At 41.3% G+C, this 144179-nt stretch overlaps 8 protein-coding genes, 1 long non-coding RNA gene and 1 pseudogene across 15 annotated transcripts in view; 5 read left to right on the top strand and 5 right to left on the bottom strand.

Moving 5' to 3' along the window:
- Positions 1-2084, top strand: part of LOC147309980 (receptor-type tyrosine-protein phosphatase beta-like) — a 39235-nt gene extending 37151 nt beyond the window's left edge. Inside the window, exon 40 of the mRNA XM_086270411.1 lies at positions 15-2084. Within this exon, the coding sequence (XP_086126537.1) occupies positions 15-37 (23 nt within the window). The 3' untranslated portion in view covers positions 38-2084. The remainder of the gene's footprint in view (positions 1-14) is intronic.
- Positions 2085-33093: 31009 nt separating this feature from the next.
- LOC147309978 (calcium-activated potassium channel subunit beta-4-like) lies at positions 33094-72534 on the bottom strand. 2 transcript variants are annotated; one of them, XM_086270446.1, is made up of 4 exons: positions 72110-72534; positions 65108-65278; positions 37652-37779; positions 33094-34857 (listed from the first exon to the last, which is right to left on the bottom strand). In XM_086270446.1, the coding sequence occupies exons 1-4, from the start codon at positions 72338-72340 to the stop codon at positions 34533-34535; spliced, it is 855 nt and encodes a 284-aa protein (XP_086126572.1). In that variant the 5' UTR covers positions 72341-72534; the 3' UTR covers positions 33094-34532. The 2 variants fall into 2 exon arrangements, with proteins under 2 accessions (XP_086126572.1, XP_086126573.1); XM_086270447.1 differs by having other exon boundaries at positions 72176-72534.
- LOC147309979 (uncharacterized) lies at positions 65268-68463 on the top strand. Its single transcript, XR_015125907.1, has 3 exons — positions 65268-65372; positions 68219-68261; positions 68340-68463. It is a non-coding gene; the product is annotated as an uncharacterized LOC147309979 (long non-coding RNA).
- Positions 72535-81632: 9098 nt separating the features above from the next.
- Positions 81633-96918, bottom strand: LOC147309977 (CCR4-NOT transcription complex subunit 2-like). Of its 3 annotated transcripts, none has more exons than XM_086270432.1 (15): positions 96784-96918; positions 93857-93988; positions 91868-91940; positions 91603-91741; positions 91310-91516; positions 91024-91100; positions 90814-90939; positions 90306-90436; positions 90094-90214; positions 89240-89396; positions 89030-89091; positions 85854-85930; positions 85675-85775; positions 85094-85238; positions 81633-84493 (listed from the first exon to the last, which is right to left on the bottom strand). In XM_086270432.1, exons 2-15 carry the CDS (start codon positions 93974-93976, stop codon positions 84407-84409), a joined length of 1623 nt encoding a protein of 540 aa, XP_086126558.1. In that variant the 5' UTR covers positions 93977-93988; positions 96784-96918; the 3' UTR covers positions 81633-84406. The 3 variants fall into 3 exon arrangements, with proteins under 3 accessions (XP_086126558.1, XP_086126560.1, XP_086126559.1); XM_086270434.1 differs by having other exon boundaries at positions 85881-85930; XM_086270433.1 differs by lacking the exon at positions 96784-96918 and adding an exon at positions 94488-94506.
- A 1219-nt stretch (positions 96919-98137) lies between these two features.
- On the top strand, positions 98138-99174 carry LOC147309976 (histone H2A-like). The gene has a single exon (XM_086270462.1). It carries the CDS (start codon positions 98212-98214, stop codon positions 98587-98589), a length of 378 nt encoding a protein of 125 aa, XP_086126588.1. The 5' UTR covers positions 98138-98211; the 3' UTR covers positions 98590-99174.
- Positions 99175-99626: 452 nt separating this feature from the next.
- On the top strand, positions 99627-100951 carry LOC147309975 (histone H4). Its single transcript, XM_086270470.1, has one exon. It carries the CDS (start codon positions 99627-99629, stop codon positions 99936-99938), a length of 312 nt encoding a protein of 103 aa, XP_086126596.1. The 3' UTR covers positions 99939-100951.
- A 2147-nt stretch (positions 100952-103098) lies between these two features.
- LOC147309974 (histone H3) lies at positions 103099-103509 on the bottom strand. The gene has a single exon (XM_086270460.1). It carries the CDS (start codon positions 103507-103509, stop codon positions 103099-103101), a length of 411 nt encoding a protein of 136 aa, XP_086126586.1.
- A 343-nt stretch (positions 103510-103852) lies between these two features.
- LOC147309973 (histone H2A-like) lies at positions 103853-104247 on the top strand. Its single transcript, XM_086270461.1, has one exon. The coding sequence runs from the start codon at positions 103853-103855 to the stop codon at positions 104237-104239; it is 387 nt and encodes a 128-aa protein (XP_086126587.1). The 3' UTR covers positions 104240-104247.
- A 4336-nt stretch (positions 104248-108583) lies between these two features.
- Positions 108584-109161, bottom strand: LOC147309972 (histone H1 pseudogene; annotated as a pseudogene).
- A 2127-nt stretch (positions 109162-111288) lies between these two features.
- On the bottom strand, positions 111289-125908 carry tbk1 (TANK-binding kinase 1). Of its 4 annotated transcripts, none has more exons than XM_086270418.1 (21): positions 125844-125908; positions 124453-124559; positions 123382-123522; positions 122061-122190; positions 121675-121856; positions 121379-121539; positions 121187-121297; positions 120874-121053; positions 120595-120791; positions 120424-120482; positions 119808-119899; positions 119615-119716; positions 118306-118384; positions 115751-115872; positions 115592-115668; positions 114629-114668; positions 114440-114541; positions 114256-114352; positions 114011-114111; positions 113852-113923; positions 111289-112517 (listed from the first exon to the last, which is right to left on the bottom strand). In XM_086270418.1, the coding sequence occupies exons 2-21, from the start codon at positions 124537-124539 to the stop codon at positions 112478-112480; spliced, it is 2172 nt and encodes a 723-aa protein (XP_086126544.1). In that variant the 5' UTR covers positions 124540-124559; positions 125844-125908; the 3' UTR covers positions 111289-112477. The 4 variants fall into 4 exon arrangements, with proteins under 4 accessions (XP_086126544.1, XP_086126545.1, XP_086126546.1 ...); XM_086270419.1 differs by lacking the exon at positions 125844-125908 and adding an exon at positions 125712-125836; XM_086270420.1 differs by lacking the exon at positions 125844-125908 and adding an exon at positions 125270-125404.
- Between the last annotated feature and the right edge of the window lie 18271 nt (positions 125909-144179).

Below are 144179 nucleotides of genomic sequence, written 5' to 3'. Positions count from 1 at the left end.
CTTTGTTTTCTCAGATTTCATTTACACTGGACGCTAAAGAGATGACGATGTTCATGCGATCAAAACGAGGAAACATTCCAACACAAGAAACGGACAAAACAGGGAATATAAATAAATAAGTCCAAGATTGTAAAAACCTTTTTTCAGGGCTGTAGGTCTTGCACTCTGAATCACTGGTTTTACAGCAACAAATTAATTGAGAAAAAGTAGAAATTAAAGTGCAGATTTGGGATTAAATAAAAACAAAGCATAAGACAAGTCGGAGGTTCTGGGTTTGTTGGCGCTGCAGGGAAGACTTTCGTAGCTAGAGCTGGTGATCAGCTGGTGATCAGCACAATCTGAGAAAAGTTTTTAAAATTTAGCAAATAACACCTCACAGACTTTCCACTAAATCTACAGTCTGATTTTATTCAACACAAGAATCCAAAACCATTAAAACATCTGACACTTATTATTTTTAACCATACGTTTATATATTTAAAAAAAGGATTGAATGATAATTGTGCAGCATATTATTATAATTATATAGTCATTTCTGTAATTTTGAATAAATCATCTTCCGTAAAGCTGTTTAAGAACTGTGAGTACCTGTTAAATAATCTGCATCTGAGCTCAGATTGGCATGCAAATTGGATTTCTTTCTTTTTTTTTTTCTAAATCCACCTGACAGTCCAGCAAAGTCCACCAGCTAAACATACTGGAACAGCTCAATTTACAGGACTGCTTTGACTCAAACCTACAGAGAGAAGGCACAAATGATCGATCAAATTCAGCCCTATCTGAATCCTAAATGTTAAAAAAATATATAGTTTATTGTCAACAAAAACAACAAACTTTGAAAAATTAAATTGTTAAAAATGGATTTAAAATCATTGAAAAACATAGTGGAGTCCCTTTAATGTAGGCACTGGTTGATCTCAGGTTGTTGTGATCCAAATAATAACTGAGTGACAGCAGGGAAGGAAAGAGCCATCTATTTTTTATACCCTCCAGTATGTTCTCACTTACTGCTCCATATAAGCTGTTTATTTAAAAATTCTAAACACACATATTGCTGTATGTAAATATAGATGTAATACTCTTTTTTTTTTTCTTTTTTACAATATGATGAATATATATGTCTGTCAACAACTGCCTGGTTGTGTAATACTTCTGTTTCTCTTTTATACCTGTTGAGTAGCTGCAAGCAAACATAACCTGCTGTATTCAGACTTTAAAGAGGCTTTATTCTCTGTCATATATTTTATAATACAGCATTAGACATTCATGTTAAACGTGGCCAAAGTTTTAAATACTGAGGTATGCAAATGTAATCCCTGTAAAGAAAAGTACTTTTAGTACAGATCACAAGCTCCAAGTGCCGCCCCTCAACTGGCTTCTGAAAGCTGGCTAATCATAAGATAAGTTTTAAGAGAGGGGAGGGGCCTTAAAGTGACAGTAGCCTGTTTCTCAGAGGATTAAAAAAAAATAATAGTAAAAATACTCGATATCACATTAAGCTACTTTACTAGCCTGAGAAGAAAGCTCTGGAGTTGGAAATGAGCGCACTGATCTCCTCTTTAATGTAATTAATGCTTGTAAACCATTTAAACTTTAAACATAAAAGACTGAAGTATGAATACAATGCAGAAACCTCATGTTTTCTTAATAAAACCATCATTATAAATATTGTGAAAGAATTTGACTTTTGTGATTGTATACGTTTCTAGAAAAAGCAGAGATTTTTTTTGCTGGAGGATTTTCATTTTAAATTACCTCTGCCCATGCAACATATTTTATTTTATAGTATTATGATATGGCATTTTACATTTACATTACATTTAAAATACTATGGCTAAATTCATTATTATGAAAGCTGGTCTGCACTTTTTCTTTTTTTTAAAGATTTTCTCTGATACATTCGACCTGCTGGATTGTTTTATGTAAACTTTATTATGTTTGTCATATCGTGATGGATTCATGAAAGTGATTTGGATTTAAATAACCAGGCCCTAAGAAAATGTGTAATTGAGTTTTAGAATTTGCTGTCCTGTTGTTGTAAACTTGATCATAAAGTGCTGAATAAAAATATCTGCCTCACTGTTTGTGGCCTTTTTTCTTTGGGTGAAAGGTTACAGTAGCTCATAAATATTATGCACACATTTTCAAATGCTGCTTAAATCATTCTCCATGTTTAACATTTTTAAGATAATGATATTTCAAATATATAGATATTTGAAATTTAAAATAAAAAAAACTTCATTAGAATTTCGAAATTCCTCCGAAGGGTGGCTGGCGTCTCCCTTAGAGATAGGGTGAGAAGTTCGGCCATTCGGGAGGGGCTCAGAGTAGAGCAGCTGCTGCTCCACATCGAAAGGAGCCTGTTGAGGTGGTTCGGGCATCTGAGAAGGATGCCCCCTGGGCGCCTCCTGGGTGAGGTTTTCCAGGCATGTCCCACCGGGAGGAGGCCCCAGGGCAGACCCAGGACACGCTGGAGAGATTATATCTCTCGGCTGGCCTGGAAACGCCTTGGTGTCCCCCCGCATAGGCTGGAGGAGGTGGCTGGGGAGAGGGAGGTCTGGGCTTCTCTGCTTGGGCTGCTGCCTCCACGACCCGGCCCCGAATAAGTGGAAAAATATGGTTGGATGGATAGAATTTTAGTTTTGCTTAAATTCAGTGATAATTTGTTTTTAGTAAATTCTTATGTGAATTTACTAAAAGCTGCTGTGAATTTTCTCCATGATAAAGATTATTTGTATCATTTGCAAATAAAATGAACCGCAATATATCTGATGATCTAGAGGTTTAGACCCCATATAACTCCACAAGCAAGGTTTGAAAGTTTGATTAATGTTCTCCCACCTTCATAAACTGTTGCCTGTTGTTTATGTAACTTTTCATCCAGTCCAACGCCACCCATCTAATACCATACATTTCCAATTTATCAATTAATATGTGATTGGCAAGTGTGTCAACAGCTTTCTTCAAGTCAATAAAGACTCCATGTGCATACGTTCTTTGACTGATACAATTTGTGATTTCTTCATTTAGTTCAATTAATGCATTAAACATTAATCAGTTTGACATAAATCCATGTCAACTCTCTATTAATAGTTTGTGTTCATTTAAATATTTATCCAGTCTATCAATAAAGTATTTCACTAGTGTTTGGGTGAATCGTGAGTGTAGAGAAACAGGCCTATTCATTTTGTTCGGAATTGTACCGCCTTATAATGACAGATTGCAGATGAAGGTTGGAGGTTTTTAAAATCATTCAATTACATTTTTAACAGTTTTCATATCAATACCATTTCAGTTAGTTGAGATTTTGTCCTGACATCTCTCTACAACATCAATTATTGTATTTTCCTCTTGTGCTGTTAGAAACATTTAATTAGGATTTTTCTTCTATTTGTTCCTCTGCTCTTTCTCAAAGCAGTAATTTTATCAGCTAGGTCTCATCTGAAACTTACAAAGAATTTATTAAAATCATCATTCACATTTCTTTAGGTCTGCACTTTATAAATTCTCTGTACAGGATATATTTCTTTTTACTGGCGTTTTGCAATATCTTTGGGATCCATGGACTATCTATATAATCCATTTTTTTGTTTTTGTTTTTGTTTGATGATGTAGAAGAATTTGTTCAAAACAGGTACCAGAAAAAACCAATGAAAAAAAATAGCAGGAATCCAAAATTGTCTGAACACAATTACTAAGAAACATAAATGTAAGCAAACAGACAAAGGCCTGACTGGGGCCCAGGCTTAAATACACACAGCAGGGTGACTGGGGCACAATGGAGATGCGTGAGATACACAATTGAAACTAATCAGGGAAAAGAAGATAGTGGAAGTGAAACTAAACACAACACAAACGAGATAAGAAACCATCAAAATAAAACCAGAAATAACTAAATCATAAGAACAACTTGCACAGACTTAGACTTTATGAGATATGGGAGAAACAGGATAAGCGGAAATATAACTCACAAAATCAAAAGTGCCAGGATCATGATATTTCTCTAGGGCTGGAACACATACTGTGTCATTTTGCATGCCACCATTCTCACCTGTTTGTAGATTGTTTTGTTGTCCTGCTTTTCCTTCCTGTAATTACTGTAATTACCTCAAGGTGGTGTCGGACAGGCGGATGCTGTCCAAGATAAAGACAATGTTGGATAACACCTCCCACCCACTCCATGACATGCTGGTCAGTCACAGGAGCACGTTCAGTGAGAGACTGAGATTACCGAAAAGCACCACTGAACGACACAGGAAACCTTTCCTGTCTGTGGCCATCTCCCTGTACAACACATCCACTTAACACACTGGTTACCAGTGTTGGGACTAACGCGATATTAAGTAACGCATTACAGTAACTACGTTATTATTGTGGTAACGAGCACGGTAACTAGTTATTATGCCAAAACCGGGAACGCGTTACTCGTTACTGGGATTTAGATAGGCTCGTTATTCGTTACTTCGTGTGGTGGCTATCGCGGAGCTTCCACAGATTCAATAACATTAGCAAGTGGTGGAAGCCAGCAGGTGGATGAAGGAAAAGGGAGGCAAGAGGAGAGACCCGAAGCGGCCGCTGGTCTGAGAGTGTCAGGTGAACTGAACTTCAGGTAAGAAGTTATAACCTGCAGTCCATCTGGGTCAGATATGAACCAAGTTTAGGTGGAGTTTATTTTCGTTATGCTAACTTTTTCGTACTGCGTGCTAGCTAGCATGACGGAGTTTCTATACAGCTGGGTGGTGCTATGATGTTACTGATGTTGAACTTTATTTTGTTCATAAGGTTAATTATTAGAGTTGCCAAGCGTCCCGCAAAAAACGGAATTGTCTCGTATTCAGAGAAAATATTACGCGTTTCGTATTGTGGTGAAAAGGAACACAGTTTGTCCCGGACTTCAGCTACAATGAAAAAGACTTTTGTTTTTTCAATAGGAAGAGGGCCATGTGACACATCACACTTATTGGTAATGTCACAAGAAAAACAATAGTGTGCTTGGTTTCACGTGTTAACGTGTTAACCTCTTCGACATGTCAATGGCTGTGAACAAAGAGAAACTTGTAAATAACTCATGAAAGAATAAAGTTACGTTGAAACCAAGCACACCATTGTTTTTCTTGTGACATTACCAATAAGTTTGATGTGTCACATGGCCCTCTTCCTATTGAAAAAACAAAAGTCGTATCCAAGATGGCCGACTTCTAAATGGCCACCATGGTCACCACCCATCTTGAGGAGTTTGCCCCCTCACATATACTAATGTGCCACAAACAGGACTTTAATATCACCAACCGTTCACATTTATTACGGTGTATCCATATAAATGGCCCACCCTGTACTTGACTCAGAGTAGTTGAGACTGAATCATCCTCTAAGACTGAGTATCACTGTCCAAAGTTTCACATCAGTTAAAGACGTTATACAATGTTAGAATCTGGATCGTCAGAAAACCTGAAAACTTTATACAAAAACAAGAACTGAACATGAACTTGAAGCACAGTCACACATAAGAAAACTTTCTTGTGTACTGCTCCAATCTGCATCTGTGAGGCTCATTTAAAACCTCTGATTTCCATATTGATCTAGGGCATGCTGAGGCCCGAACAGAACTGGGTAACCCAGATAGAGCAGCTATGGCATGCTTAAAGGAGAGCTGAGAAGGTCCTGTCAGAGGGGCCAAGCTGAACCCCATTCCCCCAGGACCAACATCCAGCTCAGCCTCCCCTCTGTGACCTGGCAGGAAAGTTAATGTCCAAATTCAGCTAACATAAACCTCAAAACAAACATGATACTCCACACAGACACACCGATTACCTGGATTAAGACTGTTTAATGTGCTGATTAATATATGAGTGTCTTTTGGATCAATGAAAACTAAACACAATTTCTGCATGTTATTTTCTAATCTGAGAGTGCTCAGGAGGAACAACCTGGAGGAGAGGCTGCTGGTGACATTTTACAGAGCCACCATAGAGAGCATCCTAACGTACGGCATAACAACATGGTATGCAGGGTGCTCAGCTGCAGACAGGAAAGTACTGCAGAGGGTCATCAACACAGCCCAGAAGATCACTGGCTGCTCTCTGCCCAGCCTGGAGGTCACTGCAAACTCTCGGTACCTCAGCAGAGCTGGCAATATCATCAAGGACCACTCTCACCCCAGCAACCAACTGTTTGAACTATTACCGTCAGGCCGACGGTACAGGTCACATAAAACCAGGACAAACAGATTCAGGGATAGCTTCTTTCCCAGAGCTATCACCGTAGTAAATAAGCACAAAAACAATTGAACCTATTCCATACCGTCACTGTCATTATATTATGCTGCTATTCATACTGTCATTATATTAATGCTGCTATCCTGTATATATTGTACATACTATTGTTTGAGTACTTACGATTGTTTTTTTTTTGTACTTTTTATATTTTACATTTATATTTATTATTGAAACTTGCACCAAGGGAGTGGCACTCCAATTTCGTTGTACTCTGTACAATGACAATAAAGGCTATTCTATTCTATTCTATTCTATTCTATTCTAATTCATTAACTTGTCAAAACCCTGAAATGTTTCTTTTAAAACAAGAATTTGAGGCCTAGTATTACCAGACAGAAAACGTCATCATGTGTAACAAAGGGTGAGCAGCAGCACAGGATTATGGTTTACTTAAATCTTTGTGGAGAAACGTCTGCTTTCTCAGAGCATCACTGAATTTAACATTTCTGCAGAAGAGTGGAGGGAAAGTGTTTTTAAGCTTCTGATCATCAGTTTGTATTAAAAGATGTGTGTGGAGGCCTTTTTTGGTTCGGTGCCAGTAGAGCGGGGGGAAGTGATGGACTGGTCTCAATTAGGTTCTCATTCTGCTGATCAGAGTGCTCCTTACATTGACGAGCTGAAAAGAAGGCACCTCGGGAAGAGTTGTGTTTCTGCCTGAACAGCAGAGGAGTTAAATGGCCACAGAGGGCCGACCGTCTGCAGCTTTTTAATCCAGCCGAGCCCTCAGTGGCTGCACGCCCGCACTGATGAGTCTGCTAACCTCAAAGTAAGTAAGTAAGTAAAATTTTTATTTATATAGCACCTTTCTAGACAGAGAATCACAAAGTGCTGCACATAGAATAACAAGTTCTAAAACATAAAACAAACAACATAAGCAGGCAAAAATTAACCAAAAGAAATACTAAAAAGGTGAGTTTTGAGATGTTTTTTAGAAGTGACTACTGAGGTGCAGAGGGATAGACTTCTACAGTCTAGGGGCCACAGTGGCAAAAACTCTATCAACCTTAGTTCTCATCTTAGTGTGCTGTATAGCAAGCAGGCCCTAATCAGATGAGTTCACCTGCTAGGGACATAAGGCTGTAGAAGATCAGAGATGTAAGCTGGCGCCAGTCCATGCAAAGCTCTAAAATTCAAAACTAGGATTTTAAAATGGACTCTGAATTCAAAGCCAGTATAACTGAAATAGCAATGTGAATAGCATGTGAATATTTAGAGGATTTGGTCAGAAGCCTAGCTGCAGCATTTTGCACAACTTGCAGACGTTCCAGGGAGCCTTTGCTTAGACACATAAACAATGAGTTGCAGTAGTCCAAGTGTGCAGATATAAATGTTCAGAGTGAGACACAATAGGGCTTAACTTAACAACATTTCTTAAATGATAAAAGCAAGGCCGAACCAGAGATTTGACATGACCGTCCAATGTGAGAGTCCAGTCAAAAGTGACACCTAAATTCCTGATAGAGGATTTAACATAAACCGAAAGAGGACCAAGGGCTTTCATTATCTGAGGAAAAAATCCGTCAGGAGCGCATACAAGGACTTCAGTTTTCCCCTCATTAAGTTGTAGGAAGTTAACAGCTATCCAACGTTTGATTGAATCTAAGCAATCATTCACAAGCTGGAGCGCAGATAAATCTCTGGGCTTGAAATAAATGTATAACTGAATGGCATCAGCATAACAGTGATAGAAAATATCCTTGAAGGGGCTCATTATATGTTGGAGGGGAAGAAGATAAAAACATTAAAGGCACCGAAACTTAACCTTGAGGGAGGTAGAGGATGGTCTGAAATAAGAGACCTCCACAGAAAAACATTGATGATGTAAATATGAGGAGAACCACTCTAAGGCAGTTGGAGATACACCAACCCATCACTTCCCCCCGCTGTACTGGCACCGAACCAAAAAAGGCCTCCACACACATCTGCCTTTCAAGGAGAATGTGGTGGTCAACTGTTTCAAAAGGTCCAACATAAGCAGAACAGAACATTTTCCTTCATCATTACTCATCAAAAGTAATCCAAAAAGTGCTGTGACAGTGCTGTGACAGTGCTGGGACACGCTGGCGGTTTATTGGAGAAAAAGCAACAGCACACTTTCTAAGACTGAAATCAATTATATTTATTTTTGTCAACAATGAGAAAAAGTTCTCATTCATTATGTGGAGAATTAAAATGTTTAGTTTTGTTCCAAACTTGAGTTCATATTTGATAGTAATCACATCTGAGAAGCTGGAATGGGTGCAGACACACAGCTTGGCAGGTCCTGTGCTTTTGCAAAAAAAAAAAAAACACCTAAAAAACAATCTAAAAACCCCTGAATCTTGACATCAACTTGTCTTTTTGTTTTTATACATTTTTATCTTCTGTGGAGTTCGACATGTCCAAGAAAGATGGATAACTATACCATTTTCCCAGCCAAATGGAGTCAACATCTTTTGTTCACAACATTCTTGGATTTTGGTCATGCTAGACCACCCACAGGTAAACATGAACAATTAAATACACCACAATTGTCCCTGGAGATTCTGAAACTTGTTCTGATGCTACTTTTGGCTGGTGATATAGAACTAAATCCTGGACCTATTTCAAACATCAGTGATTTGGACTGGCTACAACTAATTAGCCTAGTTAGCCTATGGGCACAGCTATCTCTGCATTGCTTTCCACCTCAACTAACTGTGCTCCAACCACCGTCTCAGTTAGTAAGGCTACAACTGCAACTAATAGTGTTTACGCCCCTGTTTTCCGGGCCTCCGCTTCTGCTGTTTGGACCTCCACCTCGGCTGCCTGTGCCCCCACCTGCTGTACCTCAACTACAGTCTCCGGTAAAGGGTTTCTCATCATTAAACGCTCATAGCATTGTCAACAAAAGGACAAGAAATCCTGCTATTAAAAGTTACAGAGGAACAAAGATCTGCAAGACATTTAATCAGGCTAAAGTAATCTGGGACACTAAAAATAAACCAAAGGGGCTTCTATGTGGACACATTAACATTTGCAGTATGTGACCAAAGCATGAGCAACTGGAACATATTCTAAGCAATTCCAATATTTCTATTTTGGGTATCTCTGAATCTTGGCTCACAAGTTCTTCTCCTGAGTCTGCGGTTGTCTTTCCAGAGTACACAGTATTCAGAAGGGATAGAATTGGAACAAGAGGAGGACGAATACTTGTGTATGTAAAAAAAACACCTGGATTGCTGCTTACTTAGTTCACCAATAGATGTTGAAATAGAACATATTTCTGTTAAAATCACTCTTTCCCCAGAAATGTCATTTACGTTGATCTGATTATATCGCTCTCCTTCCGCAAAGAATATTTTTTATGAACAACTACAGATATTACTTAAATATCATACTATAAATAATAAGTCTAATGAAATAATTGTAATGGGAGATTTTAATGTCACCTGGGACTGTGAAAAGGACAGAAAAACACTCAAGGATTTAATGGAGACTTTAAACTATACTCAACACATTGAACAACCCACAAGAATAACGAAACTCTCTAGAACCCAATAAGCCCAAGCGAATTATTAAATCTTATAATTTTATCACTGGTATTTCAGACCACAATTTTATATTGTGGGCGATCGTGGCTCAAGAGTTGGGAGTTCGCCTTGTAATCGGAAGGTTGCCGGTTTGAGCCCGGACTCGGACAGTCTCGGTCGTTGTGTCCTTGGGCAAGACACTTCACTTACCTACCTGTTGGCCAGAAGGGCCGATGGTGCGATATGGCAGCCTCGCTTCTGTCAGTCTGCCCCAGGGCAGCTGTGGCTACAACCGTAGCTTGCCTCCACCAGTGTGTGAATGGGTGGATGACCAGGTGTGTAAAGTGCTTTGGGGTCCCTAGGGGGGACTAGTAAAAGCACTATACAAATACAGGCCATTTACCATATATTATTTTCTAGAAAACTTGTAAAATCACAGCTTAAGAATCATTTTTATAGTTCATCTAATAGGAGATCCTTTTATGAATTTATACCAAGAAGTCAGCGACAAAATGTAGCAGAAGCATTAGCATCAGTTAACTGGGAGCCTTTATTGTGTAGTGATGATCCACAATTCTGTAGCAGTCACTTCACTGGCATTGTCAAGGTGTTATATCAACATACTCCTTTAGAGGTCGACAAAAAATAAAGACAACATCTAATCTGCCTTGGTTGAACAAAGAGTACAAGAATCTAATGAAAACAAGAGATCAATTACTAAAACAGTTCCTGAAAACAGGACTAACTCTGGATAGACAGAGATTTACTTCAATGCGGAACAAAGTAACAAGAAGTTTGAGAAAGGCCACAACAAATTTTTTTATAAATATAATTGAAAGAGCCAAAGGTAATGATAAAATTATCTGGCAACACCTAAATAAATTACTTGGCTGTCATTCAAACAAAAACAAAAATACAATTGAACTTTATGTAAATAACTCTATTGTTAGAGAGCCTCTATCTATTGCCAGTAACTTAAACACTTTCTTTATTTCATCTGTTAACCCTTTAAAGCCGGTCAGAGCGGACACGCTCCATTTTGCGTAACTATTTTAAAATCCCGGTAGCACTGCAACCACGTAAGCTAGCGCAATAATTTTTTTGCATATGAAAAAAAAATTTATTAATTAACTCGCGAGAAGTTGTACTTCCATCTTATGCCATCAGCTTGTCCTAGGTCACAGTTTCCTTCCACATATAGCTTTGCAAAAATTGCATTAAAAGCACTTGCAGCAACAAAAACATAATATTCCAGAAACACGCTTTGCCGATCCGATCAGCTGTTCCTAACACTTCCTACGTCCATCAGCGTGAACTGTCGCATGTCCGCCATGACCTGGCCGAAACCGGAAGTGACGTCATTTTGCGGAAATGTAGTTTTTTACCGTCAAGGCCTCATGAGCCTATACTGGTGTTTTTAAAAGTTATGTTTGACTTTATGACTTTCTGTGTCGTTTCTGGGATGCTTAAGACTCATATTGCACTGCTGGAAATAGTTTATTGTGATGCATATGCTGTTATTTTGCAAATTTGCATTATAATATTTATTTTCGTTTTTCCTGCAGTATATGAAAATCGGTGTATTTCAAAAATAAAACTATGAAGACACTCAAAATAAATTTCCTGTGGTGGGAAACTAGTTTGTGCAACTTTTTTGTATTTACAGTTTTGAGGGATAAGCCTTTTAAATTTCTCTAACTAGAAATACATGTTAAAAAAACAAAAACGATTTTCAATTTTTTTGTAGTTTATTGCACTTTTTGCAATTTATGTCAGTACTATGCACTTAATGCATACATATTATTAAAATTTAGGCTGTAGTGGTTGTATTGATGTATAGCAACTTGAAATGCTCCCAAAAATGGCTCCACAGCATGTAAAAATATAATATAAGCTCTGGCGGACTTGGTTCTATGGTAGGTCTTAAAGGGTTAAGGAGATCAGTCAGAGCTTTGACTCAGTCGTATGCTCTGATAATGTGAATGATGCTGGTCAAAATTTGTTCACCATCACTCATATTTCAGACACTGAAGTTGCTAAACTAATTACAGGGTTAAAACAATCAAAAGCACTTGATGTATATGGTATTAACACAAATTTCCTAAAGGAACATGGATTTGCTTGTAGGTCCAAAAACTCATGTTTTGAATATGTCATTCGAACACTCCATTGTTCCAACAGATTGGAAAATTGCAATTTTCAAAGCAGGTGTGAAAACTGACATGGCTAATTATCGCCCCATAAGCATACTCCCAGTCATATCTAAAATAGCTGAGAAGTGGGTGGTTAAACTCCTCACTGCTCACCTAGAAAACACCCAACCCTCATTACATCCATTGCAGTTTGGCTTTCGGGCCCATCACTCCACAGATACTGCCCTGTGTATGTTAGTGGAGAACTTGAAGAGCTTGCTGGACAAGAGTCCCTGTGTTGGAGCTGTATTTTTAGATTTGAAGAAGGCTTCCGACTCTGTAAACTATCAGATATTGTTGTCCATATTGACTCAGTTTAATATCTCCAGTCAGGCTCTTCAGTGGTTTGCCTCATATCTCTCACACAGAAAACAGTGTGTGGTGTTAGATGGGGTTAAATCTCCATATTTAGACTGTGATACAGGGGTTCCTCAAGGATCTTGGACTCTTATTGTTCTCTCTTTTTATCAATAACTTACCTGAAGTCTGTCCAAATATATTTGCTCAAATGTATGCGGATGATGCAGTTATATATACGTAAGCCAAAAGTGTCAAGCAGGTGGCAAAAGATCTTACAGCTGCTTTAGCATTATTGCATAGCTGGCTGGAGGACTCATGCCTAATGTTGAACACCTCAAAAACTGTCTGCATGCATTTTTCAAAACACCCCTTAAACTTGAAGCAATCAAACATATTCCTGGATGGAGTAGAGCTTGAATTAATTATATACGTAGTAATTTAAATATGAATGTTGCAAAAACTTATTTTTACTCAATGATCATCTCTCATATAGACTATTGTTTGACGTCCTGGTCACTTGCTTGTCCAACAACACTTAAAACTATTGAAAACATTTATAAAAGAAGTTTAAAACGACTTGACAAAAAACCGACTTCCCACCACCACTGTCATGTGTTTAAAAAAAACATAAATTACTGAACTTCAATAAGTTAGTGAAACTTAAAAGAGTGTGTTTAATATATAAAGTCTTACACTCCCTTGCTCCACCACCACTAAAGGAGTTCATTAGGTGTAAAGAAAGATCAGACAAGATGTCTAAAGTCAAATGTCTAAAGCGGCACGAAAAATCAGTTTTAATCTGCTGACAAAGTTTTGCAGGACATCTTATTAAAACCACCTTTAAATATCCTGTAAAACAAACTCATGTTTACACTGCAGTTTCTCAACAAAACTGCTTACTTGGTTTTTAGCTTTGAACACCAGCAAGGATGCAGAAATTAAACAACCAGTACTGCAGACTGAATCTGACCTAACTGGAAACAGATGAAACACAGCACATTAAAACAGCCTCTGTGTCTGCTCACTGAAACACACAATACAATACAATACAATACAATACAATACTTAATACAATTTTACTCACACTGAGTGAAGATGGAGACCAGCATCGTTCCCTTCAGTGATGGCAGCTGTCAGAGCTCTGCTGACGTGGAGTTACATGAAAAGTTGTCCTCCATTAGCATTCAGCTTCTAACTGAATAGCATCCCAGTCATACAGCAGAGTCCAAATTAGAAATGTTCATACACAAAGCTGTTCAGATAATTCTTCTTAAACTTGAACTTAAACCTGAAGTGGGCTGATAATATCCCAGTTCAGCTGTGCTGGTTGCTGGCCAGTTCATGGCCCCAAAATGAGCTCCTACCCAATTTAGAAGGACTCAGGAAAAAAGGACTCTGGAGTGTTTGATAATGTTCTGGCAGATGTGAGACCCAGGGTCAGGCATGGATCTGATGTTATGAAACTACAAATTCCTGAAGATGGGCTGCAAAAAGATGATCTTAGGTACTTTACCACATGACTTCTTGGTGTGTTGTTCCATATGGAAGGTCATATAAAAGAGTATTAAGGAGTAAGAAATGCTACTGCATCACAAAGGTAAGCTTCAGTAAAACATAAAGTGACAACTTCATGTCTTTAATACCAAACTTAACTGATTTGACAATGAAATTAGGAGTTCTTATAAAAGTGCAGAACAATACTAATAATGACACACCATAAATAAGCTATAAAGCAGCAGCGCGAGTCAGTTGTCAGTGCATGTAAGTGACACAGTGTGAATCTACAGCTGTGTGTTCTGGCTGAAATATCACAGACTGACAATGGTACATTCACTGACCTCAAACAGAGTATGTAATCCTGAGCTTGACTTCAAAATAGCGCAATGACATTTGAAAATGTCTGTCATCCTCAGGAGGAACAACGCCCCCCCCCAAAACAAGCAGGCGGTTCGTACTGGAGTATATTCCAACCATAGACTGTATTTAAAACATGGCTGTAGCTGACATTAGTGATCCTTAAGTTGAGGGTTGCCCTGGTAGAAACTAGATGTGATGAATGAGGGGTGGATGTGAATTAGAGACTGCACATTCATACTGAAGTGAGGTAAACCTGACCTTAAACCTCGCTGCTTATTTTTTTATCGTATTTGAGGGGTCGCCCCCTTCTGATGCTAGAAAAACTGCAGGTTTAAAACACTTCAACTCTAACTACAGTTTTCACAGCTAGACTCTACGTCCACCAGCCTGGTGTTTAAGCATTATTTCCCTGTACCCCAGCAGCACCTCCTAGCGGTTGTAGTAATTATGATGGGAACAAAAGTGGAAGCCCATGGCTTTGTTAGAATTCTAATATAACATACTGGTTAGGTTGGGGCACTTATGTTTAGAAAAACTAAAATTTCTGGGCTGCCTTGCCCATCGATAAACACTTTCACACAGATGCGTACATTCTGCAAGTGGGAAATATACTTCCCAATGAAATACATCAGTTACAAAGTCATGGTGGCAGTCACATAAACAAAAAAAGCTGCTTTATCCTGAGTGTTTACTGGTTTGCAGGCTGTGAGCTGTTCAAGTTATAAGGCAACAATGTCAGCATAGTGAGGAGGTTGGGGTGGATGGATGGGTTTCCAACAGAGTGAACTTCAGTCTGTTATTTGTATTCATGATGGCACTCTTTAAAAAGTGTCTTCTGCACCTGCTTGCCCTTATCTTCAGTCACATATCTCCTGCTACACTATTGATGTGCATCAATAACCAATCAGAAGGCTGTAATCTGAGGAGTGAGGATGAACTGAGGGTTAGAATAAGATAAAGAAGAATTATTATTGTGCTGTGAAACGTACAAAGATACTGTAGAAGAGTCCAAAAATAAACATATGAAGCTGGAAGTGAGAAGAACAGGTCACCCTTAAACCCACCTGAGCTCATCTGGTGACTAAACATAGCTGAACCTTTACCGTAGCATTCTCACGTTTCATAAGGAGGGGTTTTATCAAACCACTCATGTGGTCATTTAGGTTGAAGGACTCGCTTTAATGATCAGATGTGTTGAGTTAACAGTGATGACAAAGCGTGACATGGTAATATGGAGAGTGTGTGTCTCATCACAGCAGAGCCTCGAGGTAAGTGGTTTGGCATTAACAGTGCTGAGCAAGGTGAGCGAGGGTCAATATGTGTTTGTAAGCGAGTCATTGAATATTCATTGATTACAAAGAGCGAGTGCACTGACTCATGCAGTACAAGTGTATGTGTGTGTGTGCGTGTGTGTGCGCTCCTCTTGTCCGATAGGAAGCCATTCGTCTCCCTTCGTTTGGCTGGGGTTTATGAATGAAAGCGCATAAATGGAGGACATCGAATGAAAGGGAGGACACACGCACTCAAGCTCATTTTAATTCAGTGCATTGTTATCTGTAAGGAGCGTCTGTGGCTGTTTCACACTGTAAGGGAAAGGCCCTGCAGTGCTACACAAATCCACTGAACTGCTCTGAGCACTAGGCAGCAGCAGTGCAGAAGAAAGGCAAAACAAAGCTTTCTGTTGCACTTTAGCATTACAGAAACATATTTTTTTCACATTTTCAGTGTGTTGTTCTAATTCAGGCTTTGTTTTATACAATTTGTGTGGTTTCCCCCAGTGAAAAGTTTGGCTTTATTCTGGAGGTGTTGCCAGGGTTTCATCACTGCGTGGGTATTTGGAATATTTCATATTACATAACAATGCTCTGTGTAAACAATAGTATAATTTTGAGTAGGGGTGGGAGACTCCCGCACACTGAATAACTTGCAGAAATATTTCTATTTACATCAAAGCGCACTGCTGGACCTTCTTCACTGCCTGATATCTAATATTAAAACTTTGCAATTAGATATATTTTCCTCAGTTGAACAGTCGGTTTGTAACCCTGGAGATGTTTTCTGCTCTTCTTATGTACATATAATATGCAATATGTGTAAACAGTGCTAGTTTAGTCCGGAGAAAGGGAGGGCAAAAGGATTACAATTTACAGCATCTAATTTTTAAGGAGGAGTATGAGGTTGTTACTCTCTGAAAGAGACTGTTTTAAATTAATTAAACTGTAAAATCTGGTTTGATAAAGACTATTGTTTGGGGCAGGTACAGATGGATAATTAACTGGACTGGGTAAAAACATCACTGTACTCTACAGGAAGGGCCAGAGTCGTCTCTATTTTCTGAGGCAGCTGAGATTTTTTAACATCTGTCGGACATTGCTCAGGATTTTCTATAGGTCTGTTGTGGCCAGTGCCATCCTCTATGCTGTTGCATGCTGGGGCAGCAGGTTGAGGGTCGCAGATGCCAACAGACTCAATAAACACATCCTAAGGCCAGCAATGTTGTGGGGATGGAGCTGGACTGCCTTAAGGTGGTGTTGTAAGGACGATGCTTAGAGTAATTTGGTTATACTTTGTAATTTATTGTATTATTTGATTTATTTGATTGCTTCTAGTTAGTTATTGTTCTTACTGTGTGGAAGCAACTGTGACCACATCATTTCCTCAGTGATTAATAAAGTGTTCTGATTCTGATGCCCGTATAAGGCTGTCAACCCACCGTGACATCATACAAATCCAAGAGAAGAAAAAAACTGTGCGAAATGGCTTGTTAACCCTTTTTGACTCACAGCAAGCAATGACTGAGTTTTCATTTGATGGGCACACAAAATAAATAAATCAGCTCCTCTTTTTGTCCAATTACAAATTAAAGACAAGTCTAAGAGCACTGATTTCACTTTGACTAACGTGTAGAATATTAAGAGCTAAAATCATTTTAGTTTATTACAACACAAAAAAACATTTTCCACTTTCCAAACCTGTGGTAGAAGCATTAAAATCTTCCATCTCTTCCAAGGGAAGACTTTTCATGCTCACAGTATGATTGTTGTTGTCACTAAATATGTCTAATATTACTAATTAGGTTTATTTGATGGAGGGTAGTTGTGAGGTGGCAGGAAGTGAGGGGAAAGAGGGTGAAAATTAAATCCAACAAACATCCTTGACTGGTAATCAAACAGGAACATTGTGATTACACGGTCAACGCTGCCCACAGCATCAATGCTCATTTACCAACTACTTTCGTTTCATCACCATTTTTTTCTCATCATCTCCACTTCCCACAAAACATACCATTATCTTTTCTATCCTACTTATTTACTCAGTCTTAAATTAGGCTCAGAAGGATTTGAAACATCATGGTCAATCCTGAAACAAAGAAAAATTTGCGAAGATAAATGTTCTTTATGCAATGTTCTTTCTTTATTTCATTTCAAACGATTAAAATGTCAACAAAACAATCAGGAAATGGAAAACATAAAAAACCAGAATAAAAACTATACATGATGGACCTAATCTCTTTATTTGTATACTCATCAAATATGTATTGCCTGTAGTTATTCCAAAAGCTGATGTGCACATGCTTTAACAAGTGCTGCGAACGCATAGCTGCTTTAAATTGCATTTTCCTCTCAGGTCGTACTTCTCTATTCTTAAAAACATTTTGAACATTACTTGGAAGCATATTATTACTTGCTTTGAATACCACACATAAATTGCATGACTCGTGAGCAGTGTTGGTCAAGTTACTTGAAAAAAGTAATCAGTAACTAATTACTGATTACTTCCCCAAAAAAGTAATCCCGTTACTTTACTGATTACTGATTTTCAAAAGTAATTAATTACTTAGTTACTTAGTTACTTTTTAAAAACACGATTTACAACCTGAATAGTTGATAAAGGATAGCTCTTTCAGCCCAATTCTACTTTTTCTACATAATCCATCATACAAAATGTAATCAAAAGGAAAGGTCCCTTTTAAAAACTTGTTTTATTAGTTTTGATCTTTTAACTTTATGCATCAAGCAAAAATTTAATTATATGCAACATTCTCTGACTGGAAGAAATTAGTTTAATATTTAAACCTATTTTCTGCACATTCCAGCACATAATTTTTTTTGTGTGTGTTTACACTCACTCTTTCAAATAGATGCAAGTAAAACACAGCAGAAAATAAATAAGATCAAAGACTAGCGCTCCTTTTGCTCTATTTTCACCTGTAAAGCAGGAGTTGGGTAGGCGGCAGGTGTGCCGCGGCGGTCAGTGGAAGAATCCGCGAGTTTCTCTGTGAGTTTCTCTGTGAGTTTCCCATTACGTCGTTGCGCACTCGGTGCTTGCTTGGAAGTTTAGGGGTTTTTTCGCTGTAAAAAGAAGTTTTCTTCCCACGCACAACGGACACTAATGTTTTTGTCACTTTTTATGGAATCAAACTCAAAGTAAGGTCAGTACTTCCACGCTTTAAACGCTGCACGCTCATACTCTCTCCGCACTCGATATATTATCCATTGTTGATCTGCACACAGCTGTTGTCACGAACGTGGCTGTCATGAGACATTCTCGCAAAAAAATCACGGTTTTAGTAACGCAGTAACGCAGCGTTTCTACGGGGAAGTAACGGGAATCTAATTACTGTTTTTGCAATAGTAATCCCTTAATTTAATCGTTACTTGAAAAAAGTAATCGGATTACAGTAACGTGTTACTGCCCATCTCTGCTCGTGAGAGTTGTGCAATTTATGTGTGGTATTTATATCTTTCCAGTTTTTGTAACAATATTTTGTGGTTAAATGTATCAAAGCCTTTATTCAAGTCAATAAATATCCCCACTGTATGTTTTCTGTTATCTATATATTCAGTTATATTTTCCATTAACTCCATATTGCCATAGATGTTAATCCAGTTGCTATAAAGCCATACAGACTCCCCATTAAAATATTACAATTCTCAATGAAGTTGTTAAGTCTTGCAACAAATAGATGTTTAATTATCTTAGAGAATTGTGAAAATAAGGAAAATGGCCCATAATTAGTAAAATTATGCTTATCACCAGCTTTATGTAATGGGATAACTTTGGCAATTTTCATTTTCTCTGGGAAAGTACCTGTTCTGAATGATAAATTACATATATATATATTGGTAGTGATAGAATTCCATCAATTACTTTCTTTACTATAGTCATATCAATGTCATCAATCAGTGTTGAAAATGTAGTTTTACATTTATTAACTATTTCTTCTAGAAAGAACTAGCGTAGTCCTCACGTACGTTGTTCTCCTTAGGCAGTGTATTTTTTATTTCCTTGGCTAGATTTGGACCACACTGACAGAGAACTCATTAAATCTGTTAATCACCTTATTCCTATTTGTAATAACCATGTTTTTTGAAATAGTCTGGGTAATTAGCTTTGGTTTGTTTATTTCTAAAAATACTTTTAATATATTCAATTTACCTTTAGTGTTATTCTTATTATCCTCTAGCGTTTTGTTATAATAATCGTTCTTACATTCTCTTCTAATTCTAGTTGCATTTTTATACATTTTTATATTTTTTATACTTCTGTCAGTTTCGTTCTGCAATTTCTACATTTTTGATACAGATTATTGTTTTTTTTACAAGCATTTTGTAAACCATTGGACATCCAGCGACTGAATACTTACTTTTAAAGCGGTATTGTTTTATGGGACAGTGTTTGCCATCCAAGGTTTTAAATGTGTGCAAGAACAAATGATATACTTTATTTACATTAGTTTGTTCATATACACTCTTCCAGTTATGGTTTAGTAAATCCATTCTAAGAGCATATATAGACTCTGTTCTCACTCTCCTATACTCCACTTCATTATGCCCTGTCTTCTCCCTGTACCTACAAATTGAAATAGTGGCAGAGTGGCACTATAAGATGGTTGGTGATGGTCTGCTTGGTTTTGTAATTGTTGGAAAAAAAACTCATTCTGTACATTAGCTCAATAAAATCATCAGTCTTTTTATGTTTGGATTCAACAAATCTATATTGAAATCCTCACGGATGAAATTGGTCTTTGGAGTTGTTTTTGTGAACAGTTCTTCCATAATGTTGTTAAACATTTTACAGTGGGGCAAAAAAGTATTTAGTCAGCCACCGATTGTGCAAGTTCCCCCACTTAAAACGATGACAGAGGTCAGTAATTTGCACCAGAGGTACACTTCAACTGTGAGAGACAGAATGTGAAAAAAAAATCCATGAATTCACATGGTAGGATTTGTAAAGAATTTATCTGGAAATTAGGGTGGAAAATAAGTATTTGGTCACCTCAAACAAGGAAAATCTCTGGCTCTCACAGACCTGTAACGTCTTCTGTAAGAAGCTTTTCTGTCCCCCACTCGTTACCTGTATGAATGGCACCTGTTTGAACTCATCATCTGTATAAAAGACACCTGTCCACTGCCTCAAACAGTCAGACTCCAAACTCCTCCATGGCCAAGACCAAAGAGCTTTCGAAGGACACCAGGAAAAGTATTGTAGACCTGCACCAGACTGGGAAGAGTGAATCTACAATAGGCAAGCAGCTTGGTGTGAAAAAATCAACTGTGGGAGCAATCATCAGAAAATGGAAGACATACAAGACCACTGATAATCTCCCTCGATCTGGGGCTCCACGCAAGATCTCATCCCGTGGGGTCAAAATGATCATGAGAACGGTGAGCAAAGATCCCAGAACCACACAGGGGGACCTGGTGAATGACCTGCAGAGAGCTGGGACCAAAGTAACAAAGGTCACCATCAGTAACACACTACAACGGCAGGGAATCAAATCCCGCAGTGCCAGACGTGTTCCGCTGCTGAAGCCAGTGCATGTCCAGGTCCGTCTGAAGTTTGCCAGAGAGCACATGGATGATGCAGCAGAGGATTGGGAGAATGTCATGTGGTCAGATGAAACCAAAGTAGAACTTTTTGGTATAAACTCAACTCGTCGTGTTTGGAGGAAGAAGAATACTGAGTTGCATCCCAAGAACACTATACCTACTGTGAAGCATGGGGGTGGAAACATCATGCTATGGGGCTGTTTTTCTGCCAAGGGGACAGGACGACTGATCCGTGTTAAGTACAGAATGAATGGGGCCATGTATCGTGAGATTTTGAGCCAAAACCTCCTTCCATCAGTGAGAACTTTGAAGATGAACATGACAATGATCCAAAACACACCGCCCGGGCAACAAAGGAGTGGCTCCGTAAGAAGCATTTGAAAGTCCTGGAGTGGCCTAGCCAGTCTCCAGACCTCAACCCCATAGAAAATCTGTGGCGGGAGTTGAAAGTCCGTGTTGCTCGGCGACAGCCCCAAAACATCACTGCTCTCGAGAAGATCTGCATGGAGGAATGGGCCAAAATACCAGCTACTGTGTGTGCAAACCTGGTAAAGACCTATAGTAAACGTTTGACCTCTGTTATTGCCAACAAAGGTTATGTTACAAAGTATTGAGTTGTATTTTTGTTATTGACCAAATACTTATTTTCCACCCTGATTTACGAATAAATTCTTTACAAATCCTACCATGTGGATTCATGGATTTTTTTTCACATTCTGTCTCTCACAGTTGAAGTGTACCTCTGGTGCAAATTACTGACCTCTGTCATCATTTTAGGTGGGGCAACTTGCACAATCGGTGGCTGACTAAATACTTTTTTGCCCCACTGTATGTTTGATCCTGGTGGGTCATGGACCCGGCTCGGGAGGTCTCTGTGAGCAGTAGGGATTATTATTATTATTATGATTATTATTATTATTATTTGGGGATGTGTGTTTTTCTGCACTATGCTTCTGTGTTCCACTTATATGTATAGTCAGGGTGTGGGTGTGTACATGTGTGGCTGGAGGACAGCCACATGCAGGCCTGATGGGTGTGGCCCTGCAGGAGGACTGGCCACGCCTGAAGTTCCTGCCACCAGTGTTGGGGAGTAACGGAATACATGTACCGCCGTTACGTATTTAAAATACAAAATATGAGTAACTGTATTCCGTTACAGTTACCGTTTAAAAAGGTGGTATTCAGAATACAGTTACTTTGTTGAAATAAATGGATTACACTGCGGTACTTTCCTGTTTCATATTTTGGCGGGTCAGGACCATTTGGGTTTTGTTTGACAGCGATGTTCTGTCGTTCCAGGCGGCATCATTACAGTTGCCATAGGTACAGGGTGACACGCTCTCTCTCTCTGCGACTGTGTGTTTCCTGGCTGAGAGAGCGCCTTTTTGATGTTGTTGTTGTGCTAAGCTATGCCGAGCAGTTTGGTTAGCGGCAGTGTGTTTCTTTTGGAAAATAAACGGCTGTGCTCCCTGGAAACTCGGGGAAGCAAGACCAAACGACACCTCTGTCTCCTCCTTGTCTGAGCTCACCACAATTGGACCCGGTTTCCACGCCTAAAGAAAACACTGGGAGCCGCAAATACTTTTTGACGTCTAAAATGAAGATAACACTGTATATATTGTTTTTTACCTTTATGCTTTGTGTGAACAACTAAGGTGTGTTGCTTATGAAATCCATGAAGTGCTACAGAGAAAATTACATTTTATTTATGTAATTAACACATTTTGGGGAATGTGCAAATCGGGGCTGTACGAAGTCACTTTCATCTTTACGCAGGACTGTAAGCTGTCATCTGTGAGGCGTGAGCGGTGTTTGTTTTTAACATAGTTCACGGTGGAGAATAGCTGCTGACATAATGTGGATCCGAAGATCCATAATTGGCCTACCTCGGGTTGAAAGTCTCGATAAATGCACGGCGTTTCAGCGTGTACACCAGCTTCCGCGAGTATGACGCTTATTTTGAGCGATGAAAAAATAATAGAATATAATTTTATTTTTATATTTTAATATCACAATAATCTTCCAATTTAGAACTACAAGTTAAAAAAGAACTAACATAAATAAAATACACTTCAGCTAAATACTTCTAATTTATTTTCCCAAACCACGCAGAGCCGCACTAAAAGGACTAAAGAGCTGCAGTTTGCCGACCCCTGGCCTAAAGAATGTAGCCTCATGGGCAGTGTAGTCCATGCTGCAGGGAGAATGGACTGCCATACACATTATGTGTCTGTGAGCGTGAGGAGGGAGAAAAAAGTGAGTGGAAAAGTACGAGTTGTAATCGAGCAAAAACGGGAGCTGGAAGCATGTAAATATAATAATAACCACTGCAGCCAAGAAGAGTGCCTGACGAGCCCAGTTATAAGTAGCTATTAAGACTCGACTGTACAGTGTGTTCGAGTTTTCCTCCAAAACAATAAGTTCTGTTGGAGCAGCCTTTCAACGCCTCTCTCTGTCTCTCGCGTCTCTTGTAAGCAAAGTTGAGCCACACAACAAAGTAAAGCTATTTTTCGGCTACGAGCCGACACGGAATTAGACCTTTACTAAGGTCCCTTTACTACGGTTCGGAGCCGCGGACCTTCAGTAACAGTAATAAATCACACAGCAGTGGTACATTCATGTAGCTGTAAAAAGCATGATAATATATTAAGTAATCCAAAGTATTCAGAATACGTTACTCTCATTGGGTAACGTAACGGAATATGTTACAGAATACATGTTGGGGCATGTATTCTGTAATCTGTAGTGGAATACATTTTAAAAGTAACCTTCCCAACACTGCCTGCCACACACCTGTTCGTGATCAGGGCTCGTCGGGGGAGCTACTTGGGAGAGTGTTGGAGCTCCCACCGGCGCGGGATCATTAAGCTAAGACTCCAAGTCAGTGTGTGTGTGTGTGTGTGTGCGTAGTATTAGGAAGTGCGGATTGTGTGTGCGCACGGGTTCAGTGTTTAACGGCTGCTTCTGTTATTGTCCTGCAGGTGGAACGAGGGACCAGAAGGGCAGCACGCACAGGGTGTGCAGAAACACAACTGCCGGAAGCACGAGCATGGACGTCGGAGGGGAAGACACACATGGGAGTCTAGGGAGCAAACGGGATTTATTGTGCATCTGTTACCTCACTGTAAATAAACGCACTGTCTACACATAGAGCTCCGTGCCTGGGTCCTCCTTTTCCCCATACCCCCACGGTCTGCCAGCCAGACCGTGACAGGTGTTCTTTATACACAACTGACAACTATATCTCTCGTTTTTTTTCCATTCATATTCCAATATATTGTCTATAGACACTGTCATGCTGTCAACAATCTTATACACGAGGCTCTTTCCAACATATGGAGCCACACCTCCTCATGCAATTTAATTCATATCCATCCAGCTCAATATCGGTTACCTTATCTGCCATAAGCCATGTTTCAGAGATTGCAATTATAATGAATGTTTTTTAAACTGTGCCAAGTATTCTTTTATGTTCTGGAAATGTGCATATAAACTTCTGATGTTGAAATGAATAAGTGATATTCCTTGCACATGCTGAATTGTGTCATTAAACTGTTGTTCATTGTAATAGCAACAGTTAGTCTCCATTTTATTTAGTAAATTGTTGTCTGGATCAATCTCATTTTCAATTTCTAACATGTATATTGTGTTAGTTGCAATATATAACTGTCAACATCATTCACAGGACATCCTCTCTATAATAGCTGTAACATTTACTTTTTTACTGACTAGTACTTCTCCACTAGTACTACTTTTAGTTGCTTTCTCAAGTGTCAGCATTTTTCTTTGTTAGGTGTTCGTTAACATAGTTTTATCAGTTTTTGTCCCTGTTTAAGGAACTGTTTCTTTTGTTTTCTGTTAATAACATGAATTATGATGAGAGGTTTCTCAACTTTTCTCAAAAGTTTTTTCTTGGAAGAAAGTGATATACGTCAGTGTCCTTGCTTTCTAAATTTATACCCTTGTTTCAAAAAAGGCAAATACCTGTTGTTCTAAGGAGAGTTGTTCTTTCTCTGAAGGTTGCCTATTTTCTCCTGCAGTAACATTTGCACATGATCTGTGCATGGTTTCCAGCCCATTCACTATCAGGCCATTCATTCTGGAGTATTGTTCCAGCTCACAAACTCGAGAGAGCAATCCTTTTAACCCTCTCCTCGTTTTGCTTTTTAAGGTCTTTTATCTCTCCCATTAAGTCCAGAATCACTTTTTGGCTGTTTTGAGATTTTTGTCATTTCTTCAGACATGAAGTTAACTGACCTCTATATATCTTCCAGTTATTCTGGAAGATATATAGAGAAAGCTCAGAGGACAGAGCCTTCTCTATCGCTGCTCCTAATCTCTGGAACAATCTGCCCCAGCACATTAGAGAGGCCCCTTCACTGTCCACTTTTAAAACATGTCTTATTAATACCCATTTTTACTCCTTGGCATATGACACAATATGACCCTGATTTTATTGTTTTAATCTAATGTGCTGATTTTATTGTTTTAAATGTAATTCTAATTATCATTTTTTACTATTTTATTTTTTGCTATTTGTGGTAATTTTATTATTTTTAAGATCATTTTAATTATCATCTTATTTTTTTACATTTTATTTTTATTTATTTTTTCACTTATTCAATGTATCATTTCTGGCATGTCAAGTGTACAGCACTTTGTGTTCAGCTGGGAGTTGCTCTGAAAGTGCTATATGATTAAATTGCTTGCTTGCTTCTTCATTGACTACACTTTTTCTTGGTGGCATAATGCAAACAGTCTTACCTCTTCTGTACAAAGGCTAAATGCCTAAGCTACAACTGAAATTTCAGTCGGTTGTATTGCCTGGAGGCTAATAAGGATGTCTGGTCCTGGGCCATTGGAGCCTGATCCTAGCCTTGGTTGACTTTCCTGGTGGCTGATGGTGGAGCCTGGTTGTAGTCTGGTGACTGGGCCTAGAAACTGAACCTTGCCTGAAGACTGCTGATGAAGATTGCATCTGGTTGCTTCTGGTATAGCCTGGGCTTGCTTTTTTTTTTTTAATGCATGAAGCCATTTTTATTGCCAGTGTGTGAACAGAACTTCCTATAGAAGAAAAAAATAAGCTCTGTCTGAGTTGTCCCCTTTGAGTCTAAAGGCCCGAGGAGTCGTTTCTGTTTCCCACAACAGGTTTTTTGAGTCAGTGCCTCTCATTGATAGTCCTAATGCGGAAAAAGACAAAAAAAAACACCAGGTAACATTAGCTTAGAAATTAAGTCTTCAAATCATCAACTCCCGCGCAACACAGGGTTTTACGCTTCTGTTGTTTAGTTCACTTAGTTTAGTCCTACAGAGATTATGGGCTCAGTCACTCTAAACTCTGTTTCAAAATGAAGGATTATCCATGGTATGTTCATTGGCTATTGATTTGTGATTAACCAATGGCCAATTGGTTTCATAGTCAGACTTGCCCCTTCTCATCATATGTTTTTTTTTAAACCAACAATGGAAACACTAATCTCAAGGCTATTGTAAAATACTATCTTGAGTAGATACGTTTAGCCAATTCATGCAAACACCAGCAACATACCACCAGGTCAAGAAAAGCAAGTGTTTATCTTGTGAAATCTAAAAATAGACGTCATTTAAAATATGTCAAAGTGAAAGTGAACTCTCATTCTGTTAGTACCATCCTTTACATTACTGTCACCTTGTAATTCTGCTTGACTGTGAGCCACTAGAGTTTGTATTCTGAGCTTGAGCTTGTTAAGCTGAAAGACCAGCAGCCATTTCTGATTAATTGCATATTGTGCATAAATCTCTGGACTAGCATGCTATATAAGCGGCTGCCAACTCTGAGATCAGTTAGGAACGGTGTGTTTTGTAACATAAACAGAGCTATCATTAGCAAGTAAACGCCTATATCTGGTATTGATAGATAACTGATATTCTCATATACACATTTAATTTGATTAGCCACAGTTGCTTCTGTGAAGCTAATATCAATAAATTAAAGTCACGAAGATCTGAAAATGAAAAAAGAATCTTCTATGGCGAGGCTTTGAAGACAAAAAGTTTGTTTTTATTTAAAGATTTCTATGAGGCACAATAGTTATCATTTTTATCGTGAAAACACGGGCGAAGCGGCTACCTGGGTCACATGATACAGTGCTGAGGTTCAAAAAAGATGGAGAGACGACAAGATACCTGCAGACAACACAGTTCTTAGTACAGAGGCATGATCCAAACACAAAAAACAGAAATGATTTGACAGTCATTAGAATAACACCGAGAATAATTATGGAGAAACAGTCAATGAAGAACTAAAACATTTAACCATCATCCACCTTTCAGTCACTGACTGTTACATTGTGGATTAAAACCGAAACATCTGTCAGAATGAAATGAAACGTTTGCTTGTGTTAAGAAGCTAAATACAGCGTTTAGTTGCTACTGCAGGTCACAGCTTAGCATATGGCTTTAGATAGAAAATCTAACATGGAGACCTCAAACAGAGACAATAAAACCTCATCAAGTCTCACGAAAATACACATAAATGCTACAAAAGCTACATTTTCTTTGGAGAGGACAAATGAAATTCATTGACGGCATGATGGCTTTTAAACAGTTGGATCCTGGATTATAAGGAAGTTTTAATGGTGTTAAAGAAGAAAAACAGGAGCTAACGGTAGAAACAGATTCAAAGTGTGCACAAATTTTCTTTCAGATAAACATCCCTTAGTTTTTGTTTTGTTTTTAGAAAGTTTTTATCCAACAGCATAATGGAAAGAGAAAATGTTGGAGAAAAGGGCAGAAAGAAAGTAGATGAGAGAATCAGAAGAATTAAAATGATAAAAGTGGCAAAAACAAGGCAAGCAAGCAAGCAAGGACAAGTATTAAAAGGAGCAGCTGTACAAATAGAAGAAAGGGTCCAAGAAGCAGAAAAGGTAAAGAATTGATGACTTTTGATTGACTCCTTCAGGCACTGATTATGTTTTAATGACGCTACATCACTCAGTCGTGTTTCTGCCTCTCTACATTCATGGAGTCAAACTGTTCATTCTCACTGTGACTGGATCTGTGGTTATTCCCCCTACATGTTTAAATGACTGACACAATATCTTTGTAAACTGGTGTTTATGTTTCCCTAAACGGTCTGGAGAACATTAGCCCAGCCAAGCTCAGACTTTTTATCTTAATTAGGGGATTAGGATGGACCACTCTCCCTGAGGAAGCACTCCAGAGAAGTGCCCGTGGGAACCAGACATCCTGTGCTAGAAAGAAAGTGTGTTAGGGTCACGGGTGTCTCACACAGGACACCAGAAGACGAAAGCTTGTTTTTCTTCACAGGTTTCTGAAGAGCATCAGACAGACAGTATGCATCAGATGGTTCAACTCAATTTTGAAATGTGGTGGCACACTAAGGTGCTATATGTATAATCTTGTTTCTAGAACCAGAAGTACCATCTTTGGATATGTTATTAGCCAATGTGAGCTGGCTTTGTTGGCAGACTACATTAAGTAGCTTCTTTAGACAGTCTGTTAGTACAGTAATCACACAGCAGCCATGTTATTGGTCGGATAACATCATTAAAAGGCTCCAAACGGCTCCAACAGTACAAACAGAGGTCCAGTTCAGGGAGACCAGTTAGCGGAAGCGAAGCCTAGCAAACAGCTAGCAGCTATAGCCACCTGTGTCACTATCCACCTGTCAGTCAAAGAGGCCTCACCCCAGCAATGCAAACTTTAAACCTTAATACAATTTAAAAAGATGAGTTACAAACTAAAGGGTGAATACAGTATAAAGGCCAATTCAGTGATTGTATCAGGCTGTAAACATGTTTATTTCTGTTGTAAAGTGTTAATATGGGAGTCTATGGGTACTGACCAACTGCTGGCGCCCCTGCTGGACGTTAAAGGAACTGCAGCTTTTGGTACTTCCATGTTGGGTTTACTTTTCAGACCCATGTGTTGTCCCTTAAGCGATGACTTCCAATGAATTTTTGTTGAGAGAAAAGGTCTTTCTACAATTAAAATACAGAGAATAAACTGAATTCTTGCTTGGTATTAATTAATTTCAGGGGTAACCTTCTGATTTCTCATGGGTCAGCAGACTGAGAAGTCCCACCAATGTTCTCAGGTTTGTGGACTTTCAGCTTTTTCCACAGCTGTTCAGTTTCCTTAAGATCAGAAATTAAAGCCTCCCGTCATCATACACACATATTTGGGTCATTGTGCTGCAAGTGAGACAGACGCTCATTTTTGGAGCCTCAAGTGGACATTAGAGGAACGCCACTTGTGAATAAATTTGAATTTTGCACAAAGATCACTGATGAAGACAAAGAACAATCAGATATGAATCTGACGTATTAAACAAACAATACATTCATGCTCTCAGGCTTTTTTAAGGAATGGTTAAAAGGTGTCCAACAGTCAACACAAATCTAAGACAGGATGGACGTTCTCATGAAAAGTGATGTGAATAAAATGTGTTACAGCAGCAAAATTCAAGTTTACAACGAAACATGATGGCAGTCTCCTAGCTGAACCCGAGGAGGAGATGACAGGACAATAACAGCTCACTCGCTCAGAGAACAGCTTGGCAAAAATATTGCTTAAAGCAGGGTCGAATTTAGACTGCTGGGCATGTTTGAAAGGCGGTGGTAGACATTTGGAAACAACAGTTGATGATTAAAAACTCCCCCTGATACAAGATGAATCACACTTCGTGATTGCAGGTCTATTGTTAACTCTGCTACTTGGCAGAAAATTAAGTAATTTTACCCAGAGCGTTTCTGGAGATGAGCTTAAATATGTTTAAAGCACTTAATTTTTTGTCTAAACTCTTCCCTCAGCAACTGTCACGAATACCAGCAACACCAGGCAAACACAGCTGTGCAAACCAAACATCACATGTCCCAGCAGCTCTGCAGACTTCCTGAAACATGTTTCACATTGATCGTTCTTGAACAGATCCAGATTGAGAAGCTACTTCAATGTCTTCGCCAACATGTGGGAGCTGTGAAGATATTCAAATTAAAACTCCCTACAGCTTCTCCACCACCTGCTGTCTGCTGCTCAGCATCGTTACAGTTTGCAGACCGTTTAATGAGAAAAGCAGAGAGGCTTCAGCACCACCAAACATGGCTGCCTTTTCCACAGGACGTGACGTGGGGTGCCAACTGCTGCCATGGAGGAACGTCATCACGAATCAAAAGAGGAATTGCTGATGCCTTCAAAACAAGTGTTTGTGATTTCTTATTTAGCAAAATTTGAAACATAATTCTACTTAAATATGATGCTGTATTAATATAGATCAGCCATTTCCAGACTTGCAAGTTCAAAGGCCAACTTTCAAGTCTCAAAATCTCCTGTGGCATATGAGGCTAAGACGTTTACTGCTCCCAAAATTTTTAAACTTCTGATTCTTTTGTTGACTCGAGAAATAAAAGATAAAAGAATAACACTTAATTAACTTACATACTTTGCTATACTCAGGTGGCCCTTCAAATTAACATAAATCATACCAAGTGCAAAATTAAAATTTTATACACACAAATAAATCCTTCCTTATGATCCAGTATTAGCATGTGTATGACACATAATAATATGATACATAATAACTTAAATATTTTTATTTAATTTAGATCCTAACTGTTATGGACTGTTAAGGAGGATTAAAACTTTCACTGAAAAAGCATCTAACTCTTGTTTCGCCAATTTGTAAAACTGTTATTTAAGATAAAACAATGTTTGAACGTTTGCCCGGTGCCTTTTTTTGTGTAATGTATCTCTGTTAGGGCACCGAGCTGCACACTAGTCTCTGACCCTGAGCTGGATAAGCGGAAGAGAATGGATAGCAGGATGAACGTTCATCGTCCAGGAAATCAAAAAAAGAAATAATTTGAGCTGGAATTTATTGTAGTGCTCCTTGGTACATTTGAATATTTCTAAATTTTCACAAGCTGATTATGACTGGGAACCAATAAGAAGATTTTGTGAGACATTTCTGTGGAAGCAGTACATACTGCCTCTGTGGGTACCTGTATAACGTACAAGCTATAAGCCTCCTGTCCCTTAGCTGTCAGCTCAGAGGTTTTTCCTGCCTGTACAATCAGGGTTGAAGCCGAGCGAAACCATCTGCAGCACAGAGAATCCCCCGAGCACCCGCACACTTTACTCACATGGTCTAGATTCTGTCCTCATTACTTCTGAAGGCAGCATGTGGAGGGAACCCCGGGCCATGGGCATGTGTCGTTTTTTTTTTTACCTTGGAGTGATACCAAGCAACAACGTGTCTGTTTAACATCCTACCACAACCTTGTTATTGTCCTCCTAATTAGACTTACTGACGCTTTGCTTTGTTTTGAAGCGTTGAAAAGTGAACAATGTGGCACAAATTAAAGTAGAATTCTACTTCTAAATACTTTAAAATGCAGTTTTAATGGGCCAGAACCCCTATACTGACAACTGCAGTCCTGTAGATAACATTGGGATCTAAAGTTATCCATTTATGGATATTTTTCATAGAGTAATATTTAGTTATGGTGTTTAGCTTTAATGTCCATAGAAGGATTGAAGACTAAAAAACATTAAGAACTAGTAGTCTAATCCATAATCACCAAAATATGACAAAATTGGTGATGTTTCAATTAAAGAGACTTATGATGTACTTGAAACACCACTTCAATGTCCATAGAAGGATTGAAAACCTTAACAACAACAACAACAACAATAATAATAATAATAATAATAATAATAATAATAATAATAATAATAATAATAATAATAGCAAAAGTGTACTTTACATTTCCACCTTTTGAGCTTTTGCCTTGTGTCTTATTATTTTAATGGTACTGACCGGTAAGTTAAAGCCACGTGCATTTTGATGAACCAACTCATGATTCATTCATGATTTGCTTTAGGTTTGGTTTCAACTGGATGGAAACCTGGCTTAGTGAAATGGGACAGCACGTTTAACATCTTTCTTTTGACATAATTAGGGCAGTTTCAGCCCAGTTAGAGGAAATAATAAATTGCCAAATTTAGACCACAGAATGTTCTACCTCCAACATTCACTTTTAATTATATAGTATCAGACAAAAGTAATCTGTCAGTTGCTTCAGGATGCTTTATATCTTAAAGTAAAAAAGTTATAACTGACTTGCAGGCGCCTGGTCTCTTTTACACTCTACTTTGAAGGGAAACTGTGGTGCAGCTGATTTTACTGAGCTGAATACATGAACTTTGTATTTCTTTGGGTGCGACTTGAAGGGTAACGTTGTCAGTAACATTAGCTGTGGTTGTTTCTGCTGAGCTCCCTGCTGTCTGCCAACACCTTCACGGTTCAAAGAGCTCTTGCATCGTCAACCCTATAGAGGATTCGAGTCCCTGAAGCAATAGGATCCACTAATGGGCACTCTGATGAGTCACCAGTGTATTTGAATACATAAATTAATAGTGCAGGTTTAATTATTTAAATTGAATTCCAAATATTGATTTAAAAATACCCGTCTATTTGCCTTTTACTGGCTCTTTATATTTTTCACCTCTTCACTTTTTACCTTAAAATCCAGTCACAGAGCTGAGCAGCCAAAATGTTAGAAAAACCCACACCAGTCGACCTTTCAAAAAGGTCTTTGGAAACTCTGACTCTGAAAGTATTTCCAGAATATTCCAAGACTGTTTTAACCAACTGGATTTAACCTTCTAATATCCACCAGGTACCTGGCAAACCTTTTAGTGTAAACTTTAGGGCAGGGGTCCCCAACTCGAGACCTCAAGGGCAAAATTTTTAGATGTGTCCGTGATCCAACACAGCTGATTCAAATGGCTAAATTACCTCCTCATGTCTTGAAGTTCTCCAGAGGCCTGGAAATGAACTAATCATTTGATTCAGGTGTATAGACCCAGGGTGAGATCTAAAACCTGCAGGACACCGGCCCTCAAGGCCTGGAGTTGGGGACCCCTACTTTAGGGTTATATGGGCTTCAAAAACTAGAGTTGTTAAATGAGAGTTAAATGTCAGTCTCACAGTCTTACAGTTCTTCAGTTATGTCCATTTGTGTATGCAAAACAGGTGAAAATTACAAGGAAAAGTTGATGTGAACCTAAACTAGTGATCTGGCAGATGTTACGAGTTTAAAAACATCTTGCACAACCCCCCCCCCCCCCCAGTAAACAACCAAGAGCACAAGAGACGACTAAACAATCCAGATATTTTCTATGACCATTGATACAAATCAAAGAGAAAACAACAGTTGTGACTGTGTGCTGGTAAAAACTTTTTTCATCAAAACAAAATCATTGCTAAGCTCCTATAGGGTTCAAATTGTACTATAAAAGTGCTGTAGTAGACAACTATTTATCTTCACATATGTAATATGTCTCATTTGTTAGAAGACTGATGAAAGAAATTCTCAGCAAAAGACTGCCTTGAGTTGCACAAGCTAGAACAGCAGAGACAATCCTGAAGGTAACATCAGGACTTTGCACCTCTGTTAAGAAACATTCATGGCTACTGGGACTTGAAGGGAAACTACATTAATAAGAGAGCTACAGAAGAGCAGTTACTTCCCAAGAGTCAGTCCTTATGCTTGTCTTGTCCTGACTGCATCATCAATCACAGCGCGAGGGTTTGGGTTGGGCTTTGATAGCATCCTATTAAATCTAAATCTCTGATAGAATCTCAGCTTTCATGCTTTGTATAACAACTTAAAAACACAAGTCAAAGATCAGCACAAGGTGTCAAAAATTTCTAAGAATCAAAAACCCTACCTGATTCAAATTTGGCTGATCTCAATCATTTTCTTGCGACAGTGTATTTGCCAGACTCACCTCAATCCAACTTTGTCCACTTTTCTAAAATTGAAATTAAGATCAGTGTTTATCGTTTTGAGATTGGAGGAGATCCAGCTCTCATCGCTGAGGCAAAAGTAGGTCATAATTGGACTTCCAGTTCAATAATCTGAACTGGAGATGGTTAAATTTAAATAACTTTTAGCCCATTCCCAGAATATCTTGAACATATATTGTTCTATATGTGATTAGTTGCTGCTGGACGAAGCCAGAAACTGATGGATGATCACTGAAAGATCTCTGATGAATACAGATTTTTCCCATTTAATAGTTGGAACAAACTTATTTATATAGCTGGTCTATAACAAATTATATAATCCAAATATTGGAGCTCACAAGTAAGCTGAAATGACTGAACAAGTATAACAGATAAAGATACTTGATAAGAGACCCTTAAAACACCAGAACTTAATAAGTCTGGGTTTCTTGATGACTAGAAACCAGACCCAAAGTAGAATCAGCTATCAGTACCCAACACCAACTACCCTCATTTAAACAGCCTTTCATTGCTAGTCAGAAAATTTCCACTGATCCACTTTAAGCTAAAATCAGGAAAAAGTCTGAAGTTTTGTATAGTCTTCCTGCTGAAATCTATAGGCAACAGTGGATGTCCCCTCATCTTCACCTCATTCAAACATTCTGATCATACCAACCAGTCCGGACAGCAATGGGTTGTTGGTGGCGTCTTTAGCCATTAAGTCGACTTCGCCCACCGGCTCATTGGCATTCTTAGTGATTTCATGCTGAAGAAACATCTTTCTGCTCGCTCTAATGTTCCCGATCTCTGCGCCGCACTGGGACCGCAAACAGCGGCAGGGTCCTTGAGGGCGATGACAGCTCGGGGTCAGAGTTTGTCGTGAGTGGGTCTCTGGCCTTGCTGCCGCAGCGGTCAGGTGGCATGGCAGACAGGTCTTGGCAGACCTCATAGGAGCACTTCCTCTTCTGGAGGGCCTCGGCTCGAACAGCCAGGGAGCGAGCACATACCGTCAGGAGCACAATGAGTGTGCCCAGAAGGAGGGAAACCATTGGCCAAAGAACACAGTGTAACAGGACACTGGTGTCATGGGAACGGCGCCACAACACGTCATCAGGCCTGAAATAAAAAGAAGAAAAAGTAAAAGCACGAATTTAACATGGTGTTAAAACACTACTCTTGGGATTGACTGTTAATTCACTGACCTCCTGCAGGTCCTTCTACTTTTACTCCTTTTTCATACCAAACCATCTCCTGTCACTAAAATTAAAGGCTTCCTACTAATATTTCATGTTACAGACAATGAAAGCAAGATAGAAGCAAGCACCCCCTTAATCACATCCCATCAGGAAAGCTTTGTTTGAAAGTGCCGAATCAGGTGAGCAGTAGAGTAATTTTTCCACAGTAATGACAATGATTTTTTTCTATAAGAGGAATTGCCCCCTGCTGGTCATTAGAAAGAATGCAGTTAAGGTCCATGGGCCTCACTCGGAGTATATTTAATGACTAGCTTGCTTAACTCAACAAGTGTTTATGTTGTCATTCATTTAGGTAGTATAGCTAATGTTACATTAGCTGGATATCGTTAACTGCAATCCAACATCGGCATACTCAAATAGACATCTTACTAAAGATAAACAAAATCTATCTCTCCTTTTGAAAAGTGGCATTGTCTCATTTCTGAATCTCAATCTTCACATGATTAAAATGAATTGTACACCTAACAATTTAACAAAGAAAGGCAAAGCTGCTTCTATGTAACAACAAAAACTAACAGCAAATTTCCCAAAAATAGAGTTAAGCTATCTGCAGTCTAACTGAGCACACATTCATCTCCACAGTTAGCTGTGGAGCATCTTTAATCATTTCAGGGTCCAAAAAAGTTAAAATGTACAGCACTGCTGTTACTTGTAAATGAAGACAGAAAATTAAATATCAGCAATGTTTGGGCGGCTGGTGAAGTCTTACTAGTTGACAGATAGTGGTGTGATAACTGGTGGCTAGCTATAGAGCTGTGGTTAGGCTAATACAAACACATTAGCGGAGGGAAAATGGAGGATGAGGGTTAAAAAGTGTTCAGTAAAGTTCATGCTGAAGTGAGCATCTAAATTCTGAGATCAGTAAGGATTTTGTGAACTGTGAATCATGCCGATGCTCTAGTGGAATCCCAAAATAAAAATTAGGGAGTTGGAAGTGACCAGAAGAAAGATCTCCTCCAGCTGTGCACAGTCTAATTTAAGCTCTCATACTCTGACTGACACCACCAAAAAGTTTTGGGATATAACCTTCATGCCACCTCTGAAATAAGCCAGACATCTAGAGACTACATGCTTTTCTAAACTTAATGAAAAAAGAAACTTTGCGTGTTCCAGTTTGTTCTCTAAAACACCAAAGAAGAGCTGATGTGTAGCATCAATGAGCTCCCACTGGGGCCTCATTTATGAACCAGCATTTCCTCATTCGGATCTTTCTGGTGCAGAGATAAAAATAAAACTAACCAAGGTCACAGGTAAGCACTGACGGTGAATTATCGGAGGATTAAGCTGACACGCTAAAGCAGATCTCTGGCTTTTCTTTGTCTCATCAGTTTTTTGGACAGAGCCTGAATAAAAAGAGAGGAAAGAAGAGCTTCTTCAAACATCTCTCCTCCTGCTCTTATTATGTTTCACTGCAGTATTTATTTTCAGGTTGTAACCTCAGCATCCTTCTGCTGTTCTGCTCAGTATCTCCTGCTCACCTCTGATAATCCACCTTCATCATACTGTTGACCTACATTTTCACCTTTATGTCATCGGTAGTGTGATAAAGGAAATTCAGAAAGTCAAAATATCTTATTTTAGATGAACAGCAAAGTCATTTTTTTCTGCTGGTCTCTATTTGACTCTGCAGTCTTATTTTCACTCTGGAAGAAAAAATCATTCTGATTAGTGTGATAATCTAGTTTGAAGCATCATCTACTCGAATTCCTGACAACGTCACTGCTGACGGTACACGACTGATTTTTTTAGGTTTAATTTTGTACTTGTTCCATGTTCTATAGACTGAAATTATTCACTGGTTACAAGATATATTTTGAGAATTCAGGCTGGAGCCTGAATTGATGTTTCACATTTTTTAATTAAAATAACAATAATGTATAAGGCATTTAAAATCTGAATGAATGAAGTGGCTCTGGGATTTTAATTAAAGGTTATTTTTTATTCATTTAAACAATTTTTGGTCCAACGATTGAAAGACCAACGGTTTGAGGATTTTTGGCATTTGACAGGATTTTGTTTGAAAATGCAGTATAATCACTTTGTTTTTCATCATGTTTTATATGTATATTTTTTATGTATTTAAATATTCAAATAAGCATGAATGAACATTTCTTAAAAATGCATCAAAGTTAAAGAGCTAAGATACCACTTCTCATCTGAACCTGCAACATAAATTCACCCTGAAAGCAAAATGTAAATAGAAATCATGTATAATGCACACAGAGCACTAATGAAACCAGAAGAAAAGATGAATATTACAATAAAACTATAGTAAGATAAACCTTTAAATGAATAATATGATGGTATTATTAGACAGTAGGTAAAACATGGCATAAAAGAAATAAAAATTTGAATTTATATAAAAATTTTAAGTATAAGCATGAAGTTTGAATCCTTCTAGGGCACTGACAAAAAAATGACTTTAATTATAAGTTGAAGTGGAAAGACTATTAAAGTGAAGTCAGAGGTCACTTCTTGAGGGTCAAAGGTCAGGAACAGCAAATTTGAAAGTGGAAAGTGTGTCTGTCAGAAAGTCCGGTCATTCGTCTTCTGTGGTAACAATGATGTGACAGGATCACACTTTCTTTGATTTCCAATTTATCTGAATCGCACCTCCAAATAGACTGAGCTGTAAACGTGTGCGTGAGCCTCACCGCCGCTGCTGGTTGAAGAAGCAGATGAACGACTGGCTGTTGACCTCTTTGGTGAAGTAATCCTCCCACCACAGAACGCTGTCTCTGTTCTTCTGGTTGTCCCTCTCACACGGAGGCACAAACGAACACTGCGACAAAAAATTCAGCACAAATATTCAATTTAATTTACATGAAGTTTTACATCATATAAACATCATCAGCACACTTAGACATGTTTACAGCCGGATACAGAAACTGTTCTCTTTTCCTAACGCCTGTATTTAATAACACACCTGTTTAAAGTTTGCATTATTAGGGGCGTGGCTTCTTTGACTGACAGGTGAATGGCGACTGTTGTGGGATTTATCTTTAATGTATTGTCCTTTAATGTATTGTCTTGATGAAATGCTTTCATGTTACTTAGTTTAGTACATCTGGTTCACACCTCATTCATGCCGGAAAACAGACGGTGAGAAACTGGTGAATGTCTTCCAGGAGACGAAAACCAGGAGACGGAACCTCACACAGGAAGACTTGACCCCAGAGGGGGGGAGATTCACACAGGTGATAGAGAGTCTTTCTGTTTAGAGCCAAGGTGTGAACTGCAACTGTAAAAGCCTTTTGTTCTGCGACTGTGTATAAAAGGAACCTGAACTGTTCATTGTGAGAGACGACTTTCAGTGCCCCCTGACTGACGTCCCTCCTTATGCATAAGATAGCTGAAATAAAGGTGTTGTTACAACTCATCGTGTCTGCAGGATTTGGTAATTAAAATTTCCACAACACGACACAGCCAGCTGTAGCTGATAGCTGCCTGCTAGGTTACACCTCAACTAACTGAAGTGGATCTCTGGACCATGTTTGTGCTGCTGAAGCCTTTTGGAGCATTTTAATGACATGATGTGACCAATATTATGGCTGCTGTGAGGTAACTGTACTAACAGCATCTAAACAAACTACTTCCTGTAGTTTGCCAACACTGCTAGCTAGGACTGGCTAATAACGTATCCAAATATAACACTTCTGGTTTTAGAAAAAAGATGGTGAAAACCACAATGGGGTTCAAAAAGCTGAGCCTGGTTCTGCTGGAGGTTTCTTCCTCTTAAAAGGGAGTTTTTCCTTCTTACTATCATGGAGCTTGCTCATGGTGGGTCTTCTGATTGTTGGGTTTCTCTGTATTATTGTAGGGTCTCTACCTTACAGTATAAAGTGACTTGAGGTGACTGTTGTTGTGATTTGGTGCTCTATATATAAAAAAAAAACTGAATTGAATTAAATTGAATATACAGTTTGTGATGCAAACAGGTGAAAACAAGATTCAAAATATACAACATATAAACTGTGCAGACAAAACTTAAAGGGTTTGACAGAGTGTTTCAGTGTTTCATCACATTGATTTTGTGGCAGCTCTTAAATGAATAAATAAATGACAGTGATTACTCGGCAGGAGGTGCTCTAATGAGGTCACAATAATCTGAAAAGTTTAAAGGGGGGTCAGCATCGCGTTGTTTTTCTTCAGTTTTATTTTCAGCGAACAAAAATAACCTCTGTGACACACACACACACACACACTCAGATTCATGTAGCAGGAGGTTGATTGGTGTCTGGCTGGTTCCTGTGAATCGACTGGTTGCCATGATGATGACTTGATTGGTGCAGAGAAGGGGCAGGGGGTCGTCTCCATCAGTCATGGAAGCTGTGGACTCTGTGGAACTGTGGTGGATGTTTTTAACCGAATCAGAAGCTCAAAGGTCAAAAGCAGAACGGAGCATCTCTCGCCAGCATGGAGCCACACCTGAGTTTGTGGACAGTAGGTGGAACTAAATTAAAGATGACAGCCAGCTAAATGATTCCTCTGGAGGGGCAACAGCAGCTGCTTGGATTGGCTTCAGTCCCTCCCTGAGTATGTGTAGTCACCGTATGAAAGCAGAAAAAAATCTCTTTGAGCTAATTAATGCACATTTATTCCCAACAAAGCTCAAGAATAATCAACCACTCTTCTCCAGATGAGGTACCAGTGTGCACAGCTGTGGCCCCAGATGTGTTACTGCCGAAATACGTTACATTTATTCTTTAGTAGAGCAAAAAAATCACCTAAAAACCAAAACTAATGCAAATCTACGAACGAGGATTAGGGTCACTGGAAGAAATTCTTTTCCAGAATTCTGAAATTAAAGTCAGAATTCTGACTTTTTTCTCAGAATTCTGGAAAAGAAGAAAAAAGAAGAAGACGTTCACACTTTTTTTTCTTCCAGTGACCCTAATCTTCTTCCGTACAAATGTCATAGAAAAAATAGTCTGAAAAAATTAAAACATACAGCTCTGCTATCACTTCCAACATAAATGAGGACAGAAAACTAAACAGCAGTGATTTTTGTAGGGTTACTGAAGTTGGGCTAGCTGGTATATAATGATGTGCTACGTGATCGCTAGCTACACAGCTATGTAAGCATAACAAACACAGGGAAGCTGGAGGATGAATGCTAACTTTTTTCCACTCCATAAAATTTAATGGGAGCATTCCAGATGGTTAGAGACAAATGCAATCACATAGCAGGATGCTGTAAACGGACCAAACTTCAGTCAGGAGAACAACTGAGATAATCCATCCACAATAGGAGGTTAGTCATTAATATACTGAAACATGGGAATAAAGCAGCTGCAAGAGAATGAATCAATGGTACAGAAGTGGAGGAAGCAAGAAGAGTGGCTTGAGTAAAGTTTGACTTATCTGACTGTTTTGTTTCGCTTAACGTGCCTTATAATCCGGTGTGCCTTATGGTGCGAGAAATACAGTAGACCTTTGAACGGTGCTAGAAATTAAGCTCTTTTTTTGCAGCTTTGATTCACCGGAGGGGCTAATGGGGGTGTCCCTTATTATCTATCGAGAGTTTTTTTAATGTGGGAGTCTGTGGGGACTGACTTACTGAGGGAGCCTCTGCTGGATTTTAGAGGAACTGCAGGTTTTGATTTCACTACAATGGATTTATTTTTCAGACCCTGGGGTCATCGCTTCACTGTGGCCATGACTCCAAGTGCATGTTTAGTGGGGTAGGTCTGTCTACAGTTAAAATCCTGAGAACTTGATGAATTTTCATCTCGTTTGGTATTAATTAATTTCTGGAGCAGTTTTCTGATTTCCCGTGGGCCTCCCACTGAGAAATCCTGCCAGTGTTCTGAGGACTTTCAGATTTTTCCACAGCTGTTCACTTTAATTAAGATCAGGAAGTAAGGCCCTTCTCAGCACACTCCATGCTTTTTACATGCATATTATCCTGTAGCAGGATTGCTGAGCTGCGACCAAGTCAGACTCTCTCTGACACCAGGTGGTTTGTTTCCCTCCAGGTTTTACTGATAATCTTCTGATTATGAGTCCAGCGCAGGTTCAACACAGCCAAGCAGCCCAATAACACACCTGAGCCTCGTCCATGTTTCTCAGCAGGGATGCTGTTGTTTTCTTTTAAGGTTTATTCTTCTGTGAGCGCTGAGCTTGTGTGACTCACTGAACTGCTCTTATTCAGGCTTTTTCAGGCTGGCCTCTGAATGTGGGTCTTCCCTCATCGAACCACTTTCATTCAGAAATATTTTTATGGTTGTTTTCACACCTTTCAAATCAAAACAGTTTGATATGGCATCAGTTTTAGGAGTGATGGGGAGGATTATTTTCTAATTTCTCTGAGTTGCTTTGAGAGTCTTGCAAGATTACTGGCTTAGTGAGGTAACCTCATGTGTTATGAAGCAGGTGTTTCACTTATGTGACATAACAACTCAACATGTACATAACCAACACCTACTAACCAATCAGCTCCCTGGAAAATTATGTCATCATTCCTGCAAAAGCCCTGATGGCAGTAGAGTTCTTTTAGATATAAAGTTTCTCATGTTTGATGTCAGGAGCAACTTTCTCTCTGCTGAATGCGAGCAATGATTTTATTGATCTACAAGCCTCGATATGTTGTTAGGATGATGATGAGAGCTGCGGTTTTTCACTGTGCATAATTTTCATAGACAGAATTGTAAGTGCAGGTAAGAGGAGAAGGGAGATGGTTCAGGTGGTGTCAGGATCACCTCTCTGCTTTTCGCAGCTGATGTGGCTCTGCTGGCTTTGTTTTATGATGACCGTTAGCTCATACTGGGTGGTTTGCAGCAGAGTGGCTGGGAATTAGCACCTCCAAGTCTGAGGCCGTGGTTGTAAGATGATAACTGAACACACCCACTCCAGGACAGGGACGAGGTGCTGCTCACAGTGGGATGAACAGAAAGCTTGTCTCAAACGAGTGAGCATGAAACCAGGTAGTTGGTGTTTAAACATTCAGCTACAACCATGGGCTCTGGGTAACTGAAAGAATGAGACTGTGGATTTAAGTGGCAGAGATGAGCTTCCTCTGGAGGATGGCTCGGCCTTAGGCACTCAGAGCTGAGCCACCATTCCTCCACTTGGCAAAGAAGCAGCTGAGGTGGTTCAGCATGTGATTATGATGGCTCCTGGACTCCTGGGTGGTGCATTCACTGTCTGCCTGCAGAGTTGGAGGTGGAGTGAGCGGTCTGGGGGCTACTCCTGCTTGTGCTGCTGTTGGTCCGCCAGAAGGAAAAGACAGATGTTCTAAGTTTTTTGTGGTTCCCTCGTTCCCTATTTTTTCCTCACTTGTCAACCAATCCACATCTAGCAAATGCTAACTTTTACGCAGATGGACACATTTGAGGGACCTTGGGACCCTTTGCTTAACCTGAATTACACTTTAATCCTGGCCTGGAAATGCTTTTATGTCCCCAGAGAAGAGCTGCAGGTGACGTCTGAGGAGAGTGAGACCTGAACATCACTGCTGCCCTGACAGCCTGGACCCACATCAACTGCTGCAAAATGAATGGGCTGCTGCAGAAGGCTATTATGGATATCCAGTCCAAATACAGGAGAAATAGTTAACTAGATTTGATCTTAGATTATCTGAATGAGTGGACTTCGTGTCTGAAAGTGCCCACTGCTCACTTTCTAACCACAGGTGGTATTTTTTGGAGACCTTTGTCTTTTATCTAAAAACTTACACTTAAAATCTGAGCTCCTCAGCTCTCATTTGCTTGGGTGTGAAGTGGTCTGCCTGTGATATGTTGGACAGTTACTGAGAGTGCAGAGACGTCAGACCGTCGGGGGTTAGTTTCTGCCTGTCGTGCAGTCAGTGAGACCATCGCTCTGTCTCTGTGTTTCAGGTAAACGCCCGCTCATCAGCCCTCTCAGCTCAGCAGCCATTCATCACCCGTCCAATCACACTCGGCTCGCCTGATGACATCATAAGTGAGGCTCCCTGCCAGATGATTGCGGTTGCCATGCCAACAGGCTGAGGTTATAATTACGTGTGTGTGTGTGTTGTAGTGTGTGATAAGCGCCCTGAATGAGAGGAGTTTGGGTTTGAAGCAGCAGCGGCCTGCTGCTGACAGGATGAACCATCACGCGGCGATCAGCGAGCAGCAGCGCTCTGAACACGCAGCAGGTTTGCTCCACGCACAAGCTCGCTTCACTCCAGCCTCTGATTGCTGTTATCTCCCCTTCCTCACAGTCCAAGCGTGGACTCGTTCAGGCATTTAACGGCACTTCTTTAGAATCAAACATCAGTCTGTGTTTGTTTCCTTTTAAATCAGGAAAAATCTAATTTATTTGACGATATACAGCAAAATTCATCTTAATTATTCACACTGACATTGGAAACAGTGAAACAGTTTTAAAATCAAAAACTAAAATCAATAAAAATGTACAAAATCTAGGGCTTGGAATATGGAATAGTGTTGTTAGAGCTAACAAGCTTGTTAAAGCTAACAACACTAAGAGAAATATGCATGTTCATCCTGATAAAAAGGAATGTGACATTGTGTAAACACTTTAAACATTTTAACATGGGCGTCTATGGGGACTGACTCACTGCTGGAGCCTCTAGTGGACTTGCAGGCATTAGCATGACCTTTTTCAGGTCTTTGCCTAACTTATGCAAGGCTCTAGAGTGCGACCAAATTGGTCACATATGCAACTTAATTTCTCAGTGGTGTGACTAAAAAAAATCCTAGGTCGCACTGGTTCGACCAGCCGTTCGAGTACAAAAAAAAATCTCTGCAACTCTGAAAGTCTCTGTGTGATCAACAACAGACACACATTATGCCCATATCATGGTCTAAACCAATCAGAGATAGTCAGGGGCGGGGCCTCTCTGATTGGCCTGGTCCAGATATTCCTGTCAGCCTACGTGTATATAAGTTTGAAAGCGCAGGTGGATAGAGGGAGGTGAGTAGCGATATCGATTCATTAAATCCTGAATTGACTTTTAAATATAAATATATTTTGCCAGAAACGCCAGAATCTCAGGTTAAAGCTCATAAAACTATTTTAACAACAACCAAACAGTAAATGAGAGCAGGTAAACAGATTCTGCACAAAGACGTAAACACAGAGCACGACGCATCAGAATAAGCGAGATGTCGGCTTTCTCAACCGACAGCACATACTTGGTTAGCTGTCAGGGCTTAAAGCCGACAGCTCACTGATTCTGATGCGTCGGGTCCGCACTTTGTGTTTACGTCTTTTTTGCACAGATTCTGAAGCTGCAGGCTTTTTCTCTCTCCAACCAAAATTGACTGAACCAGCAGCAACAAAAGCAACCAAACTACACTTCACATTTGATAAACATCGTCATAAATTCCCTCTTTTGCTGTTTTGCTTCCACCACAATTAAATTCCCACTTCCTGCACAGCTCTTTCTTTCTATCAGTGTAATTCTAGAACAGTTTCCCATCTCAAATCTCTGTTTTCTGCATTATTTGTTTGCTTATTACGCACAAGTCATGTACTGCACAGTTGGTCGCTGTTTTTCTTTTTCGTTCTCCCAAATATTACCTCCGACAAGAAAGCCTAATTTCTACTGTTTAATAGTGAAGAAATTTAAACTTTTTAAAATGATGGCAAATTGCAAAAGAGTTAGCTGTGTTTCTAATAACCCTCTGTAACTTTGCTCTCCTTCACTTCAACAGCATCAGGTAATGTTAAAATGTTGATTCATGGTTTTCTTCAGTTTTTGATCTGCTATAAAAAGCCAGGCCAGGAAAATCTGCTACATGTTTTTCTGTGTTTTATTTTCATTTACTTTGACACAAAGGCATCTGCTGTGATGCTCACACCTCAGATGAAGTCTCACAAGTGTCAGTACTGATAAATGATCAGAATTATAATTTTTCTGAATGTCTGAGTCAAAATTGAATCGAATCGAATTGGGACCTTGTGAATCGGAATCTAATGGATTATAGAAATCAGTGATGATACTCAGCCCTAGTGAGTAGCCTAGGCCCAACAGAAGTGGATGTAGCTGTGGGTAATAAGAAAAGATGAAAAGAACGATTGATAACTTTTTCGTTAAGTTAAGGCCTGATCTGTCTGAGATTCGTAGCCAGTGCTCTGACACGGAGCCATCAACCTATGAACACTGAAAAAGCGGTGAAAATGCGGTTTTAAGCGATACTTTTTCCACAGCTTCAACCACATGTTAGAAGAACTTGAGAGGTCCTGCTGCATTAGGAGCATTAAAAGAGTGAGACGGTGAATGATCTGTCACAAAGATACTCAGGTAAAAAGCTAGTTTGACGCAGTTTTGTACAAAATGTGTTGTTTTTTTTTCATTCAGTCTAAATTTCAGTACAAACTCAGCTTGAACAAACACTTGACCCAAATAACCAGGAAACGACTGGGACATGACAACACACAATTAGCTGTGAGTTGAAGAACATCAATCATGTTCTGACAGGCTGACAGCACAAACACCGTCTGTCTTGATTAGATCAGACAAGGAGAAATGTTTTTTGATTGGACGGTAATGAACATGTGACCTTTGTCCTGCAAAGATCAGCTAACTGCACTGAAGCTTCCAGGAGGGAATGAGGGAACTGTCATTTTCCTCATGTTGACATAGGACATCAACCTGGAAACTTGCTAGAAATTTAAAGAAACACAAAGACCCGCAGTTCCTCCAGCGTCCACCGGAGGCTCCAGTTAGCTATTAGCAGGTATCTGTGTCCGTGTGATACAGGCTAGCTTAGCCTTTGACACCATTCATGGCAAATGCTAAAGCACCAAGAGGCCAGTGGATGATATCATAGTTGCTATGTCCATCTCAGTCTATGACTAAGACATGAAACAAGCTCAGTTTTTTTCTGTAATGGATTAACAGCACCAACTTTACCAACAGTGTCACCTGCTGTACCTGTGGAATTACTGCTCTTTGGTTTTTCTGTAAATTTGCTCTCACTTTAGGAAGCCTGGTTCATGTTTTACTCTCAGGTGGGTTTTTTTCAGGCGTTTGTTGTTGTGTCTTGTAAGACAAAGGTTCTCAGCAGGATTCTCAGCTCTAGCTGACGCTGCGGGGAGTTATCGATCTCTTCACTGATTTTTATATTTCTTATTGATCAGCCGCGTGGGGGCTCTCAGGAGGTCACATGTTCAGAGCTTTCTGTTCACTGCTGAGCGGCTGTCATTATTTGTTGTTGGAGAGGAAAAAAAATCAAAGAACTGCAAGGAAATTTAAATCAATCCAACAACCACAAAAGCCTTGAGACTACAACAACATGTGATCACCAGCATGTGATCACAATAGCTGCAAAACCACTAGGCAGCTAGTAGACAGCTCCCTGTCAGGGAGGCCACGCCTCCAATGATGCAAACAGTTAAAAACATGGAGGGGGGAATTATCTATAGAGATAAACCAGTGTTGGTATAAGGCTGGAAACATGTTTGTTTCTGATGTAACATTTTAACATGGGAGTCTGTGGGGACTAAGCCACTGCCGGAGCCCCTGCTGGACGTTAGAGGAACTGCAGCGGTTGGATTAACAGACAGGACGGTAGCACAGCGGCGTTTCTGTCCTGAATTGGAGCAGATAATCGGAAGCTCTGAGGTTTTTGGTCTTCTGTGACCTGCTGTCGCCTCTCAGTCTGACTCGGCTAAACAGATTAACATGAGGTCATGACGACCTGTCTGTCCACCTGTGTGCCTCTATGTGGATGAACAGTATGGTGATGAATGAGTGGCTCAGCAGTCTCTTTAACCCCTTCAGTTCTGCTCCTCATAGTCACAGTTTTTATTAAAATCTATACTGATGGGAATACAAACACACCTTTAGGGAGCGCTATGGAGCCTTTAATAATTTATATATTTGACTTTCTATGCCAAGTCTCAGGCAGTGTGTAAATGATGAAGAGATGCTTGGATCAAACACTGCAGCATCCACTCAAGCTTTCAGTGAGGAGACGAACATGTGGAGATCCTTCACTTGAAAGGTGGTCAGCCTCTCTGACGGCCAGCTGATACAACGACAGCCGTAAATCCAGCTGAATTTTTATTAGTGTCTTGTTGATGTCTCACTTTTAAATATTCATCGAGTACATTTAGAGAGCGCATTATTTCTCTGCATGCCCAACAGAGCGCAGCAGCAGCTTATAGATCCACTTGATGATGACTTCATACTTCTCAGCATGGATTACTGAACAGACCAGCTACAGTCTCACAGAGCAAAATGAATAAACCACAACCCCCCCCCCTCCCCCCCCCTTTCCATATTTTTATAATTCATCTGTTTAACTTCAGTCTGTCATCTTGTCATCTGTAGTGGTTAAATAAAGTACCTGCTTTTGACCTGGAAACCAAAGAAATCCTATTTGTAGGAGCAGTGGCTGAAAATCACTTCATGTGTGATTTTAAAGAATATCACAATGTTCGGTTAAAGTTTGCACTAAATTCTGCGCTGGATCCAGATTCAATAATTAATGAAAACACTATTAAATAAAAATAAGCACCTCATTTTTTTTTTAATGTTGACTGATCATCAACATTCAACCTGATTCAGGTTCTTTGGAAACTTCGACACCTGCACAAGAACTTCAAATTAAATTACTTGAGACACGCTTAAGATTTCTCTAAAGCACCCAGAGACAAAACTGGCCATTTACCACTTGTCAAAGATCAGTTAAGGTCCAGGAATTGAGTAAAGTATAAACTAGTACAGTTTAGGTAGAGGTCGAACACACTTGTTAGCACACAAATGTCTGAACGGCCTCAGCTGAACATTTCCTCTGAGGCAGAGGAGAGGTGGAGAGAGGTAGCGTTTGTCCGCAGGGACAGTGCCTCCTGGCTGGGCAGGAAGATACTGACAACTGCCTCCCACCTCCACTGCGTCCAGGAGCTCCAGAAGCTGCCTCATCACAGTTAATTAGTTTAACTTAGCATGACACACACACACACACACACACACACACACACACAAGTCATTATTGCTGTCGTCATTCTTCAGTGATTATATTAAATGTTTTTTTTCTGTCTCCATGAACCAAATATACTTTCATAAATTAATAGTTCGGCTTATTTCTGTTGACCTCTCCAGCTGCTCTGAGATTTGCTGTATTTGTAAGCTCCAAATGTCCTCATATGAACAGAAAAATGAAAAATGTTTGCTGCCTACTTCTTTGGGATTAAAGCATAAAAAGGTCAGTATTAAAACACAACACCTGCACTCTTTTAAAGCCCCGAGCAGCATAGATATAATGCCTTCCATGAAACAGAGCAGACTGCTGAGTTATATCTGTATATCTCATGACTGATCAAAAAGCACAAGGTAAAAGAAAAGAAAAGAATCATATGTGTTTCAGTGTTATAAGTTTATGAGTAACCGCAGTACATTTATGTAGGGAGGACCAAAACTGGCCAAATAATAAATAAATTTTTATATACAGAAGATGAACCACCAAATTTTAAAAGAATAAATTAATACAAAATAAATGATAAAAACAAAAAAATTATATCATAAAAAGGTAAATCAATGCCAAACTAAATGAAACATGATAAAAGAAATGTAATATTTTGAGTATTTAATTGCATTCATTTTATAACTGGGTCATTTATTTCTTATTGTATTTATTTATATTTGAGTTTTTAAATTATATTATTTTGACATATTTGATCTGCCATATTTAAGTAGAGTCTAGTTCAAATCATTAGACTTCACACAGGCCTAGAGACCAGTTGGTGAACCCCTGGCAACCATCAATAATTAAAAATAATTTTAAAGAAATTTTTGACATTAAATAATTAGAAAAAATAAAAGTTTTAGACACCTTTTAAAAGATTCCAGTAAAATCTGTTTCCTTTGGCGTTGTGTTAAATGTCCTCATACTGATAGAAAAATGAGAAAACACAAAGTCTACAGAGCAACCTTTTTGCTGGTTATCTTTAGAAATTATTAGTTTGGGGTCAAAGTTCATTATTGATATTAAAATAATGCAAAAGGTAGGACTTTGGGTGGGGAGATTATTACAAAACATGCATGTATGTGTGTGCAGCTGCCCTCTGGTTACCTGCAGCTCTTGTCATTTACATTTATGACATAATTAAGTCACAGACGAGGAAATTACTCGGCGAGTAATTAGCTGAGTGAAACCGCCCACCTGCCTTCATCTCCTTGCTTCCTTCCTCTCTTTGCTGTCACACTGTGTTCATGTCATCGCTTTATTCAGCTGCCAAATCCTCATTTTACTGCTCAAAACACACGATTTAGAGCCGATTTGTTCGCTACATGACAGAAACCGGAGCAGAGAGGGAGTGTTAAATCAATCTGCCTAACAGGAGGGGAGAGTGAGACGTTTCTTCTGCTGCTTGTCACAGAGAAAAATCAGAGTAGATGTGCAGTAAACAGCTCAATGACTCCTTAATCACCAACACAGCACACACTTATTCTGCTAAATAAAACCCGCAGTTTCCAGTGGGTGCGTGCAGCAGCCTTCTGCGTAAACATATGTGACCAGAGCTGCAGCTCACCTTAATTCAGTCTGATTAACAGTTTAATCCAACAATACAAAAAATGGAGCGTTAGCTATTTACATCAGGATTAACATTTGTATTAAAGGAGAACGGGGTGAATTTAGTGGCATCTTGATTTGAAATGGAAACTTCAACTTCTGTGGGTGAAAAATAAAGACAACAGCCAAGAGCTGCTGTTCCTCTAATGTCCACTAGAGGCTCGATATGGGCTCAAAATGTGGTCATAAATATTTTGTACTTGTAAATCACCAAAGTTGATTCTGTCCATCTGGACGTAGCGTTTTCTGGGAGAAACGTTTCGTCACTCATCCAAGTGACTTCTTCAGTCTCAGCTGACTGCAGGTTTCCCCAATCTTATAAACAGTACATTTGCATAATGACTGAAACCAGCCCACTGAAGGAACAATGGGCTGTGAGGCCCATACTTAAGATAGGTACATAAGATACTTGTAAATCAGTTTTGTACTTGTAAATCGGGATTTGTATGTGTAAAAAGAATTTGTGTGTGCGTAAAAAAGACATGCAGCTTGTGGGGATAGGTTAATTGGATAATCCAAATTGTCACCTGGTGTGAATGTGTGAATGAATGTGAGTGCGAATGGTTGTCTGTCCCTGTGTGTTAGCCCTGTGACAGACTGGCGACCTGTCCAGGGTGTACCCCGCCTCTCGCCCTATGACAGGGCGCTGGGATAGGCTCCAGCGCCCCCCGCGACCCTGAAAAGCATAAGCAGAAGCGAATGGATGGATGGATGGATGGATGGTAAAAAAGATTTGGGTGTGGACTTAGCCAAAAAAAACCCTGCAAGTTACAAGTACGAATTTTGACCCTATTTTTCTTCCTTTCATCTGATTGGAATGTCATGTCAATCACAAATGTAACAATCCAATCAGAGAGCAGATGGGTTTGGCTGTCGGAGGGGCACTTTTTTGAACTGCAGGTCCTTGAAGGGTAATACAGTTTGAAGCTGGAGGATCTCTATATAAATATCCGATAGCAGCTAGGTCCCCTAACTTTCAGCAGCTGTTGAAAGGATAAAGTTGTGGTATATCAGTGGTTAGAAATACCATTATTACTTTAGGATTAGTTTAACACAAAGTCAGGGCTGACCCGGGACCATTGCTGTGAGTCACAGTGTGCAGCATAAAAGTCCTTTCACATCGGACACAGGATGTGCTGCTAATGCTAACTAAAAGCCAAGGATCCAGAATTTGTTGCGCTGGCTGTTGGGCTCTGTGGGTTTTTGCAGCAGCTCTACCTGTACTAGATGCACCTGCTCCTTGTCGTTTCTATCTCTGACTTTACTGCTTGTGGATTTTAATACAGATTTTACTTGCTGTCATCTTGTTTATTTGTGTTTTTTGTTTTTATTTGTTGTTTTCTGTATTTTAATGTATTAGATTCTATTTTATTTATGTCTTTTTCTCTTTGTAAGGTGACCTTTGGTTTTAGAAAGGCGCCTCAAATAAAATGTATTTTTATTATTAGAACATTACGCTACACAACATTTACAAAATATCGCCTCAGGACAGCGGGAGCCTTTAAGACTCTTTGTGAAAGCTCATAATGCCAAGTCACCAACAAAAGCGTACACTTCAACGCCAAGAAGGTGTTGGCAAGGAAGCCTCGGCGAAAGCTAATGATGTGCAGCCACCCTCACCTTCAAAGTCAAATACTACTCAAATTGCTACAACTGAACAAATAGCCAAGGACATTGCAAGTATTTACGCACACTTAAGGAAACCTCCGAGACACAAGAGAGCAAACCCAATGCAATTCAAACTGCTACGAGGGCAGTGGAGGCTAAGTTAGGGGATATTGGCTACTCGCTTAAGCAATGCCGAGTCTTGCCTGGATTTCCTTGAGGATGCCAGCAGAGCACTAAAGGAAAATTCTCCTGCAACTAGTGACGAAGTGAACGCTCTACGACAGGAATTACACCACCTCGAAAACAGAGGACGGAGAAACCACCTGCGCTTTGATTGCTTTCCAGAGGGCTGCAAGGGTATGGACGCACAAAAGAGCGGCATTTAATCCCTGTAAAAGGCTGTTACACGAAAGGAAGATCAAGTTCTCCCTACTGTTCCCAGCGTTGCTTGTGCTGAAAATGACGGAGGGCAGACGTGAGTTTATCGACCCAAAAAAAGTCCAGGACTACATTCTGTCTTTACCTTAAGGGAATTATTTACAGTCAAGGGCTTGGATTTAAAAACTGCCCTTTTTTGCCATAGCGTAATTAACATGCCATTGAATAACAGGCCTTGGCTGGTGCTCAGTTATAGTATTTAAAATTATTGATATATTTTGCACCTCCTAACTGTTTAAGTTTCAATATTATAGGGTCTCACGCTTTGATTTGATTTATTCACTTACTTTAGTTTTGAGAATACGACGCAATCTGCTTGGTAGAGAATCTCACTAAGACTATTAAAGACTGTCTTTCAAGGGACAGTTCTAACCAACCTGCACAGAGGTGTGTTCTGGGAGCTAAGTCCTGAAATGACTGCTCTGCTCACAATGCATTGACTTGGTATGCTGCTGCTGCAGGCAACGGGTCCTGTTTATTACTGTTTGACTGGTTAGAGTCACGGACCATAAAGTTTATGTTTTGCTTTTGGGGGCTCCTGGCCCACCTGAGGGTAGCTAGTGTTCTCTGTCACCCCAGACGTATTTGCTTAAATGTTTATCAGTTGTTATTTTTATTTACTTCCATATTTTATTTATAGCCTATTTTATTTATAGCCAGCCATCCATATATTGTCCACTCGGTGTTGAACTCCTGGTTTTAATAATATGTTACCCCACTGTTATATGTCCAATACAAAATGCATGATGGCGAATAAGCACCAAAGGCCCTTTACCTTATTGACCTGGAATGTAAAGGGCCTTAACCATCCAATTAAAAAAAAGAAAATCATTACATTTATCAAATCAAAAAAAGCTCACATTGCCTTTCTCCAAGAGACTCACTTGTCCCCCCAGGAGTTGGATAAACTTTGCCGTGATTAGGTGGGTCAGGTATTTTTTTCATGTCAGAGTCAGAGTAGGGGTGTAGCAATTTTGATTCATAAGCAGCTACAGTTTAAATGCACCCGGATGGTTAAGGATGCAGATGGGTGGACATTGCTACTCTTGGCTGAGATTCAAGATTTCAAGATTTTAATCAATATCTGTGCACCAAATGTTGACAACCCTACCTTTTTGGTAATTTGGAATGTATAATTAGCTATATGGGTGATTACCCAATCCTGATAGCAGGGGACTTCAATTTGGTAGTGGATGATAACTAGATCATAGCACTCCCTCACAGCGACACTCTAGATCAGCTTCAGTTGCTCTTAAAATGTGTAGGAACTTGGGTTTAGTAGATGCATGGAGAGTATTCAACCTATCCACAAGAGATTACACCTTTTATTCTGCCCCCCACAATGCTCCGTCGAGGATTGATTATTTTCTTATGTCAAATTTTATTATGCCCTGAGCAATGTCTTGTTCTATTGGAGGTATACACTTATTTGACCATGCCTCGGTGCTCCAGCATCTGACCTCATTTGGTAGCCGCTTCAAGTCTCCCAGATGGAGGCTAAACTCAAGCCTTTTGCATGATTCTAACTTTCTTCAATTCTCCACTAAAGGAGTGAAGAATGGAGAGCTTCCACCTGAAGCGGGATCTGTATCTGTTCAGAATAAAAGGATTAGGTTAAAACTTAGAGTGGGACAGACATTGGGGTCCTGACAAGCGCTGTCAGAGATCACAGAATACTGTTCTGCTGTTATGCTGAGGCAATTTTTACATGTTGTGATCTGTATTTAAAGTGGACTGTAGTGTTCTGGAAAATTCAATAAAATGTTAATCCCAAAAAGAAAAACCTTTCATACACGTATTGACTGAAACTCAGTTTACACTGACCTGGTTCATCAGTCATGCCTTTCCTTTCTCTCCGCTGAGCAACTAACTTTACCTCACATGTCCCGTGTAACATGTGATTCAGGGCTGTGCGTTATCTCATCTGTTTCTTACAGTAATGCTAATTAAGTTGACTCCTAACTGTGGGCCCCCAAAAAACTGAGACAACTGTAAAATAGGCACACTCGATAGGCACACTTTAGAGAAACCACCATCAATTTCTTGGAGCGTGTCAGGCCTCTGCAGGTTGTGAGGCCTTTTAGTGATAAATTTTAGGACAGAAGGCAGAGTATTTAGAGACTTCTGATGGCTTTCCTGGATAATGAACTCAGGATGAAATGATTCTGGTATTTTTAGTGTCCAGTGAAGCCTACAAATTGACAACACAATCTCTTTTTAAGGGCTGACTAAAGTTTTCTTGATTCTTGACTATATGGAAAAATGTCCTCAATCTGTGTCTTTTCAACCACGATGGAGTGACCTTTGGCACAAGTGATTATCAAGAACCTTGGAGATCATCAAACTACACTTTAAATTCATGGCTATGAAACTCCCCAGATCACAGTCTGATCCAGAATCTATTTAAAAAGCCCACAAACCAATCACTTGATGAGACAGGAAGACATGTCCATCAATCAGTATCCAGCACACCACAGAGAGTCACAGTGACGAAGAAGTCACGAAGAAGTGCCATTGCTGTAAACACTGACTCTGTGCATATATTTGATTTATTTCCCCCCCCCCCCCCCCCCCAAAAACAAAAAAATCTTTGAAACATTTATGATCGTTCTTCACTAAATCATACGTCATACGATGCAACATCTAACTGACCCGACACGTTTGGTTACAGATGTGGACATCAGTGGAAACATTTGCAGCAGGACCAGTCAGTGCCGAGAAGTAATCCTGCCATAACACCAACATCTGCAGAGCGCTGTGCTGAGATATTACCGAGCTGCAGCGAAGCCAAAGCTGCTTTAGTTTGTTGCTAAGACTTTAGAGTCGGATTTCTGCACTCATGAAATACTTTATGGGCTGGACACACACACACACACTCACTAATGTAACCAGCCTAGCTTGGATTGGCAAACTCCATTAAATTTGAACTGAACAGTGTGTGTGTTTGACAGAAAGCCAGAGGGACACTGTGAGTTTGGACTGATGAAGTGCACACAAAGAATAAAACAGAGCAGGACAGAGAAATTAATCAAACACATCAATCCATCACCATTATGACTTCATAACTTTCAGCTGGATAAACTTACAAAGACCAGGCAGAAACATTTTTTTATGTTATGCATTAAACACTCCCCTAAATTCAGGAGTGGCTCTGTAACTGAACAACCTTGAAGAATGTCTCTTTGTCCCTGCTGCGGCTTTAATCCAGATCCGTCTCACATTTAAACAGGTCTGAACATTACAGGCAGACGTCTGGGGTCATTTCTGTGAGAATCTGCTAATAATTGCTTGATTTCTTTCAGTAGCTCCTCCCATAACTGTGTTTATATCAGCATGTAATAGCAAAGCGTCAGCAGTTTGAGGTTTGGAGGTTTCTCATTTCTTCCCCACCTTCAACTTTTCTTTATATGCTTGCTAATGTTCTCCTGGTCCTGGATTTTTGGACCCAGAGATTTTGCTTTGTTGACTTTTGTTGAATTTTCATTCTAATGTTCTTTTTGCTTTTGAGTTTATTTATACTCATCCTCATGTCCTGCTTTGAGTTCATTCTGTTTAGCCTCTTGTTATTTCTGTCCTGTTTGTATGGTATCCCACTGGTGTTCACAACTTACAGCAAGCCCAAGAAGTGAAAATGGGACATAAGCAGAGATGTTATAAGAGACAGACATAGCACTCCTGAAATAAAAATTTAGGAAATGCAGGTCGAAGTAAAACTCCCAGGGGAAAAATGTTTTTCAAACATTTAATTTGGATCAAACCTTTTAAGTGTTTGTATTTTAAGATGAGACTTCCCTGGTGGTTCTATAGATTTAGTTTTATTTCCTGGTGACTACTCAAATAAAAATTAGCACTGGGAGGAATTTCAAGATGGCTGCCTATTTATGACATCTTGTTCTGGAAAGACTTTGACATAAACTACATGAAGAAAAGTACTGGGCTACTCTCACATTACACCCACAGGAGCTGCTCAACCATGGAAACCCACGCCATGAAGCTCCTAGTGCACAGTTTCTGTAATGATGATAATGACAGAAGAGGTTTGGAGATCTGCAGTTACTGAGTCAGTAGAACATTGGAAACCTTTACATTCTGCTAACCCACTGAGTACTTGTGGACCCCAAAGTGTATCACCATCACCAGAAAAGACAGGAAGAGTCAATATCCACACACTCTGCCCTGCAGATGACATTATATAGAGTTAGATTGCAGAAAGCTGATTGGTCATTGGATGGTTTTCATGTTATTGTGCTATAGATCTGACTGGCAGCACAAATTTCTGTAAGAAATTAAAGAAAGTTAGGCGAAAAACTTGACATGGCATTGGATATAATCCAGACAGAACCAACAGGGAACCCATCTAAACAAATTCCATCTTTAAAAGCACCTCTGGTTCAGCTCATTTTCTTCATGACCTTTCAATGACAGACTGGGAACCTTAATTGCAGTTGTGTCTAAAATGGATGTTGTGGCTGTAAAACAGCTGAAGAGAGATAGAAGAAGAAGAAGACAGACACTCTGAGTTAATTGGTGTTGTGTCTATGGGGGGGGATTACTTAATGGAGCCACCTGTGGACCAAATGACTGACATGACATTAAGATCAACAGCAGCACAGGCCAACTGAATTTGTTCATGTAAAGCAAAGGCAGGAAAACTGAGGTGCTTTAAGAATAATGCAGTAAACAGAAGTCAAATCAATATCTGCACATCTGAGGATTACAGATAGCTATCATCAGGATTTTATCAATACTGGCTCCATTGATCTGTATCAGTACTTATCAGTATTCTTAATGTAATGGGACTAAAATGCAACAGTCTTCTCCAAGCTCTCCAACAACCTTCCTGCTGCACTTTTCATGTCACCTTCAGAGATTTAAATTAGGAAACGGAGATCATATCCAGCCACATATTTGTTTTCACACCTGCTGAATCAAGTGAACACGGCGCTTGGATTTACGCAGTGATGCACGAACACACACACAGTAATGTAGGCACACACGTAAGAGATTGTCAGGTTTTAATTAAAGCTGCAGGTCTGAGTCGTTATCTGATCAGAAACACCAGCTTATCAGTTCATGGTTAAACACAAGCTGAGAGCTAGACATGCCCAACACACATATTTCACTTCTGCTTTTGTGACAATTCTCAAACCACGTCATAACCAGAAGCAACCCAAAATCACAAATGGCCAAAATGACCTTTCTTTTACCCCACGGTCCTTACGAGGTCTGAAAATGACACGAGTCCTCATGAGAATAGCTGGGCGAGTACACTTAAATACACACGCTGAGTATAAAATCTCTTGCAGCTCATTTCTCTGCTCGTGTCATCACAGTTCATTTCTCCTCCAACAAAAATGAAATGAACTCCTGACCCCAATAAACATGAAGTGGTTCAGCAGGTGTGCATCACTTTGTGTATCTGCAGCCGGTGTGTGCGTGTCGTCTACAATAACCTTCTGAGAGGTTACCAAACAGACATATCGATGCGTCTCGCCTGCTCGTCTGAGATCTGCTGTGGCCCTGAAGACACATTCTGCCGATATGTCATTTATTAAAATCATGATTGGCTAAAATCCCAGCGCTGTCTTTTTTTATACCCCTGCAGAGCTAGCAGCACACAGCCTTTTATCGTTTCATCTGCCTTTACAATGAGCTGAAGTCCAAACAGCTTCAGAGAGGAAAAATATCACGACAAAGTTTCACAATCTTTGTCATCTGAGACCACATGAAAGCTGCTTAAGACAGCTGTGGTTCAAACCATCTATTACTGCACTGCCCCAAACCATATGCTCTATATAAAAGACACACCAGCACCCTGATCACCCATCTGCTGTGGACATTTGGCCATTTGAAGCCTAAACTTTAGCATTTTGAGCACCAGAAAGAGCCAGAAGTGACCGTATTTGAACAAGAAGCTGGAGTGCTAAGTTATCAGCTGATGTCAGCTGGATCTATCCATCGACTGCATGAATTACAGACACAGAACTGAAAAACTAAATACGTGTTTTTGTGTTGGTTGATTGTTTTTTTGTTTTTCTTGTGTTTTTACAAAATTAGAAATGTGAAAATTCCAATTTTTTGAATGTTTGTAATTTTGTAATTTCTACGTTTTATACATTTTTACAGTTCTTAAAAAAAATCCTTCAAATGTTATCAAACTTCCATTCAGGGTTTTAACCATGTTAAAATGTTCATAAAGACAGCTTGATAACACCTCCTTGAAGTTCTAATAATCTAGTCATGGGAGTTCCATACGCCTCCTGTTTATGAGGGACAGCCAGTCTGAGGAAATTTACAGCTCACTTCAGACTGAGGGCCTGCACCAGTGTATGATAAAGAACGGTTATTTTGAACTGTGGATCAAGCAAAGCTGCTGTTTTAAAGTCCAAGAACAGAAATACGGAGCTGTTGTTGGTTTCTCCTTGTTGCTGAACATAGAGTAAAATTCAAATTTCAACCATAACCGTCTAACTGCAAATTTTCCACACAAACTCAGCACTCAAAGAGGTTTTTAATCACAAAACACTGTATTCTTTAAGTGCTTTCTAACTACTGCACTCAGACTCACACACTTAAACTTGTTCACTGGAGGAGCCCAGGATCAAACCACCACCCCACTGTTCCAATCACCGGCCCCATGTTAAGCCATGTGAAACATGGCGACCGTACAACCAGAACCCAGCACTGGTATTATATTCAAACACCACTCTGTGTAGCACGTCTCTGAACACTCAGTTTCATGTTTTTTTTCCCTCTTGGATCTTTCTGATGTCACACAAAGATATAACCCTAAGATGGTCATCTTGGGCACAGAAGCCCTGCCCACCTTCTGTGCTGTCTTATAGCTTATTTGAGACGAAGGAGCTGCTTGAGGCCCAGGATAAGATATGGCTTATTTTTAACTATGAATCATACAAAGCTGCTGTAAGAGAGTCTGAAAACAAACCCGTGGAGGAGGACATGAGCACCAAATGAAATCATATTTCATTCGGTGCACCTGTCTGTTTATGATCGCTGTATACCTGTGTGTGTGTGATGCACACGCGCTTATTATTCCCGTTATGAATCTGGATGTTTACATTGAGGAATCTGTGAGGAGCTGATGACACTGTGAGGCAGGCTGAGGACCCGCCAACAAGCTCATTTTTGTCTTTTTGCCAACATGTTAACGATGTTTTGGTCTTGAAGGAGACGGAGCAATAAAGGTTTTATATTTGAAGCGAGGAACCCTCCCCTCCAACCCTCGCCCACCCCTTTTTCAGTTACATGTAAAGGTCACCCAGCCGACGAGCGGTGCGACATCCGTCCTTTTCCAATTTTCAGCCTCTCTCTCTCGACATTAAAGGATTTCTGAATGAAGCGTGACTTCTCTCTCTCGCACTCTCTCCGTTTCTCCATCTCCACATCATGGGTTGCCATGGCGACTGAGCAGCATCGATGACGCCCCGTCTCTCCCCTCTATATTTACTCTGTTGCTGTAGCGACGACCCAGGCATGCACCAAAGAAGAAGAAGCAGCAGCACAGACTTCTGTGTTTATCTCTGTTACTGTTTGATTATTTTGTTGCATATTGTCCTTTTGGCCCCTCGTGGGGGGTTTTCTGCACTATTTATCCAAATTTATGTGGACCCATCCAGATTATGCAAGCGTGTCATTGCTATGAAAGATTCAGCTGTTTTGGTTTCACCAGATATTGAACCTGACTACATGGATGTGCTTTCTTTCATGACCCACACAGCTAAAGTGGAAACCCGGAGGGGTTCAAACTGTAAACAGCCAGCCCTCAGACCCGGAGTCACGCAGCTGTGCAGTGTTTACCATCAGCTGGTTGTTAATGGCGCTCTGAGTCCTTCATTCACACAGTGAGCGGATCTGTTTAGGTTCACCTCTGACTTTAGATGCTGCGATACAAAAACAATCAGACTGAAAATCTCCTGACACTCAGATGGAACTAAAACAGCAAAATATGGCAAGATCACTGCAACACTTCCATTTTTTCCTCATTTCAGCCATTTAACCTCTGACCCACTGAGGCATAGACCACCTTTTATCAGGGTACTCAAACTACTTACTTTAAATCTGTCACGGTCCTGGGTCTCCTGACCCAGCGTTTTTAGTTCTTTGTGATTTTTGTATTATTGTACTTGTGTGTGATTTATTCTATGGCTTCTAGTTTTGATCCCTTGCCCTTCATGTCTCTCTGTGTCCCCTCTGTTCTGTGTAATTGTGTGTCTTTGCATGTTTGAGTTTCTTGTTTTCTGTCACTCTGCATTGTGCATTATGTTCTCATGGTTGGTTTTTTGTTACTCTCTCTAGTCTAGTCTCTTGTGTTCCCAGCTGAGTATTTCCCTGTGTATTTTGGTTCTTAGACCTCTGCCTTATGGTTTGTCTCTGTATTTCTTAGTTGCTGTCTCCACTGTGTCAAGTTCGCGTCTCTGTGTGATACTTCCTGTTTTACTTTGATGGTCCGTGTCTCATGTGAATGCGTCCTGCTTTGCTTGTCTCGTCAGTCCTGATTTCTCCCAGCTGTGCCCTCCTTCTGTGTCTCATTCCCCTCGTTACTTCCCAGTGTATTTAAACCCTGTGTTTCTCTGAGTCAGTGTCGCGTCGTCCCTCTTGCTGTGTGGATCTCCCTGTGTGTCTCTCTGTGAGTTTTCCAAGTTCCCAGTTTAGATTAGTTTGTATGTTTTTTTCCCTGCCAGCAAATAAAGCTGAGTTTTGAGTTCACCTCCCTGAGTCTGTGAGTCCTGCACTTTGGGTCCAACTCCTGCCTGCCGCACAGCGATTCATGACAGTACGACGCGACCAGACATGGACCCAGCAGGCTCCTCCCGGGAAAGCGATTTGGCCCGCATCTTCAGCCTGTGGGAGCGAGTTTCCCATGCCTCGGACATTAAAGCAACGTCCATTGGGATAAACGCCATCGAGGCAATTCTCAAGGGGAATCCCCATCTTCGCGAGCTCTCAGGATTTTCGGGCCTACTGTCCAATCTGCAGAAAGCCAAGGAGACAGTACAAGCTCGCGAGCTCGTCATACCGCAACAGCGACCGCCACAATCGGGAAACGTTTCCACGCCGCTGCCACTGGACTCCTCTCCATCCACCCTCCACTCTGACTGTCACTCACCCGCTGCTTTTCTCGCAGCAATGTGGTCGGAGGATGAGGAGCCGGCCGTGATCTCTCCGTCGTTGCCAGTTTCCTCCATCACCGCACCTCCGGCTTCCCGAAGAAAACGGCATTCACGCCGCCGACACCCACCGCCACAGCCAGACCCCGAGACGTCTGAGTTGCCAGCTGTGGTGAGTGGAAGGGACAATCAAGAGTTTCCTGACTTTGGGACTGTTTATTCCGGGGCTGTGTTTTTTCACTTAGCTGCCCAGCCAGAAGCGCTAGCTCCATCTCCTGTGTCCCCGCTAGCACAGCCATTAACTCCACCACACGCTCCATTTTCACCTCTACCATCGCTTCAGTCATCAGTTCGGTCTGCCACTCAGTCGCCCTTAGTTCCGTCATCCACACTACCACCTGTTTCCCTTCCACCACCACCATCACTACACCCAGCCATTCAGGCTGCTACTCAGTCAGACATTCAACCCATAGCCCTGCCGTTAATATGCTCTATAGCTGAGCCACTAGCCGCCCGACCCGCAGCCACTTCAGCCACTCCTCCACCCGTCACACCTCCACTACAACCATCACTGCAATCCCCAGTGCAGTCTCCAGTGTCCCCAGTGCAGCCTCCTGCAGCCCTGCTTTCCCCAGCGCAGTCTCCAGTGTCCCCAGCGCAGTCTCCAGTGTCCCCAGCGCAGTCTCCAGTGTCCCCAGCGCAGTCTCCAGTGTCCCCAGTGCAGCATCCCTTAGCACAGTCATCCACTCAATCACCAGCTCCACTTTCCCCTCAACTATCACTACCACCTCTAGCTCAGTCTCCTGTGCACTCACCTCTGGTTCATTCTCCTGTGAAGTCATCAACTCCCCTGCCTACTCCGCTCTCACCACCTCCGTTACAACAGACATCAGTTCAGTCCCCTGTGCCAGTGCAGACGCCCTCAGTTCAGTCTCCCGTGCAGTTATCTACTTCACCACCATCAGTAGCTCAGCTCCCACTCTCACCCGTGTCGCCAGTAGCTCAGCTCCCACTCTCACCCGTGTCTCCAGTAGCTCAGCTCCCACTCTCACCCGTGTCTCCAGTAGCTCAGCTCCCACTCTCACCCGTGTCTCCAGTAGCTCAGTTAGCTGCCCAGCAGCCTCTCTCTGCTCAGTCTCCTGTGTCGCCAGTTTTGCTCATTCACTCCATGCAGAGAGGTAACTTGATTTCTACTCAGGGTACTTTTCATGGTTTAGCCGCCGTTGGCACAGTTGGCCACTCCAGGGCTTCCCCAGAGGCTAGGTCTCAGTCCCCAGCTGATTCTGGACCCCTGAAGTTTAAGCAGCCCCCTAAGAACTGCACCATGTTCGCATTGCCTGGGCAGAGTCAGTGCTCAGTGCAGCGCCAGTTGTCCTCATGTCCGCCAGAGGACTTCATGCCTGTTGGCTTTGTTTTAGCCTCCGCTGGAGGGTCCGAGGGGCCCGTCCAGCCGCCCGTCTCCGCTGGAGGGTCCGAGGGGCCCGTTCAGCCTCACGCCGCATCAGCTGGAGGGCCCGAGGAGCCTGTCCAGCCGCCACCTGCGACCGCCTCGTCGTCGCCTGGTCCGGCTGCATCTGCCTGTGCTTCTGCTACGCCTGGGCCAGCCTCTGCCTGTGCTTCTGCTACGCCTGGTCCAGCCTCAGCCTCTGCAGCTCCGCCTGGTCCAGCCTCCGAGTCTTCGTCCCCGTCTGGTCCGGCCTCCGAGTCTTCGTCCCCGTCTGGTCCGGCCTCCGAGTCTTCGTCCCCGTCTGGTCCGGCCTCCGAGTCTTCGTCCCCGTCTGGTCCGGCCCCCGCATCGCCACCGTCTGGTCCTGCCTCGTCTGGTCCTGCCTCGACTGGTCCTGTGCCCACCAGGCCATGGCCAGCACGCCTGAGACTGGGGGGCCGCCGCTGCCTTCCGCGCGGTCGGCCCCCTGAACTGCTCCGTCGTCTCCTTCGCCGCCGCCGCTGCCTTCCGCGCAGTCGGCCTCCTGAACTGCTCCGTCGTCTCCTTCGCCGCCGCCGTTGCCTTGCGCACGGCCGGCCTCCTGAACTGTTTCCACGTCGCCGCCGTTGCCTTGCGCACGGCCGGCCCCCTGAACTGCTCTGTGTTTGGGTTGTTTTCTTGGGCTCCGGTGTTTGCTGTGCTCTTCTTTTGTTTTCTGTTCCGAGCCCTCCGTCCTGGGCCCCCGCCGCCCGCCCTGGGTTGTTTTCTGTTTGGTTTTGTTTTTCTGTGTTTGGGCTGTCTGGAGCCAGCCCTTGAGGGGGGGGTACTGTCACGGTCCTGGGTCTCCTGACCCAGCGTTTTTAGTTCTTTGTGATTTTTGTATTATTGTACTTGTGTGTGATTTATTCTATGGCTTCTAGTTTTGATCCCTTGCCCTTCATGTCTCTCTGTGTCCCCTCTGTTCTGTGTAATTGTGTGTCTTTGCATGTTTGAGTTTCTTGTTTTCTGTCACTCTGCATTGTGCATTATGTTCTCATGGTTGGTTTTTTTGTTACTCTCTCTAGTCTAGTCTCTTGTGTTCCCAGCTGAGTATTTCCCTGTGTATTTTGGTTCTTAGACCTCTGCCTTATGGTTTGTCTCTGTATTTCTTAGTTGCTGTCTCCACTGTGTCAAGTTCGCGTCTCTGTGTGATACTTCCTGTTTTACTTTGATGGTCCGTGTCTCATGTGAATGCGTCCTGCTTTGCTTGTCTCGTCAGTCCTGATTTCTCCCATCTGTGCCCTCCTTCTGTGTCTCATTCCCCTCGTTACTTCCCAGTGTATTTAAACCCTGTGTTTCTCTGAGTCAGTGTCGCGTCGTCCCTCTTGCTGTGTGTCTCTCTGTGAGTTTTCCAAGTTCCCAGTTTAGATTAGTTTGTATGTTTTTTCCCTGCCAGCAAATAAAGCTGAGTTTTGAGTTCACCTCCCTGAGTCTGTGAGTCCTGCACTTTGGGTCCAACTCCTGCCTGCCGCACAGCGATTCATGACAAAATCTGCCCTAAATCTGCTGTTTCAGTGGTGACGTTCATATGAAACATGGCCAAAAATTTAAATAATGTGGCTACAGTTATACCCATTAGCTAAATGTTAAGTTTCACATCAAATTTCCAGTCTTGGGTCTGTATGATGTCACCAAGAGCAGATATCCCTAATATGGTGATTGCCTGATATGTTGTTGCTGCCATTAAAACTCAGACAGTTGTTTGTGTTCATCCGGAGGCGGCGTTCTCAGTGAACACAATCAGCTTTCCCGGATTATTGCATTTGCCTCAAGATATTACAACTTAGGGGTGTTCGTGCAGTACAAATACCACTGTAGAGTACTCAGAGTACTTCATTTCTGAGTAATTGGCAGCCTCACTGTTAATATTTTGTAGTTTGAGCTGCTGTAAATCTCCACATTTGGCAGCAGGAATTAAAGCTTTTCACTCTTCACTCATTGTGATGCTAAATGAAGGGTCAGTAATTAAGCTTGTAGTGAAATCTCTCACACCGTCGGTGAGGTGTATTGTACTAAAATAAATGATCTGTGAAAAGAGACTGGTAAATCAAATTTTAAGCACTCGTATGAGCTTGCGTGTTATTTCATGACACGATGATTATCGTCCATAATCATTCAGACATTTTGAATCCAACAGCCTTGGTTTTCAGGTCTGCCCCAATTCAGATGTGTAATAGCAACACTGATTCACAGTGCAAAGCTTATTAGTTTCATTTAAAGGCTGTAAAACTGGCCTTTAAAAGCCAGCCTTTAATACAAAGCTAGCACTGGCATCAGTCAAATATGAGACTTTGAGCCTGGAGATCTGGACAAACCAACGAATCCTGAAAAACACAAACAAACCGAAGAACAACTGTCCTGACTGCAAACTGTACAACTTTTTGACTGAAACCTGCTGTTTGGTCTCTGGGCTGTAGAAGAAGACCCAGTTCTAAACATTAGCAATAGCCCTCAACCAAGTGCACACAGTAAGTGAACAGGAAGTGATCTGAAAGTAGCAGCAATGCTTCCAAAGGTGAAGATGACGTTAAAGGTCGTGTGGGCAATCTGATCACAAACGTTCAAAAAGGCTGGCTGTTGATTTGTCTGATATAAGAGCTGGAACAGCTGATTTTTTAATAAACTATTTCATCCACAGAATGAGCTGTCATATGGGCTGAAAGGATTAATCAATGAATCAATTAGCTGACATTAAATGCTTCAAACTGGAGAATACAGCTTATCTGATGTGAGAGCTAATTTAAAAAGTAAATGAAGGAAATAAACAGGTTCAATAAAATCCTCTTTAGCGCTGAAACACGATGAGCGTCTCTGTTTTAATGACCAAACAGCGGATACAAAGTAGTTCGGACTATCAGGACAGCAGCTCAGCATCATCAGAGCCTAACTGATAAAGAAAAACATTATAAAAAACATGCCGCTCACGCCTTCACGTCACACCGTAAAACGAGGTGTCGTTACCTTTGGGTTGAGGACCAGCTGCTGCTCGTCAAAGTGCAGCAGAGCCACAGAGTTGGACTCGGAGTTGTTGACAAAGATCTGCAGGCAGGGGTAGAGCGACGTTCCCTTACAGTCTGCTCCACATGTGAACACGCACTCGAACATCTCTTCCGGACGCAACACCGACACCACCTGCAAGAGGGGGAGCACACGATTAGTGATGGATATGTTAGTGGACTGCGTCGATTCTGATAGCTGATTCGTTGAAAAATAACATCTTTTACTGGTAATTTTATTTGAAATATACATATTTGCTAATTGTCCAATTTTCTGTGAGGTAAATTTGAATGTTTTGTTTGGGTTTTTAACCGAAGGTTGGATTAAGGTAAAAATAACATGATTTGAATGTATCATGCTGATTTGAAGGCCTGGGAGGAAAAATGTGTTTAGGATGAGTTTTAAAAATGGACTGTTGAGGTGACTGTTTAACATGCAAAGACAGTTTATTCTATAACCTTTGGGCAGCGATAGAGAATCCTGTCCCCTCTGAGTTTCCACTTAGATTTCTGTATATGTAGCAGCAGTTGGTTAGATGACCTGAGAGCTCGGGGTAAATACCATTTAAGGATTTAAAAACAAATACAGGAACTCTGACTCAGTGGAGCTTATAGGACTTGATGGTGCAATCCTTTGAGTAATCAGCACTGCTTCCTGCCTGGGGTCCTTAGTGGGTGAGCAGTAACTGCTTCATTAGGGTCATCAGATGGGCATCTTCCATCCTCAGTATTTCATTGATTTTATTTCCACAATACCTCCAGAGGACTCAACATGACACCTGGCATCCTTTTTCTTGATCCACAACCAGTCACTACTTCGCTCAGTGCCCTCGCACTCCCATCCTCTTCAGGAGTTTTGGTCTTGACAATAAGCCCTCTACACTCAACCTCCACAGCAAGATTCTGCCTGAGCTGCTATTATGACAAGCTTTCCCATTCATATGACTCTTCAACTCCAGATTCCCAAAGTACCATTAGTTCCAAAATGTCTAATATCTTCTGCAAAGCTGATCGCAACATGAGGTCTGGCCTGAGATTAGTTATTGTTCCTATCAGAAAGACCAGTGTGATCAGGGTTGACCTGCATCTTCCAGGGTTATGCTTACTCTTGCCGATGACTTCACAAGAAGTTCTCCTGCTCTCATGAAGGGAATGAGGCTTGGTATTCAGACCACTGTAGGAGCGAGGGCATTGGCGTCAGTTTTCCTTCCTTATGAGATAATCACCATTTGTTGCAGGACCTGGTTGTGGAAGTTGTACATTTCTAGGTGTTGTGGCCTTGGGACAGGCTTTTTTTGCCTGAGAGTTGCTGGAGTTTGGCAGAGAGCATACATATGGTCGTCTCCACTTCACTAATGGACGTTTTGGGCTGTAGGGAGGATATTGTAGGTGACTCTGATTATAAAGCTGAGTCTGCTTCCTTCCATTTTCCAGAGATCCTTCCAGTTGAGCTTGTGATGTTTCAGTTTTTCCCAGCTGGTTCACTGGCCCAGCATCGGAGATGGACTTGTGCCACATTGCTCAACTTGTCCCAAATCCAAGTCCTGTCCTGTCCTGCTGAACGTGTCCAACTACATCTCCACGCTCGAGAGGAGACTGTGCTTTCTGCACAGCCTCTGACGGAGTCCACATCCTTGCAGTGGGAGCAGCAGCTCTCTTGAGGCTCAGTCAGCATCAGTTTTTAGTAAACACTTATATCTGTTGGAACTTTTGTTCATGCAGCTTTTAAAAATGTGTGGACACAGAGTACAGTCTAAATCTTTTATATGTCTGGATGTTAATGATGAGCGATGGCGGAAACTTGTCTACCGGCTCATTACTGGACTCAAACAACGACCTCGGGCATGAAAATAAATATCAATGTCCATGAGAAATAATCAGTCAGTCTTTGCAGATCTGATAAAAGTCAGACCGCTTCATCACTCAAGAGGTCACAAAGCTGCAATAATGTCGAACCATCGTGATTGATGTGTTATTAAGCAATGGATCAGTGAATGACAGAGCAGACGTGCTCTCTGCCACATGACTTTGGACTTCCAGTCTCCATAATGCATGAACATTATTCCAAAATGATGCAATAAGCTAAAAGCCAAATAAATCAGGCCGGTATGAATTCATCATCCACAGTAAACAGCTGGGAGTGCAGGCTGTGGCTGCCTGTAATTTATACCACGAGAAGTCCCAATGGCTTCAAAACGCTGTGCAAACACTTTTAACGATCCAGAGCGGAAAGTGATGCAGCACGAGCGAACCGAAACAGCTAAAGGTGGACGCTTTGTCCTGACCAGAGATGGGCAGTAACGCGTTACTTGTAACGCGTTACTGTAATCTGATTACTTTTTTCGAGTAACGAGTAAAGTAAGGGATTACTATTGCAAAAACGGTAATTAGATTACCGTTACTTTCCCGTAGGAACGCTGCGTTACTGCGTTACTAAGAATGTCTCACGACAGTGACGTAAGCGAGTGCGCCGTTAGTGACAACAGCTGTGTGCAGATCAACAATGGATCACATATCGATTGTGGGAGAGAGTATGAGCGTGCAGCGTGGAAGTACTGACCTTACTTTGAGTAGAAAATAGGTTTAAATGTTAAACTCATTTATTCAACTCAGAGAATGTTGCATATAATTAAATTTTTGCTTGATGCATAAAGTTAAAAGATTAAAACTGATAAAACAAGTTTAAAAAAAAGAGACTTTTCCATTTGATTACATTTTGTATGATGGATTATGTAGAAAAAGTAGAATTGGGCTGAAAGATCTATCTATATTTATCACCTGTTCAGGTTGTAAATCGTGTTTTTAAAAAGTAACTAAGTAACTAAGTAATTAATTACTTTTGAAAATAAGTAATCAGTAAAGTAACGGGATTACTTTTTGGGGGAAGTAATCAGTAATTAGTTACTGATTACTTTTTTCAAGTAACTTGACCAACACTGGTCCTGACAACAAAAATCTAAATAAATGACTAACTCAATCATTAAAGGCCTCAGGCTGCTTGAGCTGTGATTTCAAACAATATGTTTTAGTTTCTGTCAAAACTAATGGTCATGTTTTTTTCTTCTGCCATGTACAGCAAGAAGAGGAATGTTTGAACCCAACGAGAAGTTATTTAAAGGGTAATTTTGTATTCTGAGAGCAGCAGGAGCTCTAAATGGAAATATTGATTCATTCAATCTAATTTATCCATTTTAAAGACGGAGAATCCGTGACCAGGATATCTGAAGAAACACTGAGATTTACGAGTTGTTATTTGGGAAATTCAACGTACAAAACCTGCACAGCTGTCTTGATCTCATTCAGGCTTGTTGCCATTTTTCTGTCACTGGTTCTCTGGCTCCGAAGCAGGAGAATGCTGATTGGCTTTACCAACTGGGGAAACAGCTGCCAGTGAGCAGAACACCAGACCGACCTGCTGCATATGAATCGAAGAAAAAGTTTAAAAATGAAGCAACTGAGATGTCTGGAAGGAGATTCAGAGACACCGTCTGTGACCAAAAAAGATTCCCCTGAAAATAATAGATGGATTCGCAACATGAACAAAAAGCTGAAACTAGAAAAACTGATTGGCTGCTTGTGTTTTCTCAATATGTTTCTGATGGCAGTGGAGTTTGTTAAGACTGAAGGTAATAGACGGAAGTTTGTCTCCCTTTCAGTAAAAATATCTCACAAAGTAATTATACTGCCTTCTTCTCACAGCAATCATCCCTCTGATTGCACAGTGGTGGCCTCCTATTCAGCAACAAGACAATGCAAAATAGCTTTAGAAGTTACCAAGATGCAGCTGCAGGTAAATTAGTCAGTTGAAGCATCAGAAAAGCAACAAAATGATGACGAACTTGTCAAAATGTTGACTCATTCAAGCTTGTCGTTTCAAATTCCTACTGGGTGTCTTCCTCTAGATAAAGGCTTAAAAGAATATGAACTTGCCCTTCTTTCAAAAGATATTCTGTGAAGCTCAAAATACTGTAAAACAGCATAAAGCACTCCAAGTTCCACCTTGAGCCCGGCCAATTTATAAGCAGGACGATATTATTGGCTACCAGCCGAAATTTAAAAAGGGAAAATAAAACACCCTTCAAAAACATTATACGTATCGCTGTCTTTGTCCACCAGAGGGCACTTAGGAACTTCCCTGCTAATAACACGTGTTGGAACTTAAATAAATATGTACACATAACAAATATCAGAGAAGCCTGTTTATGTTTTGTGTGTCATAAAGAAAAAAACAATACCGGACAATATTTGAGAACATCGGAATTTTAAATCACTGAATATCTGTTTGATTAACCTGTAGTTCCATTCTAAAAGTTCCTCTGCATCTGAAAGTCTTACTCCCTGAGAAATGGGTTTGGTGAAGATAAACAATCTCAAGAAACGTCATATGGAACGAAGTTCCTCTCTAGAAATAAAAGTAGATTCTTAAATGATTGTTAATATAAGCTTTTGTCAATCTAGCGTTTAAGCTTGTGATTTGGCATTATATAAATAAAATTGAATTGAATTGAACTGAACTGAATAGTTAACAGCAAGAAAAAGACGATGAGCTTAGGGAAATGTTAAGGTCAGCCTTCTTTCTCTGAGTAAAAGCTTAACAAGGCTTTAATTTTGGCCGTGGTCCATCAATCTGGCAGGAAAAATAACCATCATCACTGCAAGGTCCATCCAAAAACATGGATTCCCACAATGGAAGGATTAAAGAATCTTACAGAACTTTGTTTGTAACTGGTTGGATCCACTAGAAACATCGACATCAAAACAACACAATGACAAGGTCAACATAACATTACTAGAAATGTAGGTTGCACCTTAAAATGTTCTAATTCTGCAGAGACAGTCACTGAAATTGAAGTTCAACTAAGGTTGAGTTATGCTTTTCTTTCTGTGTCTACACTGCATGAACTGCATGAGAAAACTGCAGATTTTACAAGTGGTATATTAGGGTTTTTTCTAGAACTCCTTCTACTACAAATTAGGAACTTTCCAAGCATAAAGCAGGAGTAAAACTTCAGCTGTGAAGGTTACCTTTGAAAAAAAGAAAGAAAGATCAGTTTAAGTGCAATATTTGGCTTTTCTAATGCATTAATACGTATTTTCTTTGTAAAAAACACAAATATAACAATGTCATTCTTTCTCAATATCCCATGTGTAGGACTTTCTCTGTGATCTTCTTGTAATTTATAGCTAAATACCAACTAATACCAAGTAGTTTTAGAGAGTTATGAGGATGGTTTCCAGGAAATGGAAGAGAAAATACCGAAAGTTAAAAATAATCCTCTGGGGGATAAAAAATGTCTGACTGCTGGGTATCCAGTTAGCATTTTCCAAATTTGAGGCTTAAACTAGAACTACAGCATGTTACCTGTGAGGTTAAAGTTAGCAAAACCTCAGACTAACATAGAATCTGGACTACAGATGTTAGACTCAGCTGTCAGAATGACTTTAATTTAGAAACAACAGCGAGGGCCGCGTTCACTGACAGACGACTGACAGTTTGTGTCAGATCACCTCGGTCAGACCGGCGGGATCCCCCTCACTGTCCATCAAAGTCTGATAACTGATCTGCATTAGAGTTTGCCCTCAGTTATTACTGGACACTTCTCGAGTGGCTGAAGGAGATTAGCACAGATAATCTGAGTCAAACTCACAGAAATCCTTCAATATTGATCTCAACACCAGGAATTCTTCGACATGGTGCTTCTCGTCAGTGTGTCAGTGCAACATATACTAGAGTAAATATGTCAGTGACTTTCTAGTAAACAATTTGGACTTTCCTAAAAACTGCAGCATAACAAAAGAGGCAAGTGGATCCTTTCACCTATAAGTAAAGCTGCAGCTTTGTCCAGTTAATGCATAGAATTTCAAAAAGCTGTGAATTCATTAAGTTCACATGATTAAAAACAGAAAAAATGCAAATACTGGACCCAGATCCACAGGAATCAACATTATTTTCCCTTAAATACTTTTTTTTGTCTGAATCAACATTAATACTTTATAAAATCTCCAATCATGCCGACGTGTCCCGATCCTGACTCCAAAATCTGGATATTGAGTATCGATGGAAATGTTTACTCCACCATCAGCAACGGGAGACCTAACAGAGAGTTGGCAGCCTGGAGGTGTTTCTCACTTTTATTGAACTCATGGTGACATACGTACAGTGGTGAGTTGGCTTAATGTGTCTACTCCACTCCGTGTGTGAGGAGAAACTAAGGAGACTGTAAATAAGTGCAAAAAGACTCCCACACTGAGCTGAAAGCAGACGAGTGCACATATGAAGAAAATAATGTCAGTATTATGTTAAAAACTGCATTTATTTTGGTCCTGACTTCACTTATTATTTTACTAACACTGAAGCACTCCTCTCTTTATCAACCACTAATACCACAGCTGATAATAACACACTTACACAGTCACATCACTAATTTAGGCTCCAGGTAAAGCCACCCTGCTGCCGCTGAGTGTTAGTAGCCTTATAGCAACACTACAGCAGACATATGTTTACTATTTTTCAGTACTTGTGATTGATGTACTTTTAATGTGTGTAATTAATCAGTTAAAGTCCTGGTTGTGTCAGCAGTTCCTGCGAAATGCTGAAATCCTTAACAGCTCTCAGTATCCTGCAGTAGGCTGCAAGTTATTTTTTTTTCTTTTTATAGAAGAACTATTAATAGGCTGTGTGCTAAAATAATATTTTAAAGTGAAGTACTATAGACAGTCAAAGCCTGCCCTAGAAATGTATTGTGTGATATCAAAAGTATTTAACTGCAGCGTGTACTGAGTGCAGTAGCAGTACTACAGTAAGTGTGGTAGCAGCAGTCCTCACTAAAACTACTTCCATATAAACACACCTCTGAAAACCAGCACAGCGTGAACCCCGACAACAAACGACAAGAAAAGTCGGGTTCAGTGTGTATTTTAACTAATACTACCACTAACCTGACTACTACTACTACATCTACTACACCTCCTTGTACGGCGGCGGCTCCGGCAGCAGCGGCGGTGGCAGCTCGGAGCTGGCAGCCGGGCTCACCGTGCAGTTGGCCGGCTTGCTCTGGAGGCTCTGCAGGGTCGGGCTGAGCCAGCAGAAGCCCAGGATGAAGAGGCTGAGGATCCCGCAGGCGATCAGGAACAAGCCCAGCCGGATGCTCTTGTCCTCGGCCTCGGAGTACTCGTACGACACCCGGATCTTCGCCATGGCAGCCCCGCGGAGACCTCCGCCGGCATGGAGAGGAGGAACGGAGGAGGAGGAGGAGGAGGATGGATGCACGGAGGATGAAGGAGGGGAAAGAAGAGGAGGAGGCGCTGCTCGCTGTGTGCTGAGAAACTGTTGAGTTTAAACGCGACCGCTTTCGTTCTGTAAGCGCTTCATCTGTCCTCCCTCCTCCCCCTCTGCCTCTTTTATCGCCCACCTCACCCCAGCCTGCCCTCCTTCTCACCCTTCACCTCCCACTCTCCTCACTCTTCTCATCTTCACTGCAAAAGCCCAAACAACCCTGGAGCTTTCTACGATAAAGGCTCAGCTCACCAAAATCACAACACACGCGCTCAGCGACGTGGCCAAAACTGTGTGGACACCTGTGTGGCCATCAGGTTAGACACTTCTGCACATAACTCTGTCAACAACAAGTCTGCTTTCAGCTGGTTTGGCGTCAGCAGCATGCACTGACGTCATAGCGAGTGATAACGTTATAAAGAGAAAGTAAAGACTGTATATAAACTATGGCCACTGTGTAGTTTTAATGTTAATGGAGCCAGATGTGACCACAGGGAAGAGGTCCAATCAGACCCAGACACCCACACTTCCCCCTCCAGCTCCTCAGAGAGGTCACAGGTCAGCTGAGAGTCTTTCCAGGGTGTCCTGTGTCAAACCAATCCTGGTGAAGCACCTCAGCTGTCTCGTCTTGAGGTGGAGAAGCTCTGGGTTCTACTATGAGCTCCTCACCTCATCACATCTACAGAGGAAGCTACCCATAGCTGATGAAAGATCAAAGCTCCCTGCTCTTGAAAATCTAAAAGTTCAGATTTGTTTTAAATGGTTAGAGTTTCTTTATTGGTTATGTGTTTTTAAAACTGCATAAGACAGTCTTTGTTGTACTTGCACATAGTTTGGGATTGTATCTATGTCAGGTCTTAATGGGTCAGCAGTTCTTAACGGGTCAACAGCTTCTGGACAGGTGAACCTCCTTGGCTGGATTCTGTGGAGATGTGTGTGCCAAGATTCAGCAGCATTTCCAGAGCCCATCTCTGGAGATGGTGGAGAAACGTAGACGCGAGGTGCAGCAAAAGTGACACATTTGTGTGGACAGACTGCAGAAGCTTGATCCTTCTTAGCCATGAATGTGGACAGTTTTAGCATGTGGTCGTCAGACTTTAGGGGTTTATTTGCAGAACTTAAGCTATAAGATTAGACGCATGTGTAATGGAGCCAAAGAGCGGCGCAAGGACGTCCAGCAGGAGTGTCGTGTCTGAGTTCAACCCTCCTGCTGAAAACCTTTCACTTTGGGAAACAGTTTGATGTCCTAACCTGAACTCTATCCAGCAGCGACTCAGGTGTCTACATACTTTTGGTCATGTGGTGCAGCCTGTGGCTACGTGGCATGTTTCTATGGTTTCATCTCTCTCTCTCTCTCTCTGCAGGTTGAGTGATGCTCGATCACTCCGGTGGCTTGATGATTCAATCCAGATCAGGTTTTATTTCGCCGCTGGCTCCTTGTTGTTCTCTCGCTGTTACATGCTGCATGAGATAAGCCTCTTAGCGGATCGAGAGAGCGCAACACTCTCAGAAACATCCTCTGTTTTTCTGGATGTCAGGTTTGCTTTCACACAGGAACTAATACCGGACTTATATCTATCTCAAATATCTGTCTCTCTCAGAAGTAGTGGAGCATCGCCAGTCTGGATTTAGAAATGCAGTAATTGAAAACATCCCACAGATGGTGAGACAGATGTGAGGATTTAGCTGAGATAACTGCGTATTCAGAGATGGAGTTAGTGTTTCCAGTTAGTTTCACTAGTTATGGCTTTGAGTGGCTGAGGCAAGCTTAATAAACACTCGTTTGGTCGGTTCACCATTATGACTCAGGCTGAAACAACTGGATTTCATGCTCATGGCAGACCTTCATGCCGTTGTTGCTCTGCTAACATGTAAAACGTAAAAGTATGACACGATTTACACATTTCACTTCATAGGAAAGTTTTTTTTGGTTGTGACTGAACAAAACCAAAACCTCAAAACAGAACACTGCATTTCCTGTGATGCCCACTAGGAGCTGGCTACAGTCTCGCTTGTTAAAATGTCTTTGCCATACAAATAAACATGAATTTTGGCCTTTGTGGATAGTTTTACCCTTCATAACCTTTTAAATAGGGAAAGAGGGTTGAGTTATAAGCTAATTCAAGATAATTTAGTCATTAATTACACGGTGCTCAGTAACATCCGAATAAAATCCCAGCATTTCACTCATGGACGTCTTGGACAGTCTGTTAGCACAGTAACCTCACAGCAGCCATATTATTGGTCAAATAGTGTCATTAAAACTGCTCCAACAGCACAAACACAGCTTAGAAGTCCAGCTCAGAGACTCTGTCCACGTGTTAGTCAAAGAGGCCACACCACTAATAATGCAAACTTTAAGCCTTAATACAACTCAAACAGGCAAGTTACATCATGCTATTTATCTCTGCTGTGAAGTTTTAACATTTTCTCTAGTGGTCTCTAGTGGATGCTAGAGGAACTGCAGGTTTTGCCTCTTACTTTTACGCGACAGATTAACATTTTCAGGTTGTTGTTCTCGTTCATGTTGGAGCCACATGCTTCTATCTGGACTTCTTCTCTCTGACCTGCTCAGTAAAGAGCTCTGATTAGATAAATTACTACATGCTGAAAGGTTATTATGGATTTTTTGTATCCAAGGAACCAAGCCTTTTTCCTATTTCTGTCTAAAAAACATTTAAAGATACTAACAGTAAAACCAGTTTTGCCCTCAGGGATGAAAAATAGGAAGAAGAGTCTGTGGGTAACCAGTCGTACTGTAAGTCATCACAGCGTTTATCATCATCTTGTTCCTGGCATTAAAAGATGGTGTTTGTGTGCTTTTAAACTGTCAGAACTTCATTAGTGTTGCTGTGATGACACAGTCTGCTCGTCCACACAGGCAGGAGAGATGAGTGTGGCGTAGACAGAGGTTGATTGTTGTTAAAGACCAAAACAGCCAACCACAGTAGTCTCCAAAGACCAAACGATCAATGAGCCAACTGAGATCTATTGATTTCCCTCTCTCTCAGCCAGAATGAGGAGCCCAGAGAGTGAAAAAAAAGGCACCCGTTGACACAGAGTCACCCCCTTCAAATACTCTGTTGGGTTTTTATGCAGAAGCTGTTTTGAATTTTTTCCCAGTGGGTGAAGGAGCCTCAGCTCAAAATTCGACTACAGCAAAAAAGACTTAATCAGTCTTCAGATCACACTAATGACAGCAGATAAATCACATTTACCAACAGGAAACCAAAGCTTAAACACTACCTGCTTCAAAGATGCTTTATTTTTTCTAATGAAGTACAAGTAAACACAAGGACACTGATGATGTCACTTGGGGCTGTGGGGTTAGGAATAAAGCTTTTTACATATTCTAGACAAATTCAACAGTAGATTAAATTAGAAGATTGAAATGTCGGCTAGAGCCGTAAATATCTGACTGCTGTCACTGAGACGCTCACAAAGCAGCTTTCTTTATTTTCTTGTCATATGTTTCCTGTACTAAAGGTGGATGTTCACTGTAAACACAGATCAGGTTGGTGTATGAATAGAAATCCCTGTGAGCCAAAAGCTCAGACTGCTCAGAAATACTGGGTTTTTTTTACTCTTGGATCTGTGATGTCACAGAGGGGTGATCTCCTTATATGGTCATCTCAGGTACACCCACCTGCTTGTCACACCCTGGCTGTAGTAGACTGCCAATCAGAAGAAACGTGTCTTAAAGGGGGTGGAGCTAAATCTGCTTTTTTTTCTATTAAACCCAGGGGCTAGGCCAGGGAACCACTTCCTTGACGAGTTCACGGCTCAGTCACTGATTTTGGGGTCATGCTGAATAAAAACACAGTTTTGGGGGTAATGCATTTTTCTGAGGACTTGTAATTGACAATTCTTTAGTCAGTGAGTATGCAGTTTTTTTGCTCCTCAACAAACTGACAGCTGTAAATTCTCCACTTTGTTCACCAGTTGGTTTCTAAACCTGTCAAACAATAACTGCAGTAATGTTTGAACATATGACACATGTCAGCTGTAGGCTCCCAAACCAGCTCTTCATATCGTCAGTGACCTGGCCTTTAGAGAGACCTCAGTGCACCAGCTCAATGCCGCCCAGTATCCAATGATTGATCAGTCTCATATTTATTCAATCAGCTGCAGTAATTTTGTGCTGGATAAATGTGCAAAGCCAGTGTGATCCATGCCTTAAAGAATTAAAAACCAGTTTGTCACTTTTTACAATAAAGGTTTCTTAGTTTTTCTGGCACGAAACAAAATAAATTGAACAAATGTTACCCTCAGCAATCAGCTGAATTGTTTTTCACCATAAGCATTGGTCCAGAATTTACCACTTGAGGTACAAAACCTCAGTCTTCACCAAAGACACAAAATCAATCCTGGAGAGGCACAAAGGAACCAAGACCTGATGTGAAATGACTGCAAATTCACCAAGGTGAAAAGAAATGTTTTAAAACTTACATAAAACAACCAAATGACCACCATATTAAAAGAACAACTGCAAGCAGATTGAATAAAATTAAGAAAAATGACCAAAAATATACAGAAAACAATCCTGAAAAGACATGAAATGAACATAGAAACACTTAAAATGTCTAGAATTAGATCTAAAGGGACACAAAGAAATGCAAATTCAGTCTCTAAAACCTCCTCTGCTTCATTCCCTCTTTGACTCTAACAGGCCCAAAAAACCAGCAGCAGTCAGTGTTTGCTGAGGTCAGAGGTTAGGTGAGGAGTCGCCTCCTACTGGGCACTCCTTTAGGCAGCGCCTCACTGGATTTACTGTTCAGTGAGAAAAAAAAAAGACATCCATGTTTGATATCACAAATACAGTAACTGCCACAAAAACCAGAACACCCAATGTGGATTAATCCTTCTCTTAAGATAAACCCAAAATACTTGAAAACAGTTTCTTGCGGCTTGATAACAACATGCAGATGACTAGTGCTTTTCAGAGATCAAACTTTAAATTTCTGCTGCAGATATTAAGATTGAATCCTAATCTCCAGCTGTTTAAATGTAGTGACTTTTAGCGGTCTAAGCTGAGGCCAAGAGAAGTGATCAGTCGGGTCTTTAAAATATTTTTAGCCAGTGAAAAGCTGAGTGGGTCAGAAAAGACTAAACACTGGAAGGATTTTGTTGCTGGAAGCAGTGAAAGAAGAGCAGCTTCCTGCAGCTGCAGAGTAAAAATATCACCTTTTAAATAATGATATCCTTCAATCTGCAGTGGGTGTGCGGTTTTCTCTCTCTGCTTCGGCCTGTTGCATAAAACGCCAAGAGCTGAAAGGCTCCAGAATAAAGGCTCAGCATTATGCACTGGTAATCAGAGAGAGGCATGTGGCAGGATTATTATCATCTCTGCGGATCAAAAGATTACAAATAATAACGGACATCAGTGAGGAGGAACTGGGGCCGCTTGTCTCTGCAGATCCAGCAGCAGCAGGAGAAAGCAGCCACTGGAGAGGAACTCCCGACAGCTTCAACAAGTTTGAGGTTTACACTCAGTTTGCATGCATGAGCAAAGGAAAGTGAGGCAGCATTTCACTTTTGGCAGCCGGGAGCAACAGTTGGCATCCTCTGTGGATGGGATTTAGACTTTCATGAAATAAAACAAATAAAAATGGATAAAAAAAAGAAAGAAAGAAAAGAAAACAGGGCCATCCTGTGACCGAAATCAGCATTCAGATGATGCGATTAGGCTGCAGAGCATTTGCTCCGACTGTCCTGAAATAATATAGCAGCAGCGCAGCCGCTGCAGAGGCAACATTTGGCTAAAAATCCTTCCATCAACACAGTAACATCCCTCATCACGGAGCGACAGAGGCCTCCGACAGCATCGGGAGAGAGTCCGGTCTCAGTCTGCAGGTTTCAGGCAGCGTTAACACATCACTGCACCGCAGAGCGACAGACGGCCTTCTGCTGCTAGAATCGCCACATCAGAAATATTCATCTGAAAATCTGTCACGTATTACATTTCATTTCAGTCTGATGAGTTTCTTCTCCTGGAATCTGTAGCCAGAGCTCAAATGTATGCTCTGTGTGCAAAGTGGATTTAAACAGCAATAATGCAAAGGTGACTGATTGTGATCAATATGTGGACTGCTGGTAAAGGAAAGAAGAAATGATGTAAATCGTTAAGCACAAAGTTCTAAAAACAATCAAAAATCACCTAAAATTGATAGCAGCTTGCTGAGATTGCCTGTAGTTTGCATGGAAGACGCCGACCCTGCTGAAACTCACAAACCAGAATCAGCCAATGATCACCCTCAAAGTAAAAGTCGTACCATCACAACCAGCATGTTTCAAAAGGTGCAGCTTTTACTTTGGCGGTGAGTGGTCTCTGGTTCTGCTGAAATTTGTAGGCAAGTTGACATCTTCCATGCAAACTACAGGCGACCGCAGCAACCTGCTATTAACCAATCACAGTGAGTTCTTTGGTACAGATTTCACCCTGCAACCACTCGCCAACCACTTAGGGAATGCATGTTTTCCCTTAGCAACCACTCTCTGGGCCTAAATGAATAAGATTAAATAAATAAAATGTATTTTATTATTTCCTTGCACTTCTTTGATTTTTAAGTTCATGTATATCACAATAACACCTCAGACAAAAGCATTTGTGACTTCTCGTTTATTGTAATTAAAGAACCAAATATTAATATTCTTTATTCATGACTAAAAGGCTCTATTTTGGGACCCTTTATTTGTTTCTGACTTAGTTCTATTGGTGGGAATTATGAAAGTATGCAGCAACGAATTAAATAGAATTGTTTCTGTTTAACTTAATTTTTCACTGGTTTTAATAAGCAGCTTCTTAAACTTGAATTTCTTTGCTGGATTGATGTGTTTTTACTTCGGTTTTTAATGACTCCACTGATTCACTTACGTCTGTTAAGTTTTATATTATCTGCATCGTGTTATGTCAGAGTCTCTGTGGTGGAATGAAATGTGCTGTATAAATAAAGTTTTACCTGATTTTGAGTAGAACTGTAATGGGATGGGTTATTTTGCCTCACTGCGCTAGAGAAAGTCTAATAAAGTTTATTGTGATCTGTCTGAGTGCTTTCTGTAGACAAATGATGTAAAAAGTCTATTTGGGACAAACATTTCAGATTTAAGGTGTCAATAATCTACATCTGTTCTGGTGAACAGATGTAGATTTGAATTTTGCATATCTGGGCAGCACGGTGGCACGGTGGTTAGCACTGTTGCCGCACAGCAAGAAGGTCCTGAGTTCAATTCCAACATCAGGCCGGGGTCTTTCTGTGTGGAGTTTGCATGTTCTCCCCGTGTCTGCGTGGGTTCCCTCCGGGTACTCCGGCTTCCTCCCACCGTCCAAAGACATGCAGCTTGTGGGGATAGGTTAATTGGATAAATTCACTAGGTGTGAATGTGCAAGTGAATGTGAGTGTGAATGGTTGTCTGTTCCTGTGTGTTGGCCCTGCGACAGACTGGCGACCTGTCCGGGGTGTACCCTGCCTCTCGCCCTATGACAGCTGGGATAGGCTCCAGTGCCTCCCGCGACCCTGAAAAGGAGAAGCGGAAGCGAATGGATGGATGGATAATCTACATCTGTAATTCCCAGCATGGCCTAAAACTCAAGACTTAATATTAAAAATGAGAATAAATGGCTGGTTGTTTGCAGACTTAATGAAACCAGCAAAATGGAGTGAGTTTCCCTCCATGCACGGCAGATTATTTCACAGTAACAGGACAAATAATCCAAGCTCTCGCCTTGGGAACGTGACGCTCATTAATGTCTCTACTCCTTCCAAACAGGTTAGTGTAGTTTGGATTTGTTTGAGGCAGCAAAGGTAGAGTCACGACGTCGTTCTCGGTTAATGTTGTGAGACTCTTTAAGGAAACTGTGTGATGGAATTTTTTTCCTGGCTTTAATAAAAAGAAACGAGCTAATTAACAAATAAAGTGAAGTTTTAACTTCTCACATTCACCCACTCGCTCTCACACTCTTTGTTTCACGTTAGATTAGTTTGTTGCTCGGTTACATAACTGTGTTTAGAGGGCAGTTACATAAAAATATGAAAACATATTTAACACAAGGAGAAGAAGCAGCAAAGGTTCACCTTTGTATTAGAGCACAGAGAGAAATGTTTAAAAGAAAAGTTTAAATGTTTAAACTGAGACTAAAATTCCAATTTTCCAAGCAAAACTATTGATCACAGAGATTGAAGATCTCTTCATCATCATGATCATTTCTCTAACACTCAGTGATTTGAATTAAATATCTGAGGTAATTTGTTTTCAGTGTTCAAATTATTTAACATGAACCCTTTAACTCTGTGGAAGTACTCGATGACTGACTTTAGTTATATTTATTGATAATTTATAGATTAATTGATTTAGTGAACCTCACACGGTGAAGAGCAGCCTCCTACCGTTTATCGTCCTTTGACATGTGGCTCCCTCTGCTGGACAAACCCTGAAACAGCAGACAAAACAATTTTTATATTAATTTTGCAAGTTACACCTCTAGGACAGGTGAATGAGCATTCATAGCACGCCATTTCACATTTACTTGCAGCTGTTAAAGCCGAGCAGAACATCATGGTCCAAAGGTCCTTCAGTAAAGGACGAGGAAACTTTCCTAACCTGTTTACTGATTGTGAGTCTGAGAAAATGGTTCAAACTGAGCCTGATCTTTATACGATATTTACAACCGGGTTCTCAGTGGAGGAAAACGTTGCTTGCTGTTTGGATCCATTTGAGTCCAGTGAGGCTGAAATTTGAATAAAATCACAGTTTATTTTAATTATTGACTCCATAGTGGAGTTGAATCAAATTAAACGTGGAGTTGAAATTAGTCTCATTGTTGATCTTAAGCAGATAATGAAGCTGCAATAAACTGACTGTTAAACACAAATATTGAGCAGTAAGCTTTTGAGGACAAATTAATATAAAGACGAGGGTTCAAACAGATGAGACAGACCCAGTGAGACTGACTTGAATGGTTTCCACATTTAAACAAACCTCACTTTAAACTACAGCCATGACCAGAAGTATTTGAACTGACAAATTAAAGCTCTGATGTTCAGCTTTAATCAGAGGGTTTCATAAAAATGCTGCGTTAACTGTTTACGAATTAAAGCCATCTTCACACAAACTATAAATACTTCTATATAGGAATAATTTACAGAATTATGGACCTGACTGGAGGTTTGGCTCCTCGAAGATTGACACAAACAAAAATAAACACCCAGGAGTCATGTTTCAGTTTCATTACCAGAATATTTATTTTATTCTTTTTCTATTAAAACACTAGCTGCCATATTTAATAAAACAGCCAACGGCCAAGTGCCTCAGTCCTCATCCTCCAATCAAAACTCCTCAGACAGGTCACACAGGTCTGTGGGCGTGTCCTTGGCTTTGCTGCTGCAGTGCGAACTAGCTGGCCCCTCCCCTCCCCCAGTGATTGTTGTTGCTAGTAGGTGGGCGGAGTCGGGCGTGGTCCCCTGGAAACCATCTCCATGACAGGAAGTGGAGTATTGCATCGTTAAGTGACGGCCAGCTGAAGAGGGAGGAGTTTCTTTTCCGTTTTTACCCCTTTTTGTTTTCCATAAAAATACTGCCTCACTTTTATGTATACATATTTAAAATACATATACATAACTGGACACTGGTGTCTCCTGGCAGTTAAAGATATGAAAAATTCAAAGCCTTAAAATAAAAACTTTTTGGGATGATTTTTTGATTTTTGAAACTTTCTCAAGCTACAGCTATGAGCTAATTAGCTTAGCATAAAGATTGAATGGGCTTTAACAGGTAGCTTAGGTCTGCCCACAAGAAAAGCACCTCACGATTAGGATGGTATGTTTGTTTAAGCGGCTTTAAAAAGTGTAAAAATCAGAATTTCCTTGGAGTATAGTTTTAACTGGTCCCAACACAACAACGTGTATGTAGCAGATTAAACTAAACAGACCCATGAGAGCCGGGCTGCCAGTGTCCACTTCCAGTGTTTTTGCTAATGATGCTAATTATCTCCTGGCTGTAGCTTACAAGCAAGGTGGTGGTGGTGTCATGAGGATCCAATTGGTTTGACTGTTACCGGGCAGAAAACAGTTGGGACAAAATGTAATTTTAAAAAAAGAAAAAAAAAAGAAAATAATGTTAAAGGTGAAGAAATAGGAAGTTTGAGAAGCAGAGAGCAGTGTTAACAAAAATTAACATAAAATAGGTGAAAAGCAGCAGGTGGAGCTTTCTACATGTGCTGATGGAGCACCTGGGGTTAAACCTGAAGCTACCTCACTAAACCCCAGGTTCTGCATTTCAGTACAGACCTCCGCTCAGTGGGAAACTGTGTGACTCACTGTGGGGGGCTTTCAGTGCAGCAAGTAACTGTAATCTTTAAAAGTGGATACAGGCAGCAGAGTTTGAGTTTTTGATCTCCAGGCAGAAGCCTTGCAAGAATAACAATTAAAATATCAAACAGATCGCAGGAGTAGAAATAGGTGCAGCTATCCAACAATAAATCCATCCTATTAAATATTATGGCCACTTATCCTCAGGATAAACTGACAGTGGGATAAGCTGGGAGATTAAACCCTGAACAGGCTAACAGAGAACAACAGACAACATTAGCATCACCAATCATCCCAACGTCTTTGTAGCTGTAAGGTCAGGGTAGTGATTGGTGCCTCCTGATCAGGTTTTAGCCAGAGCCAGGAGAATCTGATTTGGGGTTTTATTTACTTAAACATAGCAGACATTTTCTGATTATCTAATCAACGAGAACTTGAGAAAAGTGCGCTGATTTCTATTCAAATAAAGCAAGACAAACTGAGTCCCTTTGCTTTACCGAACAGCCATGTTTACTATGGTGAGAACCCCCAAGGGCCGATTATGAGGCAGCAAAACTCAAAATTATTTTTGATGTAACTGTTCTTATATGGCAAGTGTCAGTTATTTCACCAAACTAAAGCTGACTTCTGCATGGACTAACATATGATCCGACACAAAGGAGGAAAATCTAAAAAAAGAAAAAGAAACTATTTTCTTTTTTCTCCATCTTGAAAAAGCTGAAAACAAGATTTGTAGTAGATAAATCTGAAATGGCATTCACCAGATTTCCAATTTAACGCCATTAATCATCCAGAAAGACAAATCGGTTTTCTTAAATGCCACCTCAGATTTCTGTCTTTCAAATGACAAAAAAACCCCAAAAACCTAATGTCTTTTTCATTTTTAAACAGGCTGCCACCTCAGGAGGATAAAATAACTGCAGATGGTGAAATATGTATAAAAAACGTAATTAAAAAAAAGAGAGAGATTTCCTGCCTTTTCCTCGAGGTATAAAGGGAACGTGTCCACCTGTGAAAGACCTCCCTGCAGTATGAAATCACCTGCTGCACTCTCACCTGTCTCTTTAAATTAAACCCGCTTTATAACACAAAGGAACCAAAGGGGGGAAAAAAGGATATTTTTTCCTCTTTTATTATGAAATAGTGCTACAATGTACATTGCATGTCCTCCTGACTGTCTGATGATGTGCTCTGGTTTGTAATGCTGGGGGATAAACCTGATAAAAGAGAGTGGGTTAAAGATATCGCCAGGTTTCAGAGAGGTGCGACACAGTGGGAAATAATTATCCATCCTGAAAGGTGATCACTTCCTGTGTTAAAATCTGGTTTCTCTTAAAAGCTTCTGGAGACAAAAATAGTCGATTCTTAAGACTGAGCAGAAACATGAGTCACTCAATCAGATGGACACTTTGCAGTGCTTGTGTCTGTGTATCGAGTCTGTGGTCCACTTCACAGACCAGCCAAATCAAACTGATGGAAAAGTGTGAAATTCAAAAAAAAAAAAAAAATAACGATAATGAGGTAAAGAAGGAACAAAAATATGAAAAAAATAAAAGGATGAAGTCTGTTCAGAGAGGAGGACAGGAGCCAGGATGTCCTCCCCGTTCAGTGTGTGCCGGTGGAAAAACCTAATGGGGTCAGGAGGGCCAATGGCTGGCAGGCAGGCAGTAGGAGAGACAGCCAATCAGAAGGCCTGCTGGGCAGGATTGTAGTTGAAGGTGGAGGGAACGTGAGGTCGCTCTTCTAGTTTGTCATATTCCAGATGAAATTCCTGAAAACGAGGAGGAAAGTGGTAAATTGTCATCGACTGTACACAGCGTTCATCATATTCTGTGTTTACTTTCAAAATGAAATTTTAGCTTTGGATTTAATGGGATACAAATGCATATTTTTATTTGATATTTACTATTAAAACAGTTAGCTTTTTTTTCCAGAATATAATTGTTCTCAAATGTAGACTTGTTCAATAAAATCAAACAGAAGTTCTGAACCTCATTTCAAGCAGATCTACAGATCCAGGACAAACAACAAACATTCCTCGCAGAGATGAAGTCTCAAAAATACTTCAGTAATGATCAGTTCATCAGATCTCTGTATGTTGTTCCTCCCTTGGAGGGGAAAAAAGTAGTAGAACCTTCTTCTTCACTTAGTTTTTCACCTGAGGAGCTCTTTTAGAGGCTGAGACACGGATAGCAGCAGAAGGAGCTGCCCTTACCACCACACAGCTGTACGAATGCAGTCTTTAGTACTGAGTGTTCAAACACTCGGACCAGTTTCATGAAATCAAGATCTGAGAACTGTCAACCTGATCAAATGTAGGCAACACATCCTGGTGCTGATTTAAAGTGTGCGTGTGTGTGTGTTCGTTCACCTTGGCCACCTTCCTCCAGTTGAGGCAGTCGAAGAAGTAGTAGGTCCCTCTCTCATAGGCGTTGGTCTTCAGTGTGGGCTCCATCCCCGGAGCTCGAGTGATCCAAACCCGCTCCTCTTTATGATACCTCCAGTCCCTGTTAAACCTGGACACGCACACACACGCGGAAATGATCGCTTTAAACAGCTTGTACACCATCATAAACGCAGAGAGACATTTCTTTTGGATGCTTTAATCTTTATTTGTAATGAAGATTAAAACATTTTAAAAAGATGAGAAGCTTCTGAAAAATAGATTCAATCATTAAAAAAAACATTTGCAGACTTATCTTAAAATGGAAGGATGTATTTTAGATCAGTATGGAAAAGTGGAGAGTTTGTTGGTGATGACAAGAAGCTGGTGAGCGGATTTCTTTAAAAAACTGATTGCACTGAACGCCAGCACAACAGGAAACTATGAAATCTTACTTTTATCTCAGTTTCAAGCAATTTTATCATCCAAACATCAAAGTAATTTAGTTTCCACCCACGTGGTGACTGACTTAGTGTGATTAGGGTGCAGTAATGACCGGTCGCTCTTACAGTTCTACAGCAGCCAGCAGTTGTAGGAGGTCTCCTCCGTTCATATAGTAGAGATAAAACAGCAGATCTTCACCATACCGAGACAACTTGATAGCTGCTAACTGCACGTGAGAGAGAGAGACAGATTAATACGGACACATTTTTCAGGAGATCAGTCTCATAACAATCATGTAAAGGACCTTTGGGGTGTCTTGTGAAGGAGGTACCTTGTCCCTTATGTGGATATTGGTTAAATACTCTGAGGGGACGTGGAAGTCTGCAGGAAAAGAAAAGAAAAGATAAAATCAACAAACAGGACAAAATGAAAAGCTTCATTAGAAAAACTGCACAACTGGTCTGCATGTAATTAATGCAATGAACAGGTGTAGAGCATTTTGATGTTATTTAAGCAACTAAAATTAAATAAATTTAAACTTCAGTAAATTCAGTCTCACATTATAAAAACTGATTGGAAAAAAAATCATGATGCATTAACTTGTTCAGACCACATGGAGGCAGAAAAACTCCAGATTTAAATTTCCTGCTGATGAAGGACTCAACGAGTCCTTATAAATATATATAAACGAGTTTGGCAAACACGCATTAAAAGCAAAGACTTTTTAAAATAAAACAGAATTAAGAATTAAAATCGTTTAAAAACTGTTTGAATCAGCCATGATGATTGTCCTCTGTTGGCCACCAAAACTTTTAACATACAGCAAAAACCCTGAAGAAGAATCTGTGTTCAAGAGTTAAAATTTCCAACTTTGGTGAAAATTTGCTTCACTGCACAGCGTGAAAACCAAGAAGCAATCAGAATGGAAGAGCTCATCGATGCTGTCTGGGGGCGGCTGGAGCCAAGCGGTTCTTCACTGTCAAAGAAAAAGATCTAACTCAGTGAGGGCTAACAGTCAAACTTCAGGGAAAGCCGTGAAAATGCGTCCAGAAATCGAGAGGACTCCTCCTCGCCCTGCTGGCTGTTTGGAGTGAGCAGGTTTCGAATGAAGCTGGTTTCTTACGTACGACCACATCAATACACTGATGTCGTTCACATATCAGGTCAATTTTGCTTGTCTATTTTAATTCACTCTGCAGGCTGATCTGTCACTTTACTGCTGCACTGACACTGACAGAAATGCCTCTGAAGTCCCAAAAAGAGTCAGACGCTCAGAGTTTCTGAGCCTGTAGAGGTTCCAGCACCTCTCTGAAGTCAGAGTAAACTTAGCATCAGCCTTCACATTTTTCACAAAGTATCGTTTCTAATGGTGAGCAAATGGCTCTTCTACAGGTCTGTGAGAAAATGAACACTTTCATGCTGACTTCAAGGTCTCAGGCTACACCCACACTAGCCCGGATAGATTTGAAAATGGCGGTTGTGTCTAAAAAACGCTCTGCGTCCACACTATCGCTTTCAGTATCAGTCGTTTTCCCAGAGTTCATACACTGAACAAAAATATAAACGCAACACTTTTGTTTTTGCTCCCATTCCCCATGGGATGGACGTAGAGACCTAAAATTCATTCCAGATACACAATATAACCATCCCTCCCAAACAGTGGTCACAAATCAGTCCAAATGTGTGGTAGTGGGCACATCTGCTATATTGAGATAATCCATCCCACCTCACAGGTGTGCCACATCAGGATGCTGATCTGACATCATGAGTAGTGCACAGGTGTACCTCAGACTGCCCACAACAAAAGGCCACCCTGGAATGTGCAGTTTTGTCTCACAGCAAAATGCCACAGATGCCACAAGCAATGAGGGAGCGTGCAATTGGCATGCTGACAGCAGGAATGTCAACCAGATCTGTCGCCCGTGCATTGAATGTTCATTTCTCAACCATAAGCCGTCTCCACAGGCGTTTCAGAGAATATGGCAGCACATCCAACCGGCCTCACAACCGCAGACCTCGTGTAACCACACCAGCCCAGGACCTCCACATCCAGCAGGTTCACCTCCAAGATCGTCTGAGACCAGCCACCCAGACAGCTGCTGGAACAATTGGTTTGCACAACCAAACAATTTCTGCACAAACTGTCAGAAACCGTCTCAGGGACGCTCAACTGCATGCCCGTCGTCCTCATCGGGGTCTTGACCTGACTCCAGCTCGTCGCCGTAACAGACTTGTGTGGGCAAATGCTCACATTCGATGGCGTCTGGCACGTTGGAGAGGTGTGCGCTTCACGGATGAATCATAGTTCACATTGTTCAGGGCAGATGGCAGCTGAGAATGTCCCAGTTCTTGCATGGCCAGCATACTCACCGGACATGTCACCCATTGAGCATGTTCGGGATGTGCTTGACCGGCGTATACGACAGCGTGTACCAGTTCCCACGAATATCCAACAACCTCGCACAGCCATTGAAGTGGAGTGGACCAACATTCCACAGGCCACAATTGACAATCTGATAGACTCCATGCGACGATGTGTTGCACTGCATGAGGCAAATGGTGGTCACACCAGATACTGACCGGTTCTGGGTCCCCAGACCCCCAATAGCGCAAAAAACTGCACATTCCAGGGTGGCCTTTTGTTGTGGGCAGTCTGAGGTACACCTGTGCACTACTCATGATGTCAGATCAGCATCCTGATGTGGCACACCTGTGAGGTGGGATGGATTATCTCAATATAGCAGATGTGCCCACTACCACACATTTGGACTGATTTGTGACCACTGTTTGGGAGGGATGGTTATATTGTGTATCTGGAATGAATTTTAGGTCTCTACGTCCATCCCATGGGGAATGGGAGCAAAAACAAAAGTGTTGCGTTTATATTTTTGTTCAGTGTATATAGACAGCGTCCATATTGTAACGGCAGAAAACTCTTACGTTCCAGTACTGCGCATGCGTGAAACGCAAGAAGATTCGACCTGCCTCATTTCTGTCTGCCGCTTATTTACTTTCCGGCTCTTTGAAATGTCGCGGCAAAATGTCGAGGAAAATCACAGAGTTTTTTAAATAGACTAACAATGAGGTGGAGTTGTTGCTGCGAGTAACACAAAAGTACAAAGTTGCAAAAGCAATTGAGAATTAAAGAATTTGAAGAAAAGTTATCTGAAGCATGTACAAACTGATATTAATCTTTAATTTATTAATTTTAATCTTTAATTAATCTTTAAAATCTTTAAAATTGAGAGCAAACAAAACAACTGCTGTATAATGCCCTCCGTTTAGTTTAATTGGCCACTTGACTGCATCACACCGTTTTCAAATCTCTGCGTTTTCGAGAGCATTTTTAAAACGCTGTGTTTTCCTCGAGCGAAAAACGCGGTCTCAATGTGGACAGGAGGCCAAAACGGGGAGAAAACAAAAACGCATTTAGTGTGGACATAGCCTCAGTCACTACTTCCAGGTTGGTGTTAAACTCACCTATATCCTGCGGTCGACATGGAGCCGATGCCCACGGAGATGCAAACTTAGGATAGAGATTCCTGACAGAGAGAGGGAGAGAGAGAGGGTCTGAGTGTGAGAACAGTGACAGGTCATTCAGCTGCTGCTGCGGCCATTCAAAAAAAAAACAAACTTTAAAGACGCCGCTCGTCTCCAACTATAAATCGCGTTTGCATGTGCGACTCGTACTCAGGCGAGTTGAGGTTGAGGCCAAGTGTGGTGAGGTCTGAGCCCAGCGCCAGGTGGACCATGCCGGGGTCGGTCTCCGCCGCCCGGATGAACGTCAGCAGGCCAATCATTCCAAACTGGTCTGTTACCATGCCACCAGGGATATTGGTCACTCGCCCTGGGACACAAAGACAACAGAGGATTACGGATTAGCTTAAAATCTCTCCTGCTTGTTTTTTTACCCAAACTCACTCAAAGATAAGAAAATCTCCGTCTAATGGTTTTGAGTTAATTAAATGAGACGAACAAAAGCAAAACAAAAAAAACAGTGCAAAGGAAGAGCTCCCTTTTAAGACAAAATCCACCTGCAGCATCAGGCTGAGGGTGGGGAAGCTATCTGCTGTGACAGACTGGGGATGATGAGGACGGAGGGGAAATAAGGAGGATGAAAGTGTTCAGGGGTTCTTTTAATACACAGATTAAATTCACATTAACGATTTTCAGTTCCGGCCTTTTTTAATTTGGTTAAACACGTCACAGCTGGGTATTCAGAAACCTATTAAACCCTTTCATAGCAACATAAAACTGCATTTGTTTGGCAGACTCATCATCTGATGACAACATTTATGATTTTACATGTTCCATTATAGTTTCAGCCGCTGAAACAAAAGTATTTCCCTACAGTAAGGACAAATTAAGCTTTTCTTATTTTATCTCGAGTCTGTGATAAACTAATAAAGCTCTTATGTCCCATTCATTTCCTTTCTCTTTAAATTCTCAAAGAGATGACTCTAAACATTTTCAGGGTTAACATTCAGAAACAAAGATCAGCTGATGTCTGGCTTTTGAGCGATTATCTGATTGAACTGTCTCACCGTCAGGAAGCACCTGAATCCCTTTCTTCTGCTGGTTGTTGTTGCTCGGTGCAGAGCTCTTATCGCCGGGGAACTTTGGACCATCTGAGTTAGAGGCTGGCTTTCCCGATGAGTTCAGATTCTGATTGGATGGAGACAGACGGGACAAATGAGGATGAGTTGGGAAGTTAAAGAAGCAGAAAGCGGATGACGGAGAGAGACAGAAATGTCACCGTTTTGCTGTCTTCGTTGGTGCTGGTGGGGTCTTTTGTTTGGTAGTTTGGCCCTGGGAGAGCTGGGAAATCTTCGTTGTGGATAGAGAAGTCCTGCGACTGCTCACTGGACGGCTTGGTTACCATGCCAACTGGAGAAAGTGACCAATTGCAGGACATTAACAAAACACACAACAGAAAGACACACTGATCAGCAGCAAATGTAAGACTTTTAAAGGTTTTTATTGAATATCTATTGTGTTTGACCAACGGTTGAAAATATTCAGTTTACTATAAAACAAGGAAGAAAATCCACTAAAATAAGCGTTCCGTATTTCTCATCACTGTCCCCCAGCATGCTTCAATTGAAGTTAAAGCAAATATTCTAACAGCTCCATAAATGGTTTTATTTTCTTTACATTTTATTGGCTGCTTGACTTTTGTAAAGTCTAGACCACTGCGTAGAATTAAAGGACAACTCTATATTAGACAAACGGACACAAACAGATAAATGTCCCTTCTGTATTACCGTAGGGAGCTCGACCGGTCAGCGGGTTGTGCAGTGGGGTGGGATTCGAACCTCCATCCCTCCGACTCCTGTCAGCTAATGCCGGGAAATCTGACAGGTCCAACCCCGTCACATTCTCACTGCCGTCTGAAACGAGTTCAGAGAGGTCACATTACAGCAGGTTGGGTAACAGCTGACAGAGTTTTTAAAATTCTGATGTCACTCTGTTACCTGTGCCATTGAAGATGTTGTTGGATAGCGAGTTGTTCATGAAGCCTGGATTCCTGTTCACCCCGAACCCTGACATACTGACACACACACACACACAGGTTTTGCGTAAATTTCATACAGGTTTTTGCCATTATGAGCTCTTCCTCTCTATCATTTCAAATCATAAATAATCATAAACATTCCTGAACCCTCGTCTCCATCACACGGTCCAGATGTGCTGCTGAAAACCTTCCTTTCTAACAACACAGGTCAAAGGTCACATCTGGACCGCAGTGATGCGAGTTACCTGTTGATGGTAAACGGCTGCCGTGCTTGCTGCTGTTTGGGCATCCCGATGATGCTGGGTGACGACCGGCTGGGACTCCCCATACTGCCGCTCCTCCCTCCTCCACCTCCACGCTCTCCGCCTCCCATCCCACCTGACTGCCCCGTTGGACCCCCCACCTGCTGGTTGTGATTGAGCACACTCCGGCTGCTCATGGGCAGTATTCCCCTGCAGGAAGAAGTTTGTGGTTTGAAGAAGAAGCAGAGACACTGACAGAGAGTTCTTATAATGAGAGCACACAGTGTGAGGGGTACCTGCTGGGTGAGGGGGGCGTGTGCATCGAGCCGGCATTGGGCGTACTGGAGAGCTGACCGGCAGACTGGTTCAGCCCGCTGCGACTCAATGGAGGAGCTGCACTGCTGTTCATGCCTCGCATGGGAAACCCCAATGCACCTACAGAGAGAGCAAGCAGACAAGCGTGAAAAACGAGGTTGACTCTCCCACGTTTTCTCTGAGCTAACATCACAGTAATGAGTCGACATTATTCAGCAGAAACAGGTCAGTGCCTGTCCGTCTTACTCTGCGGGCCGTACAGGCTGGCTCCGAGCTGTGACAGCTGACCCGTAGAGGAGGCAGAGGAAGACGCCAGCATCTGAGGAGGACAAACACACAATCACACAGATCAAAACACAGAAACACACACAGCAGCTGCAGATGCAGCAGCATGCTCTGTTACTGTCAACCACTCAGGTAAGCTGTGAAGGGCTCTGTGCTGCATCCCCGGGCAGTGAGGACAAAGTGAGGATGAATAGAAGAGGGCAGAGATGACAGGGAGACGAGCTGTGTGCTGTTTTTACAACAAGAGACTCATTTTTCTTTGTTTTTGCTCGAGTTGCTTCACACAGAGCTCTCACCCCCTTGGACAGCGGTATCAAATATAAGGCCTGGGGAGCAGGATTGGCCTGGCATAACCTGGCCTGGCCACTCAATGGGTTTGGAAAATGTGAAGGAGGGCTTAAATGTTTGCACTTTTAAATGTACTTTAATGCGCTTTTCCTGCTGATAGAAGCCTCCCCAACAGCCGTTCATACTAAATTAAAGTAATTAATTAATAAATAAACAACTAAATGACTGGAAAGTTTCTGTTTTTTCAATACTAAGTATAGAAATTTCAGATTTTTTTAAATGACATTTTAAAACTGACATTTTCTGGACAGTCTAGCCAATGAGCTACAAGAAGATTTTTTTTCTGTAATTTTACACATTTTCTTCCTAATAAGAATTATGCTGACAGATTTCTTTTATTTATTGCAGCATATTTCTTTATCATTTGGAAAAATTGAGACATACTTCTTTTTCTAGTGCATGAAGTACAACACCTGGAAAAAGTGACAAAAACGGCCCCAAGATATCATCTTATATTCAATACTGTGTACTTCCACTTGGATTTAGGGCATTTTTTTTTAACATGAGGATACTGAATTTCACACATGTGAATGAAATGTAATGCCATGGGGCACTATGCCTTATGTACATGTGCAAGACCCATAAAACGCCTCTGAAGTTTCTTGACTGGCTGAGCATGTCCAAACCCTCAAATGCAGTTTTTGACAATAATTATAAACCGTAGGGCTGCTCAATTAATCAAATTTTAATCTCGATTACGATCTGGGCTTTCAACGATCATTAAAAATGACTGAGCCGATTATTAGCCCCTCCCTCGTGCTTTACTCTCGCGCTGCTCTGTGTGGCAAATCGAGCGGACCTCTCTGCATTTCGAACACGTGTCACAAGAGCAGCGGTCCCCAACCTTTTTTGCGCCACGGACCGGTTTATGCCCGACAATATTTTCATAGACCGGCCTTTAAGGTGTCGCGGATAAATACAACAAAATAAAACTAGTACCAGTACCGAAAAAAAAGAAAATTTATTCATAACACACGTGAAAAGACCAAGGAAAACCGAGTAAACGATAACAAAATAACGCTGAAAACCGATAAAAACCCTGAAAACTATACATTTCACACCTGAGCCTCAACTCTCGTGGCCCGGTACCAAATGACTCACGGACCGGTACCGGTCCAAGGCCCAGGGGTTGGGGACCACTGATTAAGAGGACCCGAGGGAAGCTCAGAAAGCTAAGCAGAAGTTATTTGGAGAGGAGAGTGACTGCCGTTGGTTGAAAAGAGAGGTAAAAAAAGCTTCAGTGGTTGGAAACATTATGGGTTCGCGGAGTCAGACGTGGATCAAGTAGACATAGTGTGTAAACTTTGCTACAGTGTCGTAGCTGCACCACAGAGCAACACTGCAAAGTTCACTAAACATAGATGTTTACATTTTTCATTTATTTTTTATATTGCAAACATTTGCACTGTTATCAGTATTTGCACACTATTTTATATATTTTTGACAATCTTTAAAGTCATTATTCAATACATTGTTATTGTTAAATAAATATCGTCAAATAATCGAGATCTCAATTTCAGTGAAAATAATCATGATTATCATTTTTGCCATAATCGAGCAGACCTAATAAACCGTAATGATTGCTGAACGTGCAGGACTCACGTCTTTGTCCGCACGGTGAGGAGGGAACATGGACTGCTGGCTGTAGTAGAGACTGGAGTCGTCCGGGTAGTCACTCTCTATCCCTCCCTCCATAAACTTCTTCCGGTTAGCACCAAACATGCCGCGTGTCACCTAGGAGACAAGACGACGGGAAACAGTCAGACCAGTCATACCTGGACAGAAGTCATTCACTGTCATGGAACATTTCATGCTCTGAAACCAGAAACCTGCTTCTGAGCGTGCTCAGAGTCTCATTCAGGAACGACTTTTGCATGACTCACAAAACACAAAAAAAATTGAAATTCAATTTTTAAAAAGAAAAACAAAATTCATATAATATTTAGTCTCACTGCTTAATCTCAGGTTTACAGGCTGAGCTGCACTGCTTACGTTTAGATTTTTATGTAATTGTTTTAAGCTTGTTTTTAAAGATACTTCTTATCATTTTCTGCCAAAAACAAACAAATAACTGAACATTTTAATGTTTTTCAGCCTGATCCCAACTCCAACATCTGGATCAGGTTTCAGTATCTTCCCTGTGTGTTGTGCTGACAGCAGTGAAAAATCAATAAGCTACACTCCTCTCTGTGAGGTTTCCTTGATATAAATGTGTCTGTGAGCTGATGTTTACTGTTTCTCCTCTGAGTCGCACTGTGGTGGACCTCCTCACTCAGTGTGGCGCAGAGAGGCAATATTAATGCTGTGAACAACATGTTGTGTTACTGTCAGAGCAAAAAAATACAAACTTAAAAACATGTTTTAGCAGCTTCTCTGAACATTTTCAGCCATGATAACAGTTTAAGTGTTAAAGTAAGACCTTTTTTAGAAAGTATGTTGGTGCAGCAGGTGTGTAATAGCTGTGCTCACCTGCTGCCTCGCAGCAAAGTAAACAGAGAATAAGGCTGAACTGAGAGAGATACCCGATCCAGGCTTCTGAGGCCGATGTGTGATCCAAACAGATCAGTTGATCCCTGATCAGCAGTTTGGAGCCATTTAGCTGCTACTACATCAGCAGCATTTCTCTTCAGGTTTTAAATATTTGCTTTAACTGAAAGCTCAAAAGACACAGATGCTTGGGAGGCTTTTACTGCATCTATGGCAGGGTAACCTGTTATCAGAAACTGGATTAATACCATTTCCTTCTCTCGTCTCACTCTGTATGAGGATGTGAACTCACTTTTAGGCTAAATGCTAAGTTCTGGTTAAGCAGCATGCACCGAAAGTGACATTACAGGTGCTAGTGCACAGTGTAATATCATCCGGTCACACCCCTCTCAAATTCATGCAGAGAGAGATCAGGTTACAAAGACGGAGATGTGACAAAAACACACCTAATCTGGGGAAACACCTGGTCAAAACACAAAGGTTTTAATGTCTGTGGCATGTAAAATGTTTTGAATAAACAAAATATCAGAGGTGTGATCTTACTTGATCAGAAACTTTCAGGGCAGCTAAAGCACTGCAGAAAAGGACTAGTACAAGTTTAAGCGTTGATGGTTCCTGATTTTATTCACAGTGAGAGCAGGGAAAGAAGAAACTGACTAAACCACTAATAAAAATTGAGTTGTTGAGTCTTGAGTGAAGCAGTTGCAGCTGTAGACTCTGATCTGAATTAAGACTGTCACCACAAACAAATCTGCAAAGCTGGACCCATTTTAACAGATGAACCTAGGTTGAAAGCATCCAAACCAAAAAGGCTCAAAACTAAAACACTGACAAAGGTGTGTATCCCACCACAGCTCCTCATACTTCCCAGAATACGTTTTAATTACAAAGACAGAGGAAAGCTTCCACTGTTTAACAACTACAGAAAATCAACCGACTACACATCTTTAAGCCTCTGAACGCTTAGTTCTTTTAACTTTCAGAGTGAAAGAAGTCTGCTGGACGTTTCTGTTTTTTACAGTAAAAGCCTCCACTACTAAATCACTGATCAACAACCAGACTGGTGTGTTTGTGAGGACAAACTGCACATTAGCCAAAAGTAATATCAAAACATCACATCTCATAACATAAAGCACCAGCTAATCTCCATAATGTGTCAAACCTTCCACTAAAACACAAAGCGATGCTAACAGAGATAAGCGACGCCTCCTAAAGCAGGTGCAATCCCAGCTAACAACGGCTAGCTGAGATCCTGCTCGGTTCTGAGGTTTTATAACGAGTTAAAAACCTCACAAACTTTCCTTTTATCCCTGCAGCCGAAGCCCAGTCGTCTGCCTGTCTTGTCTGTCTCGTTTCTAAGCGGCGCTGAAGGCGCAGCAGTGTCGCAAAAACGGCTAATGTTAGCTTAGAGCGCTAAGGCTAGCGCTGCTAGTGTGTCTGATTAGCGTTAACTCCAATATTAGAATTTCCTGACAGAACTAAATGAGCCGGCTTGTCCCGCCGTGTGCTGCTATTTGACTGCAGGTCTCCAGGAAACAGCAGTTATCAGCAAGCGTTATCTCTTTAGCGTTAAAAATGTGTCAGACGCTACAGCTATCTAGCTGAGCAACGCACACAGGCTAGCAGCTTCTGTCATAGGAATACATGGGGCTGTTAGCATAGAAGCTAAGCTAGCTGTTGCATTTATGTGAACGTAGAAAAGCATCTAATTGGAAACCCGGAGGTCGTTAAATTACGGTTTAACGACTCGGTAACACCGGGATAGACGCTGCTGTACGGACAGAAAATGGGGCTGAGAGGAGAACTGCGGGCAGGTGTGCTTTTGTCCGTGTTTGGGCCTGCTGCGCCTCCGCTGTTAGTTCCCCAAAACAACAACAAAAAGCACCGAAACCGGGCCGCGCCGTTCAGAGCCGTACTGTTCCCGACTGCGCCCTTCACCAGCTGGGTCTTTGCAGCGAGCACACAAACTCGGGTTCATTTAAAGGACCCTCAGACCCGAAACTCCCGAAAAAAGATTTTAAAGCAATAAAAAAGGAGCTCACCGCATCAATCCTTCTTCCCCGCTACAATCCAAGATGGCCGACATCTCACTGCCAATCAGGAGGATGTTGGGAAGGCTCCATCACTCTACTCTGTTCTACTCCACTCAACTCTACTGTCAGACACCAGGGCCTTCTCTTTAAGAGAAGATAAAGTTCAACTTCTGTTATGTTCACTTTAACCGGATTACTCTTATGTTCCTCTTCCTCTTCTGTTCCACTCCATGTGAAGTTGAATCAGAAATATCAACTTCACAGTGCACATGTGGCTGCTCTGCAGTGGATTATTTATGCATCAAAGGAGCTTGCAAAGAACACAGACATTATTTATGAATGTTTGCTACCCTAACTTTTCATTTTTTATTTTAATAACACAAAGTATCTATTGACTTTGTTAATATTAAAAAAGTAACAACATTTTCTTACTTTTATCATAATTGTTATTCCTACAGGGGTTTGTTCATATTAAATAAAAATATTCATCCATACATTTTCTTTTACTTATGGGTCTGGGCCACAGAGGCCATCCTACGATTGCAAGTGGACTTCAAAAAAGAAGTACAAAGTTGTCCACAAAGCTGGACCCAGGTACAGAGATCAGCCAGTCATACTGAGCTCTTGCTTCACCACAAAAAAAACCAGAATAACTCCCCCTAGACCCGAAGATGCCAAGACGCTTAAACTCCTCCACTTAGAGAAGCAATTTGTCCATGACCCAGAGTGTGTGCTCCACCCTTAAGCTTGTTGGAGAGGTGCTCCACCCTTGGAGATGCTCATCCAGCTTCTTCACCCTCAGTGGTCAACATACGCCGGGGTGAGTTGGAATTCATCATTCACTGAAGGAAACAGAACTAACAATACCACTGATCAGGAGAACCTTTGAACATAATGTCCTTCAGTTACAATTATCTTATATCGATCAACCTTAAGACATTTTTGTGTTTTCATGTGATTATTTTTCAAAGTAAAAGCAAAAAAAAAAAAGAAAAAAAATGCTGATGTACATGTGGACTGAAGCCTCCTAATGTAAATACACAGGCAGAAAAAAAACAAAAAAAATCATCCTTATTTTTATTTATTTCTAATTTTTGTGTGAATGTTTATTGTCAGTGCTGTATCAAACAGTTTTTATTTGGCTCTAGTTTATTGTAATAACCTTGGTCTTCGTATCCTTTTTACATTGTATGAGTATACAATGTAAATATAATCTTACAACCTAGTGTATTTTTCGAAGTCCTTTGTGTTTCACATTTCCCTGAGATCTTGTTTGTCACAGAGTGGACTACGTTTTTGTTTCTGATTGGACCATCCCGCTGAAGCGCAAGCTGGCCAATGAGCGATCAGGAAGAGGCCGATGGCGTCGATATAAAGTGAGACTCTGCTGCTACACAGTAGCCTGTTTCTCCTCGGCAAACGGAAAAAGATTTAAACATGTCTGGACGTGGTGGCAAAAGCGGCAAAGCGAGAGCTAAGGCAAAGTCTCGCTCCTCACGAGCCGGGCTTCAGTTCCCTGTCGGTCGTGTTCACAGGCTGTTGAGGAAGGGGAACTACGCAGAGCGCGTTGGTGCTGGAGCACCAGTGTATCTAGCGGCTGTGCTCGAGTATCTGACCGCTGAGATTCTAGAACTAGCAGGAAACGCTGCCCGCGACAACAAGAAGACCAGGATCATTCCCCGTCATCTGCAGCTGGCTGTCCGTAACGATGAAGAGCTGAATAAGCTGTTGGGTGGAGTGACTATCGCTCAGGGTGGTGTGCTACCCAACATCCAGGCCGTGCTTCTTCCTAAGAAAACTGAGAAGGCGAAGTAAACCTCCAGTGTTTCATAAAACGGCTCTTTTAAGAGCCACACCAACTTAAGAGTTATCCTCTAATCACAACCCCCGCGCTAACATTTACAATGTGAATTACAATCTATAACACACTGATTATTAATGTTGTCGTATAGAGTGTGTGCCATTTCACTGTGCAATATAAGCAAAAGAGGCATAGCTTAATGTGCAGGATGACCTGACGAGACCAGGAACTAAAGCGTTCCCATTTTAATAATTTCACTTTTTTTTATTTTTTTTTTTATTTATTTTTTTTTTTTTTGGTTGTTCCAAAATGATCACCTCAGATTCACCAAGTTGGCTGGCTGCATCGGTCGCGAACGAAATCGCTCTTAGAGCCAGATCTTTGACGTGAACGACGCGAGCCGGCTCCTCATCGCGAGCTGTGTTTTAGCACAGGGTCTATCATGTTGCCGAGCACAAAGCACTCGAATGTGATGAGCTTTCAATTGTGTTATTTAATTGATCTCGGTAGCTCTGTTTTGGAAGTTCAGTTAACGCTAGAAATGTGTTTTGGAGTGTGTACTGTTTTGTCTCTTCGGTCCACAGCATATATTTATATATCAACACATATAAATAAAACCACGTATTTTATATTAGTAATTCCTTTTGTGCATAATTGTATATTGTTGTTAATAATAAATTAGAGCAACAAAACAACCTGAAGAGGCGGTTCAGAGCCGGCTCTTTTTAGTGAGCCGAGCCGAAAGAGCCGGTTCTCTAAAAAGAGCCAGAAACCCCATCACTAGCATCTATAAACTGTTTAAGCACAGCTCCCAGTGTTACAACAGAGTAGCTATCTCCAATTTCAGTCTAAATCAATTCACAACCAGTAACTCAATGACGTAGTGCACCGAGAGCAGATGTTTGCTTTCCCAACCCGGAAATGCGACTAGCCTGTGAGAAGCTGAAGTTGGGCCAATACTTGGCTGTTCTCAATCACGTCCGCAAGTCGCCTTTAAATTACGGGGCTGGCTGCTCGTTCTCCAGTAGTGTTTCTACACGGCTTCGAGAAAATGAGTGGACGCGGCAAAGGAGGCAAAGGACTCGGAAAAGGAGGCGCTAAGCGTCACCGGAAAGTTCTTCGTGATAACATCCAAGGTATCACCAAGCCCGCTATCCGCCGTCTGGCCCGCCGTGGCGGTGTGAAGCGTATTTCCGGTCTAATCTACGAGGAGACCCGTGGTGTGCTCAAGGTGTTCCTCGAGAACGTGATCCGTGACGCTGTTACCTACACTGAGCACGCGAAGAGGAAGACTGTGACCGCCATGGACGTGGTGTACGCTCTGAAGAGGCAGGGTCGCACTCTGTATGGTTTCGGAGGTTAAATCCACAGCTCGACTCTACAACACAACGGCTCTTTTAAGAGCCACACACTTCACTTTAAGAGCTTTGTTCTACAATCTTGTTGTTTTTGTCATAATTTGGAAGGAAGTCCTGAAAATATTAGTAACTACCTGCCAGTATCCCCCACTGACTTCTGAAGCAATAGTATGTTGTAACTTCACAAACTATTACCGACTCACATTCCCAACATATTACAGTGACTTAATCTTTCTATAGGCTATAAGATTAAGGTGTTTCTAATGTGTGCTTTTCTTCACAAAATTACAATAACTGACATAACCACAAACTGAACTTCAGAGGTTACAGACCTATTCAATACCACTGTTTATTTAAACTCACCTATAGCAGGAGTGTGAACACTCATAGACCAAACGATAGATTTCACTAATTTTTTTTTTTTTTTTGGTTTATTTGTAAATGTCTTCTTGCCAGAAATTCGCTTATAGCAGAAGTGCTTATTTAATAGGGTTTTTCCTTTTCTTTTTTTTTTTTTTTCTTTTTTTAAAGATAACCAACCCACCTTTGGTCTAGTACATGGTGGACATGAGTGGATGGAGCTCTAAGAAGCTTTTGAAACTTCTTCCTGATGTCTGCCTGAAATATCATTTTCACCAATCATATCAATGTAACAATTCTGATGTGTGATCTTTCTTTCTCCACAGGCTTACTCAGCCTACAATCCTGACATAACCTTCATACAAGGAACACTATCAAAGATATGTTTTAGTACCCAGATTTTATGGACTTGAAATGCAGCATGTCTGTTTAAACTGCAAACAAAGTATCAAAGGGAACTGTAAATGATCTGTGATGAAATGACCCACATCGCAATCAAGAAGTTTTGTCAGGTTGTCTACGTTCAATTGACGTGCTTCCAGGTTAAAAAATAAATTAAAAACATTTTTAAAAAGCTCCTTTGAAGGAGCAGATCAGAATTACAGAAAATACACCACACACAAAGTGTGTTTGCATGTAGCACACAGCTGTGGCTCGCTGTCGGTCTAAATCAAGCCTATTCAAATGGAGGCCCGCGGGCCAAATGCGGCCCAGAAGCAACCTGCCTGTGGTCCTGGCAGAAACACAGAGAAAACGCAAAAAATTAATTAATTTTTAAAAAAATTAAAAATTCCTACAGCGTAGTGTAGACTGTGACTGCAACACTCTTAGTAGCCTAGCAATATTTAACCCACAATGCACCGTGATGTAAACATATTAAAAAATCATCGTAATATATGATGCGACAACAGCATGTCTTTCTCACTCCAAAAGCGCAAAATTGACAATGAAAACTGTCGGTTTAACCCTGCCCGGACTGACAAATACTTATTCGTTTTACCGAGTTTAATAATCTTACAACCGGAGTTGTACTACCATGGTGAGGGTCCTGTACAGCCCAAGAGAGAGCTGCAGCATCTTCCCTTCATGTTTGCTTCTTGGCGAAGAAGAAAAGGCCTTTCACAGATTCTGAAACAGTGAAATACTGCATGCTGGCCGTGGTGGATGCGGTGAAAAGTGAGTGTGACATCTGCTATTAAAAACGTACCCCTGTAGGACAGTTCAAATATTCGTAGAGTTGAAGTTCTGGCGTCAGACGAGTTTGAAATGCTGTTCGATGACCTGAAGAAAACTGATGTAATGTCTATAGCAGGAGATCAGACAGAACTGATAATGCACAGTTATGCGTATATGTCCGTTTTTTTGGATGGGAAATTGCTCGGTTTACTACCGTTAGAGGGACACACAGCTGGCGAAATGATGTTTGAGAAGATTTAAGCTCTTTTTGAGGAAAATGGTCTGGATATGAAGCGTGTCTGTATACTTGTGACCGATGGGGCTCCATCCATGGCAGGAAAATGGTCAGCGAAATATTTACTTTAATTTTAAAGGGAATTATCAAAATGTTTTTTGTTATTATTATTATTTCAAATGTGCAAAAAATAGTTTAGTTATAGCTCCTTTTTTTGGTGTGCATTTGTCAGAGGTCACCACCAGATTTATAGGGGAAAAGGAATAAAATAAATACTTGTTTTTCAGTACAGTTGTGTGGGTTTGAAATTGATCATGATCTGCTGCTTACTGGCTTCAAAAAAAATATCTGGCCAAGATAAATTCCTCGGTTTGAAAATCTGGCCCAACTAACTTCGTAGTTGAATAGGCATGGTCTAAATGAATCTCAGACCTAAATGAGAGTTTGTAGTGATTTATAATTATTATTATAAGTCTGAACCTCTTTAATCTACTCAGCTGTCTTGTTTTTACGTTTTAGTGCAACTACTTTAAGGAACAGACAATGTTTATGCTCTTACTACACAGATTTCTGTTTTTACAGCAAGTTTATAAAAAGAAAAGTCTAATAACTTTACAATTTAAGTCAGTCAGATTTTTATTCATGTAGTAAAACAGCTAAATGTGTTGCACACACTGAGACTACCGTAACAGGGCTGTCCCACTTCAGTTCTAGTGTGAATATGAGTTTGACACCTATGGATTAAAGATTTAGTTTAATTACTTTAAGCAAGTGTAGTTGGTTGGGGACAGTCGCGGGATTTTATTTAGCTTTCTCAGTCTTCTTGGCCTGGATGTTGGGCAGCACACCACCCTGAGCAATTGTCACTCAGCCCAGCAGCTTGTTCAGCTCTTCGTCGTTGCGGATGGCCAGCTGCAGGTAGCGGGGACGATCCTGGCGTGGGTGTAGGTTTGGCATTGGTGGGGACGGATGATTCAACCACCGAACACTGCCCTGCTTTTGTCTTTGCTTCTTGATAAAAAGAGGAGAAATATACTTGCCTACATATGCTGTTCTACATGCTTTTAAACCATTTAAAATTACAATTCATAGTTTTATATGTGAATTATATAATGTCAAATTACTATTAAACAAATGACTAAGAATTTTAGACTTTAGTTTACTTCAGCCATATTCCATCATAGTAAATCAGGTATCATACAAAAATAAAAAAAAGCTTCATTTTGTAACTGAAGTCAGTGATTTCCACGTTCATGCCGACTGTAGTTTCTGGTATAGAAAGAGCATGAAGATTAAAGTGTGACTATAATATTGATGTAATAGTAAGAAAGAAGCGAGCTCTTGGTGGGAGGGAGGTGGCTCTGAAAAGAGCCGTTTGTAGGTGAGCGAGTAGCTTAAGCTCTCTCTCCGCGGATGCGGCGAGCCAGCTGGATGTCTTTGGGCATGATGGTGACCCGCTTGGCGTGGATGGCGCACAGGTTTGTGTCCTCGAAGAGACCGACCAGGTAAGCCTCACTGGCCTCTTGCAGAGCCATAACGGCAGAGCTCTGGAAGCGTAAGTCGGTCTTGAAGTCCTGAGCGATCTCGCGGACCAGGCGCTGGAAGGGCAGCTTGCGGATGAGCAGCTCGGTGGATTTCTGGTAACGGCGGATCTCGCGCAGAGCCACGGTACCGGGCCTGTAACGGTGAGGCTTCTTGACGCCTCCGGTGGCCGGGGCGCTCTTACGGGCAGCCTTGGTGGCGAGCTGCTTCCTGGGGGCTTTGCCGCCAGTAGACTTGCGAGCGGTCTGCTTGGTTCTTGCCATTGTTTCTCACTTTTCTTCTTCTGTGATACGAGCAGATTTTGTAGCAAACAGAAGACTCGCTGCTCTTAAAGTGTGTGCCTGGCTGTGACGCGGTGCCGCTCCGGCTCGTGATTGGTGAGGGGCTCCACGTGGTGCTCAGCACCGTTCAGAGGAGCACCGCCCCGCCTCGGTGTGTGCTTCTCATTGGAGAAAAGTGCATTGAAATTGCGCGCTGCCGCAAGCCTCTCTGCGATTGGTGCGTGACGAAGCTGCGCGCGCTCTGCGGGAATATAAGCGAGGCTTTGAGCCGATCAGGCCACATTTCTTTTGAGTGTTGATACTACGAAGAGAAGAACCTGTCAAAATGAGTGGACGCGGAAAGACTGGAGGCAAAGCTAGAGCTAAGGCCAAGACTCGCTCATCCCGTGCCGGGCTTCAGTTCCCCGTGGGTCGTGTCCACAGACTGCTGCGCAAAGGCAACTATGCAGAGCGTGTGGGAGCCGGTGCGCCCGTTTACCTGGCAGCTGTGCTCGAGTACCTGACCGCTGAGATCCTGGAGCTGGCTGGCAACGCGGCCCGCGACAACAAGAAGACTCGCATCATCCCACGTCACCTGCAGCTGGCTGTGCGCAACGACGAAGAGCTTAACAAGCTCCTGGGGGGAGTCACCATCGCTCAAGGTGGTGTGCTGCCCAACATCCAGGCTGTGCTGCTGCCCAAGAAGACCGAGAAGCCCGCCAAGGCCAAGTAAACGTAAAGCGCTCCGTTTCAACAAAAAAACAAAGGCTCTTTTAAGAGCCACACACTTCTCTCTGAGCAAACTTCCTTCTTGATGCGTTATTAACAACTTGTGTACTTGGAAATTTAGCAGACATGCACCTTTATTTATTTTGAAATGTATATTAACTCATGCCATTTTTCACAGTAAGGGACTCAAGTGCACCTTAAAAACTACATTTTTAATTGAAACTGTCAGTTTGCTTTATTGTCATCAGGCAAGAATAAAAAGTTAAAGCTCAAATTTTAACATTGCATCCCAAAATAAAACTAAAAGAAATTTGCAGTGTCTCTCACTGCGTGATTAAGGCCTGTGCCTTGTTCAACCTCAGTGTGCTCCTATAGCTTAATAATTTGAGGTCAATTTGAAGCTAATCATTAGTGATATTCTAACTATGACTGTAAACATGCATCATGGTTCACTCGCTTGATAATAAAAGCAGATTTTAAGCTCATGGAAACACAAATGCAATAGTAAATCATAACGCAGAACATGATGAGGAGCGGGACAGGTGGAGTTCTTTGGTGCTGCAGGAACTATCCAGGTACAGAGGGAGGAAAATGTGGAGCTGTTTGCAACATGTTCAGCACTTCTGCTGAATTTGGGACATTTTGCAAAGTCTGTGTCTATTGTGAGTACAATAAAACAATGATTACAATACAATGTACTTAGGTTTGCTTAGATAATAGGGGGCAGCTGGAGATCAGAGGAACAGAAAATGATTCGTAAGTGTTGATTTTGTTAGAATGACTTTGTCAACCCCTGTTTTAAGGACAATAGTGGATTTGTGTGCTCGAAGCATTTCATGCGACCTTAAAGCTCTCAAGAAGGACATTGAGTTGCTGAACCCTGACCTCTAACGTGCCAAATCAGTAGGTTTATCTATAAACTTTGGCGTGTCTCTGTATGGAGGAAAGAATTTATTGACAGTGGGGGTCTGCCTTTTGTAAAATGAGAGTTACAGTTACTAGCCTGGGGAGAGGACAACCCCCACAACAATAGAATTAGTGGAAAACTACTGAGGGGAACACAGGGCAGCCGCGGACTCTTCTTCAGCTGGGATATCAAAAGGATCGGTGAGGTCAAGAAGAAGTAAACCTCAACACTATATTTTTGAAATAATGGGTTTCCTCGCATCCTTAACCCTACAGAACTCAATTTGTTCAAATGTACATGAATCAAATTGGTTATGAAATTAGTAATGAAATAAATACATGGTAAAATAAATAGCTGTCTGGGTTCAGCTTGGAGTAAAATGTGTGTCCTTAAAATCACCGAATATCAATTCAGCTGGCCTAGATTTAGTCAGGTAAGGTTGTTGAGTAAAGCATTTCAAGTGGATTATATTGGCTAGGTATCAATAAACTATACATTGTACTTCCACTAAAACAGCCAGTGTAGGCTTACAAAAAATAAAAATATAAGTGAAACATATCTCATATATAGATAATAACATGCATCTATAAATGTAATATTTTCTGTCATATTTGTTGTTTTTTAATAGAATATTTTAAAATGTAGGTGATAACTTTTAAAGGTGTATTTCTTGTATGATAGTGTCTCATAGTAAAACAAGAAGTGGTGTGATGTCTTGTACTATGAAGGTATGGTTGTAAATATTGAGTTAACATCAAAATTATAGCAACAGTGCTGATGTTGACTAGATGTTGTATTAAAAGTATATTATTCTAGATTAACTTGAATACTCACATAGTAATGGAGGTCTCAACATACTGCAGTCCCTCTGGCTGAACCAATACAAAATGGTTATTGGAAACACACAACACATAGTACTGTATGAGTTATGGTAAATAAAGTAAAGAGGTTTTAGTATGCAGGTTAACTTGAATACTCACCTTACTCAATGTTGGGGGATACGTATTTTCTTCAAGAGGTCGGTTTTTTCTGCAACTCTGTCTATGATCAAGTCATTGTCAAGGGAGATGAGGATGTCTTTCTCTGTAGTCATAAGCATGAATGCTTCCAGGTGTTCTTGTGACTGTGTGCTTCTTATTATACTTTTTATGTGTTTGACAACAGAGAAACTTCTCTTACATGCTACCTGTGTCACAGGCAGAGTAAGAAGGTACCTGTATCCCCAGCCAAGAATATGATAAGCATCTGTGAAGAGGTTGTATCGTTTCAGAATCTGATAACAACAGACTGGGCATTCCTTACAAGATTTGCACTGTTTGTTTAGTACATCTGTGTTCTCTTCTTCGTCATCATCACAGCCAACCCCTACCATCCTGACCTTGTACTCTTCAAGTGCAGACATTTTAAGCCGTGGCCACTGAGACACTTTAACTCAGACTGCAAGTTTCTTTCCTTTTTTTTACTTGCAGCTGCGTTTTGCATCGTTTCTTTCCATCGTCTTTGCCTCCTACTCCACTTCTTCTACTCCTTGCCTGGCGGCCACAGCCAATGCAGCTGGCATCCAACTTAGAGGTGCAGTGGGGAAAAAAATACCGTATTTTCGCAACTATAAGGCGCACATAAAAGCCTTAGATTTTCTTTAAAAAGTGCGGGGCGCCCTATAGTGCAGTGCGCCCTGTGTGTTGTAAGGAGGACGTAGTAGAGAACACCACGAGAACGCTAAAGGGTGAAGTGTGGGCGTTGATCGTATATACCGGACAATCGCACATATGCATTATGTGGAACATCGTTGTTTTAACACCCCTGAAAATGGCAAAGAGACACGCTTATGAAGCACAGTTTAAACTGAAGGCCATCAGCTACGCGGAGGAACATGGAAATCGAGCAGCCGCGAGAGAATTTAAGATTAATGAATCGATGGTTCGCAAGTGGAGGAAGCTGGAAAACAAGCTCCGGCAGGTCAAGAAAACGCAGCTGAGTTTCCGCGGACATAAGGCGAGGTGGCCCGAGTTGGAGGAAAGACTCGAGCGGTGGATCATCGAGCAAAGAACGAGTGGGAGAAGCGTTTCGACGGTCACCATTCGACTAAAAGCGGTTTCGCTAGCAGAAGAAATGAAAATTGAACATTTCCGAGGAGGTCCGTCTTGGTGCTTTCGTTTCATGAAACGCTGCCATTTTTCCATCCGGACCAGGACTACGGTAGCGCAGCAACTTCCAGCGGATTATACCGGTAATGAAAAGCTGGCCATCTTCCGCTCCTACTGCAGCAAACACATCGCCGACAAACACATCCAGCCCAGCCACATCACTAACATGGACGAGGTGCCGTTCACTTTCGACATCCCGGTGAGTCACACTGTGGAGAAGAAGGGGACCAGCACGGTAGCGATAAGCACAACGGGGTATGAAAAGTCTTCTTTTACTGTTGTGCTTGGCTGCCATGCTAATGGACAGAAACTGCCGCCTATGGTGATTTTTAAGAGAAAGACTTTGCCTAAAGAGAAGTTTCCAGCAGGAATCATCATTAAGGCAAATGAAAAAGGCTGGATGGATGAGGAAATGATGAAAGACTGGCTGAGGGAGGTGTATGTAAGGAGACCAGGTGGTTTTTTCCACGCATCACCATCGCTGTTGATCTGTGACTCTGGCTGTGAGATGGGCACGCATAATGTGAAAAAACAAGTGAAACAAATGAACTGTGAGCTTGCTGTCATTCCGGGAGGCCTGACAAAGGAACTCCAGCCGCTGGACATCGGTGTGAACCGCCCGTTCAAAGTAAGGCTGCGAGCGGCGTGGGAGCGATGGATGACCGATGGGGACCACAGTTTCACTAAGAGTGGAAGGCAGCGCCGGGCGATTTACGCCACAATTTGCGAATGGATTGTAGATGCTTGGGCTAACATGTCTGCTGGCACTGTTGTTCGAGCTTTCGCAAAAGCCGGCATCATTTCCGAGGAGCCGCACGGCACGGAAAGTGACTCTGACAGTGAAGAAAGTGAACCTGGCATGTTTAATGGAGATTTAGCACAGCTGTTCAATTCAGACACAGAGGATGAGGACTTCGATGGGTTTGATTGATGACAATTACCGGTAATAAAAATGTGAGTACCAAACTCAGTTTTGCTCCCGTTTTATTTTTAAACACGCATACTTGTATGAGCCCTATAATCAGGTGCGCCTCATGTGTGTGTTAAATACAGTAATGGCACACATAACTGAGACTGCGCCTTATGGTCGTGAAAATACGGTAGGTGTTGAAAGCATGCGTGGAGAGTGGTGGGCTGGCCCGCCGGCCTTCCTGGAGTACCGGCCATTCTGTGATTCTCCAGAATCCACAGATGGCCAGTCCGCCGCTGGTGGTGAGTGTGAGGAAGGGGCTCTTGTGTGTTGCTGTGGTGGCTCTGAGAAGAGCCGTTGTTGTGTGAGAGTGGTGGCAGCTCACTACTTCGTGGCTGCTGTGGCCGCTGCTGCGGGCTTCTTGGCCTTCTTGGGCAACTTCTTAGCGTCTGCGGGCTTCTTGGCTGCTACTGCCTTCTTGGGCTTTTTGGCAGCTGCTGCCGGTTTCTTGGCTTTGGCCGCGGCAGGCTTCTTGGCTTTGGGAGCGGCTTTCTTTGCGGGTTTCTTGGCTTTGCTCTCAGTAGCCTTCTTGTTCATCTTGAAGGATCTGGAGGCCCTGGTGCCCTTGGTCTGCACCAGAGTGCCCTTCGCCACCAGGCTCTCGATGGCAGTCTTGACACGGGCCTTGTTCTTGTACACATCGTAGCCTCCGGCACCCAGAGCCTTCTTGAGAGCAGCTGCGGACACACCGCTGCGCTCCTTGGAAGCGGCCACGGTTTTCACAATCAGCTCGCCCACGCTGGGGTCAACTTTCTTGGGCTTGGAATCCTCCAGCCGTTCAAGAGGATTCTGCTTTCTTCCGCCAACTGAAAAATGTAAAATGTAAACACAGATTTTTGTCTAAGATAAGTAAAATGCTGCACAATACCTCCGACCAACTCCATCATGTGCTGACCAGTCATAGGAGTTTAGTGAGAGACTGAGATTACCAAAATTCACCTCTGAACACCACAAGAAATCATTCCTACCTACTTCCTGTACAACTCATCCATCTTATGCACAGCACTTACTACAATAGTTGGATTATATAAAGGCAGATAGAAAGGGAAAGGTGGCTACAGAGCCAACAAATTAGGAATCAGATTGAAGATAACTTTGATGGAAATTCCTCTTTGGTCATAGCTAGAAAAGCTGGATGCGAAGGACACAGCAGAGCCTGACTGTGGCATAGGCAGTATAGGCAAATGCTAAAGGTGCCATCTGGAAGCGCAAGTCTGTATTGAAGTCCTGCGCGATCTCACGGACCAGGTGCTAGAAGGGCAGCTTGCGGATGAGCAGCTCGGTTGATTTCTGGTAACGGCGGATCTCCCTCAGAGCCACGGTACCGGGCCTGTAGCGGTGAGGCTTCTTCACACCGCCAGTGGCCGGCGCGCTCTTACGTGCAGCTTTGGTGGCGAGCTGCTTCCTGGGAGCCTTTCCTCTGGTGGATTTACGGGCAGTTTGCTTCGTTCTGGCCATCTTGGTTTGTGAAAAGAACGTTATACAGTGTACTGCAGAGATGCCCCTTTATCCGGTCGTAAAGTCTGACAAACTAGCCGTGTCTGGACCTAAACTCCGCTGCAGGTCCATATATCAAACATCACTACTGAGACTTGAAAAACTGTCTAAAGTCTTTCATCTTTAATAAAATGATCAGCGTTCTGCTCTACCAGGTGTAACAATTGAGTTTAACATCCAGGCATCCATGAAAACGGAATTTATGATATTTAATGGAGTTAGAAGTTAGCAGGAAGTTAGCTCGCTAGCTTCTATCTAAATACAATATAGCATGTCCTGACTGCGGGGTTTTGGAAACAAATTAAAACGTACAGCTCTGTTATCACTTCCAACATAAATGAAGACAGAAAACTAAACAGCAGTGATGTTTGTAGGGTTACTGAAGTTTGGCTAGCTGGTATATAATGATGTGCTACGTGACCGCTAGCGACACAGCTATGTTAGCATAATATAAACAAGCTAACTTTTTTCCACTCGATAAAAGTTAACGTGAGTGTTCTCGGTGGTCAGGAACAAATGTAATCGCATGGCAGGATGCTGTAAAGGACCAAACTTCAGCCAGGAGAACAACTGAGTTAAGATATTCATTGTGTGTATTCATGTTGTACAGTGTTTAACTGCATTATGGTTACTGTGGTTTAACAGAGACAGTATTTTAGTTGCCACCACAAGGAGGCACTGTTTCATTGTAAGAGCACGGATGCTGCGTCATCACGCCCCTAAGAAAAAAAAGTATACCACAACGAAAATGGCACCCATGAGAAAAGTTTTGCCGCGTGTTGATGAGGAATAAAGTTCACAAAATATTAAGGACATTTTTGCCTCCGTCGTCATTTTCCTTCGAGTTGATCGCTGTCGATGCTGCAATACTCAACAAAAACATTAGCACAAGCTTAAAATAAATAATAACTAATAATCCTTTTGTAATTAAAACAATGTTTTAAAGCTTGGAAAGTTTAACAGGGACTGACATTATTTCTTTATTATTTTAAGCTTCATTCTTACAGGGAGGACTATGTGTTTCTGGATAAAGACAGCTCTTTTGCAGCTTTGCACCTCAGTGGGTTTTGAATTAAACTATGGAGATGTGTTTGAGGTGTAAACTTTCACTTTTAGTTTAGGCTTCAAAACAAGTGTTGCTTTAACTGTCTAGGAATTGCAGACATTTATACAGTCTCACATTTTAATATCTGCAATCAGGATCTGCCTGAAGTCTAGAAACCATAGGCATCACGTGTTTCCTCCTCTTCAGGCCTGTACTGCATCCACCTCGTGCTGCTGCGTGTTTGTGGGTCTCTGCCTTCAGTCTTGTATTTAATAACTGAAAACCTGCTGTTGGGTGGAGATCAGAGCAGCATGTTTTTAGTATCTTTACTTTGAAGGTTGTAAAGTCATTAATGATAAACAGAATCCACCACATGAAGGAGGTCTGGTGAGCTGTGATCAGGTTGCCCTCGAACACTTTTTTGGAGCAGTTTGTGTGAAACAACTCTTTTAATCTGAAACTGTTCAACAGGTCACGCTGACACAGCTTCATGCCTGATCAGTTTATTTATTGATTGATTGAATGGCGTATTTACAGGTCATTTAAACAGTCACTTGGCGTTTTAATCATGGACAAGAAATAAAACAAAGATAGCGAAAAGGACGACCAGCTGAAGGATAGAGGTATGACAAAGAGAGACTAACATATGAGAAAAAAAATAATCATTAATCAGAAATATTCTGTTCAATCCACAGTCCGATAAAATTCAGTGCCTTTAAAAGGACACCAGCTTTCCCCATAAATACAGTACTTTAATGCAACTTAGAGGGAAATAAATACATTTGATGACACTTAACAAAGGAAAAAAAAACTAATTTAATACACAATCCTCTAAAAAACTCAGATCAAGTTGAACATTTCAGAAGTTAACACTTTAAAAATTGTTTTAATTGCAAACTTAATGCCATTTTGTATTTTTCCACAGATTCAAACCCTTAAATGTTCCTTAATCCAGCTGGAAAAAAATTAAATACTCCATAATATACTCTATATAATGTTAGCCTAATTTGCCCCAAAGAGCAGGAAACAGCTTCATCTGAATCATCAGTCAGAGATTTAAATGTTTTCTACCTGATATTAATTAGAACCTAAAACTTCTATATCAAAGCATCTCAAACTCTGCTCATGCTTTAAAGTTTTTACAGAGTAAAATCAGATTAATCAGAGCCTGTTGCTGAAAGGTCCAGTAAATACTCTTTAGACATTGAAGTTAACGTTTGTTTTATTTATTTTTTTACCCATTAAACCATTAACATTTAATCCATTAAAACTGTTCTCTTAAATATTCCACTTCAGGTGAAAAACTACAGAACAACGTAAACACACCTGTGGTGATCTTTAATCCATTCATCATTTCCAATAACACCTGCAGCCGAAAGTATTTGACTCCAAACGTGACATAAACCCTCCCTAAACCTGTTGTTCCCGGCTGTGTCCGCCTAAATACTCAAAGGTGTTTCAGGGTCTCTTTGCGATGTGATTGGATGAAGCTGCTCTGCATTCTTTTGCCGATCCTTAGCTGAAAACCTCTCCGATCTTTTTCTTTTAAAGCGACTGAAGCAATTGAGCCAGAGTTTCCAGAGACTCATACAAAAAGCTTTGTCTTCAACAGTCCGACGTTATTTACACAGTAAACACACAGAATATGTACAAACTGCAGCGACACTCGACTCCACTCATCCTCTCAGGCCCCCATCCAGTGTCAGAGTGCCAAACCTGCAGAGGTGATACAGGCCAGACAGAGTCACATTTGTGCCAAAATAATCACACTAAAGTTAAAATAAAAGAAAGTCAAACAAGAAGCTGAAGGCAGGTTTTCAGAAGCTGGCTCAGGCAAACAAAAATATTTTTATTCTGTTTCTAAGAAAGTGTTCACGTGTTCAGTGTCAGTGTTCATAAATCCAGGTCAAAATGACCCCCACCTCTGTACTTCCTGTGGGTTTGGTTGCTGTTTTTAAACTGAACTTTTGTGTTTTTCAGCTCTGAAAATATGAAGTAGAAACCTGCTGAACTTTAAAATGCAGAAAAAAAATAAGTTGGCCACATTTGAAACTGTTTTAGTTGAAGGTAACATTTTTATTTGCTTCATTAAATGTACTAACATTATAATTATCTAATTTTAATGGAACTTTAGGAGGATAATGTATAATCTGTATAATGTTCACTTTTCCCTCATAAAAGACCCTAATCATGAGTGTTGACACTTCAGTATGTATCAATAAATTTGTGGTTTGACGACCATTAGAATACTGGTATTACTGGTAGTACTAAGTGTGACAACTTGATTTTAAAAATCAAATTCTTTTAGAATAAACTTTACTGTATTTTAGGGGTCACTGATCAGCTCATTTTTTGTCCTTATTGTTTTGTTAGGGAGTTGGCACTGGTCCATATTATTCAGAGGCACGCTCATAAGCATCTTTTAGGTCTAAATTTTACATGAGCTGATTAAACAGAAATCAAAGTTATGTCAAGCATAAGGCCCTGGGGCCAGAATCGGCCGACCAAAGACTCCAACTAGCCTACTGCATGACTTCGGAAATACAAAGGAGGGCATGAAATTTGGACTTTAACTTTATTTTAGTTTTACAGCTTTTGCTGATGGTGAGGAGCTCCTCAATGGTCATTCATACTACATTGAAATAATTAAGTAACAGGTAAACAAATTACAGAAAGTTACAGATTTTATATTGGGTTCACAATAAAAATAAATAAACAAATACAAAAGACATTAAATGGAATTTAATGTCTTTTTGTTTTGAGAACTGACAGATTTATAACTGTAGGACAGTCTGCACTGCACTTCTTTATCTTATATTAAGATATCACTGGTTCGGCTCAGACTGGGCTGTATGTGGGCTACGGTGTAAAATAAATTTGATATCCCTGGTTTAGAGAAAACATTCAGTCAATAAATTCAGAACCATAAACATCGAACCTGCATCTGTTTCCGAGCGGTCTGCGTACTTTTTACATTTTAAATCAAACAATAGAAACAGAACCTGCAGCTGATTTACCGTAGTCTTAAATTAAAAACAGAAAAGTCTGACCTCTCTAAGAAATGGTTGTTTTCTGCCAACTCTTTGACCACTCCCTCCATCTCCTCCTTCAGCTTCTTCATCCTGAAACACAGAAGCACTGAGTCAGCACTCACGGCTGCTTCAGATGGAACTCAACACGATGCGACAATAGAGAGGAAACAAACAAACCCCAGAGTCATCTCCACCAGCGTGTTCTGGCTCAGGTAGGCCTGAGGCTTCATGCCACTGGACACCAGAGGAAGAACTTTCTGTGGCAGCTGTTCCTGCAGCTGGAAGACAAACAAACAGACACGTATTTCTGTCACTTCCAGACTTCATTCTGGGAAACTTGGCCGTAAACGAATGTGCTTAGTTATGATGACAGATTTCGTGTGCGTCAGCCGCCCAGCACCTGAAATCGCTTTAATGTTTACCTTGATGGCTCTCTCCATCAGCATGGTCACCTCCTTCTCGATGCTGATCAGCTGACTGGACAGGTTTAGCAGCTGCTTCCTCACATGATGAACTTTCCTGAAAAAGCAAAAGAAAGCAAAACGTCAACACTCAAGCCGAGAGGAGCTCGGGTCACGACCCAGCTGCCCGCTTGCCTGTCATTACCTCATCCACTCCTCGCTCTTGGAGATGAAAAGACGGTACTTCATTGCGCACTCGTCTGTGAACAGAGTCCTGGCCTTACTCGCGTGAAGGACCAACTTCTGTCTGTAGGAGAGAAACAAAAACATGGCATCAGAAAGAAGGCGGAGCCTGACGGAGGACATCCACATAGCTGACAGTACCGGAACTTACTTGTCAAACTTGTGGATCTGCTCCTCGTTGTACGGCAGACCTGAACAGAAGAAATGAAACCAAACCATTTAAAGTTTCACTTTTACTCCTGTGACAGCGACATGCTCTCGGTTTAAAAGATTTTAAAATTGGCTTAAATTAACTAAAACCTTCAGTTCATTTGCTTTAAGCACAGCGTGACAGTGTCGTGTCATCATAACTGTTGGTAAACCTCAACAGCAAACAAAAGCTTTTATTAAACAGAAGACTAAGTGTGCTGTCAGTAAATGGAAAAGAACAGCTCAACAATGACAACAAAGGAGAGCTGCACATATCCCACATCTTAAACTTCGACTGATGGAGGATCACTTTTGTTTCAGTTTGTGTGTTTTGTTCAAGAAAGAAATAGAAATGATTTCTGATTTTCTGTTATGCAGGTGCAGAATATTTCGTAACATCTGACATTTTAAAAGTTTAATACAGCAGCGAGGTTGTGAAGGTAAATGTGAGTGTCATCTGCATAGCAATGGAAGACACAAGCAAATAAATAGAAAATAAAATGGAACCCAAAATTGAGCCTTGCAGTACACCACAGGTATTGTGCAAATTGTGAAGAAATGAACAGCCACATAGCAACATCAGGCATGAAATAAAAGCTGCTGATATGGTACAATCTGCAGTAAAGTGTGTGCTGTAAAACTTAGTAAATCATGTTTTTATGTTTTCTTTAAATAATCTTCCAGAATTATTAGGTGCTCTGAAAAGGAAACTCCTACAAATACATGTGCTGTTGGACCAGCCGTGAAGCTAACTGTGTGCAGGCTTTCTGTTTCTGAGCCTCATCAATAAATCTCCTTAGACCAACAGAAGTTTTGATCCTGATGCAGACTGTAGGTGAAGCTGGTTCTAAATGAAACCTGATTTAACGATGACTCTTCCTCCACAGATAAACAGCTGAATCTGCAGCCGTGTTTGTGAACTCACGTCTCTCTGCTTTGTCCTTCTTGAACTGCTGGTAGATGGCGGTGATGGCGTCCAGCAGCACTTTGATCTTCTCCACACTGCAGAGAAAAAGCCCAGCGTCACGCACTGCATCACCACACATCACTTTTGCATTATTATTTCCTGTTCTTTCAAACTTACTTCCTGTCCTCAGGGTGCGTCCCAACTTGCTGCGTCCAAGTGTCGGTCAGAAGGCCTCCAGGCAGAAATTTACTCTTGACGTCTTGTGTTGTACGTTCGATGGGCTCCAGAGAGCCGGAGATCTGCACAGAAACATTACGTCAGGACGAAACAAAGAAAAATCACCAACATTTTAAAAACAGTTGAAAGAAATGAGGCACAGTTAGACGACTGCACCATAATTAACAGACAACCTCAGACTCTAATGATATCATATGTATGGTGATACTGGAGGTTTTTAAAGTGAGCACGTGACCAAAAATTCTTAACTCAAGTGTTTCTGAGAGTCACAAAACTACTAAGCACTTTTCTTATAGTCCTACTCAGCTGTTAAGTTTGACCTTTTAAACCACATGTGTCAAAGTCAAGGCCCGCGGGCCACATCCGGCCCGGCGTACATTTATATCCGGCCCGTGAGATCATTTTATATAGATGTACTATTATTGTTATGCATGGCCCAGCAATATGAGGCGCTAATAATATACAAACTACAGATCCCATAATGCAGCGCTGCAGCCTCCTCACTGAAGGCTAGGCTAACTGGGAACATTCCCGCGTCAATCAAGTAAAACTTCTGTTATTGCGAAGTTAGCCGCGCACAATGGTGGAGAGAAAAGTTGATTCTGAAAACAGAGCCTTTCAGCGCCAGTGGGTGACTGAATATATGTTTACAGACATTGCTGGTAAACCCGTGTGTCTTATTAGTGGAGCTAATGTGGCTGTAATTAATAATAATAATGGATTGGATTTATATAGCGCTTTTCAAGGCACCCAAAGCGCTTTACAATTCCACTATTCATTCACTCTCACATTCATACACTGGTGGAGGCAAGCTACGGTTGTAGCCACAGCTGCCCTGGGGCAGACTGACAGAAGCGAGGCTGCCATAGCGCCATCGGCCCCTCTGGCCAACACCAGTAGGCGGTAGGGTAAAGTGTCTTGCCCAAGGACACAATGACCAGAGAGCCTGGGGATCGAACCGGCGACCTTCCGGTTACAGATACACTTCCCAACCCCCTGAGCCACGGTCGCCCCAATTAAGGAAATTAATTTAAGACGGCACTACGAGACAAAATGTCAGGATAAGCTGAAAAACCTAAATGCAGAGCAGAAACTACAGAAAGTAGAAGAGCTAAAGAAGAATCTGACATTTCAGCAGACTTTTTTCACCACAGCAAAATCACAAAGTGAAGCTGTGTATTGTAGCAGAGGAGACAGTCAAATCAGCCCGGTACCACTCTGAAGAGCTGCATGATGAACCTGTGCGACATCTTGTGTCCAGACAAAACGCAGAGTTTGGCAAATGTGAGCCTGAGCAGAAATACGATTGCTGATCGGGTTTGTGAGATGGCCACGGATTTAAGAACATAGTTGTGTGAAAGAAGCAAAAACTTTATTGCATACTCTTTTGCTGTGGACATTGCGCAGCTGGCCATCTTCATCCGTGGAGAGGAAATATTGAACATTAAATCGATGCACGGGACAACGACAGGGAAAGACATTTTTTAAAACGTATGTCAAAGTGTAGCCGACATGAAACTGCCCTGGGACAAACTTGTTGGACTTACAACAGATGGAGCGCAGGTGTTGTGCGGTGAAAACAAAAGATGCAGGAGGAGAACTGTACCGATGAGTTAACAGCATATCACTGCATCACACACCAGGAAAGGCTGTGTGGTAAAGTACTAAAAATGGAGCATGTAATGATCACCGTAACGCAAACCATAAATTTTATCTGAGTTAAAAGATTAAATCACCGTCAATTTCAGTCTTTTATGTGGGAAATAGATTCAGAGTTTGCCGACATTCCTCATCATATAGAGGTCCGTTGGCTGAGATGGGATAAAAATTCTCAATAGAGTTTTTGAGCTCAGCAAGGAAATCTGTCAGTTCATGGACATGGCATGTATGATGCTGTGAAGGCATTTCAAGTGACACTGTCACAAATGCACCAGTGCAACCTGCCTCACTTTCCCTGTTGCCAAGTAATGCTGAACCAAGTCAGCGGACTTTGCTGAACTGCACCTGTGCAGATTCAGATGGAGCTGCAGTGTAATGATACACTCAAGGGAAAGTACGACACTGAATGGCCCGCACAGTTTATTAGTTCCTTTCCTGAAGCAATACCCAGCTCTGTCTACATGCGGCTCGAACCTTGTGTATGCTTTCATTTATTTTTTCTGGGGTTTTTGGCAGCATGTTCATATTTCTAACTTGCATAATTTTGACGGGATATATTTTTATGAAGGGCAAAATATTTAAAGTTTCTTCAATTCTCAAACTCAAAATCAGAGTCACCACCAAGAGTTCAGTGTGGCTGTTCTCTCAGATTATTACTGTCAGGTTACAATAAAATTAAAAAAGAGGATTTATGAGTTTCAGCTCGTTCAGAGGTTTTAAGAACCAAGCTGATAAAAATCTGGAGAGTCTGAGAGACAAAGAACTGCAGCATGTTAGAAAGATGTCTGAATAACAAATGTGATGCACAGAGACAGGAAAAGAGCACCAGCACTCACTCTGAGAACTTTCTTGTGCATGTCTGAGATCTCGTCGTATTCTGACGACAGCATGTTGGCCTGCATCAGCACCTCGAACCTGAAGCACGGCGAGAGCATCACGTTATTAACAAAACTTTCAGGATTACACTCTGGAAATTATTATTATTCAAACACTGCATTACATTTCACTTTTAACAGTTAATGAAGGCTGAATTATGAAAAACAGATCTAAAGAACTGTGACCATCTAAGAGAGTTGCTTACATTGAACAAATTCACAAAGTCAGTGTTAAACAGAAATGCGAGGTTGGTGGAAAAACAACTTGAGACTAGGGCTGGGCCATATCATACCGTTCATGGTAACACCGGTATAATGTTTGGCAACGATAAGAAAATGAAATATCGCTTTAGAATATGGGTAAAACACACATGCGCAGTGCCTTTGTTTTTGTACGCACATGGCAGAAAAAGTATGATGGCGACGGAGAATGAGAAGGGCGAAAGCGGATCGTTGAATCAAACGGATGAAACAGAATTGGTTTGTAAAAATGCTGCAACTTCAGTGGTGTGGAACTGGTTTAGCTTTCGTCCCTCAGATACACAACAAAGCACTATTTTTGGTAGAGCATGCTAGCGGGCCGTCGTTATTACAGTGTTTTTTGGAAAATACGGCACACTTGGACAGCGCCCCTTATAATCCCGTGTGCCTTATGTATGAATTCTGGTTGTTTGTTTACTGACCTCGAAACGATTTTATGTACATGGCGCTCGAAAATCTGTCAAATGTTTTAGTCCAACTTTGCTAAGCTACAAACTCACACTGCTTGATGGATTGTCGGAGCTTTACAGCTATTGTAGGCCGGAGCCTCGCGGAGTGATACGTACTGTGCGTCAACATAATATTACCGTATTGTGTGTGTATAACCACTTTTTAAGTTTTGTGGATATTATACATGGTTATGCTGAGGATATGTCGGCCAATTTTACGTTATCCAAGCCAGAATCGATTTTAATCGATGAATCGATTATAAAAACCCACCCCTAATATATATATATATATTTTTTTTTTTTTTTTTTAATTAATGTCAAGTGTTTTGGTAGTAACTACATGAGTCTTTGTGCTACTTGGTGATAGTTCCAAGTCTCGTTGTTTCTAGTCTCTGCAAGCGGCTCTTTGGGCCGGTTGTTCACTGCAGCGGTTTTGACATTAGGATCTATATAAGTTAGAACTGAGGCCATCGATCTCGCTAATCTAAGGGTCAGGCGCTGGCTTTGTTCGTTTGTGATGCATCTGTAGGAGCAGTGTGCGGGTTAACGGCCTCACTCACAGCTGCTCGGTCTTCTCCAACATCTGTGTGCAGAAGTTACACAGATGGAAAACCTCCAACTTCTTGCGCATAATCTCATTGTAGTCCTCCTTCATCAGCTCACTGCACAAATAAATACACAAAGAAAAATGACATCACATGAGAAAACCAACTGAGCTCCACATCTGAGAAGATTTTTGTGACGTGAACTTACATTAAACCTCGAACTCCTTTCCGCACCAGCTCCTGATAAAGCAGCAGAGACTCTGAAGTTTTCCACAAATGGCCGACATCTCCTGCAAAAGTCTGAACAACAGGAAGAGGAAGGTCAGCGAGCATCGAGGGACTGAAGGAAAAAAAGACTGGCTCACGGTGGTCCCTCTGCAAAAAGCTTCAAGTTTTTTTGTGGTAGTTTGTACCCATCCATCCTCTTCCGCTTATCCTTTTCAGGGTCACGGGGGGGAGGCTGGAGCCTAACCCAGCTGTCTTGGGGTGATCTATAAGTTATTTTTAGAGTCCCTTTGCAATCATTTCTAGTCTCTATTTATCTATCTATTTAAAAATAGTTCAGAATTATTCTGTGTAGTTCAGTCTTTGTAACTCTGTAAATCTGTTTGTAAGAGTTCAAAATAAACTTTTTTCTTAAAAGTCACCAGATGAGTGAATTAGAGAAAGATTAATGGGTTAGAGTTCATCCTGAAGTGGTCCTGATTTCTTATGCTGACACACCTAAGCTCCTGTAATTGAACAGGCCGTATAAACTAGCAATGTTTTACTATTTTTTTCCAGGGCCAATCAGATTCACAGCTAAGATGATGTGAGTTCAGTACCTTTGCGTAGCTGGCGTCCAGGTCGAGGTCATAGCGGGGCTGAACTTTAGGAGGACTGGCTGTGAAAACAAAATCAAGTCCAGTTTCTAACCAACATATCCCATCACAAAACCCATCACATCAATTCTGGTTTTATTAAACATGACAGAAGAAAAAAAAGGAAGTGCATACGATCTTCAAAGATGAGTCCCACGGTGGCGACGGACTCACGGCTGACGAGCATGATGGGATTTTCTCTGGAGGTCTTGGGGAAAGTCTTGGCCTGGCGGTTGGCGTCGAGGACGAGGCGGCGGCCCTCGTAAAGCAGCTCCTGATTATGCAGAGGGATGCTGGTCCTGCGGCACAACAGTTCCTGGAACAGCGCTGCCCTGTGGGCACATGAAGAACAGCAGCTTTCAGACACCGTGCAGACTGTTTGAGAAAGCAGGTGCACGGGCACTCAAGGCTTACGTGTTGTACTCATGGATGTAGACGTGGTGCAGTGTGGCCTGCTGCAGGCTGAAGACATAAACGACGGTTCGGTGCAGGATGTCGTTGGTCTCAGCGAAGAACTGATCGAAGCCCCAACATTTCTCCTGATCGGCCTCCAGGATGTTGGCGAGAACTGGGGTCAGGAGGCTCTGAAGACCCCTGAAACAAAACCAGAGACATGATCTGTGTGTGTGACCATGAAGGAAACAACAGGCCGAGACATTTCCACACATATATCCCTCAACATGTTTGTTCATGAGCGTGATGATCAGGGTATGTGAGGGTCTCATACTTTGACAGGCTGCAGGACACCGGCATCTCTGTGCTCCACTCGATCTTCCCGTTCTCACACTTCTGATGGCCAGAGATCGTCCCGGACGGCTTTTCTGTGATGATTTTATACCTGAGGCAGACAAACAGCTGGGTAAGTTTCAGCTCAGTTCAATTCGTGTCAGAATGGTCAAAGGTCACAGCTAGATCTCACATGACTTCTTTGTTCCTGCGCGGCCCTTCGAACGGTCTGAAGGGAAGGCTGCCGGTAGCGGCGTGGTAGAACGTGACGCCGATGCTCCACAGGTCCACCGTGGCTCCATACTTCTTCTGGTGGTCTTTTCTCAGCACAGCGCGCTCGTACATGTCAGGGTGCTGCATAAGAGACATATGAAGAAGAGTTACTCAGCAGCAGCTGCACCAGCTGTGACATCACTAACTGGCATGTTTGTGTATGCTGCCATCCTTTATCTACAGTTCCTGTTCACTGCGTGTGTTTGTTTTGCTGACCAGGTACTCCTCAGTGCCATACAGAGACACAAACTGCTCGTCGTCCTCCAGCTCTCTCGCTGCTCCAAAGTCGGTCAGCTTGTAGACGGAGCGTCCGTCCTCTCCGATCACCCTCATGATGTTTCCCGGTTTGATGTCCCGGTGAACGATGCCGTACTCTCTCAGGTGGTTCATACCTGCCACTGAAGGGGACACAACAACCAATCAGTTTCAGTCGCCATATTGAACCATTTATATGCATTTCTTTCCACATTTAAAGAGAAGACTGATCACTCGTGTTTGATTTCCTTTTAACTGCTCAAACTTCACAGAGCAAGATTTCACATTTAAAAGAACCTGATCAGCTGGAACCAACGCAGAGTGTCACAGTTAAATGTGTCCCTCACCAACATCATGGAGAACAATGAGGAACTCGTCCTCGGGGAGTCCATACGCATTGGACGACTCCTCCAAGACAGTGTAGAGACTCCCGCAGGGACAGTACTCCATCACCAGGACCTTGTGACGGGTGTTGGACTGAGAGGAGGAGGAGGACGTTAGAAGGATGTTTTTACTCTCCTTAAAGATGTCAACATTATTTCTCAGCTACAAAATATAATTTCAGCTTTGGTCAATTTTTACATGTTAGTTTAGTTTGAAATCACTTTGAAGAACCACATAAACTGAGCCTAAAAGCTGAAACTAAAGCTGGAGCTGAGAGTCAGGAGGTAGAAGCGCCCGACAGGCTAATTCAGGGCTAAAAATTACTTGTTTTAGTTACTGAAACAAACATCTGCAAAACTCTTTTAATAACCACGAAATTTGAATCTTTACATTAAAAACTAAAAAATGCGAAATCTGAATGTTGTTGTCAGATTTATGGCATTAAAAATGTTATACTTTTGTCTTCAATTTAAATATTTAGGACTTCACTCTTGTTTCTGTTTTTTAGGTTCCATCTTGTTTTCCTCCTCTTACATTAGAGGAAATATTCCTTCTTGTTTTGGGCTATAAACCAATTTTATGATGATGGGAATCTTTAGTGGCAGCTTTCAAGGTTTTGAAGATCAACAACATGAAAAATGAAAATAATATTTTCTGCTTTTTTAAATTAAATATAACTTAACTATGAAGAGCAGGTAACACTCCCAAATTCTGCTGAATATTGTTCACATTTACAGCTGAATAAACTCTGTAAACTTAGACAGCTGAACAAATAAATGAAGCCGAGCACAAGGATACAGTGGCAATACCTCATCCTTGTGCTCGGCTTCATTTGTCTGACGGGTTCTTTTTCACAGTGAGTATGAGTCGTGGGTCAAACCTTCAGAGGTTTCTGTCTGGCAGAGTGGAGCTGAGCTCTTTATCACGGCCTCACATCATTCAGACACTTTTGGGCCTTTCAGCTCAGTTATGGGACTCACAGGTATTGTGTGAGCCAGATGTGGCCAAAAAGTTGCGACATACCTGACATCTGGCTCATATAAGATGAACCTGAAGCTGCGTTAAAGCATGTAGACTCGACCTGAATCAACAACAACAGCCAGGCCCGAATGTGGGCCAGCAGTTGCACATCTGGGCCACATCTGGGCCCAGATGTGCAACTGCCCTAGCTAACCTAACATGTTATTTCTGGAAGATTCCCGTTTCCTCCTGGGATCAAATCAGGGATCTTTCACTTGCTAGGACTAAATATTCTCAGTAAGAATAAAACATGAAGTTACTGACCTCCTCCTCCACAGCGAACAGCTTCACGATGTTCTTGTGGTTGAGTTTCTTCAGCACCTCGAACTCTCTCATCTGGACATCGAGCGGCCGCAGAAAACTCAGGTTGTTGAACACCTTGACAGCGTATAGGTCGCCGGTTTTCTACACACAGACGTGTACATTACACTCAAGAATCATCACTTTTTAAATAAATCCTGTTTTTAAAAGAGGTGAAACTCAGAAGGACCATAAATATTCTGGGAGAAATTTGCCCTCAGCGTAGTCTGCAGGCTGAAGGCAGCGTGAAGGGTTTAAAGCACAAGCTGAGCTCAGACACGAAACTCAACCCGACATCAGATTTAATTATTCAGATCTGAAAAGGAGAAACTTTTCTGCACAGTAACAACATTTTTATGAATGAATTCAACCTGGAACAAATAAATGAGATCAACATCAGCGTGAAGATCAATAACGCAGGTTTTACTAAAGACTGAGTTTGTTCACCCCAAGATGATGTTACCAGGGTAACAGACTATGAAGTCAATGACTCCGCCCCTCATGCAGAAGTAGCTGCCTGGCTCTTTTTCAGTCGGAATCGAAGCTCATATGAAAGCTTTCACGGCTTTACAAACAAGAAACTAATGTTAACTTGTTATTCGTTAACTGTGGATAATAATGGATAATTGTGGATTTTGTGACTCAGGACAAAAACAAACTCTGATTGGCTTTTGTAGAACCGAAACTCAGAGTTCAGGTTTAGAATTTGTTAAACCTGCTTTCTGGAATGTGTCCAGGTGACATCTTTAGGTTTGAGAAGGTGAAAATAACATATGAGCCTCTCACTCTGACATGTTAAACCATAAACTGTAAGCGTACCTGAATGTTTCCCCTTTGCAATCAGGGGAAACACTCAATATCTATCTGCTGTCTACCATCAGTTCTGAACTCAAATATTGCTGAAAGACTTTGAAACAGTTCACTTCTTCATAAACAGAAGGGATCAAAACCAGAATAAAAATATCTTGATATCTTCACGGAGTGTTTCTGTATTTCCAGAGAGAAAAACAATTCGCGGCTGGCATGGCAAAATACCTTGTGCCGTCCACGGTAAACATTTGCCGTCGCTCCCTGACCGAGCAGGTCTGAGATCAGCCACAGGTAGTTGGCGGTGCTCTGCATCCTGAAGGCTGCGGGTGATCCTGCAGACACAGCACAAACTGATCAACATCAAGGGAAACAACGATTAATACACAACACAACCCAATCAGTCGAGTTTACTGCTAAAACACTTGGAGGTAAATAGATTAGCTAAAAAGGAGACAGCAGTTGTTACTGATACAGTAAGAAGCAGATTTCTATTTTGAAAATCTAGTAACTTAAACCCTAACTGAGGGCCTTTACTTTGAAAATCTGAGGCATTTCTTAGAGTTTATTTTCTCTTAGAAGCATGTTAGTCTTACTTTAAAAAATTAAGGGCCTGTCAATCAGTATTCATCAATATACAGCATAACCAGCCAGTTTATACACACTAGAGACTCTGGCTGTGTCTGATTTATATTGATAAATCAACAATCAGGTCATCAGTACTAAACAGTAGTGAACAAATCATCGATACAGATTGGGCATTTTGGTGTATACTGATCTGAATTTGTGGCATCCATTGATTGTTATTTGTGGTTTGTATGGGTCAGGTATTTCTGATCTACACTGTTCAGCTGTTATATTGATCAGTTGTTTCTATGATGCATCCATTAGCTGGCTGTGGTGTAGAGTCCACAAACAGCTAATCGATAAAGAGCAAAAACAATACATCAATATTCAGCAGAAACAACTAATCAATAACTGATAAAGTGATAGTGTTAAACTGCTGTACATATCAGTAATAAATCAATCAATAAATAAAAAGCACCTGGTTGGAAAACTCCCGCCACTTAATATATATTAAAAAAATAAAAGTTTAAAAAATGTTTTTTCGCTGCGTCACCGGTTGCGTCGTGACGTCACGGCAGCTGCCTGGAAATTCCCGTTTGAGGCCTGAAACAAGAAAAAGGTAGAAGTGCGCGCAACATGAAGGTTATTCAGCCGACTTTGGGTCGTTACCGGACAAACGATGACGTCTTTAACCTTTGTTTCTGTTTACTGTTTACGGTTTCCGGTTAAACACGAACACAGCTGAACGCTTCCACCTGCGGGCCATCACACTTCAGGTTACCTGCTGACCCCGTGCCGCACGAGCTCCTCTGGGCTGGTTATCGATCCGGTATCTGTTTGATCTGTTCGTGTCTTATTTTTTCTTTCTGTCGACACGAACCGGAACGACCAAAAAAACCGCGTCACTTGAGTAAACCTACCGTCCAAACCGAGCCCGAACACCGGGTCCGTCAGCAGCGAGCCCCAGGCTCTGTATACGTGCGGGAAGTAAAAACACTACCGGGAGTTTTCCCCGTTAAAACGACCCGTCTTTATTTTGTTTATTTCCTTACCTTCGCTCTGCGGTCGAGCCTTCTTCTTCCGCTATTGTCGGGTCACGTGACAGCAGTAATCTAATCAGAGAACCCAACATATGTAGGGGTGTGGCCTGATCCTACCGTAATACCGATAGGATAAGTATGGCCTCAAATTGTGATCATAAATATTTTGTACTTGTATATCAGTTTTGTACTTGTAAATCAGGATTTGTATGTGTAAAAAGAATTTGTGTGTGTAAAAAGAATTTGTGTGAGCATAAAAAAGATTTGTATGTGTAAAAAGAATTTGTGTGTGCGTAAAAGAGATTTGTATGTGTAAAAAGAATTTGTGTGTGCGTAAAAGAGATTTGTATGTATCACTTCCTTTGAGCCCATAGGAAGTGGAAGAAATACAAATCGATCTGGATTTATTTATAACATACAGCTGTGACGCAAAGGTTTGTACATCCGGTTATTTGCAAATAAAATAATCACAGATTTCTTTTTTTGGACCAATATTTGTATTTGGAAGAAAAGTACTTTATATTAATTACAATATCACAAAATCGGTATTATTAAAAAACAAGTATTTCTTGGATTCTTAATATATATTAACTCTCAAATATATTTAATATTAATATAGAATACTATTAACATATTATTAAATGTGTGCGAGAGCATTATTAATTTCTTATGCTTATTACATTATTAACATTAGCATCATAGTAATGAAACATGTTTGAAAATAAATGTTTGCTTAATAATCTCTTGTAGCAATTTTCTTAATAGGGATTAACAGGGATTTTCAGCCCTTCTTGCGGGACTTTTAAGTAACATGAACTAAATGTAAATGCAGTGGTAAATAAATATAGTGTTTAGATTTTATTCTGAGCTGGTGAAGGCAGTTTGGTCAAAGAAGTGCTTATGTTGGACTTAATGTCTCACACACATTAAACCTCTAACAGTTGATTTCACTGCAGGACTGAGCAGCCATCACTCATGTGAGGGTGGCTGCCATGGCGACGCTGCAGTTGATCCAATTTTTCACAGACAGCTGGGACCTCTAACAGCTGGAGGGTAGATCTCTGTGGAGGGATAGGGCTCATGTGAATACTTTCAAAGCAGTTCTGAAAAGTTTGCTTAACTGTGTTAAACTGTGGCATAAACATAAATGCTGTTTTGCTTCCATTCTGGAAAATTAGACTCACAAAAGTAATTATCATCAGATTATTTTTCCTGTGCAGACGGAATGAAAGCATTTGAAAATAATGAAAAATGGCTGAAAACCTAGAAGTATTGTGTGAAGCCACAAAATGTTCAAACATTTTTTAATAAAGCTGCATTTGAAAAAAGTTTCACGAAGCTAAACCCCTCTTATTCTCTCCCATTTTTTTCTTTTGTAGTTACGTGTATTTGTTTATCTCACTCCCTCAAGTTTCTTAAACACTCTTAACCCTCTGGGCTCTGTGGTGGCCATTTGTGGCCACTTCACTTTTTCCAACCATTTTCGCTGTGTTAAAGCAAATGAAATGAAACTTTCCAAGGGTCTCGATTTTTTTTCAGATTTTTCAATTTTTAACTTCAGCTCCTTAAATACATCAATAATATACACTATACATCAAATTGTTCCTCTTGGCTCTATCGTGGCCATTTTTGGCCAATTGAAACCCATTATAACCACCTTTTTTGATTCCTTGTTATTTACAGTACTAAATCATGCAATTTAGGTAAAATTGCTTTCATTCTAAACTCAACACATGAAAATTGTAGTTTTTAATGTTTTTTACCAAATGACACCATTTACCCATTTTTGGCCAAACAAGCAATTACATGTAATATTCTTAGTTTCCAATAGCGATGTTTGATGGCTTACCACGCTCCAATGGACCAAAAGAATGAAACAATTTTGACATAAGTTTGATCTTAAGGATCTAATTGTTTGTGCATGACATTGCAGCACAAACATGTATTTGCAAGACAGACTGGAATAAATAATGACGCATCAAATATTACATAGGCTGCAGTGAATTTCTGTTGATGCAGGCTATTGAGCTTTGAGGTTCCCAGTCAAACTTAGCTTTGAAGCTGTTGAGACAACGCCGGTCTCTGCGATTCTTTTGGTCCTGGTAGAGACCACGCTGAGATGTTTCCATGTTTTACACAATCCTTTTATTACCCATTATTCTTACAGATACATCTGGAGATCAGCACAATGCATTCCTATGCAGTCCTATGCTAAAGGCTGATCTAAAGAACTCACACAACAGTTACAGTTATAACCTCTGGTCTCCTCCCCCCTACAGTAAACACCTCCAGGGAGTGCAGAATTATTAGGCAAGTTGTATTTTTGAGGAATAATTTTATTATTGAACAACAACCATGTTCTCAATGAACCCAAAAAACTCATTAATATCAAAGCTGAATGTTTTTGGAAGTAGTTTTTAGTTTGTTTTTAGTTTTAGCTATTTTAGGGGGATATCTGTGTGTGCAGGTGACTATTACTGTGCATAATTATTAGGCAACTTAACAAAAAACAAATATATACCCATTTCAATTATTTATTTACTGTTCAGAGAGGTGTACTGTTTTCCCTCCTTGTAAATCTCACATTTGATGATGGACCACAGGTTCTCAATGGGGTTCAGATCAGGTGAACAAGGTGGCCATGTCATTAGTTTTTCTTCTTTTATACCCTTTCTTGCCAGCCACGCTGTGGAGTACTTGGACGCGTGTGATGGAGCATTGTCCTGCATGAAAATCATGTTTTTCTTGAAGGATGCAGACTTCTTCCTGTACCACTGCTTGAAGAAGGTGTCTTCCAGAAACTGGCAGTAAGACTGGGAGTTGAGCTTGACTCCATCCTCAACCCGAAAAGGCCCCACAAGCTCATCTTTGATGATACCAGCCCAAACCAGTACTCCACCTCCACCTTGCTGGCGTCTGAGTCGGACTGGAGCTCTCTGCCCTTTACCAATCCAGCCACGGGCCCATCCATCTGGCCCATCAAGACTCACTCTCATTTCATCAGTCCATAAAACCTTAGAAAAACCAGTCTTGAGATATTTCTTGGCCCAGTCTTGACGTTTCAGCTTGTGTGTCTTGTTCAGTGGTGGTCGTCTTTCAGCCTTTCTTACCTTGGCCATGTCTCTGAGTATTGCACACCTTGTGCTTTTGGGCACTCCAGTGATGTTGCAGCTCTGAAATATGGCCAAACTGGTGGCAAGTGGCATCTTGGCAGCTGCACGCTTGACTTTTCTCAGTTCATGGGCAGTTATTTTGCGCCTTGGTTTTTCCCACACGCTTCTTGCGACCCTGTTGACTATTTTGAATGAAACGCTTGATTGTTCGATGATCACGCTTCAGAAGCTTTGCAATTTTGAGACTGCTGCATCCCTCTGCAAGATATCTCACTATTTTTGACTTTTCTGAGCCTGTCAAGTCCTTCTTTTGACCCATTTTGCCAAAGGAAAGGACGTTGCCTAATAATTATGCACACCTGATATAGGGTGTTGATGTCATTAGACCACACCCCTTCTCATTACAGAGATGCACATCACCTAATATGCTTAATTGGTAGTAGGCTTTCGAGCCTATACAGCTTGGAGTAAGAACCATGCATGAAGAGGATGATGTGGACAAAATACTCATTTGCCTGATAATTCTGCACTCCCTGTAGTACAGTGGCCAAGGGTGCTGACTAGGGATGGGTACCGGTGTCCGGTGCTATGATGGCACCGGTTCTGACATAAACGGTAGTAACCAGACCGAAAAGCAGCGCACATTTCGGTGCTTTATTTCGGTGCTTTTTTTTCCTGAGCTGTGATACACTTCTAGCCAATCATTTTACGTTTCCGAGGATAGTAGGCGGGGCCAGGTACGTACGTTCTGTTAGAGCAGAGCTACAGATTAAAAATGTCCAAGGCGAAGCGGTCAAAAGTCTGGCTGTACTTCACAGCAAAATATGCAAACTCAGCAGCCTGCAACAAGTGCTTTAAGCTGATACTGTGATACTGTCAAAGGAGGTAACACCAAGAATCCGATTAAACAGCTGGCGACGCATAGCGTTTTTTTTAAAAGCCGAGAAATGCGCCGTATTTGATAGCTTGCTGCGAGACCTCACACCGTGCACGTCGGGTGGGTTGCCAGCAGTGTTGGGTAAGTTACTTTAAAATAGTAACTTAGTTACATTACTAGTTACTTCTCTCAAAAGTAACTCAGTTACTTCAAGTTACTCGTTACTTTCAAAGTAACTAGTTACTAGGGAAAGTAACTTTGGTTTTACTCAGAATTCTCTTGTTAATGTGTTGCTTCCATAACTTTGCCAGTCTTCTAGCTTGCTTACTTGCCACAAGTGCACTGTGCCACCTACCAATAGAAAGGATATGATAACGTGCATATTTCCACGAGAGAAATCCCACGCCTGGACTGTCATTGACTGCTGCCATGATTCTAGCCTACGTCACAGCGTCATGTGCGCCTTTTACATCCAACACAAAAACTGCAGTCGTGGTGCTTTCGATTGTACTCAGAACTCAGAAATTCTGCCTTCTGAATAGGAAGATGTAGGTAACACCAGACTGCAGATGAGCTGCATACAGAGCTGGACTGGGACAGAAAATTGGCCCGGGCATTTTGACTAGAGACCGGCCCACCATTATAGGAAAAATCATAAAGCCTTTGAATGAAAACAAACACTGTTGTGACAGTGATGTACACTGTTTTGATGGTATATATGCATCAATCTATCAATCGTTTGTTGTAAGATTCAGATAATTATTTTTTAAAAGCGAGACATTTTAAATGAGAATAAGAAAGAAAAGTATTTCTTTGTGCCCCCCATTCCCTGTTAATGCCCTACATGCCCCCCTGGCCACACTTTGCTAGACCCGCCCCTGCACAGTTACCAGCTGTCAGCTACTTAGAAAAGGATCCTGGGGTTATTTGTCTCTCAGAAACAGTTCATAACTTCCCTTCAACTCATTCATGTCACCTAAAAGGTAAACCTGTTTCTCCATCACAGCTCTGATGATCCAGTAAGGACATCTCCTGGTTTCATCTTCATGTTTCCCTCTCACCAGATAACCAAACCGACATCATGACCAGCAGCTTTTTTTTGCAGCTGTGGCTCCAGCAAACATCAGCTGATACTAGAAATTAATATTAAATAAATTCTAACAACAGATGATCAAGCTTAAAAGTGCTGCTGTTGTTTAGCGCGACATCCGCTGGTTTCCTCTTTCGGCGCAAAGTGAGCGATAAACAAACAAGAGAGCCGATCAGCTGATCATTGATCAGTTTCATGATTGAAGTAGAAACGGGAGAGGGAGGGGGGAGAATGAGAGAAGAAGAGGCAGCTGTGCAGCAAAGACACAGAATAACTCCAGCTTTGTGTCTTTTTCATTGTAGCTGAATTACGGGACAAACTGTTCCTTTTCACCTCAATAAGAAACGTGTAATATTTTCTCTGAATAGCAGACGGGAAGGTTGGCAACTCTAATAACTTATGAACAAAATAAGGTTCAACATCATTAACTTCATAGCACCACCCAGCTGTGTAGAAACTCCGTCATGCTAGCTAGCACGCAGTACGGAAAAAGTCAGAATAACGAAAATAAACTCCACCTAAACTTGGTTCATATCTGACCCAGAGAGACTGCAGGTCATAACTTCTTACCTGAAGTTCAGTTCACACTTGGACCGGCGGCCGCCTCGGGTCTCTTTTCCTTCTTCGTCCCCTTTCCTTCATCCACCTGCTGGCTTCCACCACTTGCTAATGTTACTGAATCTGTGGAAACTCCGCGATGCCACCACACGAAGTAACGAGTAACGACCCTATCTAAATCCCAGTAACGAGTAACGCGTTCCTGATTTTGGCATAATAACTAGTTACCGTGCTCGTTACCACAATAATAACGTAGTTACTGTAACGCGTTACTTAATAACGCGTTAGTCCCAACACTGGTTGCCAGTTATCGGACCCGGAGCAACATCCCCCAAAAACCCGAAGAATAGAGTCCTGGCCCCTAGCCCTGCCAGTGTAGCAGAAATGATGATGGATGATGATGCAGCAGCAGCCGTTCTTCTCTGCGTGAGTAGCTTCATGTTGTTCGTGTGTAATTTACGTTGAGTAGGCTAACCACGTTATTACATTAATGCATGTAAGGTGAACTAGCAAACATCATCATAGCTACATGCGGCTGTCCTCTTGTTTGATGGCAGATACTCCCTTCACCCTGGCCAAAAAGGCTAAAATGACCAAAGAAAAAGTGGGAAACCGTTAAACATGAGAGGGTTTAAGTTTGTGTTTTTTCCATTGTTTAAGCACTGCTTCCAGCCAAGAGTGATGCCATATATGCCACATAGCTGCAGAAAAGGCTAACATTGTTATCTTTTTACAAAAAAAACCAGCTGAACATGAGAGGTTTTTGGACAAAGTTTGTGTTCTCCATTCTTTAAGCACCGGTTTGAGCACCGTTTAAGCACCAGCACCGTTTCAAAAGTACCGATTTGGCACCGGTATTGGATAAAACCTAAACGATACCCATCCCTAGTGCTGACACCCTGACCCCCATCTCCTTTTTAAGGTAGTGTCCGTTTGCCCTTTGTCTGCCCCTCACTCTCAGTAACTCTTGCTTCCTGCCCTGGGGGTGGGGGTTGATTGGCCTCCTGCCCTGCACCCCAGTTCTTTGTTCCCAATCCAGGACACTTTCTATACCCATTAACTGCCATATTGTAATATTACAAGCAATCCCAAACTATATTCTCTTTAACTCTATTCTCAACAAAGCACATGCTAAAAGCACTTTTACTCTTGTACTTTTCATAAAAAGCGAGCAGCAGGTGGAAAAGAACGTAGGAGCATTTTCTGAGAACGAGGAGCCGGCGACTGAGTGGATCCCTCATGAAGGGAAAACCATGTGGGTCCCACTACTGAAGAGAGACTGCTCTATAATCCAGTACCTACTGATATAAAACCAGGGCTCACCCTTTATGCAGTTCCCTGTGTAACGCGGTTAAAGGACCAGGGTTTTTATGTTTTTCTGTCACTGCACAAAAAAATAAAGATGCATAAAAGTCATTGATACTGTTAATTATTGCTATGCATGTAACCTCTATCATGGTTAGGAAATAAATCAGATGGCATGTATTATTTGGAAAAAGAAAAAAATTGGGATTTTATGATTTTTTTTTCCATTTATGAGTTCTTAGGATTCTGTGATCTAACTCAACGGTCCCCAACCCCCGGGCCTCGGACCGGTACCGGTCCATGAGTCGTTGGCCACGAACGTTGAGGCTCAGGTGTGAAATGTATGGTTTTCAGGGTTTTTATCAGTTTTCAGCGTTATTTTGTTATCGTTTTTATCGTTAACTCGGTTTTCCTTGGTCTTTTCACATGTGTTATGAATAAATCTTCTTTTGTTCGCTACTGGTACTAGTTTTATTTTGTTGTATTTATCTGCGACACCTTAAAGCCCGGTCCGTGAAAATATTGTCGGGCATAAACCGGTCCGTGGCGCAAAAAAGGTTGGGAACCGCTGATCTAACTGGTATTTAAAGGTTAAAATTCTGAATTTGAATGAAATTTTGATTTTCATGAATAGCACTGATGCCAATTAAAAAAAATAAATCAATGAAAGTGGAATTTTCTTAAATATATATTAATTTTATAGCATTTTGTAAACATAAACAAGGGGTGGCAATTTTTGGCCACGAACAAGCTGAGAGGGAGTTTTTATGATTTTGCTCTCCCTGCACAAAAATAGCAAAGAATTATAATCAATGTTGATGTGAATCAATTACATGTCACAGACTCTACTATTAATAATACAAGAAATTCCAGTAGCACTGCAATGATATAAAATATTTATGAAAAGAACTGAAGTTAGTTAAAAGCTTTATGCAGAAAAAATGGCAAAAAAACCCAACAATATAAAAATAATAAAAATTACAGACCTAATCTGTTGGTGGACACTTTTGGCCATGGACAAGCTGAAAGGGTAGTGATTTTGAACAAACCCATATTTCTTAATCCTTAAATTATCTATGGTTGCTCTTTTTAGTATAGATGTAATACCCTCCCTGACCACAGAGGAGCGCTGCCTGATGTCAAACCTGAAACACAAAGGTGTATATAAATGAAACAGCCTCTCAAAGTGTTCACTGTTGTGGTTAAATTTAGTACTGCAGCACGTTCATGATGGGGCACACATTACTAGAGTAGCATGTGAGACACCAGGGTTCAATTCCCTGCTGGGAGATAAAGCTTTTTCTTGTTTTAATTGTTAGGAAAGTGTAGGACCATGAGAGCAACAAATCATTTGAGAGGATTTTCTTGTCAGTGACTCAGGAACAGATCATCATTCTGTGTCAATGCACATGTAAGTTTTGAAGCTCAGTAAGACAACAGAGTCATCAGATGGAGCACCCTCGAGCACCCCACCAAATGATTCCAAGAAGACCGGGTACTCTGAACTGCCGTTCAGCACATAAGCGGAAACTACAGTCCTCCGGGTCCGGGGGGCAACTAAGCGATGGTAGCTTAGACCGTAGTCTCTCGATCAAAATCAAGGAATCACCCCATAAAGTCAATTTACTACAACAAAAATAGTCTTAGTGAATTTCTGGATAGGGGAACGATGGCCACAAAACAAAAAAGCAGGAAGACTACTACGCAAACGACAAAAGAGGCAAATTTGCTTGCGCATGATGCCGCTACTGTTAGCTCTGGCGAAGACATGTCTGGTGAAGCTAACACGGAGGAAGAAGTGACGAACAAATTAATACTTAAAGAACTACGTGAATATCGACAAGAAATTAAGGGAGAGTTCACAAAGACAAATGCTAGATTGGATGAAGCTGAGAGCAGGATTGAGGGAAATGAGAGGAAACTACAAGATATGGAAGAAGTGTTAACAAGCCTGCTGCAAATGCAAGAGCAGCTACAAGAGAAGTTAACAGACCAGGAGGGCCGCTCGAGGAGAGAGAATGTGAGAATATATGGAATACCTGAGGGCGCAGAAGGAAACGCAAAAGCAATGGTAGCGTTTATCGAGAAAGTCCTGAAAGAAAATTTGGGAATCCCTGCCTCAACGGAGATAATAATGGATTGGATTTATATAGCACTTTTCAAGGCACCCAAAGCGCTTTACAATACCACTATTCATTCACTCTCACATTCATACACTGGTGGAGGCAGCTACAGTTGTAGCCACAGCTGCCCTGGGGCAGACTGACAGAAGCGAGGCTGCCATATCGCGCCATCGGCCCCTCTGGCCAACACCAGTAGGCAAGTAGGGTAAAGTGTCTTGCCCAAGGACACAACGACCAGGACAGAGATGTCCTGGTCGTTGTGGGATCGAACCGGCGACCTTCCGGTTACAGATGCAATTCCCAACCCCTGGCTCAGATGCACATTGAAAGAGCGCACCGGGGCCTGGGTCCGCAGCCTCCACCAGACGTGAAGCCCAGATCTATCCTTGTTAGATTCCAGAGTTTTAAAATGAAGGAAGAGGTGATCCATCTGGCATGGCAGAAAAAAGGTTTCACTATGGATAATCACCTAATTAGCATTGACCATGACTACGCTCCAGCAGTTCTGAAAAAGCGGAAGGAATATGCTGAAGCCAGGCGTGCATTAAAGGAAAACAAGATACGTTTCCAAACCCTGTATCCAGCCCGTTTGAGAGTAGATTATGAAGATGGAAAGATAACGTATGACACGGTGGAAGAGGCAACGGCGGACATGGCAAGCCGGGGACTGCCGGTAAAAGTGATTGAAAAACCAGTGTCACTTTGGGAGAGGATTCAGCGAGCAGCATGGCAGCCCGTGAGAACAAGGCGTTCTTCGGAGGCGGCGAAGCCACGCAGCTTCAAAGACAAACTGCGAGCGTTCAGACGTTCATCACTGGATAATACAGGTTAAACTTAATCCTAACTATAAGAAATGGACTTTAGTACTGATAATCGACGGTTAAGATAAGATAAAGAGCCACACTTAACATAAATGTGTTAAGTAATTTGATCGAAGTAAAGGGACAAAAGGGGAGAGGACCATCATGACTGTTGCCACAGTAGAGGGCCCTGCAACTCATTTTGGGTTGGAGGCTTTCCCTCGGACTTGCTACAGGTCAGAAAGAGGACCGTGTGGGTGGACGTCAGAAGAGGGAGAACTGTTAAGTGGTCACAACTTTATTTATTTATTTTTATTTATTTTTGTTAGTTTGTTGGTGGCAATATTTGTTTTACTGTGTTTACGAGGCAGCAGCTTATATGAAGTGGGGGAGAAAAGGGGAAATTGTAAGGTATGAATGCAGGGAGAACCAATTGAATTAATATCCTTCAATGTAAATGGAGTTCTAAATCCGGTCAAAAGAAGTAAGATTTTGTCTACATTAAAAAGGGAAAAAAGGCACAGGTGGCTTTCCTCCAGGAGACCCACCTGAGTCAATCAGAACATGATAAATTGAGAAGACAAGGTTTTAAAAATGTATTTTCGTCTTCATACAAGGGAGGACATAGGAGAGGAGTTGCTATACTTATTTCAAATACAATTAATTATGAACATATATCAGAACTACAGGATGGGGAGGGAAGGTTTATAAAAATTACGGGTAAAATTGAAGGTCAGGAAATGACGTTTATAAATGTGTATATTCCTCCAGGAAGTAACTGGACAATATATAAACAAATATTTGATTTAATGGTGAATTCACAAGGTCTGGTAATCTGTGGAGGTGATTTTAATATTAGATTGAATCCTAAATTAGATGTGTCTGGAGCATCTATTAGCTCAAATGCTCTTACAAAACAATTTAATCAATTGATGGAGGAATTGGGGATAATTGATGTTTGGAGAGAGTTACATCCTAAAAGCAGGGACTATACCCACTACTCCTGTCCCCATAGGACTTATTCTAGAATAGACTATTTCTTTATGTTCAGTAATGATTGTACTAGAGTAAAGGGATGTCAAATTAAAACGATAGATCTTTCAGATCATAGCCCTATTTCACTGTCTTTGAGTTTAGAGAAGAAAGCAAGGAAGGTGCTGTGGAAACTGAATTCAACCATATTAAACGATCCCATACTAAAACAAAAGTTAAGAGAAGAAATAAAGGATTTTCTTGAATTAAATGATACCGGGGAAGTGTCGCAAATCATATTATGGGATACCTTAAAGGCAGTAAAGGCAGTAAAGGCTCTCTCTGCAGGAGGGGGAGACACAGGAGAGGTGGAGGAAGATCTCAGCCTGGGTGTTTATTGTCTTATGTAGTCTGGAAGATGAGTGGATGGTGGGGTGGGTGCAGTTTTCTCTGTGGTGGGGTTGGGTGGACTGTCCCGGGCTCTGTGGGGCCGGGAGGCGCTGCCTTTCTGGGCCCCGGTCTGGATGGGCCTGGGCCCCCTTTCCCTGGCGGGTCGCGGAGTATGGGGGTGCCTACTGGGGTCAGCGGGGGAGCTGGCCCCAGGGAGGGGTCACTTGCCCCTCCCTTCCTTCCCTCCCCATTTCCAGCTGCCTCCCTCTTCCCGCTCCACCACAACCACCCACACATGCAGGGCCTTGGAGTAGGGGTATGTCACCAGGGTGCAGAGGAGGCCCCCCACACCCTCTAGCAGATCATTACATGAAGGAACCTTTTAAAAAACCTTTTAAAAAAACAAGCGCGTCCATGCTCACAGGTGTACACACGGGTGATCACACCCACAAACTGCATCCTTTTTGGCTCCTACCTCAAAGCACACTGTGTTCTGTTGATCTTATGTGCTGCACAATAATGTTTAATATTTAGTATTTACTGTCATATTCCCATATATCATTGTGATGCTGTTTATTCTATTACTCTTGTTCTCTTCTGCTTGTTTTCTTTTTTCTTTCTCAGCAGGTGATCCAGGTGATTGATATATGCATTTTTTATTTCTTTTTTTTTTCCTGCTCATTCTGTTGGTTTTTGTTTTTTGCCCTTCTCCCCCGTCCCTCTTCTCAGCTGTTTCTCTTTCCCTCTTTCTTTCTCCCCTTCTTTCCCCCAGTCAAGTCTGTCCCTTATTCAGTAAGTGAAAATAAAATAAACAATAAAAGGTGAATCAAATGGACCATTACGGCAAGGCTGGGATGGTCAATTTGGTAAAGTAAATCCGTTGGGCATCTTTCTTTGCCTTTAGACAACAATTCTGATGGCAAAAGAGCCAAACAGGACAGGCAAATAATTTCAATGACCTCCCATCTGAAAAAGATAAAGCTTCAAAAATTAGTCAACCTTCAGGCAAAGTTAAAACAACTACAACGGGAAGATGGATACAAAGGTAATTCTGAGATTAAAAAAAAAAAAAAAAAAGGAAATAAAAAAAAAATACAGGTCAAAATTGATGAAATTTATACATAAGAAACTCAAAAGGAAATTCTTTTTTTAAAGCAGAAATATTATGAGATAGAAAGCAAATCCTCTAAAGTCTTAGCCTATAAACTGCGTAAACAGAGATTGGAAAACACAATTCTTAAAATAAAAAATCCTCAAACAAAGATAATGGAAAATCAATTAGAGAAAATTCAAGAGAGCTTAGAGTTGTTCTATAAAGAACTGTATACCCAAACACAAACAACGGATGAAATAAAAATGTATAATTTTTTGAACAAATTAAAACTACCAACTTTAACGAATCTCCAAAACGAAAGTTTACTCCAACCAATAACAACCAAAGAACTTCACCTGGCAATATCTAAATTAAAAGTAGGCAAGACCCCGGGTTCGGATGGGTACACTGCAGAGTGGTATTAAAACCTTAAAGAGGACTTGCTTCCTATTCTATTGAATACATTCAACTGGATTATGCAAAAGGGTAAATTACCCCCTTCGTGGAAGGAAGCAGTTATTTCCATCATTCCCAAAGAGGGTAAAGATAGGACAGAATGTAGCAGTTATCGACCGATTAGTGTATTAAATTTGGACTAAACTATTTACAGCAATTCTGGCACGGAGATTAGAAAAAAATCTTACCTGACATAATAGACCTGGATCAGTGTGGTTTCATCCAACAAAGGCAAACACTGGACAACATAAGGCGTTCCCTACATGTTATTGAACAAATAAACAGAGATGGGGTCCAGGCAATGTTGGTGGGACAGGATGCTGAGAAAGCCTTTGGTTCAGTGTCAGGGACCAAGCAGTAAAGCATAAAGGACACAGGTGGTTTTAATTCAAAAAAGGGGTTTTATTGACACAAAAATATGAAAACATATTTAACAAAGCCAAAACTTAAACAGGCAGACCAATAAAAGAGGTCAACTCAATAGATTAAACTCAAGATAATAATTAACAAAACCTTAACCAAACATTTGATAAACTGACCTGCTGAAATGTAGTGATGGGACGTTCTGTATCGAGGCTTCGGAGCGTGTGTCGAGTAATGGAGGGGGCGTTTCCGCGAAGCGCGTATCGAGGCTTGCTTCATTTATGGGAGGAGCTGAAAATGATGACGTCCGAAGCCTCGCTGCCCGGCTGTACCACGTGACTGGTTCATGAAGTGGTTCGAACTTTGCCGCGAGATATGACAGCGATACAAACCCCTCAGACTTCATTAAAAAATGTGGGTGTTTGATGGAGAGTTGCGGTTAGTGAGAGTTTGGAGACAGTTTGGAGGTTTTATGAGAGTGAGGAGAGAAAGTCAGGAGAGAATGGAGCCAGCTAAGAAGAGGAAGATGTCCTCCCCTGTGTGGGAACATTTTGATCTTATTCCTCCCAACAAGGTATGTAAATTTCTACAGAAGATGTATTTTCATGATACTGATGGTGCAATACAATTTATGTTAAGCTGTCTTTACTTTTGTACAAGGTGAAGTGTTTGCTATGTGCCAGGGAGCTGGGATATAACAACAACACCTCATCCATGCTTAGGCACTACAGAGCTTTGCATGAGAATAAGGGGAACACCGATTGTGGAGCAAGACCAGGTGAGCCATCAAATGCAATGATAATATAGCATGCAGTAATGTTACTAAATGATATAACAATATTATACAACTGTTATAAGTTACGTGATATTTATATTTGTGCTTTGTTTTTGTTGTCTTTCCTCAGGAGAACAATCTCAAATAGATGAAGACCTGGTCAGCATGGTGATTGAGGACTCACAGCCATTTAGCATTGTGGAGGACAAAGGATTTAAAAGATTTGTTAAATCATTAAATCCCAGCTATGTTCTCCCCACTAAAAAGGTCATAAAAGCAGTGAAAATTTAGTTTTTACAGAATAAAATGTGAACGGGCAGGACTGAGGCTCAAAGCCTCAGTGTGTAGCTGTCCATACCTCAACGTTACAAAAGCACAACTACTGTCCACACCCCAACCACACCTCACCTCACAGTAAATGATCATTTCCATTTCAAGCATTTCCAAATAATCATTTTCCATACTGCCACTATAAATATACACAGTATACTGCCATCACTACAATATACATGTTTTACACACTCCTTTTGTTGTTGACATTTACAGGCTGTGTGCAAAATGCCACACTCTTCAAATTCATGCCAGCTATTATTTTTACATCCAGTAGGTGTCCTGCTAGACCAAATGAAGCTTCATGAAGCTTCGTGTTGGGGTGAACCAATTGGATGAAACGCTTCAGTGCTTCATGGGGCTTCATCTGCCCATCACTACTGAAATGACACACAGGGGGACTTAAATACTGGTTTAGCTAAACCAAATGACACACACGGGGGAAAACAAGATGGCTGCCATATAACCAACTAATACAAAACATTTAAACAAACATGAAACACCCCCCAGGCAATGAAGCATGTGGTGCAATCCAATTAGGCTGTCAGTAGTACTTCAGGTCTCCCAGCCCTTTGCCACACCTTTTGCCAGACAGGAGGAGACACCAACCCCCAGGTAACTCAAACAAAGAAAGATGTATTAATATAACATAAAACAGAACTTTGACCTTGCAAGGTTAATATGTGTGCACGCCATATAAACATTGGAAGGTGTGATGGAAAAATAAATACATTTAATAAAGAAACAATATTGAACAATAAATAGAATATTTTAAAGTAGTGACTGTAAATTAAACTAAAGCAGAGTTCTGAATGAGCTGTAGTTGTCTGACTGATTTTTTAGGTAGACCTGTAAAGATGCTGTTACAGTAATCAAGCCTACTAAAAATGAATGCATGGACTAGTTTTTCCAGGTCCTGTGGGTGGCTGTAGCTCAGGTGGTAGAGCAGGTCATCTACTGATCGGAAGGTTGGTGGTTCGATTCCTGGCTTCCCCCTAGTCTGCATGCCAAATATCCTTGGGCAAGATACTAACCCGAAATTGCTCTCCGATGCATTCATCGGAGTATGAATGTGTGTGAATGTCAGTTGTGCTTGTGCGAATGGGTGTGAATGGGTGAATGCACAAGTTGTGTAAAGCGCTTTGAGTGCTCAGAAGAGTGGAAAAGCACTATATAAGAACTAGTCCATTTACCCATTTAAAGTGAATCAACGGGTGGTGAGGTGTGGAGCTTACCATGTGTGGCATGCCATCACATTCAGTCAGATGGCTTTTTCTTTATAGGGTACTGAAGACTTTTGGTTTTCACAATAAATTCATTTTAATAATACAATCCCTTTACGATAAACCAAGGGCTCGCTTGAAAGTCAATGGAGATTTATCTGAATCATTTACTCTAGAAAGAGGGACCAGGCAGGGTTGTCCAGTCTCACCACTTTTATTTGCACTTTATATTGAGCCTCTTGGTCAGTTTATAAGAAACAATACCAAAATTAAAGGTATTGTAGTTGCTGGGGAAGAACAAAAAGTTGCAATGTTTGCAGATGATGTCTTGGTCTTTTTGAAGGAACCTGAAGAATCATTTGAGGAGTTGATGTCCTCTCTATCCATTTTTGGGGAACTGTCTGGTTATAAACTAAATGGTAAATGGCCTGCATTTGTATAGCGCTTTTCTAGTCCCTAAGGACCCCAAAGCGCTTCACACTACATTCAGTCATTCACCCATTCACACACACATTCACACACTGGCGATGGCAAGCTACATTGTAGCCACAGCTGTCCTGGGGCGCACTGACAGAGGCGAAACCTAAACAAAACACAGGTAATGATACTAAACTATACAGCATCTAACACTTTACCAGATAATTATAATATAAATTGGGAAGCTGAAACACTTAAATACTTGGGAATAATTTTAACTAAGAATATTTCTAATCTATCACAAGTAAATTATGGTCCCTTGTCACAGGCCATAAAATTTGATTTAGATAGGTGGAATCTGGTGCCTTTCTTAAATTTAAACTCAAGGATATTAGCAGTGAAAATGAATGTATTCCCAAGACTCCTCTATTTATTTCGAATTCTGCCTGTTGAAGTAAGTCAAGCACAGTTTGGGGAATGGGACAAATGGATTTCGCGCTTTATTTGGCATGTGAAAAAACCAAGAATTAAATTTAGATCGTTACAGTTAAGCAAGGCAAAAGGGGGGGGGGCAATGCTCCCATGCTTACAATACTACTATTATGCATCTCAGGTCATCCCCCTGCTGCAATGGTGTAACCCGAATTTGAAAGCTAAGTGGAAATCCATAGAATTCAATACAACCCCTAAATTCCAACTACAAGCCTCAATTGCGGATAAAAAATTGGCAGACCGTTTAGAATATAAAGGACCATGGACCACACTTTAAGAATATGGAATAAAGTGACTAAAATATGTGGTAGTGAATGAATACTAAAAGTATTTAGATTGTGTGCTTATGACACAGATTTTAAACCAAATGAAAGTGATAATAGATTTCAGTCCTGGATAGAGAGTGGACTAACAACATTCCATTCCTTCACACATAAAGGGACACTACAGAGTTTCCAGTTTTACAAATAAAAAATGGCTTAAGACAAGTAGATTTCTTCAGGTTTCTTCAAATGAGGGATTACTTTAATAAACACTGCAATATCCCAAACCCAAATATGGTTGAGTCAGAAATTTTTAAGATAGTTAAATTAGCATATGATAGTTCTCTGAGAAAGGCAATCTCCAAACTATATGATGTGCTCCTTCAAGCAAGGAAGGATACTACTCAAAATGTTAAGATTAAATGGGAATTGGAATCGGGGATGGGTATAACAAATGAGAACTGGGAGAGGATTTGTAATTTTCATTGGTACTCAACAAGTTCTTTATCTTGGAGAGACCACTGTTGGAAGAACATTATTAGATTTTTCAAAACCCCTCATCAAACTAAATATAAAAATGGGACAGCAGAATGCTGGAGAAGATGTGGATCAGAAGAGGTACATCATTATCATATCTTTTGGGACTGCCCTAACTGAAAAAATTACTGGCTGGGAATCCATAAAACTTTGTGTGAGGTTTTTAAGATAAAATTTGACATCAATTTTGTAAATTTGTACTTGGGCTTGGTTGCTGGCTCGGTCCGGGGAGGGGACACAAAACTCTTACAAGCGCTATTAGCAGCCAGCAAAAAATCAATAACCAGAAAGTGGTTAAACCCAACTCCGCCAACACTTGAGGATAATGTGGTTTTCGAAATATTTAAAATGGAAAAATTGACATTCTTTTTAAAAATTCGGAAAGACAAATTCTGCAAAATATGGAATAAATGGATTAGCTTTGTGTCCCCCATCTGCCCTGAATTTAGGTAAGACCAGCCCTGAATTGGTGTATCTTGGTGTATCTCCCATGTATCGTACAATGTCAGGTTGACCCTCAACTTCATAATATGTACCTAATGTAGTTTTTGTAAATAAGTTAAACATGCTGCATTATGTAACACATTGTCAAGCCAATGAGTTAATTTTATTTTTTTGCTATCAGAATGTAAAACAAAAGGACTAAGAAAAAGGGTTTTGTTTTTTTTTGTTTTTTCCTTCTCTCTTTTTTTGACTAAATAATGTCAATGCACTTTATTGTAACAAGTCCCTTTTTTTTCTTCAATAAAAATATAATAAAAAAAAAAAAAGGAAACTACAGTCCTCTCACCAAGGGAAACTCCAGACTCTAGTCCAGCTTCTCTCCAGGAGACAGAGCCCAAACTGTAAGTCCGACCATATCTAGTTAGTATCTATCTCTCAACCTCAAGCACTAGCTCAGGCTCCTTCCTCAACACAGGTTCCATGTCCCAACAGCCAGCCTCAACAGGCAGGGATAGGTCCACCGAAGACCCCGCTCTTGACCACCAATCAATACACAATAATCCAACTCCTACGGTGCCTCCTATGGGTAGTGGACCCGCATGAGGGCAGGCTCATGTAGCTTGTTAGGGCTGCACATGGCTTGGCTTCATGGACTAAGGCCCAACCACCAGGTGCTCTCTGCCACGCTCCCTCCCCAGGACGGCTCCAGGGTGGAGCCCGGGTAACC

Source organism: Aulonocara sp. 'chitande type north' Nkhata Bay, linkage group LG17 (assembly GCF_057382095.1).
Source record: "Aulonocara sp. 'chitande type north' Nkhata Bay isolate Kocher_YH1m ecotype deep benthic linkage group LG17, A_spYH_male_GT1.1, whole genome shotgun sequence".
Lineage (NCBI taxonomy): Eukaryota > Metazoa > Chordata > Actinopteri > Cichliformes > Cichlidae > Aulonocara > Aulonocara sp. 'chitande type north' Nkhata Bay.
The sequence above is the reverse complement of the archived record's forward strand: the minus strand, read 5'-3'. Positions and strand labels throughout refer to the sequence as shown.

Coding starts and splice junctions, on each gene's coding strand:
- LOC147309978 (XM_086270446.1), bottom strand. CDS start 72,340: ATGGCGAAGATCCGGGTGTCGTACGAGTACTCCGAGGCCGAGGACAAG. Junction 37,780..65,107: donor AGCTGGTCCTCAACCCAAAG/GTAACGACACCT, acceptor TTTTTGTCGCAG/TGTTCGTTTGTGCCTCCGTG. Junction 34,858..37,651: donor TTCTTCAACCAGCAGCGGCG/GTGAGGCTCACG, acceptor TTTTTATTTCAG/GCCTGATGACGTGTTGTGGC.
- LOC147309977 (XM_086270432.1), bottom strand. CDS start 93,976: ATGTTTGGTGCTAACCGGAAGAAGTTTATGGAGGGAGGGATAGAGAGT. Junction 90,215..90,305: donor CCAACGAAGACAGCAAAACG/GTGACATTTCTG, acceptor CCATCCAATCAG/AATCTGAACTCATCGGGAAA. Junction 85,931..89,029: donor ATGTCGACCGCAGGATATAG/GTGAGTTTAACA, acceptor CTTTTCCTGCAG/ACTTCCACGTCCCCTCAGAG.
- LOC147309976 (XM_086270462.1), top strand. CDS start 98,212: ATGTCTGGACGTGGTGGCAAAAGCGGCAAAGCGAGAGCTAAGGCAAAG.
- LOC147309975 (XM_086270470.1), top strand. CDS start 99,627: ATGAGTGGACGCGGCAAAGGAGGCAAAGGACTCGGAAAAGGAGGCGCT.
- LOC147309974 (XM_086270460.1), bottom strand. CDS start 103,509: ATGGCAAGAACCAAGCAGACCGCTCGCAAGTCTACTGGCGGCAAAGCC.
- LOC147309973 (XM_086270461.1), top strand. CDS start 103,853: ATGAGTGGACGCGGAAAGACTGGAGGCAAAGCTAGAGCTAAGGCCAAG.
- tbk1 (XM_086270418.1), bottom strand. CDS start 124,539: ATGCAGAGCACCGCCAACTACCTGTGGCTGATCTCAGACCTGCTCGGT. Junction 121,857..122,060: donor CATTGTTCTCCATGATGTTG/GTGAGGGACACA, acceptor TGTCCCCTTCAG/TGGCAGGTATGAACCACCTG. Junction 120,792..120,873: donor TACATCCATGAGTACAACAC/GTAAGCCTTGAG, acceptor ATGTGCCCACAG/GGCAGCGCTGTTCCAGGAAC.